The following is a 129,660-nucleotide window of genomic DNA, read 5'->3' as shown; positions in this document are numbered from 1 at the left end:
TGAATGGACAGAAGAGGGCGACACTACAGCGGGCGGGCGACACGGCAGCACAGCGGGGGGCGACACTACAGCGGGCAGGTGACACGGCAGCACAGCGGGGGCGACACTACAGCGGGCAGACGGCAGCACAGGGAGGGCAGAGGGGGCGACACTACAGCGGGGAGACGGCAGCGCAGGGAGGGCGACACTACAGCGGGGAGACGGCAGCGCAGGGAGGGCGACACTACAGCGGGGAGACGACACTACAGCGGGGAGACGGCAGCGCAGGGAGGGCGACACTACAGCGGGGAGACGGCAGCGCAGGGAGGGCGACACTACAGCGGGGAGACGGCAGCGCAGGGAGGGCGACACTACAGCGAGGAGACGGCAGCGCAGGGAGGGGCGACACTACAGCGGGGGAGACGGCAGCGCAGGGAGGGCGACACTACAGCGGGGAGACGGCAGCGCAGGGAGGGCGACACTACAGTGGGGAGACGGCAGCGCAGGGAGGGCGACACTACAGCGGGGGAGACGGCAGCGCAGGGAGGGCGACACTACAGCGGGGAGACGGCAGCGCAGGGAGGGCGACACTACAGCGGGGAGACGGCAGCGCAGGGAGGGGCGACACTTACCAGTGACAGGACGACCACATCAACCAGGGAAGCAAAGAATCCTTTGGCCGCATTGAGCTTCTCGTGTGCGTATCTCACAGCGCGGCGGAGGATACGACGCAAGACATATCTGCGAGTAAAGACGAGATGAGGCAACTGCGCCACCACAGACGTCCCGACCCGCGCACCACAGACGTACCGACCGCGGGCTACAAGACTCACCCACGGCCCGTATTGTCCGGTCTGCCGCCATCAGCAAGGGCAACCGTGATCGTCCTGGCGTGATCTGCAAGCACTCTGTACGCCATGTCTATGCCGTCCTCATCCTCTGCACCCACCTTGCCAGAATACGGCCTGGCACCGGTGCCCTGCGGGTACAGACACGTGACAGGACCAGACACCACTGAGCCCGGGGTGGAGACTGCGAGCGGGGGCAGCAGGGGAGACGCTCTGGAGGAAAGTGCAGAAATCACAGCCCCAGAAGCAGGACAGTGACGGGGGTCCGTACAACGCACGGCAGACTGTACCCCAAGATCCACCTGAGGGTCTTATGGTTTATACTGATCCATGAAAGAGTCAATGGTGAAGACGTCAGACCATGTTTAACCCCTTAATCTCTGCAGATGACAGCCAAATTATCCACGAGTGGGGCGGATATCAGTCTAACGGTACGCGGGACCCTCCCACCGCACGGTACGCGGGACGCCCCTCCCCCCCACAGCCCAGCACCCCCACGGCCTACGAGTCCCCCCCACAGCACGGCTTCCGGGACCCTCCCCCCCCCCCCCCCCCTCCTCAGCACCTGGGACCCTCCCTCCTCAGCGGGGCACCCGGAACACCCCCCCACAGCGCGGCATCACTTGTACCTTCTGGATGGCGTCAAAGTACGGCACAAAGAGGTCGGTGTCGTAGTTGGACATCTTGGTCTGCAGCACGGACACCAGCCGCTCCAGCCCCATCCCGGTGTCAATACTTTTCTTGGGCAGCGGTTTCAGGCTCCCATCACTTTCCCTATAAGAGAACAGCCACGTAGTGTCGGGGGGCTACAGATACAGCGATGGGAGGAAGCGGCCCCCAACTCTATATACAGAAGAATGCACAAGCCCTAGAAGTCCCAGGGCCCGCACCCGCGAGCCCCACCGGAACCAGGGCCCGCACCCGCGAGCCCCACCGGAACCAGGGCCCGCACCCGCTGCCGCACAGTCTGTTACCTGTTAAACTGAATGAACACCAGATTCCAGATCTCCAGCACGTTGGGGTCGTCCATATTCACCAAGTGAGCGGCATCACGGCCCCCGATCCGGTCAAAGTGCATCTCACTGCAGGGTCCGCAGGGGCCCGTGTCCCCCATCTCCCAGAAGTTGTCCTTCATGCTGCCTGGTAGAATGCGGCTCTCTGGAAGCCTGAGAGGAAAGAAGGGAATTTTGTTACTTACCGTAAATTCCTTTTCTTCTAGCTCTTATTGGGAGACCCAGACGATTGGGTGTATAGCACTGCCTCCGGAGGCCACACAAAGCATTACACTAAAAAGTGTAAGGCCCCTCCCCTTCTGGCTATACACCCCCCGTGGGATCACTGGCTCACCAGTTTTAGTGCAAAAGCAAGAAGGAGGAAAGCCAAGAACTGGTTTAAACAAATTCTCTCCGAGTAACATCGGAGAACTGAAAACCGTTCAACATGAACAACATGTGTACCCGAAAAACAACCAAAAATCCCGAAGGACAACAGGGCGGGTGCTGGGTCTCCCAATAGGAGCTAGAAGAAAAGGAATTTACGGTAAGTAACAAAATTCCCTTCTTCTTCGGCGCTCCATTGGGAGACCCAGACGATTGGGACGTCCAAAAGCTGTCCCTGGGTGGGTAAAGAAATACCTCATGTTAGAGCTGCAAGACAGCCCTCCCCTACGGGGAGGCAACTGCCGCCTGCAGGACTCTTCTACCTAGGCTGGCGTCCGCCGAAGCATAGGTATGCACCTGATAATGTTTGGTGAAAGTGTGCAGACTCGACCAGGTAGCTGCCTGGCACACCTGTTGAGCCGTAGCCTGGTGTCGTAATGCCCAGGATGCACCCACGGCTCTGGTAGAATGGGCCTTCAGCCCTGATGGAACCGGAAGCCCAGCAGAACGGTAGGCTTCAAGAATTGGTTCTTTGATCCATCGAGCCAGGGTGGCTTTAGAAGCCTGCGACCCTTTGCGCTTACCAGCGACAAGGACAAAGAGTGCATCCGAACGGCGCAAGGGCGCCGTGCGGGAAATGTAGATTCTGTGTGCTCTCACCAGATCCAACAAATGTAATTCCTTCTCATACCGATGAACTGCATGAGGACAAAACGAAGGCAAAGAGATATCCTGATTAAGATGAAAAGAGGATACCACCTTCGGGAGAAACTCCTGAATAGGACGCAGCACAACCTTGTCCTGGTGGAACACCAGGAAAGGAGCTTTGGATGACAGCGCTGCTAGCTCAGACACTCTCCGAAGAGATGTGACCGCTACCAGAAAAACCACTTTCTGTGATAGTCTAGAAAGTGAAACCTCCTTCAGAGGCTCGAAGGGCGGCTTCTGGAGGGCAACTAGTACCCTGTTCAGATCCCATGGATCTAACGGCCGCTTGTACGGGGGTACGATATGACAAACCCCCTGCAGGAACGTGCGTACCTTAGAAAGTCGTGCTAGACGCTTCTGAAAAAAGACGGATAGCGCCGAGACTTGCCCTTTAAGGGAGCCGAGCGACAAACCTTTTTCTAACCCAGATTGCAGGAAAGAAAGAAATGTAGGCAATGCAAATGGCCAGGGAGACACTCCCTGAGCAGAGCACCAGGATAAGAATATCCTCCACGTTCTATGGTAAATTTTAGCGGACGTGGGCTTCCTAGCCTGTCTCATGGTGGAAACGACCCCTTGGGATAATCCTGAAGACGCTAGGATCCAGGACTCAATGGCCACACAGTCAGGTTCAGGGCCGCAGAATTCCGATGGAAAAACGGCCCTTGGGACAGTAAGTCTGGTCGGTCTGGGAGTGCCCACGGTTGGCCGACCGTGAGCTGCCACAGATCCGGATACCACGCTCTCCTCGGCCAGTCTGGGGCGACAAGTATGACGCGGCTGCAATCGGATCTGATCTTGCGTAGCACTCTGGGCAGGAGTGCCAGAGGTGGAAACACATAAGGGAGCCGGAACTGCGACCAATCTTGCACTAGGGCGTCTGCCGCCAGTGCCCTTTGATCGCGAGACCGTGCCATGAAGGTTGGGACCTTGTTGTTGTGCCGTGACGCCATTAGGTCGACGTCCGGCACCCCCCAGCGGCGACAGATTTCCTGAAACACGTCTGGGTGAAGGGACCATTCCCCTGCGTCCATGCCCTGGCGACTGAGGAAGTCTGCTTCCCAGTTTTCTACGCCGGGGATGTGAACCGCGGATATGGTGGAGGCTGTGGCTTCCACCCACATCAGAATCCTCCGAACTTCCTGGAAGGCTTGCCGACTGCGTGTCCCCCCTTGGTGGTTGATGTATGCCACCGCTGTGGAGTTGTCCGACTGAATTCGGATCTGCCTTCCTTCCAGCCACTGCTGGAAGGCTAGTAGGGCAAGATACACTGCTCTGATTTCCAGAACATTGATCTGAAGGGTGGACTCCTGCTGAGACCACGTACCCTGAGCCCTGTGGTGGAGAAAGACTGCTCCCCACCCTGACAGACTCGCATCTGTCGTGACCACCGCCCAAGACGGTGGTAGGAAGGATCTTCCCTGTGATAATGAAGTGGGAAGAAGCCACCACTGCAGAGAGTCTTTGGCCGTCTGGGAAAGGGAGACCTTCCTGTCCAGGGATGATGACTTCCCGTCCCATTGGCGGAGAATGTCCCATTGAAGTGGACGCAGATGAAACTGCGCAAACGGAACCGCCTCTATTGCCGCCACCATCTTCCAAGGAAGTGCATGAGGCGTCTTAAGGAGTGCGACTGACTTTGAAGGAGAGCCTGCACCCCAGTCTGTAGAGACCGCTGCTTGTCCAGCGGAAGTTTCACTATCGCTGAGAGAGTATGAAACTCCATGCCAAGATACGTTAGTGATTGGGTCGGTGACAGATTTGACTTTGGGAAGTTGATGATCCACCCGAACGCCTGGAGAGTCTCCAGTGCAATATTCAGGCTGAGTCGGCATGCCTCTTGAGAGGGTGCCTTGACCAGTAGATCGTCCAAGTAAGGGATCACAGAGTGTCCGTGAGAGTGCAAGACTGCTACCACTGCCGCCATGATCTTGGTGAACACCCGCGGGGCTGTCGCCAGACCAAATGGCAGAGCTACGAACTGAAGATGGTCGTCTCCTATCACGAAGCGTAGAAAGCGTTGGTGCTCTGTAGCAATCGGCACGTGGAGATAAGCATCTTTGATGTCTATTGATGCTAGGAAATCTCCTTGAGACATAGAGGCAATGACTGAGCGGAGGGATTCCATCCGGAACCGCCTGGCGTTCACATGCTTGTTGAGCAGTTTTAGGTCCAGAACAGGACGGAAGGAGCCGTCCTTTTTTGGAACCACAAAGAGATTGGAGTAAAATCCTCGCCCCCGTTCGAGAGGGGGGACAGGGATCACGACTCCTTCTGCTCTTAGAGAGTCCACCGCCTGCAGCAGGGCATCTGCTCGGTTGGGGTGTGGGGAGGTTCTGAAGAACCGAAGTGGAGGTCGAGAAATGAACTCTATTCTGTACCCGCGAGACAGAATGTCTGTTACCCACCGGTCTTTGACCTGTGACAGCCAAATGTCGCAAAAGCGGGAGAGCCTGCCACCGACCGAGGATGCGGAGGGAGGAGGCCGAAAGTCATGAGGTAGCCGCTTTGGAAGCGGTTCCTCCATTTGCTTTCCTGGGGGCGTGAGTGAGCCCGCCAGGAATCTGAGTTCCCTTGTTCTTTCTGACTCCTTTTGGACGAGGAGAATTGGGCCTTGCCCGAGCCTCGAAAGGACCGAAACCTCGACTGCCACTTTTTCTGTTGAGGTTTACTTGCTCTGGGCTGTGGCAAGGAGGAGTCCTTACCCTTGGACTGTTTTATGATTTCAGCCAATGGCTCACCAAACAGTCTGTCTCTAGATAATGGCAAGCTGGTTAAGCATTTTTTGGAACCAGCATCTGCTTTCCAGTCCTTTAACCACAAGGCTCTGCGCAAAACCACAGAATTGGCGGACGCCATAGCGGTACGGCTCGTAGATTCTAGGACAGCATTAATAGCATAGGTCGCAAACGCAGACATTTGCGAAGTTAGGGACGCCACTTGCGGCACTGCTGGATGCATGACAGCATCCACCTGTGCTAAACCAGCTGAAATAGCTTGGAGTGCCCACACGGCCGCGAATGCTGGAGCAAACGACGCGCCGATAGCTTCATAGACAGATTTCAACCAAAGGTCCATCTGTCTGTCGTTGGCATCTTTAAGTGAAGCGCCATCCTCTACTGTGACTATGGATCTAGCCGCAAGCTTGGAAATTGGGGGATCCACCTTTGGACACTGGGTCCAGCGTTTGGCCACCTCAGAGGGAAAAGGATAACGGGTATCCTTAGAACGTTTAGAGAAACGCTTGTCTGGATGAGCGTCGTGTTTCTGGATCGATTCTCTGAAATCAGAGTGGTCCAAAAACGCACTTAATTTACGCTTGGGATATAGGAAATGAAACTTCTCCTGCTGTGCAGCTGCCTCCTCTGCAGAAGGGGCTGGGGGAGAAATATCCAACAGCCTATTAATTGCCGATATAAGGTCATTAACCATGGCGTCACCATCAGGGGCATCCAGATTGAGAGGGGCCTCAGGATTAGAATCCTGGTCACCGTCCTCAGTCTCATCACAGAGAGACTCTTGTCGCTGAGACCCTGAACAGTGTGATGACGTGGAGGGTCTTTCCCAGCGAGCCCGCTTAGGCTGCCTGGGACTGTCATCTGAGTCAGAGACTTCAGCCTGTGATGCATGAGACCCCCCTGAAGTACGGATTAGTTCCAACTGAGGGGGACCTGAGAGCATAGACACAGCAGTGTCCATGGCCTGAGCAACTGGCCTGGACTGCAAGGTCTCCAGGATTTTTGTCATAGTCACAGACATTTTATCAGCAAAAACTGCAAAGTCTGTCCCCGTCACCGGGGCAGGGTTCACAGGCGTCTCAGCCTGGGCTACCACCACATTAGGCTCTGGCTGACGAAGTGCCACTGGGACTGAACATGGCATACAATGTGAGTCTTTGGAGCCTGCCGGTAGATCAGCCCCACATGCAGTACAAAGAGTGTACACAGCCCGTGCCTTGGCACCCTTGCGTTTTGCGGATGACATGTTGCTGCCTCCTCAGAGCAGTACAGGGTGTCCAGCAAGAAGCGACCTTACAGTGCAAATATATATATATATGGTACCAAGAAAAAGTACACTAATATATCACTGAGGCACAAGTGGGGCCAGCACTAAGTGCCGCTTACCGCCCGCTTAGGAGCGGGTGTGTGGTCGCCGAAATCCCCCTAGTCTGGGTCTCCCAGAGCCTGCTGCCTTTCCCCAGCCAGCCGCATGTGTAATGGCTGCCGGCGTCCTTGTGGAGAGGGGGGGCGGGCCCTGGGCGTATACAGACGAAGAGCGGGAAGTCTGCTTCCCCCTGTGCCTAGTGAGAGGGCTGGAGCATGTAAATAAAGCTCCAGCCCTCGGCGCTGCCTATTGAGCAGCGTCTCTCCCCTACCCTGATTGACAGGGTGGGGGCGGGAACGAAGCGGCCTAGGCCGCAGAAGCCGGGGGCTAAAGTAGAAGCGCCGCCGCCGTAAAAGCGCGGTCGGCGCAAAGTCCCCGGCGCACCGCAAGTCGCAGCTGCGCCGCCGCTCCAGTAGCGGTCGGCGCAGTAGTTCCCAACATATAACGTCACTCAGCAAAGCTGCAGTGACCTAACCCCAGCGCACAGCGCTACTGTCCCCGGCGCACTATAACGCTCAGCAAGCCTTGAGAGTGTCCGTGCCTGCCGGGGACACAGAGTACCTGAAAGTTGCAGGGCCTTGTCCCTGAACGGCACTCCCGCTCCCAATCCAGCAGGTTCTATGGGTCTGTGGATGGAGCCCGGCCCCAGGGCTTGGGGGCCGGCAAGATCCCACTTCCACAGAGCCCTCCAGGGGATGTGGAAGGAAAACAGCATGTGGGCTCCAGCCTCTGTACCAGCAATAGGTACCTCAACCTTACAAGCACCACCGCGGGTGAGAAGGGAGCATGCTGGGGGCCCCATATGGGCCCTCTTTTCTTCCATCCGATATAGTCAGCAGCTACTGCTGACTACAAACAGTGGAGCTATGCGTGGATGTCTGACCTCCTTCGCACAAAGCAGAAAACTGGTGAGCCAGTGATCCCACGGGGGGTGTATAGCCAGAAGGGGAGGGGCCTTACACTTTTTAGTGTAATTGCTTTGTGTGGCCTCCGGAGGCAGTGCTATACACCCAATCGTCTGGGTCTCCCAATAGAGCGCCGAAGAAAAGTGCATCCGAACGGCGCAGGGGCGCTGTGCGGGAAATGTAGATTCTGAGTGCTCTCACCAGATCTAACAAATGTAAATCCTTCTCATACCGATGAACTGCATGAGGACAAAACGAAGGCAAAAAGATATCCTGATTAAGATGAAAAGAGGATACCACCTTCGGAAGAAACTCCTGAATGGGGCGCAGCACTACCTTGTCCTGGTGGAAGACCAGGAAGGGAGCCTTGGATGACAGCGCTGCTAGCTCAGACACTCTCCGAAGAGATGTGATCGCTACCAGAAAAGCCACTTTCTGTGATAGTCTAGAAAGTGAAACCTCCTTCAGAGGCTCGAAGGGCGGCTTCTGGAGGGCAACTAGTACCCTGTTCAGATCCCATGGATCTAACGGCCGCTTGTACGGGGGAACTATATGGCAAACCCCCTGTAGGAACGTGCGCACCTTAGAAAGACGTGCTAGACGCTTCTGAAAAAAGACGGATAGCGCCGAGACTTGCCCTTTAAGGGAGCCGAGCGACAAACCTTTTTCTAACCCAGATTGGAGGAAAGAAAGAAGGGTAGGTAATGCAAATGGCCAGGGAGACACTCTCTGAGCAGAGCACCAGGATAAGAATATCCTCCACATTCTGTGGTAGATCTTAGCAGACGTAGGCTTCCTAGCCTGTCTCATGGTGGCAACGACCCCTTGGGATAAGCCTGAAGACGCTAGGATCCAGGACTCAATGGCCACGCAGTCAGGTTCAGGGCCGCAGAATTCCGATGGAAAAACGGCCCTTGGGACAGTAAGTCTGGTCGGTCTGGTAGCGCCCACGGTTGGCCGACCGTGAGATGCCACAGATCCGGATACCACGCCCTCCTCGGCCAGTCTGGAGCGACGAGTATGACGCGGCTGCAGTCGGATCTGATCTTGCGTAGCACTCTGGGCAAGAGTGCCAGAGGTGGAAACACATAAGGGAGCCGGAACTGCGACCAATCTTGCACTAGGGCGTCTGCTGCTAGAGCTCTTTGATCGCGAGACCGTGCCATGAATGTTGGGACCTTGTTGTTGTGCCGGGACGCCATTAGGTCGACGTCCGGCACCCCCCAGCGGCGACAGATTTCCTGAAACACGTCCGGGTGAAGGGACCATTCCCCTGCGTCCATGCCCTGGCGACTGAGGAAGTCTGCTTCCCAGTTTTCTACGCCGGGGATGTGAACTGCGGATATGGTGGAGGCCGTGGCTTCCACCCACATCATAATGCGCCGGACTTCCTGGAAGGCTTGCCGACTGCGTGTCCCCCCTTGGTGGTTGATGTATGCCACCGCTGTGGAGTTGTCCGACTGAATTCGGATCTGCCTTCCTTCCAGCCACTGCTGGAAGGCTAGTAGGGCAAGATACACTGCTCTGATTTCCAGAACATTGATCTGAAGGATGGACTCCTGCTGAGTCCACGTACCCTGAGCCCTGTGGTGGAGAAACACTGCTCCCCACCCTGACAGACTCGCGTCTGTCGTGACCACCGCCCAGGACGGTGGTAGGAAGGATCTTCCCTGTGATAATGAGGTGGGAAGAAGCCACCACTGCAGAGAGTCTTTGGCCGTCTGGGAAAGGGAGACTTTCCTGTCCAGGGATGTCGACTTCCCGTCCCATTGGCGGAGAATGTCCCATTGAAGTGGACGCAGATGAAACTGCGCAAACGGAACCGCCTCTATTGCCGCCACCATCTTCCCGAGGAAGTGCATGAGGCGTCTTAAGGAGTGCGACTGACCTTGAAGGAGAGCCTGCACCCCCGTCTGTAGAGACCGCTGCTTGTCCAGCGGAAGCTTCACTATCGCTGAGAGAGTATGAAACTCCATGCCAAGATACGTTAGTGATTGGGTCGGTGACAGATTTGACTTTGGGAAGTTGATGATCCACCTGAACGCCTGGAGAGTCTCCAGCGCAACATTCAGGCTGAGTTGGCATGCCTCCTGAGAGGGTGCCTTGACCAGTAGATCGTCCAAGTAAGGGATCACAGAGTGTCCGTGAGAGTGCAAGACTGCTACCACTGCCGCCATGATCTTGGTGAACACCCGGGGGGCTGTCGCCAGACCAAATGGCAGAGCCACGAACTGAAGATGTTCGTCTCCTATCACGAAACGCAGAAAGCGTTGGTGCTCCGTAGCAATCGGCACGTGGAGATAAGCATCTTTGATGTCTATTGATGCTAGGAAATCTCCTTGGGACATTGAGGCAATGACTGAGCGGAGGGATTCCATCCGGAACCGCCTGGCGTTCACATGCTTGTTGAGCAGTTTTAGGTCCAGAACAGGACGGAAGGAGCCGTCCTTTTTTGGAACCACAAAGAGATTGGAGTAAAATCCTCACCCCCGTTCCAGAGGGGGAACAGGGATCACGACTCCTTCTGCTCTTAGAGAGTCCACCGCCTGCAGCAGGGCATCTGCTCGGTTGGGGTGTGGGGAGGTTCTGAAGAACCGAAGTGGAGGCCGAGAACTGAACTCGATTCTGTACCCGCGAGACAAAATGTCTGTTACCCACCGGTCTTTGACCTGTGACAGCCAAATGTCGCAAAAGCGGGAGAGCCTGCCACCGACCGAGGATGCGGAGGGAGGAGGCCGAAAGTCATGAGGTAGCCGCCTTGGAAGCGGTTCCTCCATTTGCTTTCCTGGGGCGTGAGTGAGCCCGCCAGGAATCTGAGCTCCCTTGCCCTTTCTGAGTCCCTTTGGACGAGGAGAATTGGGGCTTGCCCGAGCCTCGAAAGGACCGAAACCTCGACTGCCACTTTTTCTGTTGAGGTTTACTTGCTCTGGGCTGTGGCAAGGAAGAGTCCTTACCCTTGGACTGTTTTATGATTTCAGCCAATGGCTCACCAAACAGTCTGTCTCTAGATAATGGCAAGCTGGTTAAGCATTTTTTGGAACCAGCATCTGCTTTCCAGTCCTTTAACCATAAGGCTCTGCGCAAAACCACAGAATTGGCGGCCGCCATAGAGGTACGGCTCGTAGATTCTAGGACAGCGTTGATAGCATAGGTCGCAAACGCAGACATTTGCGAAGTTAGGGACGCCACCTGTGGCACTGCTGGATGCATGATAGCATCCACCTGTGCTAAACCCGCTGAAATAGCCTGTAGTGCCCACACGGCCGCGAATGCTGGAGCAAACGACGCGCCGATAGCTTCATAGACAGATTTCAACCAAAGGTCCATCTGTCTGTCGTTGGCATCTTTAAGTGAAGCGCCATCCTCTACTGCGACTATGGATCTAGCCGCAAGCTTGGAAATTGGGGGATCCACCTTTGGGCACTGGGTCCAGCGTTTGGCCACTTCAGCGGGAAAAGGATAACGGGTATCCTTAGAACGTTTAGAGAAACGCTTGTCTGGATGAGCGTCGTGTTTCTGGATTGATTCTCTGAAGTCAGAGTGGTCCAAAAAAGCACTTAATTTACGCTTGGGATACAGGAAATGGAACTTCTCCTGCTGTGCAGCTGCCTCCTCTGCAGAAGGGGCTGGGGGAGAAATATCCAACAGTCTATTAATTGCCGATATAAGGTCATTAACCATGGCGTCACCATCAGGGGCATCCAGATTGAGAGGGGCCTCAGGATTAGAATCCTGATCACCGTCCTCAGTCTCATCACAGAGAGATTCTTCTCGCTGAGACCCTGAGCAGTGTGATGACGTCGAGGGTCTTTCCCAGCGAGCTCGCTTAGGCTGCCTGGGACTGTCATCTGAGTCAGAGACTTCAGGCTGTGATGCTTGAGACCCCCTTGAAGTACGGATTAGTTCCAACTGAGGGGGACTAGAGAGCATAGCCACAGCAGTGTCCATGGTCTGAGGAACTGGCCTGGCCTGCAAGGTCTCCAGGATTTTTGTCATAGCCTCAGACATTTTATCAGCAAACACTGCAAAGTCTGTCCCCGTCACCGGGGCAGGGTTCACAGGCGCCTCTGCCTGGGCTACCACCACAATAGGCTCTGGCTGACGAAGTGCCACTGGGACTGAACATTGCATACAATGTGAGTCTTTGGAGCCTGCCGGTAGATCAGCCCCACATGCAGTACAAACAGTGTACACAGCCTGTGCCTTGGCACCCTTGCGTTTTGCGGATGACATGTTGCTGCCTCCTCAGAGCAGTACAGGGTGTCCAGCCAAGAAGCGACCTTACAGTGCAACTATATATATATATATGGTACCAAGAAAAAAGTACACTAATATATCACTGAGGCACTAGTGGGGCCTGCACTACTGTGCAGCTTACCGCCCGCTTAGGAGCGGTGTGTGGTCGCCAGAAATCCCTCTAGTCTGGGTCTCCCAGAGCCTGCTGCCTTTCCCCAGCCAGATCGCATGTGTAATGGCTGCCGGCGTCCTTGTGGAGAGGGGGGGCGGGGCCCTGGGCGTACACCGACGAAGAGCGGGAAGTCTGCTTCCCCCTGTGCCTAGTGAGAGGGCTGGAGCATGTAAATAAAGCTCCAGCCCTCGGCGCTGCCAATTGAGCAGCGTCTCTCCCCTACCCTGATTGACAGGGTGGGGGCGGGGAACGAAAGCGGCGCTAGGCCGCAGAAGCCGGGGGCTAAAGTTAGAAGTGCCGCCGCCGTAAAAGCGCGGTCGGCGCAAAGCCCCCGGCGCACCACAAGTCGCAGCTGCGCCGCTGCTCCAGGAGCGGTCGGCGCAGCAGTTCCCAACACACAACGTCACTCAGCAAAGCTGCAGTGACCTAACCCCAGCGCACAGCGCCACTGTCCCCGGCGCACTACAACGCTCAGCAAGCCCTGAGAGTGTCCGTGCCTGCCGGGGACACAGAGTACCTGAAAGTTGCAGGGCCTTGTCCCTGAACGGCACTCCCGCTCCCAATCCAGCAGGTTCTATGGGTCTGTGGATGGAGCCCGGCCCCAGGGCTTGGGGGCCGGCAAGATCCCACTTCCACAGAGCCCTCCAGGGGATGTGGAAGGAAAACAGCATGTGGGCTCCAGCCTCTGTACCAGCAATAGGTACCTCAACCTTACAAGCACCACCGCGGGTGAGAAGGGAGCATGCTGGGGGGCCCCATATGGGCCCTCTTTTCTTCCATCCGATATAGCCAGCAGCTACTGCTGACTAAACAGTGGAGCTATGCGTGGATGTCTGACCTCCTTCGCACAAAGCAGAAAACTGGTGAGCCAGTGATCCCACTGGGGGTGTATAGCCAGAAGGGGAGGGGCCTTACACTTTTTAGTGTAATTGCTTTGTGTGGCCTCCGGACGGCAGTGCTATACACCCAATCGTCTGGGTCTCCCAATAGAGCGCCGAAGAAAACAGAAGAGTCGTCATTGCCCCAGAGATGCTGCACCCATCCTTTACGAAGAAGTGTCAGCGTCCCCGACACCAGGGGCCCCATTCCCCCGAGCAGTGAGGTGGCGCAGCGTCCCCCACCCCGGGGGCCCCATTCACCCGAGCAGTGAGGCGGCACAGCGTCCCCCACCCCGGGGGCCCCCATTCCCCCCGAGCAGTGAGGCGGCACAGCATCCCCCACCCCGGGGGCCCCCCCCGAGCAGTGAGGAGGCACAGCGTCCTCCACCCCAGGCCCCATTCCCCCCGAGCAGTGAGGTGGCGCAGCGTCCCCCACCCCGGGGGCCCCATTCCCACCGAGCAGTGAGGCGGCACAGCGTCCCCCACCCCAGGCCCCCATTCCCCCGAGCAGTGAGGAGCCAGCACAGTGTACCCCACCCCAGGGGCACCCCCCGAGCAGTGAGGTGGCACAATGTACCCCACCCCCTCCAAGACCCACCCAACCCCATCTTACCCCAGGTTGAGCCAGATCTGTTTACATTCCAAGTCTGGATCTAGACCGGCCGCCTCGTTACCACCAAAGTAGGTGACGTACAGGCGCTCAATGTCGATGCCAAACTCCTTGGTCAGAAGGTCCAGGGCCAGTTTACATGCCAGCTCCTGCAGGGGGAAGCACAGGGTTAGTACTCGCAGGGCGGCCATCACTGCGCCCGCTGCACTGGGCACCAGGCCTCACCTTGAAGTAATCTCCAAAAGACCAGGATCCCAGCATCTCGAAGAAGGTGTGATGGTAGACGTCCTTCCCCACGTCGTCCAGGTCGTTGTGCTTCCCCCCGGCGCGGATACACTTCTGAGTGTTGGCGGCGCGGCTCAGCCTGGCCATCGGGTGAGAGGGGTCTATGGTGTTCAGGAAGATCGGCTTGAACTGGAGAAGAAGAGGAGCCGTGTCAGACGTACAGGGGAGAACCACAACCCCCAGCATCCCCTGCAGGGACATCACTACTGCCACCCTCTTTGCCAAACCCTGTCCCCCCCCCCCCCTCCCCCCCCCCGCCCCTAGTTCACCCACTTTCCCCCATCCAGTTCATCCACCTCCCTGGCCATGCTCACCCCCACCCCATCACCCACTCCTCCAGGACTGAGATCAGGGCTTTATGATGGCCACTCCAAAACATTGACTCTGTGCTCCTCAAGCCCCTGTGTACCCAGTTTGGCAGTAGCTTCCGGTCATTGTCCATTTGGAAGCCCCATTTCCGCCCAAGCTGTAAGCTCCTGGCTGATGTCTTGAGATGTTCTTCAGTATGGCCACAATCTTCTTTCCTCATGATGCATCTATTTTGTGACGTCACCAGTCCCCTCCTGCAGCAAAACAACCCCCACAACATGATGCTGCTGCCCCCGTGTGTCACAGCTGGATGATGTTCTTAGGCTTCAAACGTAACGATGGTCATTATGGCCAAACACTTCAATGTTAGTTTCCTCAGACCACAGGACGTCTCCACATATTAAAGGTCTGTGTTCCTGTGTGCATTTGCAAACCTTAATCTGGCTTTTTCTGTTTCTTTTGGAGTAATGGCTTCTTCCTGCAGAGTGGTCATTCAGCCCATGTTAATACAGGACCCGTGTCACTGTGGATAATGACACAATCTTATCAGCTTCCTCCAGCATCTTCACAAGGTCTTCTGCTTTTGTTGTGTCACTATGGATAATGACACAATGTTACCAGCTTCCGCCAGCATCTTCACAAGGTCTTCTGCTTTTATTGTGTCACTGTGGATAATGACACAATCTTACCAGCTTCCTCCAGCATCTTCACAAGGTCTTCTGCTTTTTTTGTGTCACTATGGATAATGACACAATGTTACCAGCTTCCGCCAGCATCTTCACAAGGTCTTCTGCTTTTGTTGTGTCACTGTGGATAATGACACAATGTTACCAGCTTCCGCCAGCATCTTCACAAGGTCTTCTGCTTTTGTTGTGTCACTGTGGATAATGACACAATCTTACCAGCTTCCTCCAGCATCTTCACAAGGTCTTTTGCTTTTGTTCTTGGGTTGATCTGCACATGTCTGACCAAAGCACGCTCATCTCTGGTGCACAGTACCAGTCTCCTTCCTGAGCGGTGTGATGGCTGCACATTCCCATCTTGTTTGTACTTGCGTATAATGTTTGTACAGATGAATGAGGCATCTTGAGGTATCTGGAAATTGCCCCAAGGATGAACCAGACTTGTGCAAGTACACAATTCTCTTCCTGAGATCTTGGCTGATTTCTTGTGACTTTCCCCTGATGATGCATAAAGAAGCCGTGTGTATCAGGTGCATTACAATATATCCACAGGTGTGTCTGTAATTAACTCAGATGTGGCCAATAAGCCTATCAGAAGCTTCCAAAGACATGACATCATCATATGGGCGGTCCCATAGTGTATAAAGACACAGTGCTCTTATGTATGGAAACTTCTCACTGTGCAGAAAGTAAATAAAAATGCCCTGAAAACATTCTCTTTCTCTCTCTCATTATTCTGGCATTTGGCAAATAGAAATAATATTGCTTCCTAACTGTCCAAAAACGAGAGAAAACCCCGCAGATGTGCCTGTATAGAGAGAGGAGGGCAAAACCTGCATATGTGCCTGTATAGAGAGCGGAGGGAAAAACCTGCAGATGTGCCTGTATAGAGAGCAGAGGGAAAAACCTGCAGATGTGCCTGTATAGAGAGAGGAGGGGAAACCTGCAGATGTGCCTGTATAGAGAGAGGAGGGGAAACCTGCAGATGTGCCTGTATAGAGAGAGGAGGGGAAACCTGCAGATGTGTCTGTATAGAGAGAGGAGGGGAAACCTGCAGATGTGCCTATTTAGAGAGCAGAGGGGAAAACCTGCAGATGTCTATATAGAGAGCAGAGGGAAAAACTCCGCAGATGTGTCTGCATAGAGAGCAGAGGGAAAACCCTGCAGATGTGTCTGTATAGAGAGCAGAGGGAAAACCCTGCAGATGTCTGTATAGAGAGCAGAGGGAAAACCCTGCAGATGTGTCTGTATAGAAAGTGGAGAGAAACCCCTCCAGATGTGTCTGTATAGAGAGCAGAGGGGAAAACCTGCATATGTGTCTGTATAGAGAGTGGGGGGGGGGAAACCTGCAGATGTGTCTGTATAGAGAGTGGGGGGGGAAAAACCTGTAGATGTGTCTGTATAGAGAGCGGGGGGAAAACCTGTAGATGTGTCTGTATAGAGAGCGGCTGGAGTCTTCTGGTTGCACTGTACATGGCTGATGTGATACATCCCTGCAGTAAGTGGTGACCTCTCCTATCCTGGAGATGAGGTGCAGCAGATTCATCCTCAGATCAGGAACAGAACAGACATTTATATTTCACAACTTCCCAAATTCTGATGGAAAATTCACCACATTCTGCCCTGAACGCTGCAGCCCACGTATTGTATGAGTGGCTCCGCAGCGCTGCCCCCCCACGTATTATATATTGTAGGAGCCGCTCCGCAGCGCTGCCCCCCCCACGTATTATATATTGTAGGAGCCGCTCCGCAGCGCTGCCCCCCCATGTATTATATATTGTATGAGGCCGCTCCGCAGCGCTGCCCCCCCATGTATTATATATTGTATGAGCCGCTCCGCAGCGCTGCCCCCCCATGTATTATATATTGTAGGAGCCGCTCCGCAGCGCTGCCCCCCCCATGTATTATATACTGTAGGAGCCGCTCCGCAGCGCTGCCCCCCCCATGTATTATATATTGTAGGAGCCGCTCCGCAGCGCTGCCCCCCATGTATTATATATTGTAGGAGCCGCTCTGCAGCGCTGCCCCCCATGTATTATATATTGTAGGAGCCGCTCCGCAGCGCTGCCCCCCCCATGTATTATATACTGTAGGAGCCGCTCCGCAGCGCTGCCCCCCCATGTATTATATATTGTAGGAGCCGCTCCGCAGCGCTGCCCCGCCCATGTATTATATACTGTAGGAGCCGCTCCGCAGCGCTGCCCCCCCATGTATTATATATTGTAGGAGCCGCTCCGCAGCGCTGCCCCCCCATGTATTATATATTGTAGGAGCCGCTCCGCAGCGCTGCCCCCCCCATGTATTATATACTGTAGGAGCCGCTCCGCAGCGCTGACCCCCACGTATTTTATATTGTAGGAGCCGCTCCGCAGCGCTGCCCCCCCCCATGTATTATATATTGTAGGAGCCGCTCCGCAGCGCTGCCCCCCCATGTATTATATATTGTAGGAGCCGCTCCGCAGCGCTGCCCCCCCCATGTATTATATATTGTAGGAGCCGCTCCGCAGCGCTGCCCCCCATGTATTATATATTGTAGGAGCCGCTCTGCAGCGCTGCCCCCCATGTATTATATATTGTAGGAGCCGCTCCGCAGCGCTGCCCCCCCCATGTATTATATACTGTAGGAGCCGCTCCGCAGCGCTGCCCCCCCATGTATTATATATTGTAGGAGCCGCTCCGCAGCGCTGCCCCGCCCATGTATTATATACTGTAGGAGCCGCTCCGCAGCGCTGCCCCCCCATGTATTATATATTGTAGGAGCCGCTCCGCAGCGCTGCCCCCCCATGTATTATATACTGTAGGAGCCGCTCCGCAGCGCTGACCCCCACGTATTTTATATTGTAGGAGCCGCTCCGCAGCGCTGCCCCCCCCATGTATTATATACTGTAGGAGCCGCTCCGCAGCGCTGCCCCCCCATGTATTATATATTGTAGGAGCCGCTCCGCAGCGCTGCCCCCCCATGTATTATATATTGTAGGAGCCGCTCCTGCAGCGCTGCCCCCCCATGTATTATATATTGTAGGAGCCGCTCCGCAGCGCAGCGCCGCCCCCCCATGTATTATATACTGTAGGAGCCGCTCCGCAAGCGCTGCCCCCCCATGTATTATATATTGTAGGAGCCGCTCCGCAGCGCTGCCCCCCATGTATTATATATTGTAGGAGCCGCTCTGCAGCGCTGCCCCCCCATGTATTATATATTGTAGGAGCCGCTCCGCAGCGCTGCCCCCCCCATGTATTATATATTGTAGGAGCCGCTCCGCAGCGCTGCCCCCCCATGTATTATATATTGTAGGAGCCGCTCCGCAGCGCTGCCCCCCCATGTATTATATATTGTAGGAGCCGCTCCGCAGCGCTGCCCCCCCATGTATTATATATTGTAGGAGCCGCTCCGCAGCGCTGCCCCCCCATGTATTATATATTGTAGGAGCCGCTCCGCAGCGCTGCCCCCCCATGTATTATATATTGTAGGAGCCGCTCCGCAGCGCTGCCCCCCATGTATTATATATTGTAGGAGCCGCTCCGCAGCGCTGCCCCCCCATGTATTATATATTGTATGAGCCGCTCCGCAGCGCTGCCCCCCCCATGTATTATATATTGTAGGAGCCGCTCCGCAGCGCCGCCCCCCCATGTATTATATACTGTAGGAGCCGCTCCGCAGCGCTGCCCCCCCATGTATTATATATTGTAGGAACCGCTCTGCAGCGCTGCCCCCCCATGTATTATATATTGTAGGAGCCGCTCCGCAGCGCTGCCCCCCATGTATTATATATTGTAGGAGCCGCTCCGCAGCGCTGCCCCCCCATGTATTATATACTGTAGGAGCCGCTCCGCAGCGCTGCCCCCCCCATGTATTATATATTGTAGGAGCCGCTCCGCAGCGCCGCCCCCCCATGTATTATATACTGTAGGAGCCGCTCTGCAGCGCCGCCCCCCCCATGTATTATATACTGTAGGAGCCGCTCTGCAGCGCCGCCCCCCCATGTATTATATATTGTAGGAGCCGCTCCGCAGCGCTGCCCCCCCATGTATTATATATTGTAGGAGTCGCTCCGCAGCGCTGCCCCCCCATGTATTATATATTGTAGGAGCCGCTCCGCAGCGCGGGGGGCCACAGGCCGGACACCACCGCACACAGCGGACACTGACCTGGTTCATGCCGGCGTTGGCAAACAGCAGCGTGGGGTCTTCCAGGGGGACGGTGGCCGAGGAGTGGACGTACGTGTGACCATTCTCCTTGAAGAAGTCGATGAACTTCTGTCGGATGGCGGAAGCTGTCAGTGTCGTCGTCATGGTGACCGTGACCTGCGGAAAAAGACCCCACATTATAAGGCGACCCCCAGAATCAGTCACATCAGGGGGGGATGGGGGGGGTGAAGTGCCATGAACCCCAGAATACAGCGAGACCACCGAGATCATAGACCAGCGAAAGCCAGAACCCGAAAGCAGAAATGCCCCCCAAACATCTATATAAGGGGGGGATCCCCATCCCCCCAACCACACACGTCTATGTACAGGGGAGTCCCCAGCATCCCCCTCTATACCGGGGATAATTCCCCCCCAAACCCCGGTTTCTATTCCCCTCCCCCCAGACATTCAATCCTCTCCCTCCCCGCTCCCTCACATGCCGGCTCCGCTCCCTCACATGCCGGCTCCGCTCCCCCTGGGCCGGCTCCGTTCCCTCACATGCCGGCTCCGCTCCCCCCGGGCCGGTTCCGTTCCCTCACATGCCGGTTCCGTTCCCCCCGGGCCGCTCCGTTCCCTCACATGCCGGCTCCGCTCCCCCCGGGCCGCTCCGTTCCCTCACACGCCGGCTCCGCTCCCCCCGGGCCGGTTCCGCTCCCTCACACGCCGGCTCCGCTCCCCCCGGGCCGGTTCCGCTCCCTCACATGCCGGTTCCGTTCCCCCCGGGCCGGCTCCGTTCCCTCACATGCCGGTTCCGTTCCCCCCGGGCCGGCTCCGTTCCCTCACATGCCGGTTCCGTTCCCCCCGGGCCGGCTCCGTTCCCTCACATGCCGGCTCCGCTCCCCCCGGGCCGCTCCGTTCCCTCACATGCCGGTTCCGTTCCCCCCGGGCCGGCTCCGTTCCCTCACATGCCGGCTCCGCTCCCCCCGGGCCGGTTCCGCTCCCTCACACGCCGGCTCCGCTCCCCCCGGGGCCGGTTCCGCTCCCTCACATGCCGGTTCCGTTCCCCCCGGGCCGGCTCCGTTCCCTCACATGCCGGTTCCGTTCCCCCCGGGCCGGCTCCGTTCCCTCACATGCCGGCTCCGCTCCCCCCGGGCCGCTCCGTTCCCTCACATGCCGGCTCCGCTCCCCCCGGGGCCGCTCCGTTCCCTCACATGCCGGCTCCGCTCCCCCCGGGCCGGTTCCGCTCCCTCACACGCCGGCTCCGCTCCCCCCGGGCCGGTTCCGTTCCCTCACATGCCGGTTCCGTTCCCCCCGGGCCGGCTCCGTTCCCTCACATGCCGGTTCCGTTCCCCCCGGGCCGGCTCCGTTCCCTCACATGCCGGCTCCGCTCCCCCCGGGCCGCTCCGTTCCCTCACATGCCGGTTCCGTTCCCCCCGGGCCGGCTCCGTTCCCTCACATGCCGGCTCCGCTCCCCCCGGGCCGGTTCCGCTCCCTCACACGCCGGCTCCGCTCCCCCCGGGCCGGCTCCGTTCCCTCACACGCCGGTTCCGTTCCCACCCGGGCCGGCTCCGTTCCCTCACACGCCGGTTCCGTTCCCCCCGGGCCGGCTCCGTTCCCTCACACGCCGGCTCCGCTCCCCCCGGGCCGGCTCCGTTCCCTCACATGCCGGTTCCGTTCCCCCCGGGCCGGCTCCGTTCCCTCACATGCCGGCTCCGCTCCCTCACACGCCGGCTCCGCTCCCTCACATGCCGGCTCCGCTCCCCCCGGGCCGGCTCCGCTCCCTCACATGCCGGCTCCGCTCCCCCCGGGCCGGCTCCGTTCCCTCACATGCCGGCTCCGTTCCCCCCGGGCCGGCTCCGCTCCCTCACATGCCGGCTCCGCTCCCTCACATGCCGGCTCCGCTCCCTCACATGCCGGCTCCGCTCCCTCACATGCCGGCTCCGCTCCCTCACATGCCGGTTCCGTTCCCCCCGGGCCGCTCCGCTCCCCCCGGGCCGCTCCGCTCCCCCCAGGCCGCTCCGCTCCCTCACATGCCGGTTCCGCTCCCCCCGGGCCGGTTCCGCTCCCCCCGGGCCGGTTCCGCTCCCCCCGGGCCGGTTCCGCTCCCCCCGGGCCGCTCCGCTCCCTCACATGCCGGTTCCGCTCCCCCCGGGCCGGTTCCGCTCCCCCCGGGCCGGCTCCGCTCCCTCACATGCCGGCTCCGTTCCCCCCGGGCCGGTTCCGCTCCCCCCGGGCCGCTCCGCCGCCTCTTTACCTCCGGGGTCTCCTCCTGTCGCTTCTTCGGCTTTTCACGTTGTCTCCTCTTGGACAGAAACCGCTGACAGAAGCCCCGCCCTAACTCGGCGGTGATTGGCTTACATGTGCTGGTTGTACGATTCTATTGGGTGACTCAGCTGCCAGTCATCTAAAACGAGGCTCCCGGCTGATGCAACTGGGGAGACACAAGGCGCAGTGGTCATGTGACAGGGGGTGATCCGGGCGGGAGCGAGGAGCGGAGGCGGGCGCTGAGGGGGGCGCTGAGGGGGGCGCGAACAATCCATGGACCAGCAGAGGGCGCTGTGTACGAGCCTGTCACACATGTCCCGAGAGGATGAGATACAGCTGGGATACACAGAGGACGAGATACAGCCGGGGTACACAGAAGATGAGATACAGCCGGGATACACAGAGGACGAGATACAGCCGGGGTACACAGAAGATGAGATACAGCCGGGATACACAGAGGACGAGATACAGCCGGGGTACACAGAAGATGAGATACAGCCGGGATACACAGAGGACGAGATACAGCCGGGGTACACAGAAGATGAGATACAGCCGAAGTACACAGAAGATGAGATACAGCCGGGATACACAGAGGACGAGATACAGCCGGGGTACACAGAAGATGAGATACAGCCGGGGTACACAGAAGATAAGATACAGCCGGGGTAAACAGAGGACGAGATACAGCCGGGGTACACAGAAGATGAGATACAGCCGGGGTACACAGAAGATGAGATACAGCCGGGGCACACAGAAGATGAGATACAGCCGGGGTACACAGAGGACGAGATACAGCCGGGGTACACAGAGGACGAGATACAGCCGGGGTACACAGAGGACGAGATACAGCCGGGGTACACAGAAGATGAGATACAGCCGGGGTACACAGAGGACGAGATACAGCCGGGGTACACAGAAGATGAGATACAGCCGGGGTACACAGAGGACGAGATAGAGCTGGGGTACACAGAGGACGAGATACAGCCGGGGTACACAGAGGATGAGATACATCCGGGGTACACAGAGGACGAGATACATCCGGGGTACACAGAGGACGAGATACAGCCGGGGTACACAGAGGACGAGATACAGCCGGGGTACACAGAAGATGAGATACATCCGGGGTACACAGAGGACGAGATAGAGCTGGGGTACACAGAGGACGAGATACAGCCGGGGTACACAGAGGATGAGATACATCCGGGGTACACAGAGGACGAGATACATCCGGGGTACACAGAGGACGAGATACAGCCGGGGTACACAGAGGACGAGATACAGCCGGGGTACACAGAAGATGAGATACAGCCGGGGCACACAGAAGATGAGATACAGCCGGGGCACACAGAAGATGAGATACAGCCGGGGTACACAGAAGATGAGATACAGCCGGGGTACACAGAAGATGAGATACAGCCAGGGTACACAGAAGATGAGATACAGCCGGGGTACACAGAAGATAAGATACAGCCGGGGTACACATAAGATGAGATACAGCCGGGGTACACAGAGGACGAGATACAGCCGGGGTACACAGAAGATGAGATACAGCCGGGGTACACAGAGGACGAGATACAGCCGGGGTACACAGAAGATGAGATACAGCCGGGGTACACAGAAGATGAGATACAGCCGGGGTACACAGAAGACGAGATACAGCCGGAGTACACAGAAGATAAGATACAGCCAGGGTACACAGAGGACGAGATACAGCCGGGGTACACAGAGGACGAGATACAGCCGGGGTACACAGAAGATGAGATACAGCCGGGGTACACAGAAGACGAGATACAGCCATAGTACACAGAAGATAAGATACAGCCAGGGTACACAGAGGACGACATACAGGCGGAGTACACAGAAGATAAGATACAGCCAGGGTACACAGACGACGAGATACAGCAGGGGTACACAGAGGATGAGATACAGCCGGGGTACAGAGGATGAGATACAGCCGGAGCACACAGAAGATAAGATACAGCCGGGGAACACAGAAGATGAGATACAGCCGGGGTACACAGAGGACGAGATACAGCCGGGGAACACAGAAGATGAGATACAGCCGGAGCACACAGAAGATAAGATACAGCCGGGGAACACAGAAGATGAGATACAGCCGGGGTACACAGAGTACGAGATACAGCCGGGGTACACAGAGGACGAGATACAGCCAGGGTACACCGAGGATGAGATACAGCCGAGGTACACAGACGACGAGATACAGCAGGGGTACACAGAGGATGAGATACAGCCGGGGTACAGAGGATGAGATACAGCCGGAGCACACAGAAGATAAGATACAGCCGGGGAACACAGAAGATGAGATACAGCCGGGGTACACAGAGGACGAGATACAGCCGGGGAACACAGAAGATGAGATACAGCCGGAGCACACAGAAGATAAGATACAGCCGGGGAACACAGAAGATGAGATACAGCCGGGGTACACAGAGTACGAGATACAGCCGGGGTACACAGAGGACGAGATACAGCCGGGGTACACAGAGGACGAGATACAGCCGAGGTACACAGAAGATGAGATACAGCCAGGGTACACAGAGGACGAGATACAGCCGGGGTACACAGAGGACGAGATACAGCCGGAGCACACAGAGTACGAGATATAGCCGGGGTACACAGAGGACGAGATACAGCCGGGGTACACAGAAGATGAGATACAGCCGGGGTACACAGAAGATGAGATACAGCCGGGATACACAGAGGACGAGATACAGCCGGGGTACACAGAGGATAAGATACAGCCAGGGTACACAGAGGACGAGATACAGCCGGGGTACACAGAGGACGAGATACAGCCGGAGCACACAGAAGATAAGATACAGCCAGGGTACACAGAGTACGAGATACAGCCGGGGTACACAGAGGACGAGATACAGCCGGGGTACACAGAAGATGAGATACAGCCGGGGCACACAGAGGACGAGATACAGCCAAGGTACACAGAAGATGAGATACAGCCGGGGTACACAGAGGACGAGATACAGCCGGGGTACACAGAGGACGAGATACAGCCGGGGTACACAGAGGACGAGATACAGCCGGGGTACACAGAAGATGAGATACAGCCGGGGCACACAGAAGATGAGATACAGCCGGGGCACACAGAAGATGAGATACAGCCGGGGTACACAGAAGATGAGATACAGCCGGGGTACACAGAAGATGAGATACAGCCAGGGTACACAGAAGATGAGATACAGCCGGGGTACACAGAAGATAAGATACAGCCGGGGTACACATAAGATGAGATACAGCCGGGGTACACAGAGGACGAGATACAGCCGGGGTACACAGAAGATGAGATACAGCCGGGGTACACAGAGGACGAGATACAGCCGGGGTACACAGAAGATGAGATACAGCCGGGGTACACAGAAGATGAGATACAGCCGGGGTACACAGAAGACGAGATACAGCCGGAGTACACAGAAGATAAGATACAGCCAGGGTACACAGAGGACGAGATACAGCCGGGGTACACAGAGGACGAGATACAGCCGGGGTACACAGAAGATGAGATACAGCCGGGGTACACAGAAGACGAGATACAGCCATAGTACACAGAAGATAAGATACAGCCAGGGTACACAGAGGACGACATACAGGCGGAGTACACAGAAGATAAGATACAGCCAGGGTACACAGACGACGAGATACAGCAGGGGTACACAGAGGATGAGATACAGCCGGGGTACAGAGGATGAGATACAGCCGGAGCACACAGAAGATAAGATACAGCCGGGGAACACAGAAGATGAGATACAGCCGGGGTACACAGAGGACGAGATACAGCCGGGGAACACAGAAGATGAGATACAGCCGGAGCACACAGAAGATAAGATACAGCCGGGGAACACAGAAGATGAGATACAGCCGGGGTACACAGAGTACGAGATACAGCCGGGGTACACAGAGGACGAGATACAGCCAGGGTACACCGAGGATGAGATACAGCCGAGGTACACAGACGACGAGATACAGCAGGGGTACACAGAGGATGAGATACAGCCGGGGTACAGAGGATGAGATACAGCCGGAGCACACAGAAGATAAGATACAGCCGGGGAACACAGAAGATGAGATACAGCCGGGGTACACAGAGGACGAGATACAGCCGGGGAACACAGAAGATGAGATACAGCCGGAGCACACAGAAGATAAGATACAGCCGGGGAACACAGAAGATGAGATACAGCCGGGGTACACAGAGTACGAGATACAGCCGGGGTACACAGAGGACGAGATACAGCCGGGGTACACAGAGGACGAGATACAGCCGAGGTACACAGAAGATGAGATACAGCCAGGGTACACAGAGGACGAGATACAGCCGGGGTACACAGAGGACGAGATACAGCCGGAGCACACAGAGTACGAGATATAGCCGGGGTACACAGAGGACGAGATACAGCCGGGGTACACAGAAGATGAGATACAGCCGGGGTACACAGAAGATGAGATACAGCCGGGATACACAGAGGACGAGATACAGCCGGGGTACACAGAGGATAAGATACAGCCAGGGTACACAGAGGACGAGATACAGCCGGGGTACACAGAGGACGAGATACAGCCGGAGCACACAGAAGATAAGATACAGCCAGGGTACACAGAGTACGAGATACAGCCGGGGTACACAGAGGACGAGATACAGCCGGGGTACACAGAAGATGAGATACAGCCGGGGCACACAGAGGACGAGATACAGCCAAGGTACACAGAAGATGAGATACAGCCGGGGTACACAGAAGATGAGATACAGCCGGGGTACACAGAGGACGAGATACAGCCGGGGTACACAGAGGATAAGATACAGCCAGGGTACACAGAGGACGAGATACAGCCGGGGTACACAGAGGACGAGATACAGCCGGAGCACACAGAAGATAAGATACAGCCAGGGTACACAGAGTACGAGATACAGCCGGGGTACACAGAGGACGAGATACAGCCGGGTTACACAGAAGATAAGATACAGCCAGGGTACACAGAGGACGAGATACAGCCGGGGTACACAGAGGACGAGATACAGCCGGAGCACACAGAAGATAAGATACAGCCAGGGTACACAGAGTACGAGATACAGCCGGGGTACACAGAGGACGAGATACAGCCGGGGTACACAGAAGATGAGATACAGCCGGGGCACACAGAGGACGAGATACAGCCAAGGTACACAGAAGATGAGATACAGCCGGGGTACACAGAAGATGAGATACAGCCGGGGTACACAGAGGACGAGATACAGCCGGGGTACACAGAGGATAAGATACAGCCAGGGTACACAGAGGACGAGATACAGCCGGGGTACACAGAGGACGAGATACAGCCGGAGCACACAGAAGATAAGATACAGCCAGGGTACACAGAGTACGAGATACAGCCGGGGTACACAGAGGACGAGATACAGCCGGGGTACACAGAAGATGAGATACAGCCGGGGCACACAGAGGACGAGATACAGCCGGGTTACACAGAAGATAAGATACAGCCAGGGTACACAGAGGACGAGATACAGCCGGAGCACACAGAAGATAAGATACAGCCAGGGTACACAGAGGACGAGATACAGCCGGGGTACAGAGGACGAGATACAGCCGGAGTACACAGAAGATAAGATACAGCCAGGGTACACAGAGGACGAGATACAGCCGGGGTACACAGAGGACGAGATACAGCCGGGGTACACAGCAGATGAGATACAGCCGGGGTACACAGAGGACAAGCTACAGCCGGAGCACACAGAGGACGAGATACAGCCAGGGTACACAGAGGATGAGATACAGCCGGGGTACAGAGGATGAGATACAGCCGGGGTACACAGAGGACGAGATACAGCCGGGGTACACAGAACATGAGATACAGCCGGGGTACACAGAAGACGAGATACAGCCGGAGTACACAGAAGACGGGATAGAGCCGGAGTACACAGAAGATAAGATACAGCCAGGGTACACAGAGGACGAGATACAGCCGGGGTACACAGAGGACGAGATACAGCCGGGGTACACATAAGATGAGATACAGCCGGGGTACACAGAAGACGAGATACAGCCATAGTACACAGAAGATAAGATACAGCCAGGGTACACAGAGGACGAGATACAGCCGGGGTACACAGAGGACGAGATACAGCCGGAGTACACAGAAGATAAGATACAGCCAGGGTACACAGACGACGAGATACAACAGGGGTACACAGAGGATGAGATACAGCCGGGGTACAGAGGATGAGATACAGCCGGAGCACACAGAAGATAAGATACAGCCGGGGAACACAGAAGATGAGATACAGCCAGGGTACACAGAGGACGAGATACAGCCGGAGCACACAGAAGATAAGATACAGCCAGGGTACACAGAGTACGAGATACAGCCGGGGTACACCGAGGATGAGATACAGCCGAGGTACACAGAAGATGAGATACAGCCGGGGCACACAGAGGACGAGATACAGCCGGGGTACACAGAAGATAAGATACAGCCAGGGTACACAGAGGACGAGATACAGCCGGGGTACACAGAGGACGAGATACAGCCGGAGCACACAGAAGATAAGATACAGCCAGGGTACACAGAGGACGAGATACAGCCGGGGTACAGAGGACGAGATACAGCCGGAGTACACAGAGGATAAGATACAGCCAGCGTACACAGAGGACGAGATACAGCCGGGGTACACAGAGGACGAGATACAGCCGGAGCACACAAAAGATAAGATACAGCCAGGGTACACAGAGTACGAGATACAGCCGGGGTACACAGAGGACGAGATACAGCCGGGGTACACAGAAGATGAGATACAGCCGGGGCACACAGAGGACGAGATACAGCCGGGGTACACAGAAGATGAGATACAGCCGGGGTACACAGAAGATGAGATACAGCCAGGGTACACAGAGGACGAGATACAGCCGGGATACACAGAGGACGAGATACAGCCGGGATACACAGAGGACGAGATACAGCCAGGGTACACAGAGGACGAGATACAGCCGGGGTACACAGAGGACGAGATACAGCCGGAGCACACAGAAGATAAGGAGCAGCCAGGGTACACAGAGTACGAGATACAGCCGGGGTACACAGAGGACGAGATACAGCCGGGGTACACAGAAGATGAGATACAGCCGGGGCACACAGAGGACGAGATACAGCCGGGGTACACAGAAGATAAGATACAGCCAGGGTACACAGAGGACGAGATACAGCCGGGGTACACAGAGGACGAGATACAGCCGAAGCACACAGAAGATAAGATACAGCCAGGGTACACAGAGGACGAGATACAGCCGGGGTACAGAGGACGAGATACAGCCGGGGTACAGAGGACGAGATACAGCCGGAGTACACAGAAGATAAGATACAGCCAGGGTACACAGAGGACGAGATACAGCCGGAGCACGCAGAAGATAAGATACAGCCAGGGTACACAGAGGACGAGATACAGCCGGGGTACACAGAGGACGAGATACAGCCGGGGTACACAGCAGATGAGATACAGCCGGGGTACACAGAGGACAAGCTACAGCCGGAGCACACAGAGGACGAGATACAGCCAGGGTACACAGAGGATGAGATACAGCCAGGGTACACAGAGGATGAGATACAGCCGGGGTACAGAGGATGAGATACAGCCGGGGTACACAGCAGATGAGATACAGCCGGGGTACACAGAGGACGAGATACAGCCGGAGTACACAGAAGATAAGATACAGCCAGGGTACACAGAGGACGAGATACAGCCGGGGTACACAGAGGACGAGATACAGCCGGGGTACACAGAGGACGAGATACAGCCGGGGTACACAGAGGTCGAGATACAGCCGGGGTACACAGAAGATGAGATACAGCCGGAAGACAAGACACAGCCGGCATACAGAGAGGATGAGATACAGCCAGAGTACAGAGAAGACGGAGGATGAGATACAGCCGGAGTACCGAGGATAACATACAGCCAGATTACACAGAGGACAGGGCTTGAGATACAGCCAGAGAAACAGAGGACAAAGTATGAGATACAACGGGAGTACACAGAGGACAGGGGATGAGATACAGCCGGCGTACAGAGGGAACGAAGGATGATATACAGCGTGAGTACAGGGAAGATGGAGGATGAGATACAGCCGGCAGCTGGAGTACAGAGAGGATGAGATACAGCCGGAGTACAGAGAGGATGGAAGATGAGATACAGCCATAGTACAGAGAGGATGGAGGATGAGATATAGCCAGAGTACACAGAAGATGGAAGATGAGATACAAAAGACAGTATCACACAGGAGAGGATTAGATACACGGCTCAGCAGACAGTATCACACAGGATAGGATTAGATACACAGCTCAGCAGACAGTATCACACAGAAGAGGATTAGATGCACAGCTCAGCAGACAGTATCACACAGGATAGGATTAGATACATGGCTCAGCAGACAGTATCACACAGGATAGGATTAGATACACAGCTCAGCAGACAGTATCACACAGAAGAGGATTAGATACACAGCTCAGCAGACAGTATCACACAGGAGAGGATTAGATACACGGCTCAGCAGACAATATCACACAGGATAGGATTAGATACACAGCTCAGCAGACAGTATCACACAGGAGAGGATTAGATACACGGCTCAGCAGACAGTATCACACAGGAGAGGATTAGATACACATCTCAGCAGACAGTATCACACAGGATAGGATTAGATACACTGCTCAGCAGACAGTATCACACAGGAGAGGATTAGATACACAGCTCAGCAGACAGTATCACACAGGACAGGATTAGATACACTGCTCAGCAGACAGTATCACACAGGAGAGGATTAGATACACTGCTCAGCAGACAGTATCACACAGGAGAGGATTAGATACACGGCTCAGCAGACAATATCACACAGGAGAGGATTAGATACACGGCTCAGCAGACAGTATCACACAGGAGAGGATTAGATACACTGCTCAGCAGACAGTATCACACAGGAGAGGATTAGATACACTGCTCAGCAGACAGTATCACACAGGAGAGGATTAGATACACGGCTCAGCAGACAGTATCACACAGGAGAGGATTAGATACACTGCTCAGCAGACAGTATCACACAGGAGAGGATTAGATACATGGCTCAGCAGACAGTATCACACAGGAGAGGATTAGATACACGGCTCAGCAGTCAGTATCACACAGGAGAGGATTAGATACACAGCTCAGCAGACAGTATCATACAGGAGAGGATTAGATACACAGCTCAGCAGACAGTATCACACAGGAGAGGATTAGATACACGGCTCAGCAGACAGTATCACAGGAGAGGATTAGATACACGGCTCAGCAGACAGTATCACACAGGAGAGGATTAGATACACAGCTCAGCAGACAGTATCACACAGGATAGGATTAGATACACGGCTCAGCAGACAGTATCACACAGGATAGGATTAGATACGCGGCTCAGCAGACAGTATCACACAGGGGAGGATTAGATAAACTGCTCAGCAGACAGTATCACACAGGAGAGGATTAGATACACGGCTCAGCAGACAGTATCACACAGGGGAGGATTAGATAAACTGCTCAGCAGACAGTATCACACAGGAGAGGATTAGATACGCGGCTCAGCAGACAGTATCACACAGGGGAGGATTAGATAAACTGCTCAGCAGACAGTATCACACAGGAGAGGATTAGATACACGGCTCAGCAGACAGTATCACACAGGATAGGATTAGATACACTGCTCAGCAGACAGTATCATACAGGAGAGGATTAGATACACGGCTCAGCAGACAGTATCACACAGGAGAGGATTAGATACATGGCTCAGCAGACAGTATCACACAGAAGAGGATTAGATACACAGGTCATCAGACAGTATCACACAGGAGAGGATTAGATACACGGCTCAGCAGACAGTATCACACAGGAGAGGATTAGATACACGGATCAGCAGACAGTATTACACAGGAGAGGATTAGATACACAGCTCAGCAGACAGTATCACACAGAAGAGGATTAGATACACAGCTCAGCAGACAGTATCACACAGGAGAGGATTAGATACACTGCTCAGCAGACAGTATCACACAGGAGAGGATTAGATACACGGCTCAGCAGACAATATCACACAGGAGAGGATTAGATACACGGCTCAGCAGACAGTATCACACAGGAGAGGATTAGATACACTGCTCAGCAGACAGTATCACACAGGAGAGGATTAGATACACTGCTCAGCAGACAGTATCACACAGGAGAGGATTAGATACACGGCTCAGCAGACAGTATCACACAGGAGAGGATTAGATACACTGCTCAGCAGACAGTATCACACAGGAGAGGATTAGATACATGGCTCAGCAGACAGTATCACACAGGAGAGGATTAGATACACGGCTCAGCAGTCAGTATCACACAGGAGAGGATTAGATACACAGCTCAGCAGACAGTATCATACAGGAGAGGATTAGATACACAGCTCAGCAGACAGTATCACACAGGAGAGGATTAGATACACGGCTCAGCAGACAGTATCACAGGAGAGGATTAGATACACGGCTCAGCAGACAGTATCACACAGGAGAGGATTAGATACACAGCTCAGCAGACAGTATCACACAGGATAGGATTAGATACACGGCTCAGCAGACAGTATCACACAGGATAGGATTAGATACGCGGCTCAGCAGACAGTATCACACAGGGGAGGATTAGATAAACTGCTCAGCAGACAGTATCACACAGGAGAGGATTAGATACACGGCTCAGCAGACGGTATCACACAGGATAGGATTAGATACACGGCTCAGCAGACAGTATCACACAGGATAGGATTAGATACACTGCTCAGCAGACAGTATCATACAGGAGAGGATTAGATACACGGCTCAGCAGACAGTATCACACAGGAGAGGATTAGATACATGGCTCAGCAGACAGTATCACACAGAAGAGGATTAGATACACAGGTCATCAGACAGTATCACACAGGAGAGGATTAGATACACGGCTCAGCAGACAGTATCACACAGGAGAGGATTAGATACACGGATCAGCAGACAGTATTACACAGGAGAGGATTAGATACACAGCTCAGCAGACAGTATCACACAGAAGAGGATTAGATACACAGCTCAGCAGACAGTATCACACAGGAGAGGATTAGATACACTGCTCAGCAGACAGTATCACACAGGAGAGGATTAGATACACAGCTCAGCAGAAAGTATCACACAGGAGAGGATTAGATACAGGGCTCAGCAGACAGTATCACACAGGAGAGGATTAGATACACAGCTCAGCAGACAGTATCACACAGGAGAGGATTAGATACACAGCTCAGCAGACAGTATCACACAGGATAGGATTAGATACACAGCTCAGCAGACAGTATCACTCAGGAGAGGATTAGATACACACCTCAGCACCTCAGCAGACAGTATCACACAGAGGATTAGATACACAGCTCAGCAGACAGTATCACAGAGGAGAGGATTAGATACACAGCTCAGCAGACAGTATCACATAGGAGATGATTAGATACACAGCTCAGCAGACAGTATCACACAGGAGAGGATTAGATACAAAGCTCAGCAGACAGTATCACTCAGGATAGGATTAGATACACGGCTCAGCAGACAGTATCACACAGGAGAGGATTAGGTACACAGCTCAGCAGACAGTATCACACAGGAGAGGATTAGATACACGGCTCAGCAGACAGTATCACACAGGATAGGATTAGATACACCGCTCAGCAGACAGTATCACACAGAGGATTAGATACACGGCTCAGCAGACAGTATCACACAGGAGAGGATTAGATACACAGGTCAGCAGACCGTATCACACAGGAGAGGATTAGATACACAGCTCAGCAGACAGTATCACACTGGAGAGGATTAGATACACAGCTCAGCAGACAGTATCACACAGGAGAGGATTAGATACACAGCTCAGCAGACAGTATCACACAGGAGAGGATTAGGTACACAGCTCAGCAGACAGTATCACACAGGAGAGGATTAGATACACAGCTCAGCAGACAGTATCACACAGGAGAGGATTAGATACACAGCTCAGCAGACAGTATCACTCAGGATAGGATTAGATACACAGCTCAGCAGACAGTATCACACAGGAGAGGATTAGGTACACAGCTCAGCAGACAGTATCACACAGGATAGGATTAGATACACCGCTCAGCAGACAGTATCACACAGGAGAGGATTAGATACACAGCTCAGCAGACAGTATCACACAGGATAGGATTAGATACACCGCTCAGCAGACAGTATCACACAGGAGAGGATTAGATACACAGCTCAGCAGACAGTATCACACAGGATAGGATTAGATATACAGGTCAGCAGACAGTATCACACAGGAGAGGATTAGATACACCGCTCAGCAGACAGTATCACACAGAGGATTAGATACACGGCTCAGCAGACGGTATCACACAGAGGATTAGATACACAGCTCAGCAGACAGTATCACACAGGAGAGGATTAGATACACGGCTCAGCAGACAGTATCACACAGGAGAGGATTAGATACACGGCTCAGCAGACGGTATCACACAGGATAGGATTAGATACACCGCTCAGCAGACTGTATCACACAGAGGATTAGATACACGGCTCAGCAGACGGTATCACACAGAGGATTAGATACACACAGATTTGGGTCCGGGGAGCGGTTTCTGTTTTCCCAGTAGTTTTCCGCAGTTGGTGAATTGGACCTTTATATTCGGGGATATTCAGGACACTGCGGGATTTGTGCTCCGGCTGCAGAGACGCGTTATTGGGGGGAGATCAGAATTTATAGTGTGTGTGGGGTCCGTATACAGCTGCATCTATAGACAGTGGGGGCACCGAGGAGAGATGCTCTGCAGCAAGACAAGGAGCGATCATCTGCAGGATCATGTGTGATCAGCTGACTACAGCTGTTACCTATATTGATGTGATGCTCTGCAGTTTTACTCATCAGTTAATATGTGATGAGTGACAATGCTCTGCAGGTGATGTGTGATGGGGCAGGATGATCTGCAGGTGATGTGTGATGAGGCAGGATGCTCTGCAGGTGATGTGTGATGGGGCAGGATGCTCTGCAGGTGATGTTTGATGAGGCAGGATGCTCTGCAGGAGATGTGTGATGGGGCAGGATGCTCTGCAGGAGATGTGTGATGGGGCAGGATGATCTGCAGGTGATGTGTGATGGGGCAGGATGATCTGCAGGTGATGTGTGATGGGGCAGGATGCTCTGCAGGAGATGTGTGATGAGGCAGGATGATCTGCAGGAGATGTGTGATGAGGCAGGATGATCTGCAGGTGATGTGTGATGGGGCAGGATGCTCTGCAGGTGATGTGTGATGGGGCAGGATGCTCTGCAGGAGATGTGTGATGAGGCAGGATGATCTGCAGGAGATGTGTGATGGGGCAGGATGCTCTGCAGGTGATGTGTGATGGGGCAGGATGATCTGCAGGTGATGTGTGATGGGGCAGGATGCTCTGCAGGAGATGTGTGATCAGGCAGGATGCTCTGCAGGTGATGTGTGATGGGGCAGGATGATCTGCAGGTGATGTGTGATGGGGCAGGATGATCTGCAGGTGATGTGTGATGAGGCAGGATGATCTGCAGGTGATGTGTGATGAGGCAGTATGCTCTGCAGGTGATGTGTGATGGGGCAGGTGATGTGTGATGAGGCAGGATGATCTGCAGGTGATGTGTGATGGGGCAGGATGATCTGCAGGTGATGTGTGATGAGGCAGGATGCTCTGCAGGTGATGTGTGATGGGGCAGGATGCTCTGCAGGTGATGTTTGATGAGGCAGGATGCTCTGCAGGAGATGTGTGATGGGGCAGGATGATCTGCAGGTGATGTGTGATGGGGCAGGATGATCTGCAGGTGATGTGTGATGGGGCAGGATGATCTGCAGGAGATGTGTGATGGGGCAGGATGCTCTGCAGGAGATGTGTGATGGGGCAGGATGCTCTGCAGGTGATGTGTGATGGGGCAGGATGCTCTGCAGGTGATGTTTGATGAGGCAGGATGCTCTGCAGGTGATGTGTGATGGGGCAGGATGCTCTGCAGGAGATGTGTGATGGGGCAGGATGATCTGCAGGTGATGTGTGATGGGGCAGGATGATCTGCAGGTGATGTGTGATGGGGCAGGATGCTCTGCAGGAGATATGTGATGAGGCAGGATGATCTGCAGGTGATGTGTGATGGGGCAGGATGATCTGCAGGTGATGTGTGATGGGGCAGGATGATCTGCAGGTGATGTGTGATGAGGCAGGATGATCTGCAGGTGATGTGTGATGGGGCAGGATGATCTGCAGGTGATGTGTGATGAGGCAGGATGATCTGCAGGTGATGTGTGATGAGGCAGGATGATCTGCAGGTGATGTGTGATGAGGCAGGATGCTCTGCAGGTGATGTGTGATGGGGCAGGATGCTCTGCAGGTGATGTTTGATGAGGCAGGATGCTCTGCAGGAGATGTGTGATGGGGCAGGATGATCTGCAGGTGATGTGTGATGGGGCAGGATGATCTGCAGGTGATGTGTGATGGGGCAGGATGATCTGCAGGAGATGTGTGATGGGGCAGGATGCTCTGCAGGAGATGTGTGATGGGGCAGGATGCTCTGCAGGTGATGTGTGATGGGGCAGGATGCTCTGCAGGTGATGTTTGATGAGGCAGGATGCTCTGCAGGTGATGTGTGATGGGGCAGGATGCTCTGCAGGAGATGTGTGATGGGGCAGGATGATCTGCAGGTGATGTGTGATGGGGCAGGATGATCTGCAGGTGATGTGTGATGGGGCAGGATGCTCTGCAGGAGATGTGTGATGAGGCAGGATGATCTGCAGGTGATGTGTGATGGGGCAGGATGCTCTGCAGGTGATGTGTGATGGGGCAGGATGATCTGCAGGTGATGTGTGATGAGGCAGGATGATCTGCAGGTGATGTGTGATGAGGCAGGATGATCTGCAGGTGATGTGTGATGAGGCAGGATGCTCTGCAGGTAATGTGTGATGGGGCAGGATGCTCTGCAGGTGATGTTTGATGAGGCAGGATGCTCTGCAGGAGATGTGTGATGGGGCAGGATGATCTGCAGGTGATGTGTGATGGGGCAGGATGATCTGCAGGTGATGTGTGATGGGGCAGGATGATCTGCAGGAGATGTGTGATGGGGCAGGATGCTCTGCAGGAGATGTGTGATGGGGCAGGATGCTCTGCAGGTGATGTGTGATGGGGCAGGATGCTCTGCAGGTGATGTGTGATGGGGCAGGATGATCTGCAGGTGATGTGTGATGGGGCAGGATGCTCTGCAGGTGATGTGTGATGGGGCAGGATGCTCTGCAGGTGATGTGTGATGGGGCAGGATGATCTGCAGGTGATGTGTGATGAGGCAGGATGATCTGCAGGTGATGTGTGATGGGGCAGGATGCTCTGCAGGTGATGTGTGATGGGGCAGGATGATCTGCAGGAGATGTGTGATGAGGCAGGATGCTCTGCAGGTGATGTGTGATGGGGCAGGATGATCTGCAGGTGATGTGTGATGAGGCAGGATGCTCTGCAGGTGATGTGTGATGGGGCAGGATGCTCTGCAGGTGATGTGTGATGGGGCAGGATGCTCTGCAGGTGATGGGGCAGGATGCTCTGCAGGTGATGTGTGATGAGGCAGGATGCTCTGCAGGTGATGTGTGATGGGGCAGGATGCTCTGCAGGTGATGGGGCAGGATGCTCTGCAGGTGATGTGTGATGGGGCAGGATGCTCTGCAGGAGATGTGTGATGGGGCAGGATGCTCTGCAGGTGATGTGTGATGGGGCAGGATGCTCTGCAGGTGATGTGTGATGGGGCAGGATGCTCTGCAGGAGATGTGTGATGGGGCAGGATGCTCTGCAGGTGATGTGTGATGGGGCCGGATGATCTGCAGGTGATGTGTGATGAGGCAGTATGCTCTGCAGGTGATGTGTGATGGGGCAGGATGATCTGCAGGTGATGTGTGATGGGGAAGGATGATCTGCAGGTGATGTGTGATGGGGCAGGATGCTCTGCAGGTGATGTGTGATGGGGCAGGATGCTCTGCAGGTGATGTGTGATGGGGCAGGATGCTCTGCAGGTGATGTGTGATGAGGCAGTATGCTCTGCAGGTGATGTGTGATGGGGCAGGATGATCTGCAGGTGATGTGTGATGGGGCAGGATGCTCTGCAGGTGATGTGTGATGAGGCAGGATGATCTGCAGGAGATGTGTGATGGGGCAGGATGATCTGCAGGAGATGTGTGATGAGGCAGGATGATCTGCAGGTGATGTGTGATGGGGCAGGATGATCTGCAGGTGATGTGTGATGGGGCAGGATGATCTGCAGGTGATGTGTGATGGGGAAGGATGATCTGCAGGAGATGTGTGATGGGGCAGGATGATCTGCAGGAGATGTGTGATGGGGCAGGATGATCTGCAGGTGATGTGTGATGGGGCAGGATGATCTGCAGGTGATGTGTGATGGGGCAGGATGATCTGCAGGTGATGTGTGATGGGGCAGGATGCTCTGCAGGTGATGTGTGATGGGGCAGGATGCTCTGCAGGTGATGTGTGATGGGGCAGGATGCTCTGCAGGTGATGTGTGATGGGGCAGGATGATCTGCAGGTGATGTGTGATGGGGCAGGATGATCTGCAGGTGATGTGTGATGGGGCAGGATGCTCTGCAGGTGATGTGTGATGAGGCAGGATGATCTGCAGGAGATGTGTGATGGGGCAGGATGATCTGCAGGAGATGTGTGATGAGGCAGGATGATCTGCAGGTGATGTGTGATGGGGCAGGATGATCTGCAGGTGATGTGTGATGGGGCAGGATGATCTGCAGGTGATGTGTGATGGGGCAGGATGATCTGCAGGAGATGTGTGATGGGGCAGGATGATCTGCAGGAGATGTGTGATGGGGCAGGATGATCTGCAGGAGATGTGTGATGGGGCAGGATGATCTGCAGGTGATGTGTGATGGGGCAGGATGATCTGCAGGTGATGTGTGATGGGGCAGGATGATCTGCAGGTGATGTGTGATGGGGCAGGATGCTCTGCAGGTGATGTGTGATTGGGGCAGGATGATCTGCAGGAGATGTGTGATGAGGCAGGATGATCTGCAGGAGATGTGTGATGGGGCAGGATGATCTGCAGGTGATGTGTGATGGGGCAGGATGATCTGCAGGAGATGTGTGATGGGGCAGGATGATCTGCAGGTGATGTGTGATGGGGAAGGATGATCTGCAGGAGATGTGTGATGAGGCAGGATGATCTGCAGGTGATGTGTGATGAGGCAGGATGATCTGCAGGTGATGTGTGATGAGGCAGGATGATCTGCAGGTGATGTGTGATGGGGCAGGATGATCTGCAGGTGATGTGTGATGGGGCAGGATGCTCTGCAGGTGATGTGTGATGAGGCAGGATGCTCTGCAGGTGATGTGTGATGGGGCAGGATGATCTGTAGGTGATGTGTGATGGGGCAGGATGCTCTGCAGGTGATGTGTGATGGGGCAGGATGATCTGTAGGTGATGTGTGATGGGGCAGGATGATCTGCAGGAGATGTGTGATGGGGCAGGATGATCTGCAGGAGATGTGTGATGGGGCAGGATGATCTGCAGGTAATGTGTGATGGGGCAGGATGCTCTGCAGGTGATGTGTGATGAGGCAGGATGCTCTGCAGGTGATGTGTGATGGGGCAGGATGATCTGCAGGTGATGTGTGATGGGGCAGGATGATCTGCAGGTGATGTGTGATGGGGCAGGATGATCTGCAGGAGATGTGTGATGGGGCAGGATGATCTGCAGGTGATGTGTGATGGGGCAGGATGATCTGCAGGAGATGTGTGATGGGGCAGGATGATCTGCAGGAGATGTGTGATGGGGCAGGATGATCTGCAGGTGATGTGTGATGGGGCAGGATGATCTGCAGGTGATGTGTGATGGGGCAGGATGATCTGCAGGAGATGTGTGATGAGGCAGTATGCTCTGCAGGTGATGTGTGATGGGGCAGGATGATCTGCAGGTGATGTGTGATGGGGCAGGATGATCTGCAGGAGATGTGTGATGGGGCAGGATGATCTGCAGGTGATGTGTGATGGGGAAGGATGATCTGCAGGTGATGTGTGATGAGGCAGGATGCTCTGCAGGTGATGTGTGATGGGGCAGGATGATCTGTAGGTGATGTGTGATGGGGCAGGATGATCTGCAGGAGATGTGTGATGGGGCAGGATGATCTGCAGGAGATGTGTGATGGGGCAGGATGATCTGCAGGTGATGTGTGATGGGGAAGGATGCTCTGCAGGATATGTGTGATGGGGAAGGATGATCTGCAGGTGATGTGTGATGAGGCAGGATGCTCTGCAGGTAATGTGTGATGGGGCAGGATGATCTGTAGGTGATGTGTGATGGGGCAGGATGATCTGCAGGAGATGTGTGATGGGGCAGGATGATCTGCAGGTGATGTGTGATGGGGCAGGATGATCTGCAGGTGATGTGTGATGGGGCAGGATGCTCTGCAGGAGATGTGTGATGGGGCAGGATGCTCTGCAGGTGATGTGTGATGAGGCAGGATGATCTGCAGGTGATGTGTGATGGGGCAGGATGATCTGCAGGTGATGTGTGATGGGGCAGGTGATGTGTGATGGGGCAGAATGATCTGCAGGTGATGTGTGATGGGGCAGGATGCTCTGCAGGTGATGTGTGATGGGGCAGGATGCTCTGCAGGTGATGTGTGATGAGGCAGGATGATCTGCAGGTGATGTGTGATGGGGCAGGATGCTCTGCAGGTGATGTGTGATGGGGCAGGATGCTCTGCAGGTGATGTGTGATGGGGCAGGATGCTCTGCAGGTGATGTGTGATGGGGCAGGATGATCTGCAGGTGATGTGTGATGGGGCAGGATGATCTGCAGGTGATGTGTGATGGGGCAGGATGATCTGCAGGTGATGTGTGATGGGGCAGGATGCTCTGCAGGTGATGTGTGATGGGACAGGATGCTCTGCAGGTGATGTGTGATGAGGCAGGATGATCTGCAGGTGATGTGTGATGGGGCAGGATGATCTGCAGGTGATGTGTGATGGGGCAGGATGATCTGCAGGAGATGTGTGATGGGGCAGGATGATCTGCAGGAGATGTGTGATGGGGCAGGATGATCTGCAGGTGATGTGTGATGGGGCAGGATGATCTGCAGGTGATGTGTGATGAGGCAGGATGATCTGCAGGAGATGTGTGATGGGGCAGGATGCTCTGCAGGTGATGTGTGATGGGGCAGGATGATCTGCAGGTGATGTGTGATGGGGCAGGATGATCTGCAGGAGATGTGTGATGGGGCAGGATGCTCTGCAGGTGATGTGTGATGGGGCAGGATGCTCTGCAGGAGATGTGTGATGGGGCAGGATGATCTGCAGGTGATGTGTGATGAGGCAGGATGCTCTGCAGGTGATGTGTGATGGGGCAGGATGATCTGCAGGTGATGTGTGATGAGGCAGGATGATCTGCAGGTGATGTGTGATGGGGCAGGATGATCTGCAGGTGATGTGTGATGGGGCAGGATGATCTGCAGGTGATGTGTGATGAGGCAGGATGATCTGCAGGAGATGTGTGATGGGGAAGGATGATCTGCAGGAGATGTGTGATGAGGCAGGATGATCTGCAGGTGATGTGTGATGAGGCAGGATGATCTGCAGGTGATGTGTGATGGGCAGGATGATCTGCAGGTGATGTGTGATGGGCAGGATGATCTGCAGGTGATGTGTGATGGGCAGGATGATCTGCAGGTGATGTGTGATGGGCAGGATGATCTGCAGGTGATGTGTGATGGGGAAGGATGATCTGCAGGAGATGTGTGATGGGGCAGGATGATCTGCAGGAGATGTGTGATGGGGCAGGATGATCTGCAGGTGATGTGTGATGGGGAAGGATGATCTGCAGGTGATGTGTGATGGGGCAGGATGATCTGCAGGTGATGTGTGATGGGGAAGGATGATCTGCAAGTGATGTGTGATGGGGCAGGATGATCTGCAGGTGATGTTTGATGGGGCAGGATGATCTGCAGGTGATGTGTGATGGGGCAGGATGCTCTGCAGGTGATGTGTGATGAGGCAGGATGCTCTGCAGGATATGTGTGATGAGGCAGGATGATCTGCAGGTGATGTGTGATGAGGCAGGATGCTCTGCAGGATATGTGTGATGGGGCAGGATGATCTGCAGGTGATGTGTGATGGGGCAGGATGCTCTGCAGGTGATGTGTGATGAGGCAGGATGCTCTGCAGGATATGTGTGATGGGGCAGGATGCTCTGCAGGTGATGTGTGATGGGGCAGGATGATCTGCAGGTGATGTGTGATGGGGCAGGATGATCTGCAGGAGATGTGTGATGGGGCAGGATGATCTGCAGGTGATGTGTGATGGGGCAGGATGATCTGCAGGAGATGTGTGATGGGGCAGGATGATCTGCAGGTGATGTGTGATGGGGCCGGATGATCTGCAGGAGATGTGTGATGAGGCAGGATGCTCTGCAGGTGATGTGTGATGGGGCAGGATGATCTGCAGGTGATGTGTGATGGGGCAGGATGCTCTGCAGGTGATGTGTGATGGGGCAGGATGCTCTGCAGGTGATGTGTGATGGGGCAGGATGCTCTGCAGGTGATGTGTGATGGGGCAGGATGCTCTGCAGGTGATGTGTGATGGGGCAGGTGATGTGTGATGGGGCAGGATGATCTGCAGGTGATGTGTGATGGGGCAGGTGATGTGTGATGGGGCAGGATGATCTGCAGGTGATGTGTGATGGGGCAGGATGATCTGCAGGTGATGGGGCAGGATGATCTGCAGGTGATGTGTGATGAGGCAGGATGATCTGCAGGTGATGTGTGATGGGGCAGGATGCTCTGCAGGTGATGTGTGATGGGGCAGGTGATGTGTGATGGGGCAGGATGATCTGCAGGTGATGTGTGATGGGGCAGGATGATCTGCAGGAGATGTGTGATGGGGCAGGATGCTCTGCAGGAGATGTGTGATGGGGCAGGATGCTCTGCAGGAGATGTGTGATGGGGCAGGATGCTCTGCAGGAGATGTGTGATGAGGCAGGATGATCTGCAGGAGATGTGTGATGAGGCAGGATGATCTGCAGGTGATGTGTGATGGGGCAGGATGATCTGCAGGTGATGTGTGATGGGGCAGGATGATCTGCAGGTGATGTGTGATGGGGCAGGATGCTCTGCAGGAGATGTGTGATGAGGCAGGATGATCTGCAGGTGATGTGTGATGGGGCAGGATGATCTGCAGGAGATGTGTGATGGGGCAGGATGCTCTGCAGGAGATGTGTGATGAGGCAGGATGCTCTGCAGGAGATGTGTGATGAGGCAGGATGATCTGCAGGTGATGTGTGATGGGGCAGGATGATCTGCAGGTGATGTGTGATGGGGCAGGATGCTCTGCAGGTGATGTGTGATGGGGCAGGATGCTCTGCAGGTGATGTGTGATGGGGCAGGATGATCTGCAGGAGATGTGTGATGGGGCAGGATGATCTGCAGGTGATGTGTGATGAGGCAGGATGCTCTGCAGGTGATGTGTGATGGGGCAGGATGCTCTGCAGGAGATGTGTGATGGGGCAGGATGCTCTGCAGGTGATGTGTGATGAGGCAGGATGATCTGCAGGTGATGTGTGATGGGGCAGGATGATCTGCAGGTGATGTGTGATGGGGCAGGATGCTCTGCAGGTGATGTGTGATGGGGCAGGATGCTCTGCAGGTGATGTGTGATGGGGCAGGATGATCTGCAGGAGATGTGTGATGGGGCAGGATGATCTGCAGGTGATGTGTGATGAGGCAGGATGCTCTGCAGGTGATGTGTGATGGGGCAGGATGCTCTGCAGGAGATGTGTGATGGGGCAGGATGATCTGCAGGTGATGTGTGATGAGGCAGGATGCTCTGCAGGTGATGTGTGATGGGGCAGGATGATCTGCAGGTGATGTGTGATGAGGCAGGATGATCTGCAGGTGATGTGTGATGGGGCAGGATGATCTGCAGGTGATGTGTGATGGGGCAGGATGATCTGCAGGTGATGTGTGATGAGGCAGGATGCTCTGCAGGAGATGTGTGATGGGGCAGGATGATCTGCAGGTGATGTGTGATGGGTGACAATGCTCTGCAGGTGATGTGTGATGAGTGACAATGCTCTGCAGGTGATGAGTGATGTTCTGCAGCGGTGCTGTGTTTTGTATTTGATGCAATGTTCTGCAGCGGTGCTGTGTTTTGTATTTGATGCAATGCTCTGCAGCAGTGATGGTTCGTATTTGGTGAAATGCTCTGCAGCGGTGATGTTTTGTATTTGGTGCAATGCTCTGCAGCGGTGCTGTGTTTTGTATTTGATGCAATACTCTGCAGCGGTGATGTTTTGTATTTGGTGAAATGCTCTGCAGCGGTGCTGTGTTTTGTATTTGATGCAATGCTCTGCAGCGGTGCTGTGTTTTGTATTTGGTGCAATGCTCTGCAGCGGTGCTGTGTTTTGTATTTGGTGCAATGCTCTGCAGCGTTGGTGTGTTTCGTATTTGGTGCAATGCTCTGAAGCGGAGCTGTTTCGTATTTGGTGCAATGCTCTGCAGCGTTGCTGTGTTTCGTATTTGGTGCAATGCTCTGCAGCGGAGCTGTTTCGTATTTGGTGCAATGCTGTTCACGGAGCTGTTTCATATTTGATGCAATGCTCTGCAGCGGTGATGGTTCGTATTTGGTGAAATGCTCTGCAGCGGAGCTGTTTCGTATTTGGTGCAATGCTCTGCAGCGGTGATGGTTCGTATTTGGTGAAATGCTCTGCAGCGGAGCTGTTTCATATTTGATGCAATGCTCTGCAGCGGTGATGGTTCGTATTTGGTGAAATGCTCTGCAGCGGAGCTGTTTCGTATTTGGTGCAATGCTCTGCAGCGGTGATGGTTCGTATTTGGTGAAATGCTCTGCAGCGGAGCTGTTTCATATTTGATGCAATGCTCTGCAGCGGTGATGGTTCGTATTTGGTGAAATGCTCTGCAGCGGAGCTGTTTCGTATTTGGTGCAATGCTCTGCAGCGGAGCTGTTTCGTATTTGGTGCAATGCTCTGCAGCGGTGATGGTTTGTATTTGGTGCAATGCTCTGCAGCGGAGCTGTTTCGTATTTGGTGCAATGCTCTGCAGCGGTGATGGTTCGTATTTGGTGAAATGCTCTGCAGCGGAGCTGTTTCGTATTTGGTGCAATGCTCTGCAGTGCGGACACAGCTCTTCTTGTTGCTGCTGCGATGTTTACTGTGCGGAGACCCCGCCTGGTGCCGGAATGTGGAGGTGATGTGTCTGCAGCGCCCACTGCGCCCGTCCTCTCCGCACCCTCACATCTCTCCGGAGGCCCCGGACGGTGAGTGGCCGCTGACACAGCGTGGTCCGTCTATCAGTGCGGGCCCCTGAGTAGGGACAGTATGGGGACCCCTGTGTAGGGACAGTATGGGGGGGTCCATGTGTAGGGACAGTGTGGGGGCCCCTGTGTAGGGACAGTATGGGGACCCCTGTGTAGGGACAGTATGGGGGCCCCTGAGTAGGGACAGTATGGGGACCCCTGTGTAGGGACAGTATGGGGGGGTCCATGTGTAGGGACAGTGTGGGGGCCCCTGTGTAGGGACAGTATGGGGACCCCTGTGTAGGGACAGTATGGGGGGGTCCATGTGTAGGGACAGTATGGGGGTCCCTGTGTAGGGACAGGATGGGGGCCCCTGTGTAGGGACAGTATGGGGGCCCCTGTGTAGGGACAGTATGAGGGCCCCTGTGTAGGGACAGTATGGGGGCCCCCGTGTAGGGACAGTATGGGGGGGTCCCTGTGTAGGGACAGTGTGGGGGCCCCTGTGTAGGGACAGTATGGGGGCCCCTGTGTAGGGACAGTATGGGGGCCCCTCTGTAAGGACAGTATGGGGCCCCTGTGTAGGGACAGTATGGGGCCCCTGTGTAGGGACAGGATGGGGGCCCCTGTGTAGGGACAGTATGGGGCCCCTCTGTAAGGACAGTATGGGGCCCCTGTGTAGGGACAGGATGGGGGCCCCTGTGTAGGGACAGTATGGGGGGTCCCTGTGTAGAGACAGTATGGGGCGTCCCTGTGTAGGGACAGTATGGGGGCCCTGTGTAGGGACAGTGTGGGGGCCCCTGTGTAGGGACAGTATGGGGGTTCCCTCTGTAAGGACAGTATGGGAGACCCTGTGAAGGGACAGTATGGGGGCCACTGTGTAGGAACAGTGTGGAGGCCCTTCTGTAACTGTAAGGACAGTATGGGAGCCCCTGTGTAGGGACAGTATGGGGGCCCCTGTGTAGGGACAGTATGGGGGCCCCTGCGAAGGGACAGTATGGGGGCCCCTCTGTAAGGACAGTATGTGGGTCCCTGTGTAGGGACAGTATGGGGGCCCTTCTGTAAGGACAGTATGGGAGCCCCTGTGTAGGGACAGTATGGGGGCCCCTGTGTAGGGACAGTATGGGGCCCCTGTGTAGGGACAGGATGGGGGCCCCTGTGTAGGGACAGGATGGGGGCCCCTGTGTAGGGACAGTTTGGGGGCCCCTGTGTAGGGACAGTATGGGGGCCCCTGTGTAGGGACAGGATGGGGGCCCCTGTGTAGGGACAGTATGGGGGTCCCTGTGTAGGGACAGTATGGGGGGTCCCTGTGTAGGGACAGTGTGGGGGCCCCTGTGTAGGGACAGTATGGGGGTTCCCTGTGTAGGGACAGTATGGGGGCCCCTCTGTAAGGACAGTATGGGGCCCCTGTGTAGGGACAGTATGGGGGCCCTTCTGTAAGGACAGTATGGGAGCCCCTGTGTAGGGACAGTATGGGGGCCCCTGTGTAGGGACAGGGTGGGGGCCCCTGTGTAGGGACAGTGGGGGGCCCCTGTGTAGGGACAGTATGGGGGTCCCTGTGTAGGGACAGTATGGGGGGCCCCTGTGTAGGGACAGTGTGGGGGCCCTTGTGTAGGGACAGTGTGGGGGGTCCCTGTGTAGGGACAGTATGGGGGGTCCCTGTGTAAGGACAGTATGGGGGGTCCCTGTGTAGGGACAGTGTGGGGGCCCCTGTGTAGAGACAGTGTGGGGGCCCCTGTGTAGGGACAGTGTGGGGGGTCCCTGTGTAGGGACAGTATGGGGACCCCTGTGTAGGGACAGTATGGGAGCCCCTGTGTAGGGACAGTATGGGGGCCCCTGTGTAGGGACAGTATGGGGGGTCCCTGTGTAGGGACAGTGTGGGGGCCCCTGTGTAGGGACAGTATGGGGGGTCCCTGTGTAGGGACAGTATGGGGGCCCCTGTGTAGGGACAGTGTGCGGGCCCCTGTGTAGGGACAGTGTTGGGGGTCCCTGTGTAGGGACAGTATGGGAGCCCCTGTGTAAGGACAGTATGGGAGCCCCTGTGTAAGGACAGTGTGGGGCCCCCTGTGTAGGGACAGTATGGGGGGTCCCTGTGTAGGGACAGTATGGGAGCCCCTGTGTAGGGACAGTGTGGGGGCCCCTGTGTAGGGACAGTATGGAGGGTCCCTGTGTAAGGACAGTATGGGGCCCCTGTGTAGGGACGGTATGGGGGCCCCTGTGTAGGGACGGTATGGGGGGTCCCTGTGTAGGGACAGTGTGGGGGCCCCTGTGTAGGGACAGTATGGGGGTCCCTGTGAAGGGACATTATGGGGGCCCCTGTGTAGGGACAGTGTGGGGGGTCCCTGTGTAGGGACAGTATGGGGGTCCCTGTGTAGGGACAGTGTGGGGGCCCCTGTGTAGGGACAGTATGGGGGCCCCTGTGTAGGGACAGTATGGGGGGTCCCTGTGTAGGGACAGTGTGGGGGCCCCTGTGTAGGGACAGTATGGGGGTCCCTGTGTAGGGACATTATGGGGGCCCCTGTGTAGGGACAGTGTGGGGGGTCCCTGTGTACGGACAGTATGGGGGTCCCTGTGTAGGGACAGTGTGGGGGCCCCTGTGTAGGGACAGTATGGGGGTCCCTGTGTAGGGACAGTATGGGAGCCCCTGTGTAGGGACAGTGTGGGGGCCCCTGTGTAGGGACAGTATGGAGGGTCCCTGTGTAAGGACAGTATGGGGCCCCTGTGTAGGGACGGTATGGGGGCCCCTGTGTAGGGACGGTATGGGGGGTCCCTGTGTAGGGACAGTGTGGGGGCCCCTGTGTAGGGACAGTATGGGGGTCCCTGTGAAGGGACATTATGGGGGCCCCTGTGTAGGGACAGTGTGGGGGGTCCCTGTGTAGGGACAGTATGGGGGTCCCTGTGTAGGGACAGTGTGGGGGCCCCTGTGTAGGGACAGTATGGGGGCCCCTGTGTAGGGACAGTATGGGGGGTCCCTGTGTAGGGACAGTGTGGGGGCCCCTGTGTAGGGACAGTATGGGGGTCCCTGTGTAGGGACATTATGGGGGCCCCTGTGTAGGGACAGTGTGGGGGGTCCCTGTGTAGGGACAGTATGGGGGTCCCTGTGTAGGGACAGTCTGGGGGCCCCTGTGTAGGGACAGTATGGGGGTCCCTGTGTAGGGACATTATGGGGGCCCCTGTGTAGGGACAGTGTGGGGGACCCTGTGTAGGGACATTATGGGGGCCCCTGTGTAGGGACAGTGTGGGGGGCCCTGTGTAGGGACAGTATGGGGGCCCCTGTGTAGGGACAGTATGGGGGACCCTGTGTAGGGACAGTATGGGGGGTCCCTGTGTAGGGAGAGTGTGGGGGCCCCTGTGTAGGGACAGTGTGGGGGCCCCTGTGTAGGGACAGTATGGGGGCCCCTGTGTAGGGACAGTATGGGGGCCCCTGTGTAGGGACAGTGTGGGGCCCTCATTGTGTGGATGTGGACCAGCACAGGAGGATCAGGATGTTCCAGGAGCTGCGGCAATGATTACAACTCCCATCGTGTCCTGTAGGACGTGTGAACCCCGGAGAACATCTGTGCGGACGCCATGCTGCAGACAATCCTCCTGTTGAGCCTCTCCCTCCACCTGCTGGGGGACTGCGCCGGGCAGGAGAGTCCTCCAGAGGTGAGTGACAGCCACACCGGGGTCTGTGGGGGCGAAGCTGACACACAACGCACCACTACTCCCATCATCCCCGACCCCGGAGCTCACAATCCAATATATCTCTACTTCCATCACCCTGACCTCTCGGGGCCCCCCTGACATCATGTTGCCCCCCTGACCTCTCTGTGCCCCACCTGACCTCTTGGGGCTCCCCTGACCGCTCTGCGCCCCACCTGACCTCTCGGGTCCCCCCCCCTGACCTCTCGGCGCCCCCCTGACCTCTCGGGTCCCCCCCCTGACCTCTCGGCGCCCCCCTGACCTCTCGGGTCCCCCCCTGACCTCTCGGCGCCCCCCTGACCTCTCGGGTCCCCCCCCCGACCTCTCGGCGCCCCCTGATTTATCGGCCCCTGTGGTGCACTGGTTGCAGTGATGGTCTGTCTGCCCCTGATGAGGCCCGATGACTGCAGGATAGCGGCCACCGCTGCAGATTGCTGTGATTTTGGGGTGCATGATGTGGGGTCTCAGTAGATCCAGCCGCAGTCAGAGTCAGCGCTCTGTACCGTCAGGTCTGTCCTGAGCAGCGGGAGGCTCTCCGTGTCCTGCGCCAGGTCCAGAAGCTGCTCACCGACCACGAGGCCTCGTACCTGCGGGGGCTGAGGACATTGAACAGAAGACTGAACCAGCTGAGGGGGCAGCTGCAGAGGCGAGAGGATAAAGGTAGGTGCTGACCGCCCCCCCGTACTGTACCAACCTGCTGATTGTCTCCTCACTGTGGTCTCTTCCCACCGCAGACTCCTGTCCACAGCTGAAGCCGCCTCGTCACGGTCGGATCCTGGGCAAAAAGCTGAAGCCGGGACATGAGCTGCATTTCCTGTGTGACGCCGGCTTCCAGCTGACCGGCTCCGAGTCCAGAACCTGCACGGACAATCGGACCTGGAGCGGACAGCCTGCCGTCTGCAGTGGTAACAGCTAGGACTGGACTGCAGGGGGACTGGGACCCAGGCATGGAGCCCCCACATCAGCCACACAACCGTGTACCGCAGAGGATGAGCGATCTGCCCCGCGCATAACTGCCCAACGCAAAGTGCCCCTCGGAACTCCACACCCAGCACAGGCCTGGCCGACCCGCGACTGCGCGCCCAGCACAGGCCCTGCCGACCCCGCGACTCCACGCCCAGCACAGGTTAAGCTGACCCCAGGTCTCCGCGCCCAGCACAGGTTCAGCTGACCCCGGGTGTCACGCTAGTGCCTATGGGAAGTATGGCGTACAACATGACACACAACACAACAAAGGGTACACCGGGGATACAATAACAACGGTGGGCCCTAACGCTAGTGAGGGGGCAGATGGACACCTCCTGCAGTCACCTGCAGCTGTACCCTGCACTCCTAGCCAGTCCCTCTATAGGTTCTGCACCTGTCACTGAACAGGATACCTGAGACCCTGGCAGACCCTGTAAAAACCCTGGCTAGTGAGATGGTAGGTGAGGGACGCTGGCCCCACCGCTGCACTAATAACAGCAGGGGAAGGAAATCCAGACAGGGGAAAACAAGAACAGACTGCTGCAGTCAGCAACTTGTAATAAGGGCTCCATCAGCTCCTTCCACCTCCAGGCCAAGCATCCAAATAAATGAGAATAACAGGCACCCTTGTGACCGCAGAAAAAGAACGCCTCCATCCCACAGCAAAACGCAGATGGCTTAGTACGAGGGGACCCCCCCCCACCACCTGCACAGGATCATCCAGATGTACTAGTAGGACCTCCTCCTGCGGAAGATCTACAAGGAACCGGGTCCTAGTTGGTCTGTCCCTGAGGCGCCTATCTTCCCCTATAGCGAGGCACATGGCGCCTCCAGCAACTATGGGGCAGCATACTGGACCAGAGGATCCCTCAGCCGAAAAGACAATCTCTGAAAGAACCGACTCCTGAGAGCTGGAGACTATGGAGATTAAATTCCACAAGGGAGACGCTGTCAAGATCACCATAGACCAGGGCCAAAGCCGCAAAGAACTTGTCTACCAGCTGCAAAGGTCAGCAGAGAGAAGGCCCAGGACTGGGGACCCTCCCGCAACAGGGAGACTACAGCCCCCACCCACTGTTCCTCAATCTCTGAGGAACAAGGCCGCCCCCCCAGAAAACCAGTCTAGGAGAGCAACCTTAGGTTCAGGCTGTGTCTAGGCTGCGACCATGAGACCCTCCACATGCTGCAGATGTTCTACCACCTGAGACCACAGCGCAACCACCTCTTGTGAAAGGACTCTGCAGCAGGTGCGCCAATGCAGCAGCCGAAGCCATATAGGCTCAGCAAAAAAGGGTTGGGCCAGTTATTTTGTCACGCTAGTGACTATGGGAAGTCTGGCACACAATGCGATACACAACAAAGGGTACACCGAAGACACGATAACGGTGGGCCCTAGCGCTAGTGAGGGGGAAGATGAGACACCACCTGCACTCACCTGCAGCTGTACCCTGTACTCCTAGCCAGTCCGAACTGGACACCGAGCCGGATACCTGAGACCCTGTAATAGCCGTGGCTAGTGAGCTGGCAGGTGAGTGACGCTGGCCCCACTGCTGCGCTAAAAAAACAACAACAAGGGAAGGAAAGTGTGACGGGGAGAACAGAATGGCAAAGGGGCCCCTAAACTGACCCTAAGACTGGGGACCCTGTGCTGTCCCTTTCCTGATGGCAGACTTCTTTAAGGTTGTCAGGGTTGAGCCTCCAACATGGCCCTGTCTCCTATCCTGGCCCTGATAACTAAGTCCCCACCACCCAGGGGACTGACCAGGACAGAGATCCTAAAAATCCACTCGCACAGAACAACAGACGGGAGTAAACAAAACCTGACACACACCTAAAATCTGTTCCAGGGAATAAGCAAAGGTGCATGGCTAAGGCTACAAAGAGAAGGGGGTAGTAGAAACAATTTACTACAATTCCAGCAGATGGCACCAGACACATCCTCTCTGCTCCTGGGCTAGCTCCAGCTGAGTTGAATATCCAGCAACCTCTCCAGGAAGCAGAGGGATTATATACAGGCCGGAAATGAGGAGCTGACGGCAGCTGAGTGAGTCTGCTGCTGCACCAGAGAAGAAGGTAACCCTTACGTGCCCAAAGGAAAGCAATACTGTATAAATGGGCATGGTCTCAGCTGGTGATCCTGAACCTGAGCCTGTATACACGTGACAGTAAGACGGGGAAACACAACAGACTGCAGCCGTCAGAACCAGGACTGCAGCCTACACAGCAACTTGTGATAAGGGCTCCAGCAGCTCCTTCCACCTCCAGCCCAAGCATCCAAATTAATGAGAATAACCGGCACCCTCTGCCGGAAGCAGAGGAATCTATCACTTGTTTCATACTGCAGAGAGATGACCTAGACTCCGCGCCCAGCACAGACCAAGCCGCCCCCGGGACCCCGCACCCAACACAGGCCCGCCTGCCCCCGGGACCTTGCGCCCAGTGTAGGCCCAGTAGGCCACGTGACCCCGCGCCCAGTGTAGGCCCAGTCGCCCACAGGACCCCGCGCCCAGTCGCCCACGGGACCCCGCTCCCAGTGTAGGCCCAGTCTCCCACGGGACCCCGCGCCCAGTGTAGGCCCAGTCGGCCACGGGACCCCGCGCCCAGTGTAGGCCCAGTCGGCCACGGGACCCCGCGCCCAGTACAGGCCCCCGGGACCCCGCACCCAGTACAGAAGACCATGAGCTCTGAACCAACCATGGGTTCTGGTCACTACGCTCCACACTACCCCCCGGGCTCTGGGACCCTGCGCTCCTACTGCCTCCCGGTTCTGCAACCTCACACTCTGCACCATCCCTGGGTCCTGGGACCCTGCGATCCACACTGCCACCCCTAGTCCCCGGGTTCTGGTGGGACCCTGCGATCCACACTGCCCCCCCCCCCAGGTTCTGCCCATTCCCAGGTTTTGGAGTCCTGCGCTCCACTGCCCCCTGTCTCTGGGTTTGGGGGCTCTGCACCGTCCCCTGGAGTTACAGATGTAAGCTGTTTATGGGGTAGAGGGTCCACGATGTTTTACTTTCAAGTTTTCTCTATCCACAGAGCTGACATCTTTGACCAACACATCGTCCTCGCCGCAGCGTCCGGCCCGATGCTCCACCGCGCAGGGAGTTCAGCACTGTGCCTGTGACCCCGGATACGTCATCCAGACCGGAGGCCTCTGTCAGGGTAACCGCTCCTCACCGGACTATGCTCTGTGTACCCCAGCCACGCACGGCCAGAAGTGTGACCCCGACAAGACACCTGTATGACCCCTGACCCCACACCGCCAGAAATGTGACCCCCCTAACCAGACACCTGTGTGACCCCCCTTCCCGACCAGGCACCTGTGTGACCGCCCCAACACTAGACACCTGTGTGACCACCCCAACACTAGACACCTGTGTGACCCCCCCGCAACCAGACACCTGTGTGACCACCCCAACACTAGACACCTGTGTGACCCCCCCGTGACCAGACACCTGTGTGACCACCCCAACACTAGACACCTGTGTGACCACCCCAACACTAGACACCTGAGTGACCCCTCCCCGACCAGACACCTGTGTGACCCCCCCGCGACCAGACACCTGTGTGACCACCCCAACACTAGACACCTGTGTGACCCCCGTGACCAGACACCTGTGTGACCACCCCAACACTAGACACCTGTGACCCCCCGTGACCAGACACCTGTGTGACCACCCCAACACTAGACACTTGTGTGACCCCCCCAACACTAGACACCTGTGTGACCCCCCCACGACCAGACACCTGTGTGACCCCCCCCGACCAGACACCTGTGTGACCACCCCAACACTAGACACCTGTGTGACCCCCCCCGACCAGACACCTGTGTGACCACCCCAACACTAGACACCTGTGTGACCCCCACGACCAGACACCTGTGTGACCACCCCAACACTAGACACCTGTGTGACCCCCACGACCAGACACCTGTGTGACCACCCCAACACTAGACACCTGTGTGACCCCCCCCGACCAGACACCTGTGTGACCCCCCCTTCCCGACCAGACACCTGTGTGACCCCCCTTCCCGACCAGACACCTGTGTGACCTCCCCAACACTAGACACCTGTGTGACCCCCCCAACCAGACACCTGTGTGACCCCCCCGACCAGACACCTGTGTGACCCCCCCGACTAGACACCTGTATGACCCCCCCTTCCCGACCAGACACCTGTGTGACCCCGCCGACTAGACACCTGTGTGACCCCCCTCCCGACCAGACACCTGTGTGACCCCCCCGACCAGACACCTGTGTGACCCCCCCGACTAGACACCTGTGTGACCCCCCCCCCCCGACCAGACACCTGTGTGACCCCCCCCGACCAGACACCTGTGTGACCCCACCTCCCCCTGTAGACGAAGCGACAGATATTACGCGCCACTAGCGGACAGTGTGTGAATATCGGATCCGCCACAGCACAGACTCGCCCTCTCCTTTCTCTCAGATTTCCTCTCAGTACTGCAGGATCTCTGCTTGCTGTGAATGAATGGAAACCTCTCTGTGCTCATTCACAACCTGACAGCCTGGCGGTAGTTTCTGCACCGTATCAGAGAGCCTGGAAATGTAAAACACCCGCTTGTAATGTAGGTGCGGTTTTCATGCGGTTTTGGTATTGCGTTTTTTAAAGGAGAAACAAAATATGATAAAATAATGGATAGAAAGGATGGAAAGAAAAGCTGGAAGACAGACAATAAGAAAGAACAATAGCTCTACATGGGAAGAGCTCGCTTGGTAAAATGATTTTTCAATTTTTGGGGGGGGATTGACATGATGTGTCCCCCCATTTTTTAGATCCAGCACAGGAACAGCAGCAGCGGCAGGCTGCCCCCCCTCACCTGTCTCATGTACCTTGGCTGGTTATGAAGTATAGAAGGGGTCCCACACTTTTTTTTTTTTCTTAAACCAGCCAACATACAGCAGACAGCTCGGAGCTGATATTATTAGGGTGGGCCATCGTTATTTCGCCCTTTCCAGCCTAAAAATAGCAGTCCACAGCTGCCCTAGAAATGGTGCATCCATAAGATGCGCCAATTCTGGCACTGAACCAAGCGCTTCACGATTGCCCTAGTGTGGTGGCAATCTGGGTAATAAGGGGTTAATGGCAGCCCATAGCTGTCACTAAGCCCAAGGTTAGTGATGTTAGGCGTCTGAGACACCGCCCATCACCAATCTGTAAGTGAAAGTAAATAAACACAATCACCCAAAAAATCCTTTATTTGAAATAAAATAAAAGCCCCCTCTTTCACCACTTTAGTAACCCCCAAACACCCCTCCAGGTCCAATGTAATCCACATGAGGTCTCAGGATGCATCCAGCTCTGCTACGTCAGTGTCCTGTCACAACAAGCGGTCATACAGCATGGCTGCCTGCTGTGAGTGTGGAGAGCCGCAACGATCATGATGAACTGGGGTGAACCCCTGACGTCACAGCTACGGGTCCCGCAGTATGGCGTATGTCGCAGCAGTGACATCCCGGGTTCGCTGCTGTGAAGTTCAAGCCGCTACTGAAGTGAGCCGCACAATCGGCGGTGCAGTCACTCATGTGAGTCCTCCAGCTGCGGCTCACTTCAGTCACAGCCTGATTTGCGGTCACAGGTGAAGGACTCAAGCTGTGACTACAAATCATCTGAGTGACGTCACCGCTGATCATGCTGCTCACTTCAGTCACTCACGTGATTTCCTGTCACAGGTGGAGGACTCCAGCTGTGGCTGCGGCTATCCTGAGTGACGTCCCGCTGATCGCGCTGCTCACTTCAGTCACTCGCGTGATTTCCTGTCACAGGTGAAGTACTCCAGCTGTGGCTGTGGCTATCCTGAGTGACGTCCCGCTGATCGCGCTGCTCACTTCAGTCACTCGCGTGATTTCCTGTCACAGGTGAAGGACTCCAGCTGTGGCCGCGGCTATCCTGAGTGACGTCCCGCTGATCACGCTGCTCACTTCAGTCACTCGCGTGATTTCCTGTCACAGGTGAAGGACTCCAGCTGTGGCTGCGACTATCCTGAGTGACGTCCCGCTGATCACGCTGCTCACTTCAGTCACTCAGGTGATTTCCTGTCACAGGTGAAGTACTCCAGCTGTGGCTATCCTGAGTGACGTCCCGCTGATCACGCTGCCCACTTCAGTCACTCGGGTGATTTCCTGTCACAGGTGAAGTACTCCAGCTGTGGCTGCGGCTATCCTGAGTGACGTCCCCGCTGATCGCGCTGCCCACTTCAGTCACTCGCGTGATTTCCTGTCACAGGTGAAGTACTCCAGCTGTGGCTATCCTGAGTGACGTCCCGCTGATCACGCTGCCCACTTCAGTCACTCGGGTGATTTCCTGTCACAGGTGAAGGACTCCAGCTGTGGCTGCAGCTATCCTGAGTGACGTCCCGCTGATCACGCTGCTCACTTCAGTCACTCGCGTGATTTCCTGTCACAGGTGAAGGACTCCAGCTGTGGCTGCGGCTATCCTGAGTGACGTCCCGCTGATCACGCTGCTCACTTCAGTCACTCGCGTGATTTCCTGTCACAGGTGAAGGACTCCAGCTGTGGCCGCGGCTATCCTGAGTGACGTCCCGCTGATCGCGCTGCTCACTTCAGTCACTCGCGTGATTTCCTGTCACAGGTGAAGGACTCCAGCTGTGGCTGCGACTATCCTGAGTGACGTCCAGCTGATCACGCTGCTCACTTCAGTCACTCGGGTGATTTCCTGTCACAGGTGGAGGACTCCAGCTGTGGCCGCGGCTATCCTGAGTGACGTCCCGCTGATCACTCTGCTCACTTCAGCCACTCGCGTGATTTCCTGTCACAGGTGAAGGACTCCAGCTGTGGCTGCGGCTATCCTGAGTGACGTCCCGCTGATCACGCTGCCCACTTCAGTCACTCGCGTGATTTCCTGTCACAGGTGAAGGACTCCAGCTGTGGCTGCAGCTATCCTGAGTGACGTCCCGCTGATCACGCTGCTCACTTCAGTCACTCGGGTGATTTCCTGTCACAGGTGGAGGACTCCAGCTGTGGCCGCGGCTATCCTGAGTGACGTCACCGCTGATCGCACGGCTCACTTCAGTTGCTGCGTGGAGCTCAGAGCGGGCAGTCTTCTTCTGTGGTGCTTGCTGTGAGTGTCAAATGTAGCAGTGCTGTAAGCGTTGTGGGACCTCGTGTGAATTACGTCGGAACTGGAGGGGTGTTTGGGAGTTAATAAAGTGGTGTTTTTTGTCTTCCATTTCAAATAAAGGATTTTTGGGGTGTTTATGTTTATTAACTTTTACTTACAGATTAGTAATGGGGGTGTCTCATAAACACCTGCCATTACTAATCTAGGACTTAATGACAGCCCATAGCTGCCACTAACTCCTTATTACCCCGAATGCCACCGCACCAGGGTAATCGGGAAGAGTCAGTAAAGTCCCGGGGCTGTCGCATCTAATGGATGCGGAAATTCCAGGGGGCTGCTGGCTGATATTTTTAGGCTGGGGGGCTCCCAATAATGTGAGTCTCCGCAGCCTGAAAATACCAGCCCTCAGCTATGAGGCTTTATCTTGGCTGGTTATCAAAATTGGGGGGGACTGCATGCTGTTTTTTTAAATTATTTATTTATTGTACTGTACGATATAGACAAGCCCACTGGCGGCTGTGTTTGGTTGCAGTGAGACAGCTGTCACTCAGCATGGGGGCGGGTCTGACTGCAACCAATCACAGATGGGGGAGGAGTGAATATGTATGAGCCTAATGTGCGGATGCAGTGAATATGTTATGAGGCTAATGAGAGGGTCAGGAAGAAGGAGAGGCTGCAGGAGCAGTGTGACAGCCGCGCACGCCGGTGATCGGTGAGTATGAAGCGGAGAGAGACAGACAAAGACAGACAGAAAGACAGAGAGGAAGAGACAGACAGAGACACTGGCACCACATAATCCCTCCAGCACTGATTTTGTCAATCTGGACATATCTTGTGTGCGGAATTATTAGGCAGATGAGTATTTTGATCACATGATACTTATTATACATGTCGTCCTACTCCAAACTGTATAGGCTGAGAGCCAACTACCAATGAAGTAACTCCGGTGCTGTGCCTCTCTGTAATGAGGAGGGTGCGGTGTAATGACACAACACCCTATATAAGGGGTGCGCAATTATTAGGCAACTTCCTTTCCTTTGGCAAAATGGGTCAGAAGAGAGATTTGACGGGCTCTGAAAAGTCCATATTGTGAGATGTCTTGCAGAGGGATGCAGCAGTCTAGAAATTGTCAAACTTTTGAAGAGTGATCACCGAACAATCAAGCGTTTCATGGCAAATAGCCAACAGGGTCGCAAGCAGCGTGCTGGGCAAAAAAGCCGCAAAATAACTGCCCATGAATTGAGGAAAATCAAGCGTGAAGCCGCCAAGATGCCATTTGCCACCGGTTTGTCCATATTTCAGAGCTGCAACGTTACTGGAGTATCAAAAAGCACAAGGTGTGCCATACTCCGGGACAGGCCAAGGTAAGGAAGGCTGAAAACCACCACCTCTGACCAAGAGACATAAGATAAAACCTCAAGACTGGGCCAAGAGATATCTGAAGACTGATTCTTCACAGGTTTTCTGCACTGATGAAATGAGAGTGACTCTTGATGGGCAGATGGATGGGCCAGAGGCTGGATCAGTAAAGGGCAGAGAGCTCCACTCCGACTCAGACACCAGCGAGGTGGAGGTGGGCACTGGTATGGGCTGGGATCATCAAAGATCAACTTGTGGGAGCTTTTCGGGTTGAGGATGGAGGAAGCTCAACTCCCAGACCTACTGCCAGTTTCTGGAAGACTTCTTCAGGCAGTGGTACAGGAAGAAGTCGGTATCGCTCAAGAAAAACATGATTTTCATGCAGGACAATGCTCCATCACATGCATCCAACTACTCCACAGCGTGGCTGGCCAGTAAAGGTCTAAAAGATGAAAAAATAATGACATGGCCCCCTTGTTCCCCTGATCTGAACCCCATAGAGAACCTGTGGTCCCTCATAAAATGTGAGATCTACAGGGAGGGAAAACAGTCCACCTCTGGGAGCAGTGTCTGGAGGCTGTGGTGTCTGGAGGCTCCGGAGTCTGGAGGCTGTGGTGTGTGGAGGCTGTGGTAACTGGAGACTGTGGTAGCTGGAGGCTGTGGTGTCTGGAGGCTGCGGAGTCTGGAGGCTGCGGTGTGTGGAGCCTGCGGTGTGTGGAGTCTGGAGGCTGTGGAGTCTGGAGGCTGTGGAGTCTGGAGGCTGTGGAGGCTGGAGGCTGTGGTGGCTGGAGGCTGTGGAGTCTGGAGGCTGTGGAGGCTGGAGGCTGTGGAGGCTGGAGGCTGCGGAGTCTGGAGGCTGCGGAGTCTGGAGGCTGCGGTGTGTGGAGTCTGGAGGCTGTGGAGTCTGGAGGCTGTGGAGTCTGGAGGCTGTGGAGTCTGGAGGCTGTGGTGGCTGCTGCACACAATGTTGACCGTAAACAGATCAAGCAATGACAGAATCTATGGATGGAGGCTGCTGAGGGTCATCAGAAAGAAAGGGGGAGATATTGGGCACTCATTTCTTTGGGTTTTGTTTTTGCAGTCAGGAATGTTTATTTCTACATTTTGTGCAGTTAGGCCCTGTGCGCACTTACCGGATTTTGCCGCGGATTTCCTGCAGAAAATGTTCATAACATTCATAGCAGTGAATCACCAGCAAAACCTATGGGGAAAAAAAAATCCTGTGCGCACTGGGCGGATTTTGACAGCTGCATGTTTTGCTGCAGGATTCCCGCAGCAAAAACAATTGCATGTCACTTCTTTTCCGCACATCGCTGCGGGATTTCACTCCATTGACTGCCATGTAATCTTATAATCCCGCAGGGAATAACGCAGGCAGCAAATTCTGTGCGGTTCACTGCGTTTTCCTGCGTTATTCCCTGCGGTATTTCGCGGTTTACCTCCGGTAATGTGCATCGCTGCCTGCGGTTTGCAGGGAAGTGATGTCATTACAGGAAGAGGAAGCCGTGCAGAGAGTAAACACACACACACAGACACACTCACACACACACACACACACACACACACACACAGACATAGAACACAGACACATCACACTCACACACACACACACACACACACACAGACATAGAACACAGACACATCACACTCACACACACACACACACACACACAGACATAGAACACTGACACATCACACACACACACACAGACATAGAACACAGACACATCACACTCACACACACAGACATCACAGACATAGAACACAGACACATCACACTCACACACACAGAGACATAGAACACAGACACATCACACTCACACACAGAGACATAGAACACAGACACATCACACTCACACAGAGACATAGAACACAGACACATCACACTCACACACAGAGACATAGAACACAGACACATCACACTCACACACAGAGACATAGAACACAGACACATCACACTCACACACACAGAGACATAGAACACAGACACATCACACTCACACACACAGAGACATAGAACACAGACACATCACACTCACACACACAGAGACATAGAACACAGACACATCACACTCACACACAGAGACATAGAACACAGACACATCACACTCACACACACAGAGACATAGAACACAGACACATCACACTCACACACAGAGACATAGAACACAGACACATCACACTCACACACACACAGAGACATAGAACACAGACACATCACACACACACACAGAAACATAGAACACAGACACATCACACTCACACACAGAGACATAGAACACAGACACATCACACTCACACACAGAGACATAGAACACAGACACATCACACTCACACACACAGAGACATAGAACACAGACACATCACACTCACACACAGAGACATAGAACACAGACACATCACACTCACACACACACAGAGACATAGAACACAGACACATCACACACACACACAGAGACATAGAACACAGACACATCACACACACACAGAGACATAGAACACAGACACATCACACTCACACACACACAGAGACATAGAACACAGACACATCACACTCACACACACACACAGAGACATAGAACACAGACACATCACACTCACACACACAGAGACATAGAACACAGACACATCACACTCACACACACAGAGACATAGAACACAGACACATCACACTCACACACACACAGAAACATAGAACACAGACACATCACACTCACACACAGAGACATAGAACACAGACACATCACACTCACACACAGAGACATAGAACACAGACACATCACACACACACACACAGAGACATAGAACACAGACACATCACACTCACACACACACACACAGAGACATAGAACACAGACACATCACACTCACACACACAGAGACATAGAACACAGACACATCACACTCACACACACAGAGACATAGAACACAGACACATCACACTCACACACACACACAGAGACATAGGACACAGACACATCACACTCACACACACAGACATAGAACACAGACACATCACACTCACACACACACACACACACACACACACAGAGACATAGAACACAGACAGACAGATCACACACAGAGACATAGAACACAGACACATCACACTCACTCACACACACAGAGACATAGAACACAGACACATCACACTCACACACAGAGACATAGAACACAGACACATCACACACACACACACACAGAGACATAGAACACAGACACATCACACTCACACACAGAGACATAGAACACAGACACATCACACACACACACACAGAGACATAGAACACAGACACATCACACTCACACACACACAGAGACATAGAACACAGACACATCACACACACACAGAGACATAGAACACAGACACATCACACTCACACACACACAGAGACATAGAACACAGACACATCACACTCACACACACACACAGAGACATAGAACACAGACACATCACACTCACACACACAGAGACATAGAACACAGACACATCACACTCACACACACAGAGACATAGAACACAGACACATCACACTCACACACAGAGACATAGAACACAGACACATCACACACACACACACAGAGACATAGAACACAGACACATCACACTCACACACACACACAGAGACATAGAACACAGACACATCACACTCACACACACAGAGACATAGAACACAGACACATCACACACACACACACACAGAGACATAGAACACAGACACATCACACTCACACACACAGACATAGAACACAGACACATCACACTCACACACACACACACACACACACACAGAGACATAGAACACAGACAGACAGATCACACACAGAGACATAGAACACAGACACATCACACTCACACACAGAGACATAGAACACTGACACATCACACTCACACACACACACACAGAGACATAGAACACAGACAGACAGATCACACACAGATCACACACAGACATCACAGACATAGAACACAGACACATAGAACACACCTAGAAAGCAAACAAATATAGGAAAAAAAAGAAGGGAATTTTGTTACTTACCGTAAATTCCTTTTCTTCTAGCTCCTATTGGGAGACCCAGACGATTGGGTGTATAGCTACTGCCTCCGGAGGCCACACAAAGCATTACACTAAAAAGTGTAAGGCCCCTCCCCTTCTGGCTATACACCCCCAGTGGGATCACTGGCTCACCAGTTTTAGTGCAAAAGCAAGAAGGAGGAAAGCCAATAACTTGGTTAAACAAATTCACTCCGAGTAACATCGGAGAACTGAAAAACCGTTCAACATGAACAACATGTGTACCCGAAAAAACCCAAAAATCCCGAAGGACAACAGGGCGGGTGCTGGGTCTCCCAATAGGAGCTAGAAGAAAAGGAATTTACGGTAAGTAACAAAATTCCCTTCTTCTTCGGCGCTCCATTGGGAGACCCAGACGATTGGGACGTCCAAAAGCTGTCCCTGGGTGGGTAAAGAAATACCTCATGTTAGAGCTGCGAAGACAGCCCTCCCCTACGGGGAGGCAACTGCCGCCTGCAGGACTCTTCTACCTAGGCTGGCGTCCGCCGAAGCATAGGTATGCACCTGATAATGTTTGGTGAAAGTGTGCAGACTCGACCAGGTAGCTGCCTGGCACACCTGTTGAGCCGTAGCCTGGTGTCGCAATGCCCAGGACGCACCCACGGCTCTGGTAGAATGGGCCTTCAGCCCTGATGGAACCGGAAGCCCAGCAGAACGGTAGGCTTCAAGAATTGGTTCTTTGATCCATCGAGCCAGGGTGGCCTTAGAAGCCTGCGACCCTTTGCGCTTACCAGCGACAAGGACAAAGAGTGCATCCGAACGGCGCAGGGGCGCCGTGCGGGAAATGTAGATTCTGAGTGCTCTCACCAGATCTAACAAATGTAAATCCTTCTCATACCGATGAACTGCATGAGGACAAAACGAAGGCAAAGAGATATCCTGATTAAGATGAAAAGAGGATACCACCTTCGGGAGAAACTCCTGAATGGGGCGCAGCACTACCTTGTCCTGGTGGAAGACCAGGAAGGGAGCATTGGATGACAGCGCTGCCAGCTCAGACACTCTCCGAAGAGATGTGATCGCTACCAGAAAAACCACTTTCTGTGATAGTCTAGAAATTGAAACCTCCCTCAGAGGCTCGAAGGGCGGCTTCTGGAGGGCAACTAGTACCCTGTTCAGATCCCATGGATCTAACGGCCGCTTGTACGGGGGTGCAATATGACAAACCCCCTGCAGGAACGTGCGCACCTTAGGAAGTCGTGCTAGACGCTTCTGAAAAAAGACGGATAGCGCCGAGACTTGCCCTTTAAGGGAGCCGAGCGACAAACCTTTTTCTAACCCAGATTGCAGGAAAGAAAGAAAGGTAGGCAATGCAAATGGCCAGGGAGACACTCCCTGAGCAGAGCACCAGGATAAGAATATCCTCCACGTTCTGTGGTAGATCTTAGCGGACGTGGGCTTCCTAGCCTGTCTCATGGTGGCAACGACCCCTTGGGATAATCCTGAAGACCCTAGGATCCAGGACTCAATGGCCACACAGTCAGGTTCAGGGCCGCAGAATTCCGATGGAAAAACGGCCCTAGGGACAGTAAGTCTGGTCGGTCTGGTAGTGCCCACGGTTGGCCGACCGTGAGATGCCACAGATCCGGATACCACGCCCTCCTTGGCCAGTCTGGGGCGACGAGTATGACGCGGCTGCAGTCGGATCTGATCTTGCGTAACACTCTGGGCAAGAGTGCCAGAGGTGGAAAAGCATAAGGGAGCCGGAACTGCGACCAATCTTGCACTAAGGCGTCTGCCGCCAGAGCTCTGTGATCGCGGGACCGTGCTATGAAGGTTGGGACCTTGTTGTTGTGCCTGGACGCCATTAGGTCGACGTCCGGCCTTCCCCAGCGGCTACAGATTTCCTGAAACACGTCCGGGTGAAGGGACCATTCTCCTGCGTCCATGCCCTGGCGGCTGAGGAAGTCTGCTTCCCAGTTTTCTACGCCGGGGATGTGAACTGCAGATACGGTGGAGGCCGTGGCTTCCACCCACATCATAATCCGCCGGACTTCCTGGAAGGCTTGCCGACTGCGTGTCCCCCCTTGGTGATTGATGTATGCCACCGCTGTGGAGTTGTCCGATTGAATTCGGATCTGCTTCCCTTCCAGCCACTGTTGGAAGGCTAGTAGGGCAAGATACACTGCTCTGATTTCCAGAACATTGATCTGAAGGGTGGACTCCTGCTGAGTCCACGTACCCTGAGCCCTGTGGTGGAGAAACACTGCTCCCCACCCTGACAGACTTGCGTCTGTCGTGACTACCGCCCAAGACGGTGGTAGGAAGGATCTTCCCTGTGATAATGAGGTGGGAAGAAGCCACCATTGCAGAGAGTCCTTGGCCGTCTGTGAAAGGGATACTTTCCTGTTCAGGGATGTTGACTTCCCGTCCCATTGGCGGAGAATGTCCCAATAAAGAGGACGCAGATGAAACTGCGCAAACGGAACCGCCTCCATTGCCGCCACCATCTTCCCGAGGAAGTGCATGAGGCGTCTTAAGGAGTGCGACTGACCGTGACGGAGAGTCTGCACCCCGGTCTGTAGTGACCGCTGCTTGTCCAGCGGAAGCTTCACTAGCGCTGAGAGGGTATGAAACTCCATGCCAAGATACGTTAGTGATTGGGTCGGTGACAGGTTTGACTTTGAGAAGTTGATGATCCACCCGAACGTCTGGAGAGTCTCCAGCGCAACATTCAGGCTGAGTTGGCATGCCTCTTGAGAGGGTGCCTTGACAAGTAGATCGTCCAAGTAAGGGATCACAGAGTGTCCCTGTGAGTGCAAGACTGCTACCACTGCCGCCATGACCTTGGTGAACACCCGTGGGGCTGTCGCCAGACCAAATGGCAGAGCTACGAACTGGAGATGTTCGTCTCCTATCACAAAACGTAGAAAACGTTGGTGCTCTGTAGCAATCGGCACGTGGAGATAAGCATCTTTGATGTCTATTGATGCTAGGAAATTTCCTTGAGACATTGAGGCAATGACGGAGCGGAGGGTTTCATCCGGAACCGCCTGGCCTCCACGTGCTTGTTGAGCAGTTTTGGGTCCAGAACGGAACGGAAAGAGCCGTCCTTTTTTGGCACCACAACCAGATTGGAGGAAAACCGTGTCTTGTTCCTGAAGAGGAACAGGGATTACCACTCCTTCTGCCTGCAGAAGAGCATCGGCTCGGTGGGGAGGTGGGGACGTTCTGAAGAATCGAGTCGGAGGACGAGAACAGAACTCTGTCCTGTGCACGTGGGCACAATGTCCCTCACCCACCGGTCTGTGACCTGTGGCAGCTAAATGTCGCCAAAGGCGAGCGAGTCTGCCATCAACCGCGGATGCGGAGAGATGAGAGAGCTGAGAGTCATGAGGAGACCGCCTTGGTAGCGGTTCCTCCGGCTGCCTTCCTTGGGCGTGATTGAGCCCCCGGAAGCTGAGCCCCTCTGAGGCTTTTCAGCTCTTTTGGACGAGGACAATTGGGACCTGCCCGAGCTTGGGAAGGACCGAAACCTCGACTGTCCTTCCAGGACAGCATTAATAGGGTAAGTCGCAATGCAGACATTGCGAGGTTACGGACGCCCCTGCGGCACAAATGTACATATGCTCAAGACCAGCTGTGCAAGAACAGCTGAAAAGCTTAGGGTGCCCATACGGCTGTAAATGCCGGAGCAACCGACACGCCGATAGCCTCATAGACAGATTTCAACCAGAGTCCATCTGTCTAGCATCTTCAAGTGAAGTCCCATCTCCACTGCAACTATGCTCTAGCCGCAAGCCTGGAGATTGGAGAATCCAGCTTTGGACCCTGTGTCCCGCGCTTGACCACGTCAGGGGGAAAAGGATAACGTGTATCCTTAATACGTTTGGAGAAAACGCTTATCTGGTAAGCGTGGTGTTCCTGGACTGCTTCTCTGAAGTCAGCGTGGCCAGAAAAATACTCAATATACGTTTGAGCTACTGAAATGGGACTTCTCCTGCTGTGAAGCTGACTCCTCCGCTGGGGGAGCTGAGGGAGAAAGATCCAACATTCCATTGATGGACGCTATAGGATCATTCCTTATGGCGTCACCATCCGGTGTATCCGGATTGAGAGCGGTGTCAGGATCAAAGTCCTGATGAGCTACGTCTGCCTCATCATACAGAGAGCCTCCTGGGACCCCCCCCGGAGCACCGATTTTATTCCAAATGAGGGTGGCCAGGGAGCAATGATCCAGATTGCCCATGGCCTGTCCGGACTGCAAGTCTCTATCCCATTGCAACTCCATCCCTGTCCTTGGACAGGGTTGACAGGTGGTTCCTTTGGCCACGTCTAATAGAGACCCCGGCTGACCAAGTGCTACAGGGGAGCATTGCACACAATGGGGTTCAGTGCCGTGGAACAGTATCACATGCAGTAAAAACAGCATCGAAAGCCTGTGTTGCATATATGCTGCTGCCGGCTAGCCATCTAGGATATAGAGCCAAGAATGGCGACCGTACAGTGCAATGTATAGCTACAAATGAACACCGCAGCACATGCAATACAAGCAGCATAGAAAGCCTGTGCCTTGGCACCCCTGCTTTTCTGCTGCTGTAGACTAGCCATCTAGGGGAATATAGCCCAGAATAGCGACCATACAGTGCAATGTATAGCATACAAGCATAAGTACAAATGAACACTGCAACCCCTGCAATACAAGCAGCATAGAAAAAACCTGTGCCTCAGCACCCCTGCTTTTCTGCTGCTGTAGTCTAGTCATTCTAGGCGAAAATAGCCCAGACTAGCGACCGTACAGTGCAGTGTATAGCATACAAGCATAAATACACATGAACACTTCAGTACATGCAATACAAGCAGCATGGAAAGCCTGTGCCTTAGCACCCCTGCTTTCCTGCTGCTGATGTGTCGCCATCTAAGAGGGCATATAGCCAAAAATAGCGACCTATGCAGTGTAAGCATAAAATACAAATGGACAACTGCGGTATTTAGTGGGGTCAGCACTCCAGGTGCCGCTTACCGCCCGCCTATAAGCGGGTGTGTGGTCGCCCTAGTCCTGTGCCTGGTTGCCCAGAGTCCGATCTCTCAGCTCGGGCTGCAGGAATGGCTGCCGGCGTCTTCTCCAGCTCGTGTGGGTAGGGGCGGGCCGTGGGCGTGCCCCCAAGTCAGAGCGGGAAACCGGCGTCCCACAGTGTCCAGTGAGAGGGCTGGAGCATGTAAATAAGGCTCCAGCCCTCGGCGCTGCTGATTGTACAGCGTCTCTCCCCTACCCTGATTGACAGGGTGGGGGCGGGAACGAAGCGGAGCTAGGCCGCAAAAGCCGGGGACTGGATTTATGAGCGCCGCCGCCGTAAAAGCGCGGTCGGCGCTAAGTCCCCGGCGCACTACAAGTCCCAGCCGCGCCGCCGCTCCCGGAGCGTCCGGCGCGGTAGTTCCCCATACATAAAGTCACTCAGCTAGGCTGCAGTGACTGTAACCCTTTACTGTCCCCGGCGCACTAGCACACCCAGCAAGTCTGGAGTGTGCTGTGCCTGTGTGTACGGGGACACAGAGTACCTGAATGGTGCAGGGCCATGTCCCTGAACGGTACCCAGCTCCGTATCCAGCAGGTTCAATGGGTCTGTGGATGGAGCCCGGCCTCAGGGCTTTGGGGCCGGTAAGATCCCACTTCCTCAGAGCCCCTCAGGGGGATGGGGAAGGAAAAACAGCATGTGGGCTCCAGCCGCCGTACCAGCAATAGGTACCTCAACCTTACAAACCACCAGCGGGGTGAGAAGGGAGCATGCTGGGGGCCCTATATGGGCCCTCTTTTCTTCCATCCGATATAGTCAGCAGCTACTGCTGACTAAACAGTGGAGCTATGCGTGGATGTCTGACCTCCTTCGCACAAAGCAGAAAACTGGTGAGCCAGTGATCCCACTGGGGGTGTATAGCCAGAAGGGGAGGGGCCTTACACTTTTTAGTGTAATGCTTTGTGTGGCCTCCGGAGGCAGTAGCTATACACCCAATCGTCTGGGTCTCCCAATGGAGCGCCGAAGAAAGAAGGGAATTTTGTTACTTACCGTAAATTCCTTTTCTTCTAGCTCTTATTGGGAGACCCAGACGATTGGGTATAGCTACTGCCCTCTGGAGGCCACACAAAGCACTACATCAAAAGTGCAAGGCCCCTCCCCCTCTGGCTATACCCCCCCCGTGGTATCACGGGTTCTCCAGTTTTAGTGCCAAAGCAAGAAGGAGGAAGCCAATAACTGGTTTAAACAAATTAACTCCGAATAACATCGGAGAACTGAAAAACCGTTCAACATGAACAACATGTGTACCCGCAAACAACAAAAAAAACATCCCGAAGGACAACAGGGCGGGTGCTGGGTCTCCCAATAAGAGCTAGAAGAAAAGGAATTTACGGTAAGTAACAAAATTCCCTTCTTCTTCAGCGCTCTATTGGGAGACCCAGACGATTGGGACGTCCAAAAGCTGTCCCTGGGTGGGTAAAGAAATACCTCATGTTAGAGCTGCAAAACAGCCCTCCCCTACGGGGGTGTCACTGCCGCCTGCAGGACTCTTCTACCTAAGCTGGCATCCGCCGAAGCATAGGTATGCACCTGATAATGCTTGGTGAAAGTGTGCAGACTGGACCAGGTAGCTGCCTGGCACACCTGTTGAGCCGAAGCCTGGTGACGTAATGCCCAGGACGCACCCACGGCTCTGGTTGAGTGGGCTTTTAGCCCTGAAGGAACCGGAAGCCCCGCAGAACGGTAGGCCTCTAGAATTGGTTCTTTGATCCATCGAGCCAGGGTGGCTTTAGAAGCCTGCAACCCCTTGCGCGGACCAGCGACAAGGACAAAAAGTGCATCGGCACGGCGCATGGGCGCCGTGCGGGAAATGTAGATTCTGAGTGCTCTCACCAAATCTAGCAAACGTAAATCATTCTCATACCGGTGAACCGGATGAGTGCAAAAAGACGGTAAGGAGATATCCTGATTAAGATGAAACGAGGATACGACCTTAGGGAGAAACTCCGGAATGGGGCGCAGCACTACCTTGTCCTGGTGAAACACCAGGAAGGGAGCCTTGGATGACCGAGCTGCCAGCTCAGACACTCGCCGAAGCGATGTGATCGCAACGAGAAACGCCACCTTCTGTGACAGGCGAGAAAAAGAAACTTCCTTCAGAGTCTCGAAAGGCGGCTTCTGGAGAGCAACTAGAACCCTGTTCAGATCCCATGGATCTAACGGCCGCTTGTACGGGGGTACGATATGACAAACCCCCTGCGGGAACGTGCACACCTTAGAAAGACGTGCTAGCCGCTTCTGAAAAAACACGGATAGTGCTGAGACTTGCCCTTTGAGGGAGTCGAGCGACGAGCCCTTTTCTGACTCCTATTGTAGGAAGGAAAGAAAAGTAGGCAATGCAAATGGCCAGGGAGACACTCCCTGAGTAGAGCACCAGAATAAGAAAATCTTCCACGTTCTGTGGTATATCTTAGCAGACGTGGGCTTCCTAGCCAGTCTCATGGTGGCAACGACCCCTTGGGATAATCCTGAAGACGCTAGGATCCAGGACACAAAAGCCACCCAGTCAGGTTCAGGGCCGCAGAATTCCGATGGAGAAAACGGCCCTTGGGACAGTAAGTCTGGTCGGTCTGGTAGTGACCACGGTCGGCCGACCGTGAGATGCCACAGATCCGGGTACCACGATCTCCTCGGCCAGTCTGGTGCGACGAGTATGACGCGGCTGCAATCGGATCTGATTTTTGCGCAGTACTCTGGGCAAGAGTGCCAGAGGTGGAAACACATATGTGAGCCGGAACTGCGACCAATCTTGCACTAAGGCGTCTGCCGCCAGAGCTCTGTGATCGCGCGATCGTGCCATAAATGCCGGGACCTTGTTGGTGTGCCGAGACGCCATTAGGTCGACGTCCGGCACCCCCCAGCGGCAACAGATTTCCTGAAACACGTCCGAGTGAAGGGACCATTCCCCCGCGTCCATACCCTGGCGACTGAGGAAGTCTGCTTCCCAGTTTTCTACGCCCGGGATGTGAACTGCGGATATGGTGGATGCTGTGTCCTCCACCCACATGAGGATTCGCCGGACTTCCTGGAAGGCTTGCTGACTGCGCGCCCCTTCTTGGTGGTTGATGTATGCCACCGCTGTGGAGATGTCCGACTGGATTCGGATCTGCTCTCTTTCTAGCCACTTCTGGAAGGCTAATAGGGTAAGATACCCTGCCCCGATTTGAACATCGATCTGAAGGGTGGACTCCTGCTGAGGCCACGTCCCCTGAGCCATGTGGCGGAGACAAACTGCTCCCCACCCTGACAGACTCGTATCTGTCGTGACCAGTGCCCAGGATGGGGGCTATGGCCACTATAGCAGAGAGTCCTCGGCCGTCTGGGAAAGGGAGACTTCCCTGTCCAGGGAGGTTGACTGCCCGTCCCATTGGCGGAGAATGTCCCATTGCCGTTGGCGCAGATGAAACTGCGCAAAGAGAACTGCCTCGATGGCTGCCACCATCTTCCTTAGGAAGTGCATGAGGCGCCTTAAGGGGTGCGACTGGCCTTGAAGGAGAGACTGCACCTCTGTCTGCAGTGAACGCTGCTTGTTCAGCGGAAGCTTCACTATTGCTGATAGAGTATGAAACTCCATGCCGAGATACGTTAGTGATTGAGTCGGAGACAGATTTGACCTTGCCAAATTGATGATCCACCCGAAAGTCTGGAGAGTCTCCAGCGTAACATTCAGGCTGCGTTGGCATGCCTCGAGGGAGGGTGCTTTGACGAGTAGATCGTCCAAGTATGGAATCACCGGGTGTCCCTGAAAGTGCAAGACTGCTACCACTGCTGCCATGACCTTGGTGAACACCCATGGGGCTGTCGCCAGACTGAATGGCAGAGCTACGAACTGCAGATGTTCGTCTCCTATCACAAAACGTAGAAAACGTTGGTGCTCCGTAGCAATTGGCACGTAGAGATAGGCATCTTTGATGTCTGTTGAGGCAAGGAAGTCTCCTCGAGACATTGAGGTAATGACGGATCGGAGGGATCCCATCCGGAACCGCCTGGAGTTCGCATGCTCGTTGAGCAGTGTCAGGACCAGAACGGGACGGAAGGAACCGTCCTTTTTTGGAGCCACAAAGAGATTGGAGTACAAACCCTCGCCCTCGTTCCTGAGGGGGGACAGGGATCACCACTCCTTCTGCTCTTAGAGCATCCACCGCCTGCAGCAGGGAAATGGAGTCGGAGGACGAGATTAGAACACTGTCCTGTGCACGTGAGCACAATGTTCGCCACCCACCGGTCTGTGACCTGTGGCAGCTAAATGTCGCCAAAGGCGGGGGGTTCTGCCATCAACCGCGGATGCGGAGAGAGAGAGAGAACTGAGAGTCCTGAGGAGACCGCCTTGTAGCGGTTCCTCCGACTGCCTTCCTTGGGCGTGATTGAGCCCGGCCGGAATCTGAGCCCGTCTGAGGTTTAGTAGCCCTTTTGCCCGAGGACAATTGGGACCTACCGGAGCTTGGGAAGGACCGAAACCTCGACTGTACTTTTAGGACAGTATTAACAGGGTAAGTCGCAGTGCAGACATTGCGGGTTACGGACGCCTCTGCGGTACAGATGTCCCTGTGCTCAAGGCCAGCTGCGCAAGAACAGCTGAAAAGGTTAGGTTGCCTATACGGCTGTGGATGCCGGAGCAACCGACACGCCGATAGCTTCCTAGACAGATTTCAACCAGAGTCCATCTGTCTGTGACTGGCGTCTTTAAGTGAAGCCCCATCTCCAGTGCAACTATGTCTCTAGACGCAAGCCTGGAGATTGGAGAATCCACCTTTGGACCCTGGGTCCAGCACTGACCGCGTCAGGGGAAAAGGGATAACGTGTATCCTAAAAACGTTTGGAGAAGACGCTTATCTGGTAAGCGTGGTGTTCCTGGACTGCTTCTCTGAAGTCAGCGTGGCCAGAAAAATACTCAACATCTGTGTGAGATACTGAAAAAGGGACTTCTCCTGTTCGTCTCCTATCTCCACTGGGGGAGCTGAGGGAGAAAGATCCAACCTTCCATTGATGGACGGTATAGGATCATTCCGTATGGCGTTACCACCCGGTGTATCCGGATCGATAGCTATGTCAGTATCAAAGCCCTGAAGAGCTGCCTTTTGGTCAAGTAGATTGCCCATGGCCTGTCTGGACTGCAAGTCTCTATATTATGACTACTCCGTCCCTGTCCATGGACAGGGTTGACAGGTGGTTTCTTTGGCCACAACTAGTAGAGACCCAGGCAGACGAAGTGCTAGAGACCCCGGCACGTGCTACGGGGGAGCATGCACACAATGGGACGGTGTCATGAACAGCATCCCATGTAGTAAAAACAGCACTGAAAATCTGTGTTGCTGTTTTGCCGCTGCCGACTAGCTATCTAGAATTATATAGCCAAGATTGGTGACCGTACAGTGCAATGTATAGCATACAGGCATAAAGTCCAAATGACCACTGCAGCACAAGCAATACAAGCAGCATAGAAGCCTGTGCCCTGGCACCCCTGCTCTTCTGCTGCTGTATACTAGTCATCTAGGGGAATATAGCCAAGAGTGACCCTACAGTGCAATGTATAGCATACAAGCACAAGTACAAATGAACACTGCAGCACATGCAATACAAGCAGCATAGAAGCCTGTGCCCTGGCACCTCTGCTCTTCTGCTGCTGTAGACAAGTCATCTAGGGGAATATGGCCCAGAAGAGTGACCATACAGTGCAATGTATAGCATACAAGCACAAGTACAAATGCACACTGCAGCCCATGCAATACAAGCAGCATAGAAAAAAACCTGTGCCCCAGCACCCTTGGTTTTCTGCTGCTGTAGTCTAGCCATTCCAGGAGAATATAGCTAAGACTAGCGACTGTACAGTGCAATGTATAACACATAAACACAAATGAACACCTCAGTCGTGCAATACAAGCAGCCTAGAAAGCCTGTGCTCTAGCACACCTGCTTTCCTGCTGCTAATGTGTCGCTCCCCAAGCGGGCATATAGCGACCTATGTAGTTAAAAACAACACATGTATACACTGCAGTTATCTGTGGACAGCACTATGTGTGCCTCTTACCGCCCGCCTATAAGCGGGTGTATGATCGCCACCTCGCCCTGCCTGGTTGCTGAAAATCCGAGCTCGGACTTCAGTAATGGCTGCCGGCTTCTTCCCCAGCTCATGTGAGGAGGGGCGGGCCGTGGGCGTGCCCCCAAGGCAGAGCGGGAATCCGGCGCCCGACAGTGTGCAGTGAGAGGGCTGGAGCATGTAAAAAGGCTCCAGCCCTCGGCGCTGCTGATTGCTCAGCGCCTGTCCCCTTCCCTGAGTGACAGGGAGGGGGCGGGAACGAAGCGGCACTAGGCCGCAGAAGCCGGGGACTGGATTTATAAGCGCCGCCGCCGTAAAAGCGCGGTCGGCGCCCAGTCCCTGGCGAACTACAAGTCCCAGCCGCGCCGCCGCTCCCGGAGCGTCCGGCGCGGTAGTTCCCAAAACACAAAGTCACTCAGCAAAGCTGCAGTGACTGTAACCCATTACTGTCCCCGGCGCACTAGCACACCCAGCAAGTCTGGAGTGTGCTGTGCCTGTGTGTACGGGGACACAGAGTACCTGTAATGGTGCAGGGCCATGTCCCTGAACGGTACTCCAGCTCCGTATCCAGCAGGTTCAAATGGGTCTGTGGATGGAGCCCGGCGTCAGAGCTTTGAGGCCGGCAGGATCCCACTTCCACAGAGCCCCTCAGGGGGATGTGGAAGGAAAGCAGCATGTGGGCTCCAGCCTCCGTACCAGCAATAGGTACCTCAACCTTACAACACCATCCAGGGGTGAGAAGGGAGCATGCTGGGGACACTATATGTGTCCTCTTTTCTTCCATCCGAAATAGTCAGCAGCTACTGCTGACTAAAATCTGTGGAGCTATGCGTGGATGTCTGACCTCCTTCGCACACAAAGCTAAAACTGGAGAACCCGTGATACCACGGGGGGGGTATAGCCAGAGGGGGAGGGGCCTTGCACTTTTGATGTAGTGCTTTGTGTGGCCTCCAGAGGGCAGTAGCTATACCCAATCGTCTGGGTCTCCCAATAGAGCGCTGAAGAAAACCATGTGGGCTCCGCTGCATATTTACCGTCCAGCCGAGGTAAGCACACAGCAGCGGCCCGGTATTCTCAGGCTGGGGAGGGAGAGGGGCAGGGTTAATGTCCCCCACCTTCCGCAGCCGAGAATATCAGCTGCAGCTGCCCCGGGGACTGTCATATTCATTATGCGGCAGTACCGGAGTGTCCCCAGCTCTTCTTGTTGCCGTGATGCAGTGGCGAACCAGGTAATAAGGAGTTAATGGCGGCGGATCGCCGCCACTAAGTCCAGGCTTGATCATGGCAGCGTCTATGTGACAGCTGACATGATCAACCCGTAAGCAAAGTGAAAAGACACACACACCGAAAAATCCTTTATTTTAAATAAAACACAAATAAGCCTCGTTCACCCTCTTATTAACCCCCCCCACCCCCTAAAACAAAGCTCCGGCGTAATCCACAGGTCCTGCGCTGCTTACATCCAGCTGCGGCTGACACACAGCGCTGAATGAATGCAGCCTCGCAGCGAGACAGCAGAGGTAATTACCGGTCAATTCCCACGGCCGGTAATGTGAACTCACTACCGATTCTATTTCTCCTCTGCACTGATACACTGTAACGGACGGTCAGGCCGCACAATGTCGCTCTGCTCTTATTCTCTCCTGCACTGATACACTGTAACGGACGGTCAGGCCGCACAATGTCGCTCTGCTCTTATTCTCTCCTGCACTGATACACTGTAACGGACGATCAGGCCGCACAATGTCGCTCTGCTCTTATTCTCTCCTGCACTGATACACTGTAACGGACGGTCAGGCCGCACAATGTCGCTCTGCTCTTATTCTCTCCTGCACTGATACACTGTAACGGACGGTCAGGCCGCACAATGTCGCTCTGCCCTTATTCTCTCCTGCACTGATACACTGTAACAGACGATCAGGCCGCACAATGTCGCTCTGCCCTTATTCTCTCCTGCACTGATACACTGTAACGGACGATCAGGCCGCACAATGTCGCTCTGCCCTTATTCTCTCCTGCACTGATACACTGTAACGGACGATCAGGCCGCACAATGTCGCTCTGCCTTTATTCTCTCCTGCACTGATACACTGTAACGGACGATCAGGCCGCACAATGTCGCTCTGCCCTTATTCTCTCCTGCACTGATACACTGTAACGGACGATCAGGCCGCACAATGTCGCTCTGCTCTTATTCTCTCCTGCACTGATACACTGTAACGGACGGTCAGGCCGCACAATGTCGCTCTGCTCTTATTCTCTCCTGCACTGATACACTGTAACGGACGGTCAGGCCGCACAATGTCGCTCTGCCCTTATTCTCTCCTGCACTGATACACTGTAACAGACGATCAGGCCGCACAATGTCGCTCTGCCCTTATTCTCTCCTGCACTGATACACTGTAACGGACGATCAGGCCGCACAATGTCGCTCTGCCCTTATTCTCTCCTGCACTGATACACTGTAACGGACGATCAGGCCGCACAATGTCGCTCTGCCCTTATTCTCTCCTGCACTGATACACTGTAACGGACGATCAGGCCGCACAATGTCGCTCTGCCCTTATTCCACCTCTTCTCTCCCCAGACATTGATGAATGTGGTTTGTACCAAGGGAAATCCGGCTCCAAGCTCTGTGTGCACGAATGTGTGAACACGCCGGGGTCGTACCATTGTGTGTGTCCACGGGGGTACCTCCTGGACTCGCAGCCGAACACTTGTAAAGGTAGGAAGGTGGATGCTGTCGTTCTCGGTCGGTCCGCAGCCTCCTCACCGCATTCTCCTCTTCTCCAGATGTAGATGAATGTGTCTCCAAGGAGTCGGCCTGTCCTGGAGGAGAACAGTGTATTAATCTCTATGGTGGCTTCACCTGTGTGCGGCCCGAGTGCCCCAAAGCCAAGATGAACGCCACCTACGTCAAGGTCTCCGGCCAGTAAGTATGAGCGGAGGGTGGTGTGATGGGGCCGGAGTGTGAAGGGGCCGGAGTGTGAAGGGGCCGGAGTGTGATGGGGTCGGAGTGTGAAGGGGCCGGAGTGTGAAGGGGCCGGAGTGTGATGGGGCCGGAGTGTGAAGGGGCCGGAGTGTGAAGGGGCCGGAGTGTGAAGGGGCCGGAGTGTGAAGGGGCCGGAGTGTGAAGGGGCCGGAGTGTGAAGGGGCCGGAGTGTGAAGGGGCCGGAGTGTGAAGGGGCCGGAGTGTGATGGGGCCGGAGTGTGATGGGGCCGGAGTGTGAAGGGGCCGGAGTGTGAAGGGGCCGGAGTGTGAAGGGGCCGGAGTGTGATGGGGCCGGAGTGTGATGGGGCCGGAGTGTGATGGGGCCGGAGTGTGATGGGGCCGGAGTGTGAAGGGGCCGGAGTGTGATGGGGCCGGAGTGCGATGGGGCCGGAGTGCGATGGGGCCGGAGTGCGATGGGGCCGGAGTGCGATGGGGCCGGAGTGCGATGGGGCCGGAGTGCGAAGGGGCCAGAGTGCGAAGGGGCCAGAGTGCGATGGGGCCGGAGTGCGATGGGGCCGGAGTGCGATGGGGCCGGAGTGCGAAGGGGCCGGAGTGCGAAGGGGCCGGAGTGCGAAGGGGCCGGAGTGCGATGGGGCCGGAGTGCGAAGGGGCCGGAGTGCGAAGGGGCCGGAGTGCGAAGGGGCCGGAGTGCGATGGGGCCGGAGTGTGAAGGGGCCGGAGTGTGATGGGGCCGGAGTGTGATGGGGCCGGAGTGTGATGGGGCCGGAGTGTGATGGGGCCGGAGTGTGAAGGGGCCGGAGTGTGATGGGGCCGGAGTGTGAAGGGGCCGGAGTGTGAAGGGGCCGGAGTGTGAAGGGGCCGGAGTGTGATGGGGCCGGAGTGTGAAGGGGCCGGAGTGTGAAGGGGCCGGAGTGTGAAGGGGCCGGAGTGTGAAGGGGCCGGAGAGTGAAGGGGCCGGAGTGTGATGGGGCCGGAGTGTGATGGGGCCGGAGTGTGATGGGGCCGGAGTGTGATGGGGCCGGAGTGTGATGGGGCCGGAGTGTGATGGGGCCGGAGTGTGATGGGGCCGGAGTGTGATGGGGCCGGAGTGTGATGGGGCCGGAGTGTGATGGGGCCGGAGTGTGAAGGGGCCGGAGTGTGAAGGGGCCGGAGTGTGATGGGGCCGGAGTGACGAGGATGTGGTCGATGTGTGATGGGGCCGGAGTGACGAGGATGTGGTCGATGTGTGATGGGGCCGGAGTGACGAGGATGTGGTCGATGTGTGATGGGGCCGGTGTGACGAAGTCACCACTGGTGTGTGATGATGTCACCACCGCTGATGTGTGATGATGTCACCACCGCTGATGTGATTATGTCACCGCTGGTGTGTGAGGACGTCACCGCTGGTGTGTAATGACGTCACCGCTGGTGTGTGAGGAGGTCACCACCGCTGATGTGTGATGACGTCACCGCTGGTGTGTGATGTCACCGCTGGTGTGTGATGTCACCGCTGGTGTGTGATGTCACCGCTGGTGTGTGATGACGTCACCACCGCTGATGTGTGATGATGTCACCGCCGCTGATGATGTCACCGCTGGTGTGTAATGACGTCACCGCTGGTGTGTGATGACGTCACCGCTGGTGTGTGATGATGTCACCGCTGGTGTGTGATGATGTCAGAGTCGTCACAGCTCTGCCTGGGCGGGGGCTCACACTTCCTTCAGCGTCCCCTCCAGGCATGCCCTGGCGGCCGCTCCAGTAATGTCCCCCTCTGGGGGTAGTTATTGATGCCCGGGGCAGGGGTGACCGCGTCCTCCTCCTCGCTGCCGCCATCTGACCGCTTTTCTCTCCTGTCTCCATGCAGCCAGTGTGAGCGGACCCCCTGCCCGGTGGGAAGCAGCGGCTGCCTGGACGCCCCCCACTCAGTCTCCTTCCATTACATCCCTTTACAATCCCAGCTGCCGGTCCCCCGAGTCTTGTTCACCATGACAGCCCCCCGATCCCAGGCAGACAGCCAGCGCTTCACCCTGACAAGGGGCAAAGGGCACCGTGGCCTGGAGGTGCGACAAGCCGGCAGACACCGCGGAGAGCTGCTCCTCACCAAGTCCGTGAGCGGCCCGGCCGAGATCCAGGTGGACGTGGAGATGGCGGAGACGTCACCGCAGGGGCCGCTGGGCCGGCACATATTCACCGTCACGCTCTTCGTGTCGCAGTTCCCCTTCTAGGCGGCTGGTACGCAGAGGGTTAATCTGCACAGCGCGACTTCTGTGCTCAGCACCGCAGGGTTACACCGACACCGCCGCTCCGAGTCTGTGCTAATGTCATGGGTTTGGTAAATAAATCTGCTTCCTCCGCACAGGGCCCGACCTGCAGATTATGAGGTGTTCCCGATGTCTCGAGGGTGAGAGGCGCGGGGTGTAGGGGCCACACAAGGACAGGAGGGGCCAAACAGATCCCGCAATAACGGGACCCTGCACCCACAGCCAACGCCGAAGACAGACGGGTGCCCCCGGCCAGAACAGCGGGTGACACAGGAGCGGTGGGTGGCCACAGACAAGAGGGTGACACAAGGTCGGTGGGTGGCCACAGACCGGAAAGCGACACAGGAGCGGTGGGTGCCCCCGGCCACAGACCAGCGGGCGACACAGGAGCGCTGGGTGGCCACAGACGAGAGGGCGACACAGGAGCGCTGGGTGGCCATAGACGAGAGGGCGACACAGGAGCGCTGGGTGGCCACAGACGAGAGGGCGACACAGGAGCGCTGGGTGGCCACAGACGAGAGGGTGACACAGGAGCAGTGGGTGGCCACAGACCAGAGGGTGACACAGGAGCGCTGGGTGGCCACAGACCAGAGGGTGACACAGGAGCAGTGGGTGGCCACAGACCAGAGGGTGACACAGGAGCAGAGGGTGCCCCCGGCCACAGACCAGAGGGCAACACAGGAGCGGTGGGTGGCCACAGACCGGAGGGTGACACAAGAGCGGTGGGTGGCCACAGACCAGAGGGTGACACAGGAGCAGTGGGTGGCCACAGACCAGAGGGTGACACAGGAGCAGAGGGTGCCCCCCGGCCACAGACCAGAGGGCAACACAGGAGCGGTGGGTGGCCACAGACCGGAGGGTGACACAAGAGCGGTGAGACCACATACCAGAGGGTGACACAGGAGCAGTGGGTGGCCACAGACCAGAGGGTGACACAGGAGCAGAGGGTGCCCCCCGGCCACAGACCAGAGGGCAACACAGGAGCGGTGGGTGGCCACAGACCGGAGGGTGACACAAGAGCGGTGGGTGGCCACAGACCAGAGGGTGACACAGGAGCGGTGAATGGCCACAGACCGGAGGGTGACACAAGAGCGGTGGGTGGCCACAGACCAGAGGGTGACACAGGAGCAGTGGGTGGCCACAGACCAGAGGGTGACACAGGAGCAGAGGGTGCCCCCCGGCCACAGACCAGAGGGCAACACAGGAGCAGTGGGTGGCCACAGACCAGAGGGTGACACAGGAGCAGAGGGTGCCCCCCGGCCACAGACCAGAGGGCAACAAAGGAGCGGTGGGTGGCCACAGACCAGAGGGTGACACAGGAGCGGTGGGTGGCCACAGACCGGAGGGTGACACAAGAGCGGTGGGTGGCCACAGACCAGAGGGTGACACAGGAGCAGTGGGTGGCCACAGACCAGAGGGTGACACAGGAGCAGAGGGTGCCCCCCGGCCACAGACCAGAGGGCAACACAGGAGCGGTGGGTGGCCACAGACCGGAGGGTGACACAAGAGCGGTGAGACCACATACCAGAGGGTGACACAGGAGCAGTGGGTGGCCACAGACCAGAGGGTGACACAGGAGCAGAGGGTGCCCCCCGGCCACAGACCAGAGGGCAACACAGGAGCGGTGGGTGGCCACAGACCGGAGGGTGACACAAGAGCGGTGGGTGGCCACAGACCAGAGGGTGACACAGGAGCGGTGAATGGCCACAGACCGGAGGGTGACACAAGAGCGGTGGGTGGCCACAGACCAGAGGGTGACACAGGAGCAGTGGGTGGCCACAGACCAGAGGGTGACACAGGAGCAGAGGGTGCCCCCCGGCCACAGACCAGAGGGCAACACAGGAGCAGTGGGTGGCCACAGACCAGAGGGTGACACAGGAGCAGAGGGTGCCCCCCGGCCACAGACCAGAGGGCAACAAAGGAGCGGTGGGTGGCCACAGACCAGAGGGTGACACAGGAGCGGTAGGTGGCCACAGACAGGAGGGTAACACAGGAGCTCCCAGCCCCTCATTGTTGCGGGTGGCTCAGACCGCTTCCCATTAGGTTCCTCCAGGAGACCGGACCCCCATAATGAGCGCAGATTGGGGGTTGCTGCTGTTCCACCCCCCTCGTGGGTAAGAGATAAGTGGCGCCCTCAGATGAACAGGTTTATTGTCAGCTCCTGTATATACAAGAAGAGTAAAAATGGTAGAAACCTCGCTGCGCTGTTATACAATGGGGGAGGGGATCCCGCCTGCGCTCACGTAATAATAAAGCGGGGGTCCGGCCATGAGGGGACGGCCACAATCAGTCCTGCACTCAGTGTCGCCTGCACCGGACCCTCCACACAAACAGGAGGAAACTTCCATAAGAGCAGGCGCCGGACGGAGAAAAATCAGATAAAATCCAAAGGGAGCCACTCCAAGCTCCGCTAACAGGGGGGGGGGGCACCGGATCACCCAATACTGTAAGAGGGTGGGGAGCATCTCCCCTCAGGATTACAGTCTCCATGGTAACACTGCGAGTCCACCCTCAGATTGCATATAGATATAAATGATAAGTGTTTGTGCAGCAAAAGCCCCCCGAGGGCCACACGCTCCCATGTATGTAGGCATTGGCCCGGACCCCCATGTGACCCGCGGCCGTTCCTCTCAGTAGCCCAGCTCCAGGTCCTCCTTTCGGCGTCTCTGGGTGAACAAGGAGCTGAAGGGGTAGAGTTTGGCTTTGGCCTGGAACCTCTGGCCGGCGATCTCGATCTCGTACTCCCCGCGGTTGATGAACTCGGGGGTGATGGGGTTGGGGCTGTGGATGAAGCCCAGACAGACGTGTCTGCCCAGGGTGTAGCTATAGGCACTGCTGGTCGTCTTGCCCACGTGCTCCCCGTGGCGGTAGATGGGCTCCCCCCACCAGGGCCACAAGTCCAGGTCTGTGTCGTGATCCTCCAGGATGAACATTGCAAACCGCTTAAATATCCCCTCTTCCCGCTGCCGCAGCAAGGCATCCCGGCCGATGAAGTCGTAGCCCTGGGGGAGGGGAACAGAGAGTGGTTACACCGAGTGAACCCCACAACACACCCTAAAGGAGTGCAGCCTAGAAGAGGCACATCCCCCACTGATGGGGGCTCCGCTGCTGGGGACGGGGCGTCGTCTGCCCCCACTTCTTATCTACCTTGTCCAGCTTCACCCGGAACTCGCGCCCGCACTCCAGCGGCGTGGTGAACGGGTCCAGGTCCTGACCCCAGAAGGCGAAGAACTTCTCGATGCGCAGGCTGCGCAGGGCGTAGTAGCCGGCGTTGCGGATGCCGTATTTCTGGCCTACGCTCATGATCTCATTGTAGACGTGTAGTGCGTACTGGAAAGGGGAGACATGGGGACAGTCACCGCACGACCTGGGCTAGTAATGGGGTCCGGCCCCAGCTGCTCACCTCAATGGGAATGTAGAGGGTGAAGCCCGGCTCGCCCGTGTGCGTCATACTCATCACGCGGATCCCGTTGGCGTAGCCCACACTCATCTCCTGCACAGAAAGCGCACATGAGGCGGTGCCACGGACAGGGCAATTACCGGAGCCGGCGCCGCGGGTCACCAACCTTACAGAACAAAGAAGGGAAGTGGTCTGGGGTCATCGGGGCGTAGGACAGCTCCGACAGCACATCCATTGCTCGCGGACCAATCAAATTTAAAGCTGAAAGACAAAAAAACAAGGCTGAAACCAGAGAGCAGACGCTTTGTGTGGAGCGCAGCTGGATGATCTCCTCCTTACCTGTATATTTCCAGGTCACGTCTTCAAGGAACAAGTCACTGTCGCTCGGAAGATGCTGCTTCAGCCACGACCAGCAATGCACCTGCTGGTCTGTAGGTGAGATCATGAAGAAGCTGCAGAGGACACGGGAAGGGTTAACAAACCCCGGGAAAGACGCGAAGGGTCATCAAACCCCAGGAGAGACGCGAATAGTTAACAAACCCCAGGAGAGACGCGGAGGGTCATCAAACCCCAGGAGAGACGGGAAGGGTCATCAAACCCCAGGAGAGACGGGAAGGGTTAACAAACCCCAGAAGAGACGGGAAGGGTTAACAAACCCCAGAAGAGACGGGAAGGGTTAACAAACCCCAGAAGAGACGGGAAGGATTAACAAACCCCAGGAGAGACGCAAAGGGTCAACAAACCCCAGGAGAGACGCAAAGGGTCATCAAACCCCAGGAGAGACGCGAAGGGACAACAAACCCCAGGAGAGACGCGAAGGGTCATCAAACCCCAGGAGAGACGCGAAGGGTAAACAAACCCCAAGAGAGACGCGAAGGGTCATCAAACCCCAAGAGAGACGCGAAGGGTCATCAAACCCCAGGAGAGACGCGAAGGGTCATCAAACCCCAGGAGAGACGCGAAGGGTCATCAAACCCCAGGAGAGACGCGAAGGGTCATCAAACCCCAGGAGAGACGCGAAGGGTCATCAAACCCCAGGAGAGACGCGAAGGGTCATCAAACCCCAGGAGAGACGCGAAGGGTCATCAAACCCCAGGAGAGACGCGAAGGGTCATCAAACCCCAGGAGAGACGCGAAGGGTCATCAAACCCCAGGAGAGACGCGAAGGGTCATCAAACCCCAGGAGAGACGCGAAGGGTCATCAAACCCCAGGAAAGACGCGAAGGGTCATCAAACCCCAAAAGAGACGCAAAGGGTCATCAAACCCCAGGAGAGACGCAAAGGGTCATCAAACCCCAGGAGAGACGCAAAGGGTCATCAAACCCCAGGAGAGACGCAAAGGGTCATCAAACCCCAGGAGAGACGCAAAGGGTCATCAAACCCCAGGAGAGACGCAAAGGGTCATCAAACCCCAGGAGAGACGCAAAGGGTCATCAAACCCCAGGAGAGACGCTAAGGGTCATCAAACCCCAGGAGAGACGCTAAGGGTCATCAAACCCCAGGAGAGACGCTAAGGGTCATCAAACCCCAGGAGAGACGCTAAGGGTCATCAAACCCCAGGAGAGGCGCGAAGGGTCATCAAACCCTAGGAGAGACGCGAAGGGTCATCAAACCCCAGGAGAGACGCGAAGGGTCATCAAACCCCAGGAGAGACGCGAAGGGTCATCAAACCCCAGGAGAGACGCGAAGAATCATCAAACCCCAGGTGAGACGCGAAGGGTCATCAAACCCCGGGAGAGACACGAAGGGTTAACAAACCCCAGAAGAGACGGGAAGGGTTATCAAACCCCAGAAGAGATGGGAAGGGTTATCAAACCCCAGGAGAAACGGAAAGGGTTAACAAACCCCAAGAGAGACGGGAAGGGTTAACAAACCCCAGGAGAGACGGGAAGGGTCATCCAACCCCAGGAGAGACGGGAAGGGTTAACAAACCCCAGAAGAGACGGGAAGGGTTAACAAACCCCAGAAGAGACGGGAAGGGAAAACAAACCCCAGAAGAGAAGAGACGGGAAGGGTTAACAAACCCCAGGAGAGAGGAAAAATAATGATGGAAAAACCCTTCAATTTAAGACAATGGCCCCGAGGCCTCTCCACACGGTCCCCAGTCTGAGCGGTCACAACTACAGCAATGACCACTGCAGCCAATCACTGAGCTGTGCATCTACATCAGCAACACCACTACAGATCCAGGGGACCTCCGCCGGATGATATAATGACGGCCATAGAGCCGGGCATCTGAGGACATCCCCCGGATTATAGAATGACGGCGTGACGGCCATAGAGCCGGGGATCCCGGGGACCTCCGCCAGATGATATAATGACGGCCATAGAGCCGGGGACCCCGAGGACCTCCGCCAGATGATATAATGACGGCCATAGAGCCGGGGACCCCGAGGACCTCCGCCAGATGATATAATGACGGCCATAGAGCCGGGGATCCCGGGGACCTCCGCCAGATGATATAATGACGGCCATAGAGCCGGGGATCCCGGGGACCTCCGCCAGATGATATAATGACGGCCATAGAGCCGGGGACCCCGAGGACCTCCGCCAGATGATATAATGACGGCCATAGAGCCGGGGATCCCGGGGACCTCCGCCAGATGATATAATGACGGCCATAGAGCCGGGGACACCGAGGACCTCCGCCAGATGATATAATGACGGCCATAGAGCCGGGGATCCCGGGGACCTCCGCCAGATGATATAATGACGGCCATAGAGCCGGGGACACCGAGGACCTTCCCCAGATGATAGAATGATGGCCATAGAGCCAGGGATCCCGGGGACCTCCGCCAGATGATAGAATGATGGCCATAGAGCCGGGGATCCCGAGGACCTCCACCAGATGATAGAATGATGGCCATAGAGCCGGGGATCCCAGAGACCTCCCCCAGATGATAGAATGATGGCCATAGAGCCGGGGATCCCAGAGACCTCCCCCAGATGATAGAATGACAGCCGTAGAGCCGGGGACCTCCCCCAGGTGATAGAATGACGGCCATAGAACCGGGGATCCCGAGGACCTCCGCCAGATGATATAAACGACGGCCATAGAACCGGGGATCCCGAGGACCTCCGCCGGCCACCTTACTAATGTGTGGCGCCACTTGCTGGTCCTGGATGACAGGAGGCAGACCCCCACATAGGAGATGCCCCCCTACACCCAGGCCACTACTGTACCTGCGCTTCTGGAGTCGCACCACGCTGCAGTCGTTCTCGTATCCTCCGCGCTCGTTCAGCATCCCGGTGTGGACAATGTGGCCAACAGGAACGTCCACATCATTGGAGAGGAGGAACTGGAGGGTGTCCAGAGCCTGATCCCCCGGGGACTGGAAGAGAAGACACAGGATGTGACCGGAGGAGAAGACACAGCGAGGCACCGAGATAAGACAGCAGAGACAGCGAGGCACCGAGAGGCGGCAGCAGAGAGAGCGAGACACCGAGAGGGGGCAGCAGAGAGAGCGAGGCACCGAGAGGGGGCAGCAGAGAGAGCGAGGCACCGAGAGGGGGCAGCAGAGACAGCGAGGCACCGAGAGGGGGCAGCAGAGACAGCGAGGCACCAAGAGGGGGCAGCAGAGACAGCGAGGCACCGAGAGGGGGCAGCAGAGACAGCGAGGCACCGAGAGGGGGCAGCAGAGACAGCGAGGCACCGAGAGGGGGCAGCAGAGACAGCGAGGCACCGAGAGGGGGCAGCAGAGAGAGCGAGGCACCGAGAGGGGGCAGCAGAGAGAGCGAGACACCGAGAGGGGGCAGCAGAGAGAGCGAGACACCGAGAGGGGGCAGCAGAGAGAGCGAGACACCGAGAGGTGGCAGCAGAGAGAGCGAGACACCGAGAGGGGGCAGCAGAGAGAGCGAGACACCGAGAGGGGGCAGCAGAGACAGCGAGGCACCGATAGGGGGAAGCAGAGAGAGCGAGACACCGAGAGGGGGAAGCAGAGAGAGCGAGACACCGAGAGGGGGCAGCAGAGAGAGCGAGACACCGAGAGGCGGCAGCAGAGAGAGCGAGACACCGAGAGGCGGCAGCAGAGAGAGCGAGACACCGAGAGGCGGCAGCAGAGAGAGCGAGACACCGAGAGGCGGCAGCAGAGAGAGCGAGACACCGAGAGGCGGCAGCAGAGAGAGCGAGACACCGAGAGGCGGCAGCAGAGAGAGCGAGACACCGAGAGGCGGCAGCAGAGAGAGCGAGACACCGAGAGGCGGCAGCAGAGACAGCGAGGCACCGAGAGGGGACAGCAGAGACAGCGAGGCACCGGGAGGGGGCAGCAGAGAGAGCGAGACACCGAGAGGGGGCAGCAGAGACAGCGAGGCACCGAGAGGGGGCAGCAGAGACAGCGAGGCACCGAGAGGGGGCAGCAGAGACAGCGAGGCACCGAGAGGGGGCAGCAGAGACAGCGAGGCACCGAGAGGGGGCAGCAGAGACAGCGAGGCACCGGGAGGGGGCAGCAGAGACAGCGAGGCACCGGGAGGGGGCAGCAGAGACAGCGAGGCACCGAGAGGGGACAGCAGAGACAGCGAGGCACCGAGAGGCGGCAGCAGAGAGAGCGAAACACCGAGAGGCGGCAGCAGAGAGAGCGAGACACCGAGAGGGTGCAGCAGAGAGAGCGAGACACCGAGAGGGTGCAGCAGAGAGAGCGAGACACCGAGAGGGTGCAGCAGAGAGAGCGAGACACCGAGAGGGTGCAGCAGAGAGAGCGAGACACCGAGAGGGGGCAGCAGAGAGAGCGAGGCACCGAGAGGGGGCAGCAGAGAGAGCGAGGCACCGAGAGGGGGCAGCAGAGAGAGCGAGGCACCGAGAGGGGGCAGCAGAGAGAGCGAGGCACCGAGAGGGGGCAGCAGAGAGAGCGAGGCACCGAGAGGGGGCAGCAGAGAGAGCGAGGCACCGAGAGGGGGCAGCAGAGAGAGCGAGGCACCGAGAGGGGGCAGCAGAGAGAGCGAGGCACCGAGAGGGGGCAGCAGAGAGAGCGAGGCACCGAGAGGGGGCAGCAGAGAGAGCGAGGCACCGAGAGGGGGCAGCAGAGACAGCGAGGCACCAAGAGGGGGCAGCAGAGAGAGCGAGGCACCGAGAGGGGGCAGCAGAGAGAGCGAGGCACCGAGAGGGGGCAGCAGAGAGAGCGAGGCACCGAGAGGGGGCAGCAGAGAGAGCGAGGCACCGAGAGGGGGCAGCAGAGACAGCGAGGCACCGAGAGGGGGCAGCAGAGACAGCAAGGCACCGAGAGGCGGCAGCAGAGAGAGCGAGACACTGAGAGGCGGCAGAGACAGCGAGGCACCGAGAGGGGGCAGCAGAGACAGCGAGGCACCGAGAGGAGAGAGCAGAGACAGCGAGGCACCGAGAGGAGACAGCGAGAGGGGGCAGCAGAAAGAGCGAGACACCGAGAGGGGACAGCAGAGACAGCAAGGCACCGAAAGGGGGCAGCAGAGAGAGCGAGACACCGAGAGGGGGCAGCAGAGACAGGACGCAGACAGCGAGGCACCGAGAGGAGACAGCAGAGACAGGACGCAGACAGCGAGGCACCGAGAGGGGACAGCAGAGACAGGACGCAGACAGCGAGGCACCGAGAGGGGGCAGCAGAAACAGCGAGGCACCGAGAGGGGGCAGCAGAGACAGGACGCAGACAGCGAGGCACCGAGAGGAGACAGCAGAGACAGGACGCAGACAGCGAGGCACCGAGAGGGGACAACAGAGACAGGACGCAGAGAGCGAGGCACCGGGCATCGGGCACTCACGCTGATCTCAAACTTGGTGAAGGAGGACATGTCGATGACGCACACGGCCTCCTTGCAGCACTTCACCTCGGAGCCCACGATATCAAACCAGTCTGGCTTGTAGAAGGTTTTGCTCTGATCCAGGGACAGCAGATCTGTGGAGACGGAGCGCGTTACAGCCTTCACCCCAGCAAAGTCTACGGTGCCTTATTGCCCCTCACTCCACAGAGGCTCCTGACCTTTTCCAGGGGGTACAAAGTACTTGGCCCTCTCAAAGCCGTGCTTCTCCATCCACCGGGCCCCCTGCGCATCCAGCCGGTCATAGAGGGGGGAGGTGCGCAGCTGTCGCCCGGTCTGGAAGTCCCAACGTGGCACCTTCAGGTCATAGATGAGCGCTGCGGAGGTGAAGCATCGGGTGAGGATCCTACACATCCCGGGTCCGGGATCTCTGACCGGTACTTACGCATGACCTCCATCACTCGGTGCCGCAGGAAGGTCCGGCTGCTCTGCAAGGCTCCGAAGCGCTTGATATCCAGGGGCCACACATTATCTTGAGGGTAGCCATAGACCATCCACTCCGCAAGGAACCTGAGGGAAGAAGTGGAGACGAGGGTCTCATACAGGGAACCTAATCACTCAGCGGCGCAGTGTGGGGGGCACTTACTTTCCCGCTCCTCCCCCAAGAGAGCAGCCTTGGGAGTTCATTCCGGCCAGAGTGAAGTATCTCAGCAGAGTGGGGCTCTCTCCCATCACACAGCGCATGTCTGGAGTGAAGGATTCTGGGCAGTTGACAAGACGCAGAATCTCCAGCGCCTCCAGGGACGGCATCCGGCGCAGCAGAGCAGTGAGCAGCGGTTCTGCGGAGAGGCACATGCACAACACTCAGATACCCAACTCCACCTACGCCTCCAACAAGGGCAAGTCCCCAGATAGGAAGTTCTCCCCTCCCCATAGATCGGGGGTCTGCCCTCCTGGGGCCCCGCTTATATGGGTGCAGATACTCGACCTCTGCTCCGTCCACTGTCTATGGGACGGCAGAAAGTGCTGCGCTGTACTGGGCGTCTCGGCTATTCCCATACACAATGAACAGAGCAGAACACCGACCACCTCAGGTCCGTATAAGCCCGGCCGCAGAGTCCTGGCTCCCAGCACCCCGTTCTCAGGATTGTGGGGGTCACAGCGGTCACCCTCGTCCTTCTTACCAAAGTGATCCCAGTCCTCCTGCAGGTTCTGGATCTCCAGCTGATTGCGGCCCTCTGTAAAGATTGGTTTAGGGTTTTTCTCGAATCCTCCAGACAGAATACCACCTTGCCAGTTCCGGATGTAAATCCTCCCGTCAGGGTCCACGACACCTAGAGGCAGGACCAAAGGACAATGTGATGACTATGGGCGGCCATACTGGACCGGTGCATGAGGAGCGGCCATACTGAACCGGTGCATGAGGCACGGCCATACCAGACCGGTGCATGAGGAGCGGCCATACTGGACCGATGCATGAGGCGCGGCCATACCAGACCAGTGCATGAAGCGCGGCCATACCGGACCGGTGCATGAAGCACGGCCATACCGGACCGGTGCATAAAGCGCGGCCATACCGGACCGGTGCATGAAGCACGGCCATACCGGACCGGTGCATTAAGCGCGGCCATACCGGACCGGTGCATGAAGCACGGCCATACCGGACCAGTGCATGAAGCGCGGCCATACCGGACCAGTGCATGAAGCGCGGCCATACCGGACCGATGCATGAAGCGCGGCCATACCAGACCGGTGCATGAGGCACAGCCATACTGAACCGGTGCATGAGGCACGGTCATACCAGACCGGTGCATGAGGCGTGGCCATACCGGACCGATGCATGAGGCGCGGCCATACCAAACCAGTGCATGAAGCGCGGCCATACCAGACCGGTGCATGAAGCGCGGCCATACCGGACTGGTGCATGAAGCGCGGCCATACCGGACCGGTGCATGAGGCGCGGCCATACCGGACAGGTGCATGAGGCGCGGCCATACCGGACCGGTGCATGAAGCGCGGCCATACCGGACCGGTGCATGAAGCGCGGCCATACCGGACCGGTGCATGAAGCGCGGCCATACCGGACCGGTGCATGAAGCGCGGCCATACCGGACCAGTGCATGAGGCATGGCCATACCAGACCGGTGCATGAAGCGCGGCCATACCGGACCGGTGCATGAAGCGCGGCCATACCGGACCGGTGCATGAAGCGCGGCCATACCGGACCGGTGCATGAAGCGCGGCCATACCGGACCAGTGCATGAGGCATGGCCATACCAGACCGGTGCATGAGACGCGGCCTTACCGGACCGGTGCATGAAGCGCGGCCTTACCGGACCGGTGCATGAAGCGCGGCCAGACCCCCTGTGCATTCTCTTTGGGACATGCGTAATATTCACAACTGATCGCCACAGACATCCCAACCCCCAATATGTGCAATTTTGGGACACGAAGACCCCCGTAAACCACCACAGACAGTGAGCGTGGGCAGCGTTTACGTACTTGGTGTGGTGTCCAGCAGCGGTGTGCGCAGCGGGCGGGTCAGGAGGTAGAAGTGCTCGCAGGCATGAAGAGGAATACTGACTGGCTCCTCATTGGACAGACCCAGCTCGTAGGCCCACTGCAAAAGAAGCACCAGTGTGAACACGGGCAAGGGGCGCGGAGCCGGAGAGGAGCAGCCGGGGAGGCTCAACAAGCCACATTCATCAGACAACGCAACCGACTGCCCCGCTAATCACCAGAGGACCCCGAGAACACGGCCGAAACCGTGACTGACCCGCTAATCACCAGAGGACCCCGAGAACACGGCCGACACCACGACTGCCCCGCTAATCACCAGAGGACCATGAGAACACGGCCGAAAGCGCGACTGCCCCACTAATCACCAGAGGACCATGAGAACACGGCCGAAAGCGCGACTGCCCCACTAATCACCAGAGGACCATGAGAACACGGCCGAAAGCGCGACTGCCCCACTAATCACCAGAGGACTCCGAGAACACGACCGACACCACAACTGACCCGCTAATCACCAGAGGACCCCGAGAACACGACTGAAACCGCGACTGACCTGCTAATCACCAGAGGACCCAGAGAACATGGCCGACACCACAACTGACCCGCTAATCACCAGAGGACCATGAGAACACGGCCGAAAGCGCGACTGCCCCACTAATCACCAGAGGACTCCGAGAACACGACCGACACCACGACTGACTCGCTAATCACCAGAGGACCCAGAGAACACGGCCGAATCCGCGACTGACCCGCTAATCACCAGAGGACCCCGAGAACACTGCCAACACCACGACTGACCCACTAATCACCAGAGGACCCAGAGAACACAGGCAAAACCGCGACTGACCCGCTAATCACCAGAGGACCCCGAGAACACGTCCGAAAGCGCGACTGCCCCACTAATCACCAGAGGACCCCGAGAACACGGCCGACACCGCGACTGACCCGCTAATCACCAGAGGACCCCGAGAACACGTCCGACACCGCGACTGACTCGCTAATCACCAGAGGACCCCGAGAACACGTCCGACACCGCGACTGACTCGCTAATCACCAGAGGACCCCGAGAACACGGCCAACACCGCGACTGCCCCACTAATCACCAGAGGACCTCGAGAACAGGGCTGACACCACGACTACCCCGCTAATCACCAGAGGACCCCGAGAACACGGCCAACACCACGACTGACCCGCTAATCACCAGAGGACCCCGAGAACACGGCCAACAGCATGACTGACCCACTAATCACCAGAGGACCCCGAGAACACAACCGACACCACGACTGACCCGCTAATCACCAAAGGATCCCGAGAACATGGCCAACACCACGACTGCCCCGCTTATCACCAGAAGACCCCGAGAACACGGCCGACACCACGACTGACCCGCTAATCACCAGAGGACCCCGAGAACAGGGCTGACACCGCAGCTAACCCGCTAATCACCAGAGGACCCCAGAACTGATTAGTGCTCCTACTAATCTCTGTGGACCGTGTAGACGGGCACATTATGCCAGGGCCCCAGCCGTGTGAGCTGCACTAGGTCAGGATTGGTTCTGGGATTCCGGATAAAACGATGCCCCTGGGAGGCAGCTCGCTCCTGAGCCATCCACATCCTGGAGCGAATGGTATCCAAATGTTTCCAGCAGGAAAGTGGTCCATTATTGGAGGGACTGTAATCGTCATGGCTACTCTGATGGGGGGGGTTAGCGGCGACCATTACCTGGCCTGCACAGTTCACAAAGTACTCGCACTCGATCTGCCCGCGGTCGGTGTCCACGCCGCTCACATGACCCCGCTCCACCAGTACGTGGTTGACGGCGGTGTGCTCATGGACCTGGACGCCTGCAGAGAGGACAGCGAGGATTAATGACAAAAAATGAGCCCCAACATCACACACAAGTGCAGCCCCCACCCCGGCCCCCTCCCCCTTCAAGTGCAGCCCCCACCCCGGCCCTCTCCAATTGCAGCCCCCACCCCGGCTCCCCCTTCTCAACCTACCTTTACTCCGAGCTGCAGAAACCAAGGCCAGAGCGACGTCCGCTGTAGAGACCACCGCATCCTCAGGAACATACATTGCGCCCACCAGATCATGAATATTAATCAGGGGGTGGAGCTCACCAACCTGCCGCGGTGTAATTATCTCACATGGAATGTTCTTCATTCTACAAAGCAGAAGAAAGGGTTAATCTCGGCCCCCAATGATGAAAATGAAGGCTATGCCGATTCTCACCTCAACCGCGACATCAGACGCCTCAAGGATATCAGCCGATCCTGAGTCTGAGCCAGTAAGATGGATCCCGTCCTCTTATATCCTGCAGGACGCAGAAGAGCCGGAATCAGGAGCCGCACGTAGCCAGGGGAAAGTACAGCGCCGAGCAGGAGGTCACAGGTCACCGCACCGTAGGAGGGACCATGGGGGTTATGCGGGGGTTACAGGAGGTCACCGCAATGTAAGGGGGACCACGGGGGTTACAGGAGGCCACCGCAACGTAAGAGGGACCATGGGGGTTACAGGAGGTCACCGCAATGTAAAGCGGACCATGGGGGTTACAGGAGGCCACCGTAACGTAAGAGGGACCATGGGGGTTACAGGAGGTCACCGCAATGTAAAGGGGACCATGGGGGTTACAGGAGGTCACCGCATCGTAAAGGGGACCATGGGGGTTACAGGAGGTCACCACAACGTAAGAGGGACCATGGGGGTTACAGGAGGTCACCGCATCGTAAAGGGGACCATGGGGGTTACAGGAGGTCACCGCATCGTAAAGGGGACCATGGGGGTTACAGGAGGCCACCGCAACGTAAAGGGGACCATGGGGGATACAGGAGGTCACCGCAACGTAAAGGGGACCATGGAAGTTACAGGAGGCCACCGCAACGTAAAGGGGACCATGGGGGTTACAGGCGGTCACCGCAACGTAAAGGGGACCATGGGGGTTACAGGAGGCCACCGCAACGCAAAGGGGACCATGGGGGTTACAGGAGGTCACCGCAACGTAAAGGGGACCATGGGGGTTACAGGAGGTCACCGCAACGTAAGGGGGACCACGTGGGTTACAGGAGGTGCAGAGTGCAGTGGAAAATCAAAAGACAGGGAAGTTCCATGTGATGAGGCGACACTTTCATTTCCTCTTTGCAACTGAAAGCAGAAAGACATGAAAGGATCCGGAGAGCGCTGCAGCCCACGTGTGTACAAGCGCCGCAGCCCACGTGTGTACAGCCCGTGTGTGTACAAGCGCCGCAGCCCGTGTGTGTACTGCCCGTCTGTGTACAAGCGCCGCAGCCCGTGTGTGTACTGCCCGTGTGTGTACAAGCGCCGCAGCCCGTGTGTGTACTGCCCGTGTGTGTACAAGCGCCGCAGCCCGTGTGTGTACTGCCCGTGTGTGTACAAGCGCCGCAGCCCGTGTGTGTACTGCCCGTGTGTGTACAAGCGCCGCAGCCCGTGTGTGTACTGCCCGTGTGTGTACAAGCGCCGCAGCCCGTGTGTGTACAGCCCGTGTGTGTACAAGCGCCGCAGCCCGTGTGTGTACTGCCCGTCTGTGTACAAGCGCCGCAGCCCGTGTGTGTACTGCCCGTGTGTGTACAAGCGCCGCAGCCCGTGTGTGTACTGCCCGTGTGTGTACAAGCGCCGCAGCCCGTGTGTGTACTGCCCGTGTGTGTACAAGCGCCGCAGCCCGTGTGTGTACAGCCCGTGTGTGTACAAGCGCCGCAGCCCGTGTGTGTACTGCCCGTCTGTGTACAAGCGCCGCAGCCCGTGTGTGTACTGCCCGTGTGTGTACAAGCGCCGCAGCCCGTGTGTGTACTGCCCGTGTGTGTACAAGCGCCGCAGCCCGTGTGTGTACTGCCTGTGTGTGTACAAGCGCCGCAGCCCGTGTGTGTACTGCCCGTGTGTGTACAAGCGCCGCAGCCCGTGTGTGTACTGCCCGTGTGTGTACAAGCGCCGCAGCCCGTGTGTGTACTGCCCGTGTGTGTACAAGCGCCGCAGCCCGTGTGTGTACAGCCCGTGTGTGTACAAGCGCCGCAGCCCGTGTGTGTACTGCCCGTCTGTGTACAAGCGCCGCAGCCCGTGTGTGTACTGCCCGTGTGTGTACAAGCGCCGCAGCCCGTGTGTGTACTGCCCGTGTGTGTACAAGCGCCGCAGCCCGTGTGTGTACTGCCCGTGTGTGTACAAGCGCCGCAGCCCGTGTGTGTACTGCCCGTGTGTGTACAAGCGCCGCAGCCCGTGTGTGTACTGCCCGTGTGTGTACAAGCGCCGCAGCCCGTGTGTGTACTGCCCGTGTGTGTACAAGCGCCGCAGCCCGTGTGTGTACTGCCCGTGTGTGTACAAGCCCCGCAGCCCGTGTGTGTACAAGCCCCGCAGCCCGTGTGTGTATAGCACCGGTCACATGTACAATCACCGCAGCCCATGTGTGTACAAGCCCCGCAGCCCGTGTGTGTACAGCACCGGTCACATGTACAATCACTGCAGCCCGTGTGTGTACAAGCCCCGCAGCCCGTGTGTGTACAAGCCCCGCAGCCCGTGTGTGTACAAGCCCCGCAGCCCGTGTGTGTACAGCACCGGTCACATGTACAATCACCGCAGCCCATGTGTGTACAGCACCGGTCACATGTACAATCACCGCAGCCCGTGTGTGTACAGCACCGGTCACATGTACAATCACCGCAGCCCGTGTGTGTACAGCACCGGTCACATGTACAATCACCGCAGCCCGTGTGTGTACAGCACCGGTCACATGTACAATCACCGCAGCCCGTGTGTGTACAGCACCGGTCACATGTACAATCACCGCAGCCCATGTGTGTACAAGCCCCGCAGCCCGTGTGTGTACAGCAGCGGTCACATGTACAATCACCGCAGCCCGTGTGTGTACAGCAGCGGTCACATGTACAATCACCGCAGCCCGTGTGTGTACAGCAGCGGTCACATGTACAATCACCGCAGCCCATGTGTGTACAGCAGCGGTCACATGTACAATCACCGCAGCCCGTGTGTACTGAGTCGGGTTTATAGGAGACAATGGCCTGAATGCAGACCCTGATCAGGGCAAGGAATTCTGGGTGACTTCAGTCCTGCAGTGTAAGGGGGTCTTCTCATAATGCAGCACATCCCCGGGGGCATCACTCACCTGTGGGGACGCCGGTCTCTGCCTCCAGCTGCTGGTAAAGCTTGTTGGAATAATCGGCCATTTCTGTCTCTATGGACATATGCTTCACTGTGCTCACAGCTCCGGCACAGAACCGCGTGGAGCCGGCGGCCAACCTGCCCAAACACAAAGGCTCTGATCGAGGGGGCCGGAGAACAGGGGTCACAATAAAAGAGCAAACCTGTGTGAATCCGGATTATACTCCAGAGCTGCACTCGCTCTTCTGCTGGCGCAGTCTCTGTATATACACTTTTGCGCTCTCCTCCAGAGCTGCGCTCGCCTTTCTGCTGGCTCAGTCTCTGTACATACACTCCTGCGCTCCACTCCGGAGCTGCACTCGCCCTTCTGCTGGCTCAGTCTCTGCACATACACTCCTGCGCTCTCCTCCGGAGCTGCACTCCCCCTTCTGCTGGCGCAGTCTCTGTACATACTCTCCTGCGCTCTCCTCTGGAGCTGAGCTCCCCCTTCTGTTGGCGCAGTCTCTCTACAAACTCTCCTGAGCTCTCCTCCGGAGCTGCACTCGCCCTTCTGCTGGCGCAGTCTCTGTACGTACACTCCTGCGCTCTCCTCCGGAGCTGCGCTCCCTCTTCTGCTGGCTCAGTCTCTGTACATACTATGCTGCACTCTCCTCCGGAGCTGCGCTCCCCCTTCTGCTGGCGCAGTCTCTGTACGTACACTCCTGCGCTCTCCTCCGGAGCTGCGCTCCCCCTTCTGCTGGCACAGTCTCTGTACATACAGTCCTGCGCTCTCCTCCGGAGCTGCGCTCGCCCGTCTGCTGGCGCAGTCTCTATACATACTCTCCTGCGCTCTCCACCGGAGCTGCGCTCCCCCTTCTGCTGGCGCAGTCTCTGTACAAACTCTCCTGCGCTCTCCTCCGGAGCTGCGCTCCCCCTTCTGCTGGCGCAGTCTCTGTACAAACTCTCCTGAGCTCTCCTCCGGAGCTGCGCTCCCCTTCTGCTGGCGCAGTCTCTATACGTACACTCCTGCACTCTCCTCCGGAGCTGTGCTCCCCCTTCTGCTGGCGCAGTCTCTGTACATACTCTCCTGAGCTCTCCTCCGGAGCTGCGCTCCCCCTTCTGCTGGCGCAATCTCTATACGTACACTCCTGCACTCTCCTCCGGAGCTGCGCTCCCCCTTCTGCTGGCGCAGTCTCTGCACATACTCTCCTGAGCTCTCCTCCGGAGCTGCGCTCCCCCTTCTGCTGGCGCAGTCTCTGTACGTACTGTCGTGAGCTCTCCTCCGGAGCTGCGCTCCCCCTTCTGCTGGCGCAGTCTCTATACGTACACTCCTGCACTCTCCTCCGGAGCTGCGATCCCCCTTCTGCTGGCGCAGTCTCTGCACATACTCTCCTGAGCTCTCCTCCGTAGCTGCGCTCCCCCTTCTGCTGGCACAGTCTCTGTACATACTCTCCTGAGCTCCGCTCCCCCTTCTGCTGGCGCGTTCTCTGCACGTACACTCCTGCTCTCTCCTCCGGAGCTGCGCTCCCCCTTCTGCTGGCGCAGTCTCTATACATACTCTCCTGAGCTCTCCTCCGGAGCTGCGCTCCCCCTTCTGCTGGCGCGTTCTCTGCACGTACACTCCTGCACTCTCCTCCGGAGCTGCGCTCCCCCTTCTGCTGGCGCAGTCTCTATACGTACACTCCTGCACTCTCCTCCGGAGCTGCGCTCCCCCTTCTGCTGGCGCAGTCTCTGTACATACTCTCCTGAGCTCTCCTCCGGAGCTGCGCTCCCCTTCTGCTGGTGCAGTCTCTATACGTACACTCCTGCACTCTCCTCCGGAGCTGCGCTCCCCCTTCTGCTGGCGCAGTCTCTGTACATACTCTCCTGAGCTCTCCTCCGGAGCTGCGCTCCCCTTCTGCTGGCGCAGTCTCTATACGTACACTCCTGCACTCTCCTCCGGAGCTGCGCTCCCCCTTTTGCTGGCGCAGTCTCTGTACATACTCTCCTGAGCTCGCCTTCGGAGCTGCGCTCCCCTTCTGCTGGCACAGTCTCTATACGTACACTCCTGTACTCTCCTCCGGAGCTGCGCTCCCCATTCTGCTGGCGCAGTCTCTGTACATACACTCCTAAGCTCTCCTCCGGAGCTGCGCTCCCCCTTCTGCTGGCGCGTTCTCTATATGTACACTCCTGCACTCTCCTCCGGAGCTGCGCTCCCCCTTCTGCTGGCGCAGTCTCTGTACATACTCTCCTGAGCTCTCCTCCGGAGCTGCGCTCCCCCTTTTGCTGGCACACTCTCCTGAGCTCTCCTCCGGAGCTGCGCTCCCCCTTCTGCTGGCGCAATCTCTATACGTACACTCCTGCACTCTCCTCCGGAGCTGCGCTCCCCCTTCTGCTGGCGCAGTCTCTGCACATACTCTCCTGAGCTCTTCTCCGGAGCTGCGCTCCCCCTTCTGCTGGCGCAGTCTCTGTACGTACTCTCCTGAGCTCTCCGGAGCTGCGCTCCCCCTTCTGCTGGCGCAGTCTCTATACGTACACTCCTGCACTCTCCTCCGGAGCTGCGATCCCCCTTCTGCTGGCGCAGTCTCTGCACATACTCTCCTGAGCTCTCCTCCGTAGCTGCGCTCCCCCTTCTGCTGGCACAGTCTCTGTACATACTCTCCTGAGCTCCGCTCCCCCTTCTGCTGGCGCGTTCTCTGCACGTACACTCCTGCTCTCTCCTCCGGAGCTGCGCTCCCCCTTCTGCTGGCGCAGTCTCTATACATACTCTCCTGAGCTCTCCTCCGGAGCTGCGCTCCCCCTTCTGCTGGCGCGTTCTCTGCACGTACACTCCTGCACTCTCCTCCGGAGCTGCGCTCCCCCTTCTGCTGGCGCAGTCTCTATACGTACACTCCTGCACTCTCCTCCGGAGCTGCGCTCCCCCTTCTGCTGGCGCAGTCTCTGTACATACTCTCCTGAGCTCTCCTCCGGAGCTGCGCTCCCCTTCTGCTGGTGCAGTCTCTATACGTACACTCCTGCACTCTCCTCCGGAGCTGCGCTCCCCCTTCTGCTGGCGCAGTCTCTGTACATACTCTCCTGAGCTCTCCTCCGGAGCTGCGCTCCCCTTCTGCTGGCGCAGTCTCTATACGTACACTCCTGCACTCTCCTCCGGAGCTGCGCTCCCCCTTCTGCTGGCGCAGTCTCTGTACATACTCTCCTGAGCTCGCCTTCGGAGCTGCGCTCCCCTTCTGCTGGCACAGTCTCTATACGTACACTCCTGTACTCTCCTCCGGAGCTGCGCTCCCCATTCTGCTGGCGCAGTCTCTGTACATACACTCCTAAGCTCTCCTCCGGAGCTGCGCTCCCCCTTCTGCTGGCGCGTTCTCTATATGTACACTCCTGCACTCTCCTCCGGAGCTGCGCTCCCCCTTCTGCTGGCGCAGTCTCTGTACATACTCTCCTGAGCTCTCCTCCGGAGCTGCGCTCCCCCTTCTGCTGGCGCAGTCTCTGTACATACTCTCCTGAGCTCGCCTTCGGAGCTGCGCTCCCCTTCTGCTGGCACAGTCTCTATACGTACACTCCTGTACTCTCCTCCGGAGCTGCGCTCCCCATTCTGCTGGCGCAGTCTCTGTACATACACTCCTAAGCTCTCCTCCGGAGCTGCGCTCCCCCTTCTGCTGGCGCGTTCTCTATATGTACACTCCTGCACTCTCCTCCGGAGCTGCGCTCCCCCTTCTGCTGGCGCAGTCTCTGTACATACTCTCCTGAGCTCTCCTCCGGAGCTGCGCTCCCCCTTCTGCTGTCGTAGTCTCTGCACATACACTCCTGTGCTCTCCTCTGGAGATGCGCTCCTCCCTTCTGCTGGCTCGTGAGCTCTCCTCCGGAGCTGCGCTCCCCCTTCTGCTGTCGCAGTCTCTGCACATACACTCCTTTGCTCTCCTCTGGAGCTGTGCTCCTCCCTTCTGCTGGCTCCTGAGCTCTCCTCCAGAGCTGCGCTCCCCCTTCTGCTGTCGCAGTCTCTGTACATACTCTCCTGTGCTCTCCTCTGGAGCTGCGCTCCTCCCTTCTGCTGGCTCAGTCTCTGTACATACTCTCCTGAGCTCTCCTCCGGAGCTGCGCTCCTCCCTTCTGCTGTCGCAGTCTCTGTACATACTCTCCTGTGCTCTCCTCTGGAGCTGCGCTCCTCCCTTCTGCTGGCTCAGTCTCTGTACATACTCTCCTGAGCTCTCCTCCGGAGCTGCGCTCCCCCTTCTGCTGTCGCAGTCTCTGTACATACTCTCCTGTGCTCTCCTCTGGAGCTGCGCTCCTCCCTTCTGCTGGCTCAGTCTCTGCACATACACTCCTGTGCTCTCCTCCGGAGCTGCGCTCCCCCTTCTGCTGTCGTAGTCTCTGCACATACACTCCTGTGCTCTCCTCTGGAGCTGCGCTCCTCCCTTCTGCTGGCTCGTGAGCTCTCCTCCGGAGCTGCGCTCCCCCTTCTGCTGGCGCAGTCTCTGCACATACTCTCCTGTGCTCTCCTCTGGAGCTGTGCTCCTCCCTTCTGCTGGCTCCTGAGCTCTCCTCCAGAGCTGCGCTCCCCCTTCTGCTGTCGCAGTCTCTGTACATATTCTCCTGTGCTCTCCTCTGGAGCTGCGCTCCCCCTTCTGCTGGCGCAGTCTCTGTACATACTCTCCTGTGCTCTCCTCCGGAGCTGCGCTCCTCCCTTCTGCTGGCTCAGTCTCTGCACATACACTCCTTTGCTCTCCTCTGGAGCTGCGCTCCTCCCTTCTGCTGGCTCGTGAGCTCTCCTCCGGAGCTGCGCTCCCCCTTCTGCTGTCGCAGTCTCTGCACATACACTCCTTTGCTCTCCTCTGGAGCTGTGCTCCTCCCTTCTGCTGGCTCCTGAGCTCTCCTCCGGAGCTGCGCTCCCCCTTCTGCTGTCGCAGTCTCTGTACATACTCTCCTGAGCTCTCCTCTGGAGCTGCGCTCCCCCTTCTGCTGTCGCAGTCTCTGTACATACTCTCCTGTGCTCTCCTCCGGAGCTGCGCTCCCCCCTTCTGCTGTCGCAGTCTCTGTACATACTCTCCTGTGCTCTCCTCTGGAGCTGCGCTCCTCCCTTCTGCTGGCTCAGTCTCTGCACATACTCTCCTGAGCTCTCCTCCGGAGCTGCGCTCCCCCTTCTGCTGTCGCAGTCTCTGTACATACTCTCCTGAGCTCTCCTCTGGAGCTGCGCTCCTCCCTTCTGCTGGCTCAGTCTCTGTACATACTCTCCTGAGCTCTCCTCCGGAGCTGCGCTCCCCCTTCTGCTGTCGTAGTCTCTGCACATACACTCCTGTGCTCTCCTCCGGAGCTGCGCTCCCCCTTCTGCTGTCGTAGTCTCTGCACATACACTCCTGTGCTCTCCTCTGGAGCTGCGCTCCTCCCTTCTGCTGGCTCGTGAGCTCTCCTCCGGAGCTGCGCTCCCCCTTCTGCTGGCGCAGTCTCTGCACATATACTCCTGCGCTCTCCTCCAGAGCTGCACTCACCGCCCTTGCTCCAGGATGACGATGTCGTGCCAGCCCAGCCGGGTCAGGTGATAGGCCACTGAGGCGCCCATGATCCCTCCTCCGCACACCACCACCTGGGCACGAGGGGGCAGCGGCGGCTCCGTGGAGGCCGTCCTGTGGGGGGGGCACAGTCGCCGCCAGCCGTGCCCCCTCACGGGCCCCCAGACGTCTGCCAGCAGCCGGGCGTGCATGGTGCGGTCTGTGGAATCAGGCGCAGAAGTCAGCGGACACCGGAGCACTGCGCACCGCTCTACGACACCATGGCGGCCCTGGTAACAGTTGTCATGGAGACAGCGGAGGGCGATTCTAGAAGGGCAGTGACCCTCCGGACACACCGCAGAGGTCAGGACAGCAGGGGGCGCCGGACTCTCCGGTTACCCCACCGCCGGCCGCGGCACGTCCAGCCCCGCACTGCCCCGGGGCTCCGTCACCTCTGACCTCTCCGCTGCTTCCGGCTTCTCTCACTGAGAGGAACGAGCTGACCCCGGGAGACGCGTCCCGTCAGCTGACGTCATGGCGCTATCGCACCCAGGCGGCCAATCACAACGCGCGCTCCCGGACCGCCCCCTGCTCTGTTTGGGAGACGCACATGGTCACCGAACAGCCAATCAACAACCTGAATACGTCATGATTATCAACCAATCTCAGCACGAGGGCGGTAACTATTCAGTCCAATATATTAGGACGCGACAGAGAGGAGAAGAAGGCAGGAGGGAAGGGGAAGAGAGAAGAGAGCAGGGGAGAGGAGGCAGGAGAGAAGGGGAAGAGAGGAGGCAGGAGGGAAGGGGAAGAGAGAAGAGAGCAGGGGAGAGGAGGCAGGAGGGAAGGGAAGGGGAAGAGAGGAGGCAGGAGGGAAGGCAGGAGGGAAGGGGAAGAGAGAAGAGAGCAGGGGAGAGGAGGCAGGAGGGAAGGGGAAGAGAGAAGAGAGCAGGGGAGAGGAGGCAGGAGGGAAGGGAAGGGGAAGAGAGGAGGCAGGAGGGAAGGGGAAGAGAGAAGAGAGCAGGGGAGAGGAGGCAGGAGGGAAGGGGAAGAGAGGAGGCAGGAGGGAAGGCAGGAGGGAAGGGGAAGAGAGAAGAGAGCAGGGGAGAGGAGGCAGGAGGGAAGGGAAGGGGAAGAGAGGAGGCAGGAGAGAAGGGGAAGAGAGGAGGCAGGAGGGAAGGGGAAGAGAGAAGGCAGGAGGGGAAGAGAGGAGGCGAAGAGAAGAGGCAGGAGAGAAGGCAGGAGGGAAGGGGAAGAGAGGGCGAGGAGGCAGGAGGGAAGGGGAAGAGAAGAGGCAGGAGAGAAGGGGAAGAGAGGAGGCAGGAGAGAAGGGGAAGAGAGGAGGGAAGGGGAAGAGAGGAGGGAAGGGGAAGAGAGAAGAGAGCAGGGGAGAGGAGGCAGGAGGGAAGGGGAAGAGAGAAGAGAGCAGGGGAGAGGAGGCAGGAGGGAAGGGGAAGAGAAGAAGGCAGGAGGGAAGGGGAAGAGAGAAGAGAGCAGGGGAGAGGAGGCAGGAGGGAAGGGGAAGAGAGGAGGCAGGAGAGAAGGGGAAGAGAGGAGGCAGGAGAGAAGGGGAAGAGAGGAGGCAGGAGAGAAGGGGAAGAGAGAAGGCAGGAGAGAAGGGGAAGAGAGGAGGCAGGAGAGAAGGGGAAGAGAGCAGGGGAGAGAAGGCAGGAGGGAAGGGGAAGAGAGGAGGCAGGAGGGAAGGGGAAGAGAGGAGGCAGGAGAGAAGGGGAAGAGAGGAGGCAGGAGAGAAGGGGAAGAGAGCAGGGGAGAGAAGGGGAAGAGAAGAGGCAGGAGAGAAGGGGAAGAGAGAAGAGAGAAGGGGAAGAGAGGAGGCAGGAGAGAAGGGGAAGAGAAGAGGCAGGAGGGAAGGGGAAGAGAGGGCGAGGAGGCAGGAGAGAAGGCAGGAGGGAAGGGGAAGAGAGGGCGAGGAGGCAGGAGAGAAGGCAGGAGGGAAGGGGAAGAGAAGAGGCAGGAGGGAAGGGGAAGAGAGAAGAGAGCAGGGGAGAGGAGGCAGGAGAGAAGGGGAAGAGAAGAGGCAGGAGAGAAGGGGAAGAGAGGGCGAGGAGGCAGGAGAGAAGGCAGGAGGGAAGGGGAAGAGAAGAGGCAGGAGGGAAGGGGAAGAGAGGAGGGGAAGAAGGCAGGAGGGAAGGGGAAGAGAGGGCGAGGAGGCAGGAGGGAAGGCAGGAGGCAGGAGGGAAGGGGAAGAGAGAAGAGAGGAGGGGAAGAGAGGAGGCAGGAGGGAAGGGGAAGAGAGAAGGCAGGAGAGAAGGGGAAGAGAGCAGGCAGGAGGGAAGGGGAAGAGAGGAGGGGAAGAGAAGAGGCAGGAGAGAAGGGGAAGAGAGGAGGCAGGAGAGAAGGGGAAGAGAGAAGAGAGCAGGGGAGAGGAGGCAGGAGGGAAGGGGAAGAGAGGAGGCAGGAGAGAAGGGGAAGAGAGGAGGCAGGAGGGAAGGCAGGAGGGAAGGGGAAGAGAGAAGAGAGGAGGGGAAGAGAGGAGGCAGGAGGGAAGAGAGCAGGGGAGAGGAGGCAGGAGGGAAGGGGAAGAGAGGGCGAGGAGGCAGGAGAGAAGGCAGGAGGGAAGGGGAAGAGAAGGGGAAGAGAGGAGGCAGGAGAGAAGGGGAAGAGAAGAGGCAGGAGGGAAGGGGAAGAGAAGAGGCAGGAGGGAAGGGGAAGAGAAGGCGAGGAGGCAGGAGAGAAGGCAGGAGGGAAGGGGAAGAGAGGAGGCAGGAGGGAAGGGGAAGAGAGGAGGCAGGAGGGAAGGGGAAGAGAAGGCGAGGAGGCAGGAGAGAAGGCAGGAGGGAAGGGGAAGAGAGGAGGCAGGAGAGAAGGGGAAGAGAGGAGGCAGGAGGGAAGGCAGGAGGGAAGGGGAAGAGAGAAGAGAGGAGGGGAAGAGAGGAGGCAGGAGGGAAGAGAGAAGAGAGCAGGGGAGAGGAGGCAGGAGGGAAGGGGAAGAGAGGGCGAGGAGGCAGGAGAGAAGGCAGGAGGGAAGGGGAAGAGAGGAGGCAGGAGAGAAGGGGAAGAGAGGAGGCAGGAGAGAAGGGGAAGAGAAGAGGCAGGAGGGAAGGGGAAGAGAAGGCGAGGAGGCAGGAGAGAAGGCAGGAGGGAAGGGGAAGAGAGGAGGCAGGAGAGAAGGGGAAGAGAGGAGGCAGGAGGGAAGGGGAAGAGAAGGCGAGGAGGCAGGAGGGAAGGGGAAGAGAGGAGGCAGGAGAGAAGGGGAAGAGAGGAGGCAGGAGAGAAGAGGCAGGAGAGAAGGGGAAGAGAGGAGGCAGGAGAGAAGAGGCAGGAGAGAAGGGGAAGAGAAGAGGCAGGAGAGAAGGGGAAGAGAGGAGAGAGCAGGGGAGAGGAGGCAGGAGGGAAGGGGAAGAGAGAAGGGGAAGAGAGCAGGGGAGAGGAGGCAGGAGAGAAGGGGAAGAGAAGAGGCAGGAGAGAAGGCAGGAGGGAAGGCAGGAGGGAAGGGGAAGAGAGGAGGGAAGGGGAAGAGAGAAGGCAGGAGAGAAGGGGAAGAGAGGAGGCAGGAGAGAAGGGGAAGAGAGGAGGCAGGAGAGAAGGGGAAGAGAGGAGGCAGGAGAGAAGGGGAAGAGAGAAGGGGAAGAGAGGAGGCAGGAGGGAAGGGGAAGAGAGGAGGCAGGAGGGAAGGCAGGAGGGAAGGGGAAGAGAGGAGGCAGGAGGGAAGGCAGGAGGGAAGGGGAAGAGAGGAGGCAGGAGAGAAGGGGAAGAGAGCAGGGGAGAGGAGGCAGGAGAGAAGGGGAAGAGAAGAGGCAGGAGAGAAGGGGAAGAGAGGAGGCAGGAGGGAAGGCAGGAGGGAAGGGGAAGAGAGGAGGGAAGGGGAAGAGAGGAGGCAGGAGAGAAGGGGAAGAGAGGAGGCAGGAGAGAAGGGGAAGAGAGGAGGCAGGAGAGAAGGGGAAGAGAGGAGGCAGGAGAGAAGGGGAAGAGAGGAGGCAGGAGAGAAGGGGAAGAGAGAAGGGGAAGAGAGGAGGGGAAGAGAGGAGGCAGGAGGGAAGGGGAAGAGAGGAGGGGAAGAGAGAAGGCAGGAGGGAAGGGGAAGAGAGGAGGCAGGAGGGAAGGGGAAGAGAGGAGGCAGGAGGGAAGGGGAAGAGAGAAGGCAGGAGGGAAGGGGAAGAGAGAAGGCAGGAGGGAAGGGGAAGAGAGGAGGCAGGAGAGAAGGGGAAGAGAGAAGGCAGGAGGGAAGGGGAAGAGAGAAGGCAGGAGGGAAGGGGAAGAGAGAAGGCAGGAGGGAAGGGGAAGAGAGAAGGCAGGAGGGAAGGGGAAGAGAGAAGGCAGGAGGGAAGGGGAAGAGAGAAGGCAGGAGGGAAGGGGAAGAGAGAAGGCAGGAGGGAAGGGGAAGAGAGGAGGCAGGAGAGAAGGGGAAGAGAAGAGGCAGGAGAGAAGGGGAAGAGAGGAGGCAGGAGGGAAGGCAGGAGGGAAGGGGAAGAGAGGAGGGAAGGGGAAGAGAGAAGGCAGGAGAGAAGGGGAAGAGAGGAGGCAGGAGAGAAGGGGAAGAGAGGAGGCAGGAAAGAAGGGGAAGAGAGGAGGCAGGAGGGAAGGGGAAGAGAGGAGGCAGGAGGGAAGGCAGGAGGGAAGGGGAAGAGAGAAGGCAGGAGGGAAGGGAAAGAGAGGAGGCAGGAGGGAAGGGGAAGAGAGAAGGCAGGAGGGAAGGGGAAGAGAGAAGGCAGGAGGGAAGGGGAAGAGAGGAGGCAGGAGGGAAGGGGAAGAGAGAAGGCAGGAGGGAAGGGGAAGAGAGAAGGCAGGAGGGAAGGGGAAGAGAGAAGGCAGGAGGGAAGGGGAAGAGAGAAGGCAGGAGGGAAGGGGAAGAGAGAAGGCAGGAGGGAAGGGGAAGAGAGAAGGCAGGAGGGAAGGGGAAGAGAGAAGGCAGGAGGGAAGGGGAAGAGAGGAGGCAGGAGAGAAGGGGAAGAGAGAAGGCAGGAGGGAAGGGGAAGAGAGAAGGCAGGAGGGAAGGGGAAGAGAGAAGGCAGGAGGGAAGGGGAAGAGAGAAGGCAGGAGGGAAGGGGAAGAGAGAAGGCAGGAGGGAAGGGGAAGAGAGAAGGCAGGAGGGAAGGGGAAGAGAGAAGGCAGGAGGGAAGGGGAAGAGAGGAGGCAGGAGGGAAGGGGAAGAGAGGAGGCAGGAGGGAAGGGGAAGAGAGAAGGCAGGAGGGAAGGGGAAGAGAGGAGGGAAGGGGAAGAGAGGAGGCAGGAGGGAAGGGGAAGAGAGGAGGCAGGAGAGAAGGGGAAGAGAGGAGGGGAAGAGAGAAGGCAGGAGGGAAGGGGAAGAGAGGAGGGGAAGAGAGAAGGCAGGAGGGAAGGCAGGAGGGAAGGGGAAGAGAGAAGGCAGGAGGGAAGGGAAAGAGAGGAGGCAGGAGGGAAGGGGAAGAGAGAAGGCAGGAGGGAAGGGGAAGAGAGAAGGCAGGAGGGAAGGGGAAGAGAGGAGGCAGGAGGGAAGGCAGGAGGGAAGGGGAAGAGAGAAGGCAGGAGGGAAGGGAAAGAGAGGAGGCAGGAGGGAAGGGGAAGAGAGAAGGCAGGAGGGAAGGGGAAGAGAGAAGGCAGGAGGGAAGGGGAAGAGAGAAGGCAGGAGGGAAGGGGAAGAGAGGAGGCAGGAGGGAAGGGGAAGAGAGAAGGCAGGAGGGAAGGGGAAGAGAGAAGGCAGGAGGGAAGGGGAAGAGAGAAGGCAGGAGGGAAGGGGAAGAGAGAAGGCAGGAGGGAAGGGGAAGAGAGAAGGCAGGAGGGAAGGGGAAGAGAGAAGGCAGGAGGGAAGGGGAAGAGAGGAGGCAGGAGAGAAGGGGAAGAGAGAAGGCAGGAGGGAAGGGGAAGAGAGAAGGCAGGAGGGAAGGGGAAGAGAGAAGGCAGGAGGGAAGGGGAAGAGAGAAGGCAGGAGGGAAGGGGAAGAGAGAAGGCAGGAGGGAAGGGGAAGAGAGAAGGCAGGAGGGAAGGGGAAGAGAGGAGGCAGGAGGGAAGGGGAAGAGAGAAGGCAGGAGGGAAGGGGAAGAGAGGAGGGAAGGGGAAGAGAGGAGGCAGGAGGGAAGGGGAAGAGAGGAGGCAGGAGAGAAGGGGAAGAGAGGAGGGGAAGAGAGAAGGCAGGAGGGAAGGGGAAGAGAGGAGGGGAAGAGAGAAGGCAGGAGGGAAGGGGAAGAGAGGAGGCAGGAGGGAAGGGGAAGAGAGGAGGCAGGAGGGAAGGGGAAGAGAGAAGGCAGGAGGGAAGGGGAAGAGAGGAGGGAAGGGGAAGAGAGGAGGCAGGAGGGAAGGGGAAGAGAGAAGGCAGGAGGGAAGGGGAAGAGAGGAGGGGAAGAGAGAAGGCAGGAGGGAAGGGGAAGAGAGAAGGCAGGAGGGAAGGGGAAGAGAGAAGGCAGGAGGGAAGGGGAAGAGAGAAGGCAGGAGGGAAGGGGAAGAGAGAAGGCAGGAGGGAAGGGGAAGAGAGGAGGCAGGAGAGAAGGGGAAGAGAGGAGGGGAAGAGAGAAGGCAGGAGGGAAGGGGAAGAGAGGAGGGGAAGAGAGAAGGGGAAGAGAGGAGGCAGGAGAGAAGGGGAAGGGAGGAGGCAGGAGAGAAGGGGAAGAGAGGAGGCAGGAGGGAAGGGGAAGAGAGGCAGGAAAGAAGGGGAAGAGAGGAGGCAGGAAAGAAGGGGAAGAGAGGAGGCAGGAGGGAAGGGGAAGAGAGAAGGCAGGAGGGAAGGGGAAGAGAGAAGGCAGGAGGGAAGGGGAAGAGAGGAGGCAGGAGGGAAGGGGAAGAGAGAAGGCAGGAGGGAAGGGGAAGAGAGAAGGCAGGAGGGAAGGGGAAGAGAGAAGGCAGGAGGGAAGGGGAAGAGAGGAGGGGAAGAGAGGAGGCAGGAGGGAAGGGGAAGAGAGGAGGGGAAGAGAGAAGGGGAAGAGAGGAGGCAGGAGAGAAGGGGAAGGGAGGAGGCAGGAGAGAAGGGGAAGAGAGGAGGCAGGAGAGAAGGGGAAGAGAGGAGGCAGGAAAGAAGGGGAAGAGAGGAGGCAGGAGGGAAGGGGAAGAGAGGAGGGGAAGAGAGAAGGCAGGAGGGAAGGGGAAGAGAGAAGGCAGGAGGGAAGGGGAAGAGGGAAGGGGAAGAGAGGAGGCAGGAGAGAAGGGGAAGAGAGGAGGCAGGGAGAGAAGGGGAAGAGAGAAGGCAGGAAAGAAGGGGAAGAGAGGAGGGGAAGAGAGAAGGCAGGAGGGAAGGGGAAGAGAGAAGGCAGGAGGGAAGGGGAAGAGAGGAGGGGAAGAGAGAAGGCAGGAGGGGAAGAGAGGAGGCAGGAGGGAAGGGGAAGAGAGAAGGCAGGAGGGAAGGGGAAGAGAGGAGGGGAAGAGAGAAGGCAGGAGGGGAAGAGAGGAGGCAGGAGGGAAGGGGAAGAGAGAAGGCAGGAGGGAAGGGGAAGAGAGGAGGGGAAGAGAGGAGGCAGGAGAGAAGGGGAAGAGAGAAGGCAGGAAAGAAGGGGAAGAGAGGAGGGGAAGAGAGAAGGCAGGAGGGAAGGGGAAGAGAGAAGGCAGGAGGGAAGGGGAAGAGAGGAGGGGAAGAGAGAAGGCAGGAGGGGAAGAGAGGAGGCAGGAGGGAAGGGGAAGAGAGAAGGCAGGAGGGAAGGGGAAGAGAGGAGGGGAAGAGAGAAGGCAGGAGGGGAAGAGAGGAGGCAGGAGGGAAGGGGAAGAGAGAAGGCAGGAGGGAAGGGGAAGAGAGGAGGGGAAGAGAGGAGGCAGGAGAGAAGGGGAAGAGAGAAGGCAGGAGGGAAGGGGAAGAGAGGAGGGGAAGAGAGGAGGGGAAGAGAGAAGGCAGGAGGGAAGGGGAAGAGAGGAGGGGAAGAGAGAAGGCAGGAGGGGAAGAGAGGAGGCAGGAGGGAAGGGGAAGAGAGAAGGCAGGAGGGAAGGGGAAGAGAGGAGGGGAAGAGAGGAGGCAGGAGAGAAGGGGAAGAGAGAAGGCAGGAGGGAAGGGGAAGAGAGGAGGGGAAGAGAGAAGGCAGGAGGGAAGGGGAAGAGAGGAGGGGAAGAGAGGAGGCAGGAGGGAAGGGGAGAAGAGAAGGCAGGAGGGAAGGGGAAGAGAGAAGGCAGGAGAGAAGGGGAAGAGAGGAGGCAGGAGAGAAGGGGAAGAGAGAAGGCAGGAAAGAAGGGGAAGAGAGGAGGGGAAGAGAGAAGGCAGGAGGGAAGGGGAAGAGAGAAGGCAGGAGGGAAGAGGAAGAGAGGAGGGGAAGAGAGAAGGCAGGAGGGAAGGGGAAGAGAGAAGGCAGGAGGGAAGGGGAAGAGAGAAGGCAGGAGGGAAGGGGAAGAGAGAAGGCAGGAGGGAAGGGGAAGAGAGAAGGCAGGAGGGAAGGGGAAGAGAGGAGGGGAAGAGAGAAGGCAGGAGAGAAGGGGAAGAGAGGAGGCAGGAGGGAAGGGGAAGAGAGAAGGCAGGAAAGAAGGGGAAGAGAGGAGGGGAAGAGAGAAGGCAGGAGGGAAGGGGAAGAGAGGAGGGGAAGAGAGAAGGCAGGAGGGAAGGGGAAGAGAGGAGGGGAAGAGAGAAGGCAGGAGGGAAGGGGAAGAGAGGAGGGGAAGAGAGGAGGGGAAGAGAGGAGGGGAAGAGAGGAGGGGAAGAGAGAAGGCAGGAGGGAAGGGGAAGAGAGGAGGGGAAGAGAGAAGGCAGGAGGGGAAGAGAGAAGGCAGGAGGGAAGGGGAAGAGAGGAGGGGAAGAGAGAAGGCAGGAGGGAAGGGGAAGAGAGGAGGGGAAGAGAGAAGGCAGGAGGGAAGGGGAAGAGAGGAGGGGAAGAGAGAAGGCAGGAGGGAAGGGGAAGAGAGGAGGGGAAGAGAGGAGGCAGGAGGGAAGGGGAAGAGAGGAGGGGAAGAGAGAAGGCAGGAGAGAAGGGGAAGAGAGAAGGCAGGAGGGAAGGGGAAGAGAGGAGGGGAAGAGAGAAGGCAGGAGGGAAGGGGAAGAGAGAAGGCAGGAGGGAAGGGGAAGAGAGAAGGCAGGAGGGAAGGGGAAGAGAGGAGGGGAAGAGAGAAGGCAGGAGGGAAGGGGAAGAGAGGAGGGGAAGAGAGAAGGCAGGAGGGAAGGGGAAGAGAGGAGGGGAAGAGAGAAGGCAGGAGGGAAGGGGAAGAGAGGAGGGGAAGAGAGAAGGCAGGAGGGAAGGGGAAGAGAGGAGGGGAAGAGAGAAGGCAGGAGGGAAGGGGAAGAGAGGAGGGGAAGAGAGAAGGCAGGAGGGAAGGGGAAGAGAGGAGGCAGGAGGGAAGGGGAAGAGAGGAGGCAGGAGGGAAGGGGAAGAGAGGAGGCAGGAGAGAAGGGGAAGAGAGAAGGCAGGAGGGAAGGGGAAGAGAGAAGGCAGGAGGGAAGGGGAAGAGAGGAGGGGAAGAGAGGAGGCAGGAGGGAAGGGGAAGAGAGAAGGCAGGAGGGAAGGGGAAGAGAGGAGGGGAAGAGAGAAGGGGAAGAGAGAAGGCAGGAGGGAAGGGGAAGAGCGAAGGCAGGAGGGAAGGGGAAGAGAGGAGGGGAAGAGAGGAGGCAGAGAAGGGGAAGAGAGAAGGCAGGAGGGAAGGGGAAGAGAGCAGGGGAAGAGAGAAGGCAGGAGGGAAGGGGAAGAGAGAAGGCAGGAGGGAAGGGGAAGAGAGGAGGGGAAGAGAGGAGGCAGGAGAGAAGGCAGGAGGGAAGGGGAAGAGAGCAGGGGAGAGGAGGCAGGAGGGAAGAGAGAAGGCAGGAGGGAAGGGGAAGAGAGAAGGCAGGAGGGAAGGGGAAGAGAGCAGGGGAGAGGAGGCAGGAGGGAAGGGGAAGAGAGCAGGGGAGAGGAAGAGAGCAGGGGAGAGGAGGCAGGAGGGAAGGGGAAGAGAGCAGGGGAGAGGAGGCAGGAGGGAAGGGGAGGCAGGAGGGAAGGGGAAGAGAGCAGGGGAGAGGAGGCAGGAGGGAAGGGGAAGAGAGCAGGGGAGAGGAGGCAGGAGGGAAGGGGAAGAGAGAAGGCAGGAGGGAAGGGGAAGAGAGGAGGGGAAGAGAGGAGGGGAAGAGAGGAGGGGAAGAGAGGAGGGGAAGAGAGGAGGGGAAGAGAGAAGGCAGGAGGGAAGGGGAAGAGAGGAGGGGAAGAGAGAAGGCAGGAGGGAAGGGGAAGAGAGGAGGGGAAGAGAGAAGGCAGGAGGGAAGGGGAAGAGAGGAGGGGAAGAGAGAAGGCAGGAGGGAAGGGGAAGAGAGGAGGGGAAGAGAGAAGGCAGGAGGGAAGGGGAAGAGAGGAGGGGAAGAGAGGAGGCAGGAGGGAAGGGGAAGAGAGGAGGGGAAGAGAGAAGGCAGGAGAGAAGGGGAAGAGAGAAGGCAGGAGGGAAGGGGAAGAGAGGAGGGGAAGAGAGAAGGCAGGAGGGAAGGGGAAGAGAGAAGGCAGGAGGGAAGGGGAAGAGAGAAGGCAGGAGGGAAGGGGAAGAGAGGAGGGGAAGAGAGAAGGCAGGAGGGAAGGGGAAGAGAGGAGGGGAAGAGAGAAGGCAGGAGGGAAGGGGAAGAGAGGAGGGGAAGAGAGAAGGCAGGAGGGAAGGGGAAGAGAGGAGGGGAAGAGAGAAGGCAGGAGGGAAGGGGAAGAGAGGAGGGGAAGAGAGAAGGCAGGAGGGAAGGGGAAGAGAGGAGGGGAAGAGAGAAGGCAGGAGGGAAGGGGAAGAGAGGAGGCAGGAGGGAAGGGGAAGAGAGGAGGGGAAGAGAGGAGGCAGGAGGGAAGGGGAAGAGAGGAGGCAGGAGAGAAGGGGAAGAGAGAAGGCAGGAGGGAAGGGGAAGAGAGAAGGCAGGAGGGAAGGGGAAGAGAGGAGGGGAAGAGAGGAGGCAGGAGGGAAGGGGAAGAGAGAAGGCAGGAGGGAAGGGGAAGAGAGGAGGGGAAGAGAGAAGGGGAAGAGAGAAGGCAGGAGGGAAGGGGAAGAGCGAAGGCAGGAGGGAAGGGGAAGAGAGGAGGGGAAGAGAGGAGGCAGAGAAGGGGAAGAGAGAAGGCAGGAGGGAAGGGGAAGAGAGCAGGGGAAGAGAGAAGGCAGGAGGGAAGGGGAAGAGAGAAGGCAGGAGGGAAGGGGAAGAGAGGAGGGGAAGAGAGGAGGCAGGAGAGAAGGCAGGAGGGAAGGGGAAGAGAGCAGGGGAGAGGAGGCAGGAGGGAAGAGAGAAGGCAGGAGGGAAGGGGAAGAGAGAAGGCAGGAGGGAAGGGGAAGAGAGCAGGGGAGAGGAGGCAGGAGGGAAGGGGAAGAGAGCAGGGGAGAGGAAGAGAGCAGGGGAGAGGAGGCAGGAGGGAAGGGGAAGAGAGCAGGGGAGAGGAGGCAGGAGGGAAGGGGAGGCAGGAGGGAAGGGGAAGAGAGCAGGGGAGAGGAGGCAGGAGGGAAGGGAAGAGAGCAGGGGAGAGGAGGCAGGAGGGAAGGGGAAGAGAGCAGGGGAGAGGAGGCAGGATGGAAGGGGAAGAGAGGAGGCAGGAGGGAAGGGGACGAGAGCAGGGGAGAGGAGGCAGGAGGGAAGGGGAAGAGAGCAGGGGAGAGGAGGCAGGAGGGAAGGGGGAGAGGAGGCAGGAGGGAAGGGGAAGAGAGCAGGGGAGAGGAGGCAGGAGGGAAGGGGAAGAGAAGGCAGGAGGGAAGGGGAAGAGAGCAGGGGAGAGGAGGCAGGAGGGAAGGGGAAGAGAGCAGGGGAGAGGAGGCAGGAGGGAAGGGGAAGAGAGCAGGGGAGAGGAGGCAGGAGGGAAGGGGAAGAGAGCAGGGGAGAGGAGGCAGGAGGGAAGGGGAAGAGAGGAGGCAGGAGGGAAGGGGAAGAGAGCAGGGGAGAGGAGGGAAGGGGAAGAGAGCAGGGGAGAGGAGGCAGGAGGGAAGGGGAGGCAGGAGGGAAGGGGAAGAGAGCAGGGGAGGAAAGGAGGAAGAGAAGGGAGGAAAAGAGAAGAGAGGAGGCAGGAGGCAAAAAGGCAGGAGGGAAGGGGAAGAGAAGAGAGGAGGGGAGAGGGCGGAGGAGGAAAAGAGGAGGGGAAAGGGCGGAGGAGGAAGAAAAGAGAAGAGAAAATAAGAAGAGGGAAGAGGGCAGAGGAGAAGGTGGATGAAAAAAAAAAGAGAAAAATAAGAAGGGGAAGGGAGGGAGGGAAAAGAGGAAAGGGGAGGAGGTGGACAAAGATGGAGGAGAGGGTAAAGAGGAAAATAAGGAGGAAAAGAGCAGAGGAGGAAAAGAGGAGGGTAAGAGGAGTAAAATAAGAAGAGGAAATGGGAAAAGCAGAGGAGGAGAAAAATAAGAAGAGGAAAGGGGGAAGGAAAGAAGGGAATTTTGTTACTTACCGTAAATTCCTTTTCTTCTAGCTCCAATTGGGAGACCCAGACGATTGGGTGTATAGCTACTGCCTCCGGAGGCCACACAAAGTATTACACTAAAAAGTGTAAGGCCCCTCCCCTTCTGCATATACACCCCCCGTGGGATCACGGGCTCTCAGTTTTAGTGCAAAAGCAAGAAGGAGGAAAGCCAATAACTGGTTAAACAAATTCAATCCGAAGGAACATCGGAGAACTGAAACCATTCAACATGAACAACATGTGTACCCGAAAAACCAAAAATCCCGAAGGAAACAGGGCGGGTGCTGGGTCTCCCAATTGGAGCTAGAAGAAAAGGAATTTACGGTAAGTAACAAAATTCCCTTCTTCTTCGGCGCTCCATTGGGAGACCCAGACGATTGGGACGTCCAAAAGCAGTCCCTGGGTGGGTAAATTAATACCTCAAGTTAGGGCCGTAAAACAGCCCTTCCCTACATGGAGGCAACCGCCGCCTGCAGGACTCTTCTACCTAGGCTGGCATCCGCCTAAGCGTAGGTATGCACCTGATAATGCTTGGTGAAAGTGTGCAGACTCGACCAGGTAGCTGCCTGGCACACCTGCTGAGCCGTAGCCTGGTGTCGTAATGCCCAGGACGCACCCACGGCTCTGGTAGAATGGGCCTTCAGCCCTGATGGAACCGGAAGCCCAGCAGAACGGTAGGCTTCAAGAATTGGTTCCTTGATCCATCGAGCCAGGGTGGATTTGGAAGCCTGCGACCCTTTGCGCTGACCAGCGACAAGTACAAAGAGTTCATCCGAGCGGCGCAGGGGGCCGTGCGGGAAATGTAGATTCTGAGCGCTCTCATCAGATCCAACCAATGCAAATCCATTTCATATCGATGAACTGGATGAGGACAAAAGGAAGGTAAGGAGATATCCTGATTGAGATGAAAGGGGGATACCACCTTAGGGAGAAACTCCGGAATCAGGCGCAGCACTACCTTGTCTTGGTGGAACACCAGGAAGGGAGCTTTGGATGACTGCGCTGCTAGCTCGGACACTCTCTGAAGAGACGTGACCGCTACCAGAAAGGCCACTTTCTGTGAAAGTCGAGAAAGTGAAACATCCCTCAGAGGCTCGAAGGGCGGCTCCTGGAGAGCAATTAGTACCCTGTTCAGATCCCATGGGTCTAACGGCCTCTTGTACGGAGGGACAATGTGACAAACCCCCTGCAGGAACGTGCGTACCTGAGGAAGTCGTACTAGGCGCTTCTGAAAGAATACAGACAGTGCTGGGACTTGTCCGTTAAAGGAGCCGAGCGACAAACCTTTTCCCAAACCAGATTGCAGGAAGGAAGGAAAAGTAGGCCATGCGAATGTCCAGGGAGACACTCCCTGAGCAGAGCACTAAGATAAGAATATCTTCCACGTCTTGTGGTAGATCTTGGCAGACGTCGGCTTCCTAGCCCGTCTCATGGTGGCAATGACGTCTTGAGATAATCCTGAAGACGCTAGGATCCAGGACTCAATGGCCACACAGTCAGGTTCAGGGCCGTAGAATTCAGATGGAAAAACGGCCCTTGGGACAGTAAGTCTGGCCGGTCTGGTAGTGCCCACGGTTGGCCGACCGTGAGATGCCACAGATGCGGGTACCACGACCTCCTCGGCCAGTCTGGGGCGACGAGGATGGCGCGGCGGCAATCGGAGCTGATCTTGCGTAGCACTCTGGGCAACAGTGCCAGAGGGGGAAACACATAGGGCAGCTGGAACTGCGACCAATCCTGAACTAAGGCGCCTGCCGCCAGAGCTCTTTGATCGTGAGACCGCGCCATGAAAATCGGGACCTTGTTGATGTGCCGAGACGCCATTAAGTCGACGTCCGGCATCCCCCAGCGGCTACAGATTTCCTGAAACACGTCCGAGTGCAGAAACCATTCCCCTGCGTCCATGCCCTGGCGACTGAGGAAGTCTGCTTCCTAGTTTTCTACGCCCGGGATGTGAACTGCGGATATGGTGGATGCTCTGTCTTCCACCCACATCAGAATCCGCCGGACTTCCTGGGAGGCTTGCCGACTGCGTGTTCCGCCTTGGTGGTTGGTGTATGCCACCGCTGTGGAGTTGTCCGACTGAATTCAGATCTGTCTGCCTTCCAGCCACTGCTGGAAGGCTTGCAGGGCAAGATACCTGCCCAGATTTCCAGAACATTGATCTGAAGGATGGACTCCTCTGAAGAGAGTCCTTGACCGTCTGAGAAAGGGAGACGTTCCTGTCTAGGGACGTCGACTTCCCATCCCATTGGCGGAGAATGTCCCATTGAAGTGAACGCAGATGAACCTGCGCGAAAGGGACTGCCTCTGCATGAGGCGTCTTAAGGGGTGTGACTGGCCTTGAAGGAGAGACTGCACCCCCGTCTGTAGTGAACGCTGTTTGTCCAGCGGAAGCTTCACTATCGCTGAGAGAGTGTGAAACTCCATGCCAAGATCTGTCAGCGATTGGGTTGGTGTCAGATTTAACTCTGAACAGTTGATGATCCGCCCGAAACTCTGGAAAGTCTCCAGCGCAACGTTCAGGCTGTGTTGGCATGCCTCTTGAGAGGGTGCCTGACAAGTAGATCGTCCAAGTAAGGGATCACAGAGTGACCCTGAGAGTGCAGGACTGCTACCACTGCTGCCATGAACTTGATGAAAACCCGTGGGGCTGTCGCCAGACCGAAGGGCAGGGCTACGAACTGAAGATGCTCGTCTTCAATAACGAATCGTAGCAAACGCTGGTGCTCTGGGGCAATCGGCACTTGGAGATAAGCATCCTGATATCTATTGACGCTAGGAAATCTCCTTGAGACATTGAGGCAATGACGGAGCGGAGGGATTCCATCCGGAACCGCCTGGTTTTCACGTGCTTGTTGAGCAGGTTTAGGTCCAGAACGGAACGGAAAGAGCCGTCCTTTTATGGCACCACAACCAGATTGGAGTAAAAACCGTGATCTTGTTCCTGAAGAGGAACCGGGGTTACCACTCCTTCTGCCTGCAGAAGAGCATCGGCTCGGTCGGGAGGTGGGAAAGTTCTGAAGAATCAAGCCGGAGGACGAGAACAGAACTCTATCCTGTACACATGAGACAAAATGTCTCTCACCCACCGGCCCTTGACCTGTGGCATCTAAATGTCGCCAAAGCGGGAGAGTCTGCCACCGACCGCGGATGCGGAGAGAGAGAGGGCTGAAAGTCATGAGGAAACCGCCTTGGTAGCGGTTCCTCCGGCTGCCTTCCTTGGGTGTGATTGAGCCCGCCAGGAATCTGAGCCCCTCTGAGCCTGTTGAGTCCTTGTGGACGAGGAAAATTGGGACCTGCCCGAGCCTGAGAAGGACCGAAACCTCGACCCCAATCGCTCACCAAACAGTTAGTCACCAGACAATGGCAACCTGGTTAAGCACTTTTCGGAAGCAGAGTCTGCCTGCCATTCCCTTAACCATAAGGCTCTGCGTAAAAACACGGACGTGGCGGACGCCACTGACGCACGGCTCGTAGAGTCCAGGACAGCATTAATAGCGTAAGCCGCAATGCAGACATTGCGCGGTTAAGGACGCCACCTGCGGCACAGATGTACATGTGACAGTGTCCACCTGCGCAAGACCAGCTGAAAAAGCTAGGAGTGCCCATACGGCTGCGAATGCCGGAGCAACCGACACGCCGATAGCTTCATAGACAGATTTCAACCAAAGGGCCATCTGTCTGTCAATGGCATCTTTAAGTGAAGTCCCATCTTCCTACTGCATCTATGGATCTAGCCGCAAGCCTGGAGATTGGGGGCTCCACCTTTGGACACTGGGTCCAGCGCTTGACCACGTCAGGGGGAAAGGGTAACGTGTATCCTTAAGACGTTTGGAGAAACGCTTGTCTGGATAAGCGTGGTGTTTCTGGACTGCTTCTCTGAAGTCAGAGTGGCCCAAAAAAGTACTGAAGTTACGCTTGGGATACTTGAAATGGAATTTCTCCTGCTGCGAAGCTGACTCCTCCACTGGAGGGGCTGAGGGAGAAATATCCACCAGTCTATTGATGGACGCTATGAGATCATTCACCATGGCGTCCCCATTAGGAGCATCCAGATTGAAAGCGGTCTCAGGGTCAGAATCCTGATCAGCTACCTCTGCCTCATCATACAGAGAATCCTCTCGCTGAGACCCTGACCAGTGTGTGAAGTCGAGGGTCTCTCCCAGCGAGCTCCTTAGGCTGTCTGGGACTGTCGTCCGTGTCAGAGCCTTCAGCCTGGGATGCATGGGACCCCCTTGGAGCACGGATTATTCCAACTGAGGGAGACCGGGGAGCATTGATTCACCAGTGCCCATGTCTGAGTCACCGGCCTGGACTGCAAAGTTGCTAGACTTTTTTGGTCATAGTCCCAGACATGTTATCAGCAAAAAACTGCAAACTCTGTCCTCTGGACATTTTCACAGGTGGCCCTCTCTGGGCCACCACTAGCAGAAACCCTACCCAATGGGGGTTATTGGAACCTGCTGGTAAAACAGCCTCACATGCGGTACAGGCAGCATAGAAAGCCTGTGCCTTGGCACCCTTGCTTTTTGCGGACGACATGCTGTTGTCTCCTCAGAGCAATCTAGGGGTATATAGCCAAGAAGCGACCGTACAGTGCAAATATAGGTACAAGCATAAAGTACACAAAACACTGTGGCACTAGTGGGGTCAGCACCAAGGTGCTGCTTACCGCCCGCTTAAGCGGGTGTGTGGTCGCCAGAATCCCTTGACTGGGTTTCCCAGAGCCCGTGTCCGTTCTCCAGCTTAGACTGCGTGCAGGAATGGCTGCCGGCGTCCTGTGAAGAGGGGCAGGCCGTGGGCGTGCCCCAGACCAAGTGCGGGAAACTGGCGTCCCACTGTGCCCAGTGAGAGGGCTGGAGTATGTAAATAAGACTCCAGCCCTCGGCGCTGACCATTGTACAGCGTCTCGCCCCTTCCCTGACTGGCAGGGCTGGGGGCGGGAAGGAACGAAACTAGGCCGCAAAAGCCGGGGACTCGAGTAATAAGCGCGGCCGTCATATATGCACGGCCAGCGCGGAAGTCCCTGGCGCACCACAAGTCTCAGCCGCGCCGCAGCTCTAGCAGCGGCCGGCGCGGCAGTTTCACACACATTAACTCACTCAGCTAAGCTGCAGTGAGTATAGCCCACGTCCTGTGAAGAGGGGCGGGCCGTGGGCGTGCCCCAGACAAAGAGCGGGAAGCTGCAGCATCCCCTGTGCCCAGTGAGAGGGCTGGAGTATGTAAATAAGACTCCAGCCCTCGGCGCTGACCATTGTACAGCGTCTCGCCCCTTCCCTGACTGGCAGGCCCGGGGGCGGGAAGGAAACGAAAGTAGGCCGCAAAAGCCGGGGACTCGAGTTATAAGCGCTGCCGTCGTAAAAGCACGGTCAGCGCGGAAGTCCCCGGCGCACCACAAGTCTCAGCCGCGCCGCTTCTCTAGCAGCGGCCGGCGCGGCAGTTTCCCACACATTAACTCACTCAGCTAAGCTGCAGTGAGTATAGCCCCAAGCGCGCAGCGCTGTTGTCCCCGGCGCACTAACACACCCAGCATGCTGGTGTGTGTGTGCGTGGTCTGTACGGGGACACAGAGTACCTTAACGTTGCAGGGCCTTGTCCCTGACGATACTCAGCTCCATTCCAGCAGGATCTCCGGGTCTGTGGATGGAGCCCGGCCTCAGAGCCTGGAGGCCGGTAAGATCCCACTTCACCCAGAGCCCTCCGGGGGATGGGGAAGGAAAGCAGCATGTGGGCTCCAGCCTCCGTACCCACAATGGGTACCTCAACCTTAACAAACACCGCCGACAGAAAGTGGGGTGAGAAGGGAGCATGCTGGGGGCCCTAGTATGGGCCCTCTTTTCTTCCATCCGACATAGTCAGCAGCTGCTGCTGACTAAACAGTGGAGCTATGCGTGGATGTCTGACCTCCTTCGCACAAAGCAAAAAACTGAGCAGCCCGTGATCCCACGGGGGGTGTATATGCAGAAGGGGAGGGGCCTTACACTTTTTAGTGTAATACTTTGTGTGGCCTCCGGAGGCAGTAGCTATACACCCAATCGTCTGGGTCTCCCAATGGAGCGCCGAAGAAATAAGAAAAGGAAACTGAAGAGAGGAGGTGGAGGAGGAAAAGGGTGGAGGAGGAAAGGAGAAAAAAGGAGGAAAATAAGAGGAAAAGAGGAGGAAATGGGAAGAGAGGAGGAGAAAGCAAGAGGAAAATAAGAAGGGGAAATGAGGTGGGGAGAAGGTGGAGGAGGAAAAGAGAAAAATAAGAGGAAAAGGGAAGAGAAGAGGGGAGAAGGCGGAGGAGGAGTAAAAAGGCGGAGGAGGAGGAGTAAAAAGGCGGAGGAGGAAAAGAAGGAAAATAATAGGAAAGGGGAAGAGAGGGCGAAAAGGAGGAGGAGGAGAAAGCAGGAGGAAAATAAGAGAAAAGAGGAGGAAAAAAGGAGGAGGGAAGGCGGCGGAAAAGGAAGAAAATGGAGGAGGGAAGGTGGCGGAAAAAAAAAGGAGGAGCTTTGGGAAAATGAGCAGGAAAAGAGGTGAGGGAATAGGAGGGAAGGCTAAGGAGGTGGAAAAAAGGAGGACGAAGAGGAGGGAAAATGAGGAAAAGAGGAGGAGAGGGAGAAGGAGGGAAAGCGGAGAGGAAAAGGGAAGGCGTAGGAGGAGAAGTGAGGAAGAGAGGAAAGGGGAAAAGGAGACGGAGGAAGAGAGGAAAGGGGAAAAAGAAGATGGATAGGAGGCGGAGAACGAAGAGGAGAAGAGGGAAAAGGAGGAAAGAAGGCAGAGGAGGTGGGGGGAAAAAAAAGGAGGGAAAAGGAGTGGAAAAGACGAAGAGGAGAGAAAAGGGAAAAAGAGGAGGCGGCAGAGAAGGGAAAAAAGGTGGCCGATTAGGAAAAGGGGAGGAGGAAGAAGGTGGAGGAAAAGGAGGTGGGAAAAAAGGAGATGGAGGGAAAAAGAGGAGGGAAGGCAGAGAAAAAAAAAGTGAAAAGGAGGGGAGGAAGAGGGAAAAGGAAGAGAAGGCGGAGGAGAGGGTAAAGGAGGCGGAGGAGAACGGAGAAGAAAGGAGGGAAGGTGGAGATAAGAGGAGAAAAATAAAGAGGGAGGGTGGAGGAAAAAGGATGAAGTGGAGGATGAAGAGAGGAAAATTAAGAGGAGGAAAAGCAGAAGAGAAAAAAGGAAAAGAGGGGGAAGAAGAAAAGGAAATGAGGAAAAAAGGAAGAAAAGGCGTTGGAGGGGGTGAAGGAGGAGGAGGAGGGGGAAGAGGAGGCGGGGTAAAAGAGGAGACGACGGGAGTAAGGTGGAGGAGAGAAGGTGGAGGAAGAGAAGGAGGGGAAAAAAATAAAAGGAGGCGGAGAGGTAAAAGGAAGAGGCAGAATGTGATGGTGAAGGCTATATGCGCATGCTGCAATTTTAACTGCAACCAAAACTGCCCCTTGTCCCAGACCCTGGAGATGTAATACCCCTCGTAGTGATGGGGGCGGTTTTGCACGTTTTTTGGTGTTTGTTAATTCTGAATTTGATGGTTTTTTGTGAAAAGATAGTGATGGGTGGAGCGGACTGTGAAATCCGAGCCCTGCGGGTTCAAAGGCAGCTGCGGGGGCGGACACTGTGTGTGTGTGTGTGTGTGTGTTTATTATATATATATATATATATATGGAAAACTAGAGAAAAGAAGGGAATTTTGTTACTTACCGTAAATTCCTTTTCTTCTAGCTCCAATTGGGAGACCCAGACGATTGGGTGTATAGCTACTGCCTCCGGAGGCCACACAAAGTATTACACTAAAAAGTGTAAGGCCCCTCCCCTTCTGCCTATACACCCCCCATGGGATCACGGGCTGCTCAGTTTTAGTGCAAAAGCAAGAAGGAGGAAAGCCAATAACTGGTTAAACAAATTCAATCCGAAGGAACATCGGAGAACTGAAACCATTCAACATGAACATGTGTACCCGAACAAACCAAAAATCCCGAAGGAAACAGGGGCGGGTGCTGGGTCTCCCAATTGGAGCTAGAAGAAAAGGAATTTACGGTAAGTAACAAAATTCCCTTCTTCTTCGGCGCTCCATTGGGAGACCCAGACGATTGGGACGTCCAAAAGCAGTCCCTGGGTGGGTAAATTAATACCTCAAGTTTGGACTGTAAAAACAGCCCTTCCCTACATGGAGGCAACCGCCGCCTGCAGGACTCTTCTACTTAGGCTGGCATCCGCCTAAGCGTAGGCATGCACCTGATAACGCTTGGTGAAGGTGTGCAGACTCGCCCAGGTAGCCGCCTGGCACACCTGCTGAGCCGTAGCCTGGTGCCGTAATGCCCAGGACGCACCCACGGCTCTGGTAGAATGGGCCTTCAGCCCTGATGGAACCGGAAGCCCAGCAGAACGGTAGGCTTCAAGGATTGGTTCCTTGATCCATCGAGCCAGGGTGGATTTGGCAGCCTGCGACCCCTTGCGCTGACCAGTGACAAGGACAAAGAGTGCATCCGATCGGCGCAGGGGCGCCGTGCGGGAAATGTAGATTCTGAGTGCTCTTCACCAGATCCAACAATGGAAATCCATTTCATATCGATGAAATGGATAAGGACAAAAGGAAGGTAAGGAGATATCCTGATTGTGATGAAAAGGGGATACCACCTTAGGGAGAAACTCCGGAATCGGGCGCAGCACTACCTTGTCTTGGTGAAACACCAGGAAGGGAGCTTTGGATGACCGCGCTGCTAGCTCGGACACTCTCCGAAGAGACGTGACCGCTATCAGAAAGGCCACTTTCTGTGAAAGTCGAGAAAGTGAAACATCCCTCAGAGGCTCGAAGGGCGGCTTCTGGAGAGCAATTAGTACCCTGTTCAGATCCCATGGGTCTAACGGCCTCAGTACGGAGGGACAATGTGACAAACCCCCTGCAGGAACGTGCGTACCTGAGGAAGTCGTGCTAGGCGCTTCTGAAAGAATACAGACAGCGCTGGAACTTGTCCTTTAAGGGAGCCGAGCAACAAACCTGTTTCCCAACCAGATTGCAGGAAGGAAAGAAAAGTAGGCAATGCAAATGGCCAGGGAGACACTCCCTGAGCAGAGCCCTAAGGTAAGAATATCTTCCACGTCCAGTGGTAGATCTTGGCAGACGTCGGCTTCCTAGCCCGTCACATGGTGGCAATGACGTCATGAGATAATCCTGAAGACGCTAGGATCCAGGACTCAATGGCCACCCAGTCAGGTTCAGGGCCGTAGGATTCAGTTGGAAAACGGCCCTTGGGACAGTAAGTTTGGCCGGTCTGGTAGTGCCCATGGCTGGCCGACCGTGAGATGCCACAGATCCGGGTACCACGACCTCCTCTGCCAGTCTGGGGCGACGAGGATGGCGCGGCGGCAATCGGAGCTGATCTTGCGTAGCACTCTGGGCAACAGTGCCAGAGGAGGAAACACATAGGGTAGCTGGAACTGCGACCCATCCTGAACTAAGGCGCCTGCCGCCAGAGCTCGTTGATCGTAAGACCACACCATGAAACTCGTGACCTTGGTGTTGTGCCTAGACGCCATTAGGTCGACGTCCGGCCTCCCCCGAAGGCTCCAGATTTCCTGAAACACGTCCGGGTGCAGAGACCATTCCCCTGCGTCCATACCCTGGCGACTGAGGAAGTCTGCTTCCCAGTTTTCTACGCCCGGGATGTGAACTGCGGATATGGTGGATGCTCTGTCTTCCACCCACATCAGAGTCCGCCGGACTTCTTGGGAGGCTTGCCGACTGCGTATTCTGCCTTGGTGGTTGATGTATGCTACCGCTGTGGAGTTGTCCGACTGAACTCGGATCTGTTTGCATTCCAGCCACTGCTGGAAGGCTTGCAGGGCAAGATACACTGCTTAGATTTCCAGAACATTGATCTGAAGGGTGGACTCCTGCTGAGTCCACGTACCCTGAGCCCTGTGGTGGAGAAAGACTATTCTCCACCCTGACAGACTCACGTCTGTCGTGACCACCGTCCAGGATGGGGGTAGGAAGGACCTTCCTTTTGACAATGAGGTGGGAAGAAGTCACCACTGAAGAGAGTCCTTGACCGTCTGAGAAAGGGAGACGTTCCTGTCTAGGGACGTCGACTTCCCATCGCTTTGGCGGAGAATGTCCCATTGAAGTGGACGCAGATGAAACTGCGCGAAAGGGACTGCCTCCATTGCTGCTACCATCTTTGCTAGGAAGTGCATGAGGCGTCTTAAGGGGTGTGACTGGCCTTGAAGGAGAGACTGCACCCCCGTCTGTAGTGAACGCTGTTTGTCCAGCGGAAGCTTCACTATCGCTGAGAGAGTATAAAACTCTATGCCAAGATATGTCAGTGATTGGGTCGGTGTCAGATTTAACTTTGAAAAGTTGATGATCCACCCGAAACTCTGGAGAGTCTCCAGCGCAACGTTCAGGCTGCGTTGGCATGCCTCTTGAGAGGGTGCCTTGACAAGTAGATCGTCCAAGTAAGGGATCACAGAGTGACCCTGAGAGTGCAGGACTGCTACCACTGCTGCCATGACCTTGGTGAAAACCCGTGGGGCTGTCGCGAGACCTAAGGGCAGGTCTACGAACTGAAGATGCTCGTCTTCTATAACGAATCGCAGCAAACGCTGGTGCTCTGGAGCAATCGGCACGTGGAGATAAGCATCCTGATGTCTCTTGATGCTAGGAAATCTCCTTGAGACCTTGAGGCAATGACGGAGCGGAGGGATTCCATCCGGAACCGCCTGGTTTACACTGCTTTTTGAGCAGTTTTAGGTCTAGAACGGAACGGAAGAGCCGTCCTTTTTTGGCACCACAACCAGATTGGAGTAAAAACCGTGACCTTGTTCCTGAAGAGGAACAGGGATTATCACTCCTTCTGCCTGCAGAAGAGCATCGGCTCGGTCGAGAGGTGGGGAAGTTCTGAAGAATCGAGCCGGAGGACGAGAACAAAACTCTATCCTGTACATGTGAGACAAAATGTCTCTCACCCACCGGTCTTTGACCTGTGGCAGCTAAATGCCGCCAAAGCGGGAGAGTCTGCCACCGACCGCGGATGCGGAGAGAGAGAGGGCTGAAAGTCATGAGGAAACCGCCTTGGTAGCGGTTCCTCCGGCTGCCTTCTTTGGGCGTGATTGAGCCCGCCAGGAGTCTGAGCCCCTCTGAGCCTTTTGAGTCCTTTTGGACTAGGAAAATTGGGACCAGCCCGAGCCTGGAAAGGACCGAAACGTCGACTGTCCTTCCTTGGGTTTTGTTTGATCTGGGCTGGTGTAAGGAAGAATCCTTACCCTTGGCCTGTTTAATGATTTCATCCAATCGCTCACCAAACAGTCTGTCACCAGATAATGGCAAACTGGTTAAGCCGTTTTTGGAAGCAGGAGCTGCCTTCCATTCCCTTAACCCCAAGGGTCTGCGCAAAACCACGGAGTTGGCGTACGCCACCGGCGTACGGCTCGTAGAGTCCAGGACAGCATGAATAGCGTAAGTCGCAATGCATGCGAGGTTAAGGACGCCACCTGCGGCACAGATGTACGTGTGACAGTGTCTATCTGCGCAAGACCAGCTGAAATAGCTTGGAGTGACCATACGGCTGCGAATGCCGGAGCAAACGACACGCCGATAGCTTCACAGACAGAGTTCAACCAGAGCTCCATCTGTCTGTCAATGGCATCTTTAAGTGAAGTCCCATCTTCCACTGCAACTATGGAGGATGGCGCGGCGGAGAAAAGCTTGTCTGGATAAGCGTAGTGTTTCTGGACTGCTCCTCTGAGTCAGAGAGGCCCAAAAAGTACTGAATTTACGCTTGGGATACCTGAAATGGAATTTCTCCTGCTGAAGCTGCCTCCTCCACTGGAGGGGCTGAGGGAGAAATATCCACCAGTGTATTGATGGGCGCTATGAGATCATTCACCATGGCGTCCCATTAGGAGCATCCAGAATGAAAGCGGTCTCAGGATCAGAAACCTGACCAGCTACCTCATCATACAGAGAACCTCTCGCTGAGACCCTGACCAGTGTGTGAAGTCGAGGGTCTCTCCCAGCGAGCTCGCTTAGGCTGTCTGGGACTGTCGTCCGTGTCAGAGCCTTCAGTCTGGGATGTATGGGACCCCCTTGGAGCACGGATTAGTTCCAACTGAGGGAGACTGGGGAGCCTTGATTCAACAATGCCCATGGTCTGAGTCACCGCCCTGGACTGCAAAGTTGCAAGCATTTTGTTCATAGTCCAAGACATTTTATCAGCAAAAAAACTGCAAACTCTGTCCTCTGGACAGTTTCACAGGTGGCCCTCTCTGGGCCACCACTAGCAGAGACTCTACCCATTAGGGGTTAGTGGAACCTGCCGGTAAAACAGCCTCACGTGCGGTACAGACAGCATAGAAAGCCTGTGCCTTGGCCCCCTTGCTCTATGCTGACGACATGCTGTTGTCTCCTCAGAGCTATCTAGGGGTATATCGCCAAGAAGCGACCGTACAGCCACAAGTCTCAGCCGCGCCGCAGCTTCCAGCGCGGCAGTTTCCCACAGATAAACTCACTCAGCTAAGCTGCAGTGAGTATAGTCCAAGCGCGCAGCGCTGTTGTCCTCGGCGCACTAACACGCCCAGCAATGCTGGCGTGTGTCTGTGTATGGTCTTGCAAATATAAGTACAAGGATAAAGTACACAAAAAACACTGTGGCAATAGTGGGGTCAGCACCAAGGTGCTGCTTACCGCCCGCATAAGCGGGTAAGTGGTCGCCAGAATCCCTTTGCTGGGTCTCCCAGAGCCTGTGTCCGTTCTCCAGCTTAGATTGCCTGCAGGAATGGCTGCCGGCGTCCTGTGAAGAGGGGCGGGCCGTGGGCGTGCCCCAGACAAGAGCGGGAAACTGGCGTCCCACTGTGCCCAGTGAGAGGGCTGGAGTATGTAAATAAGACTCCAGCCCTCGGCGCTGATCATTGTACAGCGTCTCGCCCCTTCCCTGACTGGCAGGGTTGGGGGCGGGAACGAAACGTAACTAGGCCGCAAAAGCCGGGGACTAGATTTATAAGCGCTGCCGTTGTAAAAGCACGGCAGCGCGAAAGTCCCCGGCGCACCACAAGTCTCAGCCGCGCCGCAGCTCCAGCAGCGGCTGGCGCGGTAGTTCCCGACACATAAACTCACTCAGCTAAGCTGCAGTGAGTAAAGCCCAAGCGCGCAGCGCTACTGTCCCCGGCGCACTAACACACCCAGCAACGCTGGAGTGTGTCTGTGCATAGACTGTACGGGGACACAGAGTACCTTAACGTTGCAGGGCCTGTCCCTGACGATACTCCGCTCCATTCCAGCAGGATCTCCGGGTCTGTGGATGGAGCCCGGCCTCAGAGCCTGGAGGCCGGTAAGATCCCACTTCACCAGAGCCCTTCAGGGGGATGGGGAAGGAAAACAGCATGTGGGCTCCAGCCTCCGTACCCGCAATGGGTACCTCAACCTTAACAAACACCGCCGACAAAAGTGGGGTGAGAAGGGAGCATGCTGGGGGCCCTAGTATGGGCCCTCTTTTCTTCCATCCGACATAGTCAGCAGCTGCTGCTGACTAAAACAGTGGAGCTATGCGTGGATGTCTGACCTCCTTCGCACAAAGCTTGAAAACTGAGCAGCCCGTGATCCCACTGGGGGTGTATAGCCAGAAGGGGAGGGGCCTTACACTTTTTAGTGTAATACTTTGTGTGGCCTCCGGAGGCAGTAGCTATACACCCAATCGTCTGGGTCTCCCAATGGAGCGCCGAAGAAATAACGCTAGTGCTTCATACTGACTGTCACCTGCGCGACTGTCACTGCTCCTGCAGCCGCTCATTCTTCTTCCCGCTCATTAAGCTCATGCATAGTCACTGCTTCTCCCGCCCACCGGGAAATCTGAGGTTAAAAAGGAATGAGATCGCCGTCCTCTGCTACGGAGCATTCACCAGAGGACGCCGGCTCTCCATGTGTGAAGGAGGCGCAGCGTCTGAGACCTGGTGCTGACGAGCTCCATCCCTGGGATCAGACTCCGGCAGATTACGTCTACTGTCCAAGAGCTGCTCAATTGTCCAGAATCTTTTGCTCTCTGATAGCAGCCACTCCCAATGCAAACTCCAAAATATTCAGTAAAGTCATCCAAGTCAGAAGGTGGCGCCATTGCAGGCTGGCGGGCAACACTCGGAGCGCGGCGGGGTGCTATCTGGTCCGTTATTATGGAAGTGTAAAGATAAGGTCTTCTCATACTGTATGGGCTGAAGCCCTGAGCAGTCCGGCAGCCCCCGCCTCTCCCCCCAGTACAGCTGTATGGGGCTCCTGCCTGATAAATGGCCATTCTGTGGTGGGCACGGTACGTTCCAGCTCTCGTTATCCCCCAGAGCTTACAATCTAATCCTTCCATCACACATACGCTGTTTCTCCCTGCCACCCTCCCTCTCCCCCCTCTCCCCACCCCGCTGTTCTCCCCAGTCCACCTCACCTCGCCCGTCTCCCTCCCTCTTCCCCCCTCCCCCTTGCCACCCTCCCCCTTCCCCCCGCTGTTCTCCCCAGTCCACCTCACTTCGCCCATCTCCCTCCCACCATCCTCCCCCCTTGCTGTTTTCCCCTGTCCACCTCACTTCTCCCGTCCCCAGCCGCCCCCCCCCGTTCTCCCCAGTCCACCCACTCTGCCCCTGCCCCCCACTACCCTTCCCCCTCCCTTTCCCCGCACCTCTCCCTCTTCCCCCCCTGCCACCCTCCCCTTCCCCCGCTCTTCTCTCCAGTCCACCCCACTTCGCCCGTCTCCCTCCCTCTTCCCCCCGCCGCCTTTCCCCCTGCTGTTCTCCCCAGTCCACCCCACTTCTCCCCTGCCGCCCTCCCTCTTCCCCCCTGCCACCCTCCCCCTGCTCGTCTCTCCTTTCCCCCCGCTGTTCTCTCCAGTCCACCCCACTACACCCGTCTCCCTCCCTCTTCCCCCCCGCCTTCCCCCCTGCTGTTCTCCCCAGTCCACCCCACTTCTCCCCTGTCCCCTGCCGCCCTCCCCCTTGTTCTCCCCAGTCCACCCCACTTCGCCCGTTCCCTGCCTCCCTCCCCCCCCACTGCCCTCCCCCGTTCTCCCCAGTCCACCCCACTTGCCCTCGCTGCCCTCTCCCCCCGTTCTCCCCAGTCCACCCCACTTCACCCCTGTCCCCCTGCCACCCCCCTTTCCTTCCCGCCGCCCTCCCCCCTGCTGTTCTCTCCAGTCCACCCCACTTCGCCTCTGTCCCCCCGCCGCCCTCCCTCTTCCCCTCACGCCACCCTCCCCAGTTCACCCCACTTCGCCCCTGTCCCACTGCCACCCTCCCCCTTCCCCCCCGCTGTTCTTCCCAGTCCACCCTACTTCGCCCGTCTCCCTCCCTCTTCCCCCCGCCGCCCTCCCTCTTCCCATCCCGCCAACCTGCTCCCTGCTGTTTGCCAGTCCACCTCACTTCTCCCATCCCCAGCCGCCCACCCCCCCGCTGTTCTTCCCAGTCCACCCCACTTTGCCCGTCTCCCTCCCTCTTCCCATCCCGCCACTCACCTCCCTGCTGTTTTCGCCAGTCCACCTCACTTCTCCTATCCCCAGCCGCCCACACCCCCTGCTACCCTCCCCCTCCCCCCATTCTCCCCAGTCCACCCACTTTGCCCCTGCCCCCCACTACCCTTCCCCTCACCGCCCTCCCTCTTACCCCCTCCCCTCTCCCTCTTCCCCCCTGCCACCCTCCCCCTTCACCCGCGCTTCTCTCCTTTCCCCCCGCTGTTCTCCCCAGTCCACCCCACTTTGCCCGTCTCCCTCCCTCTTGCCCCCCGCCGCCTTCCCCCCTGCTGTTCTCCCCAGTCCACCCTTCTCCCCTGTCCTCTGCCGCCCTCCCCCTTCCCCCCACTGCCCTCCCCCCGTTCTCCCCAGTCCACCCACTTCGCCCCTGCCACCCCCCCTCTCCCCACCCCTGCCGCCCCCCCTCTCCCCCCCTGCCGCCCTCCCTCTCCCCCCCCCCCTGCCGCCCTCCCTCTTCCCCTCCCGCCGCCCTCCCCCCTGCTGTTCTCCCCAGTCCACCCACTTCGCCCCTGTCCCCCTGCCACCCCCCTCTTCCCCCCCCCCCCCCTGCCGCCCTCCCTCTTCCCCTCCCGCCCCCCCCCACACCCCCCGTTCTCCCCAGTCCACCCACTTTGCCCCTGCCCCCACTACCCTTCCCCCCACCACTCTCCCTCTTCCCCCCCCTGCCACCCTCCCCCTGCTGCCCTCCCCCCGTTCTCCCCAGTCCACCCACTTCGCCCCTGTCCCCCTGCCACCCCCCCTCTCCCCCCCCCTGCCGCCCTCCCTCTCCCCCCCCCCGTCGCCCTCCCTCTTCCCCTCCCGCCGCCCTCCCCCCTGCTGTTCTCCCCAGTCCCACCCACTTCGCCCCAGTCCCCCTACCACCCCCCTCTTCCCCCCCTGCCGCCCTCCCTCTTCCCCTCCCGCCGCCCTCACCCCTGCTGTTCTCCCCAGTCCACCCCACTTCACCCCTGTCCCCCTGCCACCCTCGCTCTTTCCCGCCCTGCCACCCTCCCCACCGCTGTTCTCCCCAGTCCACCCCACTTCGCCCTTCTCCCTCCCTTTTCCCCCCGCCACCCTCCTCCTTCCCCCCTGCCGTTTTCCCGTCCACCTCACTTCTCCCGTCCCCAGCCGCCCACCCCCCCGCTGCCCTCCCCCCCAGTCCACCCACTTTGCCCCTGCCCCCCACTACCCTTCCCCCCCGCCGCCCTACCTCTTACCCCCCTCCCGCCACCCTCCCCCCACTCTTCTCCCCAGTCCACCCCACTTCGCCCGTCTCCCTCCCTCTTCTCCCTCGCCGCCTTCCCCCTTGCTGTTCTCCCCAGTCCACCCCACTTCTCTCCTGTCCCCTGCCGCCCTCCCCCCCCGTTCTCCCCAGTCCACCCCACTTCGCCCATCTCCCTCCCTCTTCTCCCCCGCCGCCCTCCCCCCGCTGTTCTCCCCCAGTCCACCCCACTTACCCCGCTCTTCTCCCCAGTCCACCCCACTTCGCCCATCTCC

General features: G+C 56.9%; 3 protein-coding genes across 3 annotated transcripts; 1 reads left to right on the top strand and 2 right to left on the bottom strand.

Moving 5' to 3' along the window:
* Window positions 1–554: 554 nt before the first annotated feature.
* LOC142286656 (alanine--tRNA ligase, cytoplasmic-like) lies at window positions 555–21,554 on the bottom strand. Its single transcript, XM_075333385.1, has 8 exons — window positions 21,476–21,554; window positions 19,243–19,398; window positions 14,045–14,233; window positions 13,823–13,968; window positions 1,802–1,993; window positions 1,457–1,601; window positions 813–958; window positions 555–720 (listed from the first exon to the last, which is right to left on the bottom strand). The coding sequence occupies exons 2-8, from the start codon at window positions 19,384–19,386 to the stop codon at window positions 570–572; spliced, it is 1,113 nt and encodes a 370-aa protein (XP_075189500.1). The 5' UTR covers window positions 19,387–19,398; window positions 21,476–21,554; the 3' UTR covers window positions 555–569.
* Window positions 21,555–44,790: 23,236 nt separating this feature from the next.
* Window positions 44,791–78,401, top strand: LOC142286654 (fibulin-7-like). Its single transcript, XM_075333383.1, has 8 exons — window positions 44,791–44,900; window positions 48,411–48,524; window positions 49,070–49,220; window positions 49,295–49,465; window positions 52,563–52,688; window positions 75,701–75,838; window positions 75,907–76,045; window positions 77,910–78,401. Exons 2-8 carry the CDS (start codon window positions 48,447–48,449, stop codon window positions 78,268–78,270), a joined length of 1,164 nt encoding a protein of 387 aa, XP_075189498.1. The 5' UTR covers window positions 44,791–44,900; window positions 48,411–48,446; the 3' UTR covers window positions 78,271–78,401.
* Window positions 78,402–80,440: 2,039 nt separating this feature from the next.
* Window positions 80,441–101,052, bottom strand: LOC142286655 (pyruvate dehydrogenase phosphatase regulatory subunit, mitochondrial-like). Its single transcript, XM_075333384.1, has 17 exons — window positions 100,514–101,052; window positions 95,077–95,210; window positions 92,181–92,262; window positions 91,949–92,112; window positions 91,671–91,792; window positions 89,933–90,050; window positions 88,615–88,764; window positions 88,077–88,269; window positions 87,876–88,000; window positions 87,652–87,807; window positions 87,434–87,567; window positions 84,890–85,038; window positions 82,046–82,158; window positions 81,873–81,967; window positions 81,710–81,799; window positions 81,454–81,636; window positions 80,441–81,308 (listed from the first exon to the last, which is right to left on the bottom strand). The coding sequence occupies exons 1-17, from the start codon at window positions 100,723–100,725 to the stop codon at window positions 80,937–80,939; spliced, it is 2,592 nt and encodes an 863-aa protein (XP_075189499.1). The 5' UTR covers window positions 100,726–101,052; the 3' UTR covers window positions 80,441–80,936.
* Window positions 101,053–129,660: the final 28,608 nt, after the last annotated feature.

This window comes from Anomaloglossus baeobatrachus, unplaced genomic scaffold (genome assembly GCF_048569485.1).
Source record: "Anomaloglossus baeobatrachus isolate aAnoBae1 unplaced genomic scaffold, aAnoBae1.hap1 Scaffold_692, whole genome shotgun sequence".
In the NCBI taxonomy this organism is placed as follows: domain Eukaryota; kingdom Metazoa; phylum Chordata; class Amphibia; order Anura; family Aromobatidae; genus Anomaloglossus; species Anomaloglossus baeobatrachus.
Note: the sequence above shows the minus strand (reverse complement) of the source record. Positions and strands in the feature narration are given on the sequence as shown.

Coding starts and splice junctions, on each gene's coding strand:
- LOC142286656 (XM_075333385.1), bottom strand. CDS start 19,386: ATGACGACGACACTGACAGCTTCCGCCATCCGACAGAAGTTCATCGAC. Junction 1,602..1,801: donor GTGTTCATTCAGTTTAACAG/GTAACAGACTGT, acceptor GTTCTCTTATAG/GGAAAGTGATGGGAGCCTGA. Junction 721..812: donor CCGGACAATACGGGCCGTGG/GTGAGTCTTGTA, acceptor CTTTACTCGCAG/ATATGTCTTGCGTCGTATCC.
- LOC142286654 (XM_075333383.1), top strand. CDS start 48,447: ATGCTGCAGACAATCCTCCTGTTGAGCCTCTCCCTCCACCTGCTGGGG. Junction 48,525..49,069: donor GGCAGGAGAGTCCTCCAGAG/GTGAGTGACAGC, acceptor CTGTACCGTCAG/GTCTGTCCTGAGCAGCGGGA. Junction 76,046..77,909: donor TACGTCAAGGTCTCCGGCCA/GTAAGTATGAGC, acceptor GTCTCCATGCAG/CCAGTGTGAGCGGACCCCCT.
- LOC142286655 (XM_075333384.1), bottom strand. CDS start 100,725: ATGCACGCCCGGCTGCTGGCAGACGTCTGGGGGCCCGTGAGGGGGCAC. Junction 92,263..95,076: donor AGAGACCGGCGTCCCCACAG/GTGAGTGATGCC, acceptor TGCGTCCTGCAG/GATATAAGAGGACGGGATCC. Junction 81,309..81,453: donor TCCGGGTGAAGCTGGACAAG/GTAGATAAGAAG, acceptor CCCCTCCCCCAG/GGCTACGACTTCATCGGCCG.